Source organism: Chelonia mydas, chromosome 12 (genome assembly GCF_015237465.2).
Source record: "Chelonia mydas isolate rCheMyd1 chromosome 12, rCheMyd1.pri.v2, whole genome shotgun sequence".
NCBI lineage: Eukaryota > Metazoa > Chordata > Testudines > Cheloniidae > Chelonia > Chelonia mydas.
Genome location: NC_051252.2, coordinates 20191920 through 20336098, shown reverse-complemented (window position 1 = coordinate 20336098; position 144179 = coordinate 20191920). Strand labels below are relative to the sequence as shown.

The 144179-nt window shown below is 42.2% G+C and overlaps 2 protein-coding genes across 5 annotated transcripts; one reads left to right on the top strand and one right to left on the bottom strand.

Annotated features, from left to right (window-relative positions):
* Window positions 1-46232: 46232 nt before the first annotated feature.
* Window positions 46233-61547, bottom strand: CCNE1 (cyclin E1). Of its 2 annotated transcripts, XM_037877399.2 has the most exons (12): window positions 61283-61546; window positions 60914-60963; window positions 60690-60780; window positions 60312-60380; window positions 53498-53640; window positions 53277-53412; window positions 51674-51820; window positions 50012-50107; window positions 49505-49639; window positions 49290-49401; window positions 49051-49208; window positions 46233-46906 (listed from the first exon to the last, which is right to left on the bottom strand). In XM_037877399.2, exons 2-12 carry the CDS (start codon window positions 60925-60927, stop codon window positions 46784-46786), a joined length of 1224 nt encoding a protein of 407 aa, XP_037733327.1. In that variant the 5' UTR covers window positions 60928-60963; window positions 61283-61546; the 3' UTR covers window positions 46233-46783. The 2 variants fall into 2 exon arrangements, with proteins under 2 accessions (XP_037733327.1, XP_037733328.1); XM_037877400.2 differs by lacking the exon at window positions 60312-60380 and having other exon boundaries at window positions 61283-61547.
* A 91-nt stretch (window positions 61548-61638) lies between these two features.
* On the top strand, window positions 61639-103902 carry LOC102941711 (uncharacterized protein F13E9.13, mitochondrial). 3 transcript variants are annotated; one of them, XM_037877402.2, is made up of 8 exons: window positions 61668-61796; window positions 63860-63942; window positions 72813-72918; window positions 76735-76915; window positions 88784-88934; window positions 90361-90414; window positions 91246-91373; window positions 99136-103902. In XM_037877402.2, exons 4-8 carry the CDS (start codon window positions 76744-76746, stop codon window positions 99324-99326), a joined length of 696 nt encoding a protein of 231 aa, XP_037733330.1. In that variant the 5' UTR covers window positions 61668-61796; window positions 63860-63942; window positions 72813-72918; window positions 76735-76743; the 3' UTR covers window positions 99327-103902. The 3 variants fall into 3 exon arrangements, with proteins under 3 accessions (XP_007058721.1, XP_037733330.1, XP_043382065.1); XM_007058659.4 differs by lacking the exons at window positions 72813-72918; window positions 90361-90414 and adding an exon at window positions 62073-62148 and having other exon boundaries at window positions 61639-61796; XM_043526130.1 differs by lacking the exons at window positions 72813-72918; window positions 90361-90414 and having other exon boundaries at window positions 61672-61796.
* Window positions 103903-144179: the final 40277 nt, after the last annotated feature.

Sequence of the window (144179 nt, the reverse complement as noted above, 5' to 3'; positions counted from 1 at the left end):
CACCTAATTCACATACAGTTTTGTTCTTTTTTAATGAAGAAAGACATCAGATCTTCAAACCTGTAGACTTAAAGTTCTTTGGAAAAATCAAAAAGATAAAAGCCTAATATTAAGGGGAGAAAAACAGAGAAATATAGGCCTGAAACAACTAATAAAGTTTTGTGTCAACCAAGCCATAAGTTGGTAGAGATTTGCTGGGCTTTAGTAATAACTGAAGTAGCAAGAGTTTCCTTATAATATGCTCTTAAGGAAAACTCCAGAGTTCAATGTATCTGAACAGCATGCTTTCGGTTCAGTTTACTGAAATCTTTTTGCCATTTATGGACCATTTCTGCACGTAAAGCAGGAAATTAGTGCACTAAAAATGACTGATGCACCAAATTAGTCTGTTTTCTTACTCACAAAATCCCAGAGCAGCTGTATTTAACTTTGACCCGAGCATTCACCTCAGGGGTGAATCACCTAGAGAAGCTGGAATCAGATGGAAAAGTACTCACAGCTCTAGGAAGTATATTTTGTATATTCACCAATAACGTTTTTTTCTTCCAAAAACATAGGTCCCACAGACCCTGTGTAAGGACCCTATATGGCCATAGCAATCACTGGAGCATTGAATCCCTTCAGTATTGCTCCACCTCAATACCTGGTCATTTTTATTCTTTCCATCACTGAGGTGTATCTCAGAATTCATTTCAGCTAGTTCTTTCAGTTAAAAAATTATACTATATAAAAAATATTTTGCTTTGTCCTCCTATCTGGCTTAGTGCATTTCAATCGGATTAAAGCAGTGACCATAATTTTCCGCAAAACCATCCCTATTAATAACCTCTACATGTCTGTATCTCTGCTTTTACCTTACCTGAAGCATTTGAGTGTTACCACCCAAGATTTAAGGGAAGGCCCTACCCTCATGACTTCAAGGCATAAAGTGGGGGAAACAGAGTGGTAGAGAACACATGGAAGGTCCATGCCTGCATGGGGCATGATAGTTCAGAGGGGTTCTGGAGTCAACACGCTCCACATAGGACATGTGCTCCCCTTGGGGCTTGCTATCAACAGGGTTGAAGGTCTAACCAACCATTCAAGTCAGTGACCAGACCCCTTGGTGTCATGCAGCACCTCTGAGCATGTTAGCCAGTCTCCCAGCCTAGCATAAAGAACAAATGATCTTCCCTTGTAGGATTTCTGAATCTCCAGGTATCATACAGAGTTCAAAGTTGTTCTGGAGGACGAGCTTCCAGGTTAGCCACTGTCAGGATCCTGGGTGAAGGTATGCAGGACTAGTGGCAGGAGCTTGGGAGCCATGAACTGAAGCCAGGGGTCAGAGCCAGTATCATGCCCGAAACATCAGCCAGAAGTTCAAGCTGGAGTCAGAGTCAGGAATCAGGCTGAGGTATCGGGGCCGTGTGGGGTTCCCAGGGTCAATCAGGAGTCAAAATCCAAGTCAGAGGAAAGGTCAATACCAAGAAATCAGAAGCAGGATAATCATAATAGCTAACCACGGACCTGAATTGTTTCCTGAACAGTTACTGGGATGCCCCAGGGGCTTATATAAGATCAAGAAGCCAATAAGCAATCACTAAGACCATTCTCTGTTAGATCACTTGAGGCAGAACTTCCTGTGGCAAGCAATCCCTGTGGCTTGCGGGTCACAGGGAGCAGTCAGGTTACAGCTGCTGCTGGGTGATAGTGTGGGGGTGTTGGTTACCTTGCAGGCTGGGTTCAAATGCTGCAGAACCTTAAAACCAATAAAATAGGGTTGAAGTCCCTACTCAAGACTAGGGGTAGTTGACTCATGTCCATTAATTGTACAGTTAGGCCTTGTCTACACTACAGGGTTTTGTCGACACAAGTTACACTGACACACAGCCATCGCTGTAATTAAACCGCAGTTGTATGCCCACACTATGCTCCTTGTGTCAGTGGAGTGCACCCACAATAGCAGCTCTTGCATCAACACAGCTTGTGCAACTGGCCGCAAGGTGCTTTGGGAAGGGTTTGCAATGCCTTATGGGGGCAGGTACAGCGTCACATGATGAAGGTTTTTCATGGGCATCCTACTAGATTGCCAGCTGCTTTTCAACTGCCCTGGTAACCTGCAACCCAGTGATCTCTGGAAGCATGGATCCTGCACTGCTGCATTGTGCTGTGTGTTATGAACACAAGGCTGTAAGAGGAGCCCAACAGAGGGCTATTCAGCTGTGGGATGCCTTGAAGCAGCATATTAACACTGAGCCACAGTAATGTGTGTTGCTGGAGTGTGCTGAAACTGATATTATTTTCTTGCACCATGCTATGAACCTTTTAATGATTGCAGTGTGTCCCCCAAAAATAACATATTTTAAATCACTTTTTAAAGAAGCATTTGGTACAGACATTGCTGAACACTAACAAAAGAAGCCCATAGAATTTTGTGTGTGTGTGTGTGTGTGTGTGTGACAGGGAGGGCATGTGCATTTGTGTGTGAGAGAGAGACAGATAGGGTTGCCAACCCTCCAGGATTGACCTGGAGTCTCCCAGAATCAGCATTCATGTCCTGGTAACTGTTGAAAGCAATCAGGGAGATTTTAATAGGATATTTTAAGAAAATGACATTATGTCATGTTGGGGGGAAAAAATCTCCTGGAATAGCTTCAGTCAGAGTTGGCAACTCTAGAGACAGACTGTATTGGGGGCGAGTGAGTGTGTCGGCATGCTGTCCCTTTAAGTTCAGACAGCAGCTGGAAGCAACCAATCCTGTGGCCGAAGCTGGTTCATGGACAGCTGGTGTCCCCCGTCCCTCCACCCAGCTCAGCAGAGACTGGTACACCAGCACAGGGAGGGGGACACCCTGACATCAGCCCCTGCCTCCCTCCCCAGCTCTGCACAGCGCAGCAGTCTCCTGCACCCCCACCTCAACACCCCCTTATCCCCCCTGCCAGCAGCAGCCTGCCCTGCCTGCCTGCTTGCTGCTGTGGTCCTAGTGCCGGGGAAAGCAGGATTCCGTGTTAATGTTTTGATTCCGTAATTCCCTCCGAGTTCTCCCAAAGCCTCCTCTCCCCACAGACCAAGGAGATCCACCCCCTCCCTTGTAGTCCAGGCAGCAGTGCATTTGCTGCTGGGAGCCAGCATGCTCAGCCGGGCAGTAGCTACATGAGCTCTCCACGCTGAGCAGTTTCAAAACTTCCTGTGGCTTTGAAAGGGGAAGGGCCTGTAGCTGGATGCAGGGAAGCAGAGTTCAAAGCAGTGAACAGAGCAGTCACGATGGGCATTGTGGGATACTTGGAGGCCAACTACAGCGATGTAAGGAACGCAGTGTCTACGCTGACGCTTTGTCGATCTAACTTTGCTGCAAAAAGCTCTACACCTCTTGTCAAGATGGTTTTATTCTGTTGGCAAAGCAGGAAGGAGCATTGTAGTGTGTACACCTCCACTGTTTTGTCAACAAAAGCTGCCTTTTGCCAACAAAACTGGGTAGCGTAGACAAGTCCTAAACGTGGGAAAGAAATAGAATCCTCCTTGTTTGGGCTGGAGACATTGCTCAGCCTCATTATGGAATCACTTCTTAACTCTCCTAATTACTACACAGCTCTCCTCAACTTTTTTTGTTTATAAACGTTGGACTCACATGGCCTGATTCCCCTTTTCACTAATGCCCTTTGACACTGCTCTAGCAGTGTAATTAATTATATTTACATCTACTTTAAGGCTCATTTACACCTCCAATGCATCGAAAGAGGGCCTCTGTGTATATGAGAATCAAACTTTTTTTGTGGAATAAAATATATACCCTGTAATCGTGGAGGAGAAAATACTGGATACTGCCACTCTTACTCTGTTTGTGTCAGATTCAGGTAAATGGAATTCTTGTAAAAAAAACAATTATGTCTTCCCATGTTTGCTTTACTTTCCCCCAAATGAATCTTTTTTTTTTTTATGTTTAAGATTATTTAGCTCTCTTACATTCCATGTCACCAATTTTAATAGTTTAGTCCTAACTGGTGGTAAATTGCACATAGACTGAAGGACATCCCTCTACAGGCTTAAGAAGGACAGACTAAGCATACAAAGATAATGAGCTGGGTGCCATATACATCACTGCCTAGTCAAAATCCACATCAAGCTCCCAATCCAATTCTCAGCACAGATGCCCACAGAGGTGAGGATATAGGGTCAACGCATCCACTGCACATGGCTATACGGTTCAGTACGTGGGTCCTTAGTACCACCTAAAACAGGAACAAATGATGAAAGGGGAAGAACAGGGGGAAGTATTCTGCATGCTGCTGTTCCACATTCATAGGCCTGCAGAGGTGACTGAGGTGGGTAAACTGAAGAGAAGAGAGAAATCACGGAGAAGAACACAAGTACAAGTTGAGCAGGGTTCCCTTAAAGTTATCAGGAAGTTAGCTGAGAAGTGTGACTGGCAGAACCCAGTCTGCCTGCATCAGTCACACTGCTATCCTCAACAAAGAAAGACAAGCCCCTAGGGAAGGGGGACAAATAACTGTTCTTTATACAGAAGACATTCATGAGTCATTTACATTTCTCTAAGTTAAGAGTATCCCCTTGTAATCGAAACTTTCAATATGATATAATGAGGTGCTGCATCTAGCCATAGATGAGGTCCACAAACACAGACTAGTTCCCTTAAGGCTGTTCTACACTTAAAACTCTGCATCATAGCACTTAAGTGAATACACTCCTATGCTGACTGTCCCATTGGCATAGTTAATGCACCTCTCAGAGAGGCAGTAGCTATGTTGACGGGAGAAGCTCTCCTGTCGACATAGCGCTGTCTACACGGGGGATTATCATCGAATCATAGAAGATTAGGGTTGGAAGAGACCTCAAGAGGTCATCTAGTCCAACCCCCTGCTCAATGCAGGACTAATCCCAACTAAATCATCCCAGCCAAGGCTTTGTCAAACCGGGCCTTAAAAACCTCTGAGGATAGAGATTCCACCACCTCCCTAGGTAACCCATTCCAGTGCTTCACCACCCTCCTAGTGAAATAGTTTTTCCTAATATCCAGTCTAGACCTTCCTCACTGCAACCTGAGACCATGGTTTCTTGTTCTGTCATCTGTCACCACTGAAAACAGCCTAGCTCCATCCTCTTTGGAACCCCCCTTCAGGTAGTTGAAGGCTGCTGTCAAATCCCCCCTCACTCTTCTCTTCTGCAGACTAAATAAGCCCAGTTCCGTCAGTCTCTCCTCATAAGTCATGTGCCCCAACCCCTAATAATTTTTGTTGCCTCTGCTAGACTCTCTCCAATTTATCCATATCCTTTCTGTAGTGGGGGGACCAAAACTGGACACAACACTCCAGATGTGGCCTCACCAGTGCTGAATAGAAGGGAATAATCACTTCCCTCAATCTGCTGACAATGCTCCTACTAATACAGCCCAATATGCCATTAGCCTTCTTGGCAACAACTGCACACTGTTGACTCATATCCAGCTTCTCATCCACTGTAATCCCCAGGTCCTTTTCTGCAGAACTGCTGCTTAGCCAGTCGGTCCCCAGCCTGTAGCAGTGCATGGGATTCTTCTGTCCTAAGTGCAGGACTCTGCACTTGTCCTTGTTGAACCTCGTCAGAGTTTTTTAGACTAATCCTCCAATTTCTCTAGGTCACTCTGGACCCTATCCCTACCCTCCAGCGTATCTACCTCTCCCCACAGCTTAGTGTCATCCACAAACTTGTTGAGGGTGCAATCCATCCCATCATCCAGATCATTAATGAAGATGTTGAACAAAACCGGCCCCAGGACTGACCCCTGGGGCACTCCGCTTGATACCGGATGCCAACTAGACATCCAGCCGCTGATCACTACCCGTTGAGCCCGACGATCTAGCCAGCTTTCTATCCACCTTATAGTCCATTCATCCAATCCATACTTTTTTATCTTGCTGGCAAGAATACTGTGGGAGACCGTATCAAAAGCTTTGCTAAAGGCAAGATATATCACATCCACTGCTTTCCCCATATCCACAGAGCCAGTTATGTCATCATAGAAGGCAATCAGGTTGGTCAGGCATGACTTGCCCTTGGTGAATCCATGTTGACTGTTCCTGATCACCTTCCTCTCCTCCAAGTGCTTCAAAATGGATTCCTTGAGGACCTGCTCCATTATTTTTCCAGGGACTGAGGTAAGGCTGACTGGTCTGTAGTTCCCCAGATTCTCCTTCCCTTTTTTTAGATTGGTTCTGTTAGGGTTAGGTTGGTATAACTACGTTGCTCAGGGGTGTGGATTTTTTACACCCCTGAGGGACGTAGTTATGCCAATATAGGTCTGTTATGTAGACCTTGCCTGAGTCAGATCCTTATACCATCATGCTGACAAGACAATTTAAGGAATGGAAAAAGAAGAAGAAAAAAACCCACAATTTGGAGAATAAACCTAATTTTGTTAATCCAAGAATTTTCCAAACCCTTTAAAATTAGATCTACTATAGCACAGTAAAACCTCTAGACAAAATGGGGAGAAGGTGTTCTATAAATGGGGCTCACAGGCAGAGTCCACGCGTCACTGTGAGGCTGCCATATCATCATAATTCTTTACTGTTTGAATGAACTGAAATATGTAGAGAGAGCTGGACAAGAAACACCAGGAATAGAGCACCGGAGTCCCAATTCCTAACTACTAACCTTTAATGCAAAGTGACCATAAAAGGCAAACAGATTAGGCAAATTCTGCTCTCTGTTATACCAAATGGGGCTTCCATGGGTGAATACTGGACCTTCATTTTTAAAAGCTCAGTTTTTCTTTTACTTATTCACATCGGGGAACAATGAAAGACAGGGGATATCACTGAGCAGTCTGATTTTTAAAAGATTATACTAAAAGGTGAATTTATGTACAATAACATTTGCTTACATTTTAGCAGGTTTTGCAAGTCAGTGAGCAGATACCCACAAGCCTGAGTGTCAGAGATGGGCCAAAACAGAATCTTCAACTTGAGCCCCTTTGAATTTCTGGGTCATTTGGAAATGGATCCCTAGATTCTAGATACAATGCAACACTGAACAGGCCTATCTGTCCAGTTTCACTTTAGAAATGGTCAAAATCTCAAGGGAACAGCTTGCAAAAATTTCAGCACCATCAAATCCAAACCTCAAGTTCTATCCCCGGTTCTTCTTCAATACCAAACCATGAATCTAAACTGGAGCCAAATGTCATTTCCTCAGCCCAGCTGTATTTAGCATGAATGAAAATTACAAAGTGTGCAGAGAATATTAACATGTCTCTTATATCTCTGAGAAAACATTCAGTTACTGATCTCTGAAAAGAGCAGAGCTCTCAAAAACCTCCCATTCCTGCCACGCAGAGGATCATGTGCCCTCAGCATTAAAGGGGGTAAACACTCCTTAATATGCAGTGAAATCCATCCTCCCCCATTGTCATCAACCAAGTAATAAAATTCACACAGCTAAGTGAGAGATTGTTAATTATTTTATATGGTCATTCTCTCTTGTGCAACACTGAGGTCGGTTACATGCCAAAGCTTGCTCAATACTTCACCCACAAAATCATGCACGTGCAGAGCAGAGAAGGACAGACCGACCGGTGGATTTCTTCAGGCCATGCCAAGCAGGGCACGTATGCCAATCGATTTATAACCCTAGCAGAGATCAGACAGCGGCGATTGGGGAGAAGCGAGATATTGTAACATGCAGCAAGTACTGAGGCTAATTCCAGACCAAAGGGGAAGTAGGATAAGAGGAAATTTATGAGTAAGCTCTTGAAGTAATGAAACGAAAGTAATGTTGATTGGCCTCATTTACAGCAGTTCAAAAGCAGATTGTCACCACTGCAGCAGTGAAGGATCGAGGGACAATCATTTCTACGAGAGAGAGAGAGAGACAGGAGTTACCTTGAACGGGTTGAGAGAGAAGCTCCTTAGGCCCTCTGGCGACAACATGGCCTAGCAGTGTAAGCACATGACTAGAAGGCATTTAGACCTGGCTCTGTGACTGGCCCTGGGCACATCATTTAGCAGAGCTTAGCACACAGAGGCCAAATTTATGGGTCCCTTACAATGCTTAATAATAACAGTGACAATAATGGGCTCACTGCCTCACGTTCTCCCTCTGTAACATGAGGAGAGTAACAGCCACAGGAGTGGTGAGAGGAATAGCTGGTTGGTATTTGGAAAGTTCACCTGAAGATAAAAAACACAATATAAGCACTAAGTGTTGGTATTATCACGGTTGTTAAACTAAGTCAAATGTTTGTGGAGGCAACTATTGTTTCTCCCTTACGAAAGGTAAACAGAGAGATCTGTGTCACATCACACAAAGTGAATTATTTAAATTAGTGCCTCTCAACTGCATGTGGCCAGCTAGGGCCCAACGCTGCTCCCACTCCCACGGCTGGGCACCCACCACACAGAATCATGTACACCAAAACTAGTGCCCTTCCCCACTAACCCATCCACCCACCACTTAATGGAGATCATGCCTATTCCACCTCTTCTGGGGCTCTCAAAACCCTCTAAATGCACCCCTTTTCTGGACTGTCAGGAGTCCTCAGGCTTCTGGATCTTTCATGTGCCCTCATGACTCCCACCTGAGTATCTCAGCCCCTGGGTCCCCAACAGCCACGCTCTGGGTCCCTCAGCCTCCCCCTCTCCATTCCTTGCCCCAGATCTCTCAGAATCCCTCTTGGCCCCTTGTGGCCCAATCCCCTCTTTCTGGATCTCTCAGGGGGACCCTCAGTTATCCCTTATGGTTCCCCCCGTGTCCCCATCTCTTTCAAGCCTCCCCTCCACTCACTGTCTCTCTTCTTGAGGTGGCTGCAGGGGGAGAAGTAGAGTTGGGGACCTGGCCTGGAGGGCCTCTATGGTCTGCCTCCCCTGTTCACAGAGCCCCGCAACAGGGCAGGCAGAGATGGCAGCAATTCCTCCTCTAGTCCCCTTCAGCCTGTGCTAGCACCATGGGGGTGGGATGTGGGAGAAACTTTGGTGGCTGATGCAGGGGATGGGGCCAGAGAGTGAGGGGGGTCCAGGAGAGTTAGCGGAAGGAACAGCATGAGCCACAAGAGTGCAGCTGCTCCCCAACGAAAGGGCTGGAGTGCTGCAGGAGGAGAGGAATGGAGAAGGACATGTGATGTCTCATGAAATTCTCAGACTTGGCGGCGAGGATGGCCCTAGGCATTTTGCCAGCCAAGGTGGAAAACATTTGTGATGTGTACCCCCACCCACCCCCAACACACCCAAAAGAGGCCACAAAAACCAAAAACAAAGCAGGTAGGCCCAGTGGGCACTCACCTATGAAGCCACCCTTAATATCCACCCCAGCTTCCCTGAGGTCTTGTTAGGCACAAGGATGCACTATAGTCATAGCTTAGATACTGAGAAATGAACATGGCCAATTGACTTTAATAGGAGCAAGACTGGGCCCATAACTTTCAAATAGTCTCAAAGTCGTGAGCTTCACTGAGTCTTTACTCCCACTTCAAGAAACAGACATATCCTGCAGCTCGTTCATCTTCTCCCAAGCACAGCATACCTGAAGTCTTCAGAGAGCTGCTAACACAAACCTTTTAATACTGCCCTCTAATGCAAGGCAGGTGTTACACTTTAGTAGAATGACATGTCCAAGACCATATGATCACCATTCTCTTACCCCAGTCTGAGTAAGAAAGACCATTCTAAAGTACAGCAGCTAATAGAATCAACAAATCAAAATAAAACCTAGTGCATCACCTTTATTCTATCAGTAGTTCTCAAAGTTTTGTATTGGTGACCCCTTTCCCACAGCAAGCCTCTGAGTGTGACTCCCCCTTATAAATTAAAACATTTGTTATATTTAATACTATTATAAATGCTAGCGGTGAAGCAGGGTTTGGCGGTAGAGGCTGACAGCTCGTGACCCCACATGTAATAACATCCCAACCCCCTGAGGGGTCATGACCCCCCCATTTGAGAACCCCTGTTCTAGATCCTATTTTTAGAATGTAGGACAGTTGCCTCCCAGATACTGTGTAATACACTAATCCAGAAGCAAGACAGAGGGAAATAATTCCACTAGGTTGAATTGATCACTATTGTAATTCCAATGAAGCCACTAAATTTGCCCTATTATGTTTATACATGAATTATACTGGAATACATTATTTGAATGTCATTATGTTGAACTATTTGGAAAACATTTGATACTTTTGAATTTGAACATAGCCATCAAACCAGTTTGTCCAGAAACATTCATAGCCAAATACCAGATAGTACTCAGTTCTGTGAAATCTTTTGTCTCTTCCAGGCTGATGTATCATGTTGTGACTAATTTTGCAGGTCACACTGTATTATGTCCTGAGCTGTAATCAAAGTAGCATGCCTGATAAAATCACATATGATACCATTCAGCACAATACATAAGATTTGAAATTATGGATGGGGAAATGGCAATTTCTACATAAATACTGACTTAATTAAGAATGCAGCAAAAATTCACTCTGTGTAAACACTTGTTGTTCAAGAATGCAGTATTGTAGCTGAATTCCTACACCTGAAAAAGTAGGTTTATTTCTTTAAGGTTTAAATTTTAATATTAAAAACAGATTTTTTAAATTAATCCTAATCTACAAATTATGACACAATCGGTTTATAATAATAATATAGCCAGGCTTATGTAAATTAGTGATTTCCTGTGTAGATCCCCATCAGTAAGCAAAATGAAGCCTAGAGCTGTGCAACACTTGGTGATTTTACTTTGCTGACCATTGTTTTGTTCAGTTCATGTGGGTTCGTTCCTATGGTGTTTCACTTTGAGTTTCAGGTTCTAGCAAACCACAAAACTCAAAATGAAATCCAGCTGAAATGACCAAGATTTGCCTGTGCTCATGTCAAAACCATCCCAAGCCAAAAGGAGTCAATCGCCTCACAGGTGGCTCTCAAAGTTTTGCAGGATTGGACCCTTATATTGTAAATTCTTTAAGGTAGAAACTGGTCATTTTTATTTGCCTGCAAAGCACCATATACATATATAGTGTCATATATATAATACCTAATAAGAATATTCAGAACACGGATGATGTTCTTTTCCAATATGTTATATTTGCATAAGTATATACTTATCCACAAGATGGCAGTAGAATCTTTGAAATATCCTAGTTAGGTGATCAATACCTACATGCATTTTTAAATAAATGAAAGTACAACTGTTTGGTCTCAAATTATAACATTTAATATTGTAAGGTGAAAGTGGATTTATTCTGAAACAAGCACAGTAAAGCTAAACATGTTTGGAACATTCTTTCACCCACTTCTTATAATGAACAAAAGAACAAATCTAAATAATTTCATGGGCTGGTTATAAATCTCAATCAATTAATCAGAGCTTTTCATTCCCAAATTCCCAAACACTCCTCTCTTGATAATTGTCATCCCACCCAGCACATCCACACATGCTCCCTCTTTCCCTAATGTAGGTTTAGAAACCAGGCACATGGGACTGATACAACATGCAGATAGTTTTTTTAAAAATGAAATAAAAATAATTTAAGAGCAACAGTAAAGCAGTGGTCTTCGAATTCCACTGCTCCTGTAGAAGTGTTTGCTACTTCATTGCATATAAAATAATAACTAAGTTACCCAGAGATAACCTTCTCTTCTCCTTCACTGTATTGATGCTAGAGACTGGGCCAAACCAAAGCCCAACACCTCCTAACTATAGGAGAGTTTCAAAATTGATCAAGATCTAGGTCTCAGCTTTGTGACTCAGATCCATCTCTGAGGGATGCTAGGCCCTTAGGATAGTCCTGTTCACTCAACAATACCCTTACCTTATTTATTCACACTGAAGGTAAAAGTCCAGAGGTTGCCTGTGTAATGAATCTCCCTCAGTGGGATTTTATATAAGGTAGGATACCCCTTTTTATCTCTCTGGAGGGGATTATAGAACGCAATGAAAGTATCTCTAGAAGGTAGCTTAGTTCAGCCTGACTCCCTTGGTTTAGACCTGATGGGCAAGAGAAAGCAGAATTATTATAACCGCTATCTTTATAACAACATCCCTTTCTTCATCTTATCAGGCTCTAACAGTCTCGCCATATTAAGTGCAGTTTGTTGTGACTCCAGCTTAGAAAGGCTGGAGTCTTGAATACTTGAAATGTTGTTACCATCATAAAAGGAGAAACCTTTTTCTTAAATATTTTTACAGAACAGGCCTCATCCAATCACAGAGGAAATGCAATAAATCACTTGTAAGCAAGTAATATTCCTGGAACACCAGGGCACAAAAGGGACCCTTTCCCCATCAAACATGCTAGACATTAGGTTTGGGGAGAAGTTTCTTCCCTCCCCAGGCTTTGGAAAATCAAATCACTTATTAAGGTGCCTAAATATGGACTCAAGGGCCTAACTTTAGAAACCCACTTTTGAAACATTGAATGAGACTTGGGCCCTCCATGATTTCATAATCAAAAGCAGAATCAGGCTGGATAGGCCTTGACTTGCGATGAATGGGCCATGGCTGCTGCTGCTGCCAGCACAATGGACCGGCCAGCCATGACATGAGGCACTAGACAAGCCAGCCAGTGGTTAGATGTAATCACAAGGCATAATCACTGACCCACTTTCAATATGATACCATAAAAATTCAACCTAAGGTAAATACATCTTGGAGGGTTAAGGGGTTTTTCCATCCCAAGGTTGAAAATATTAACACAAAAGCTCTGTTCACACTGTGATTTTTTTCCAGACAGCTCATCCACTAATAGAGGCTGCTATACATCTCCTCAATTAAGCAGTCAAGACATTCTGAATAATAAATGAGTACAGGAAGAACTCAGTGATGCAACTAGAACCCAGATCCCCTGGTTACCCTTGCAAGTGCTCTTCCAGTTGAGTTAGTGGAACAGTTCTTCAAGCTCAAGACAGGAGAAAATACGCCAGCTTTACAGTACCTTTCTGTACTCACCCCATCTGGGCAAGCGAAACATTTTAGCGCTTTCTAGACAGCACCATGTGGCCTTTCACTTGCTCTACCCTCCCAGCCACTGCACAGCCCAGAGGGGCTGATAATTAAAGGATCCAGTTCAGTAAGAACTGAGACATGTTCATATAAACATCGAAACCCCCACTCTTAGATGCCTCTCTTCCTTCTGCTCACAACAGCCGTCAGTTCCTTGCCATCTCTGCAGCTGAGGGAACAGTCTTTAAGATGGCTGGTAGAAAAGCACTGAAAACAGATCGCTGAAAAGTCAGAAAGGACAGTCAGCAAGAATAAGGTGAACATGGCTAGTATAATAACCTCCGCCTGTGCTTGGTGACTTTGTAATGTAACAATCCTCTTCCTTTTAATGGGGGAAGAAATAAAAAAGGAAAGAGAATCAACTTAGTTAACGCATCTGTAAAGGACTGTGCCATCTTATGTGCCTGCATGCTGCATGTCATCACATGCATCATGTGAACATGACTGGGGCCTTTGGACACTGCTGTACTAATTAACTTCCAGTTAGATCTGTGCAAAACAAGCTGTGCTTTTTGCTAGAGAGATTGTCAGAGAACAGCTATCAGAAAGGAAGTCTGTTTAACTTTCATTTTTTATTGAGTAGCAAAAAACAGATAAACTACTGCCTATTGTACATGCACCTAAGGGCAAAGGGCGAGATAACTATGCAGTTTACATATTAACCTTATTAATGAAGCTATAACCTGATACAGCCTATTAGTGTGCATTTGATACATAAATAAGGCTAACGTAAATGTCACGAAGGACAACCCATGTACATCAAACAAGATCAATTTTTTGTTTACAAGAAATTATGGGTCTCCCCCATTTGAGATGTTTTCTCAACATTTACACCTGGGCAAAGTGGATGTAATGGTAGAATTTTACACCCACTTTGGGTAACGTTTTACATGTGCTTAAAAGACTACACAATGTGCCACACAGTGGAGACCCAGGCCCAATGACTACATCTATTTAGAACAGTGTTATCAAACAGTTCATTGTTTGGGTGGGTGGAGGGACAATAAGCAAATTCAAAACATTGGCTCCCAGAAGCCTGTAGAAGTAGCTAAACCCAGCAACTAGTCAACTAACTGTTTGATGATAAATGCAAATGTACTTAAAGTAAAACATCATTGTACCTCAGACGGGGGGAGGGGAGTTTATGACAATGGAACTCACATTTTGCTATGTGAAAGCAACATCAACTTTTGCATTGCAATCCACAGTTTATACTGAGTGTCCTTAGGAGATATAAATGGTGAAATTTTCTGCCTGTTTAAAACTCCATTGAAGCCAATGGAACTGCATCACTACAATATCATTTGACTGCAGTGAATGAGACAATTATGAAATTAATACAAAGAATCCTGTTTTTTTTATCCCCTTCTCATAGCATGATGGAAGATCTCTGATCACACGTGTTACACGTCTTGAATGGCTTATCCTACTTACAATGCTGGAAGCTGCATTTTGCACTAGCTGAAGGTCCCAGGTGGGAATGCTACAGCATGACTCTCTTACAGCCTGGGGAGTGCAGAGAAACAGGACACAGCAGCTACATGCGCAGAACAGAGGCTGGAACTAAGTAGTAAAAATGTTAAAATTAGCCGTTCAACCCCGTGATGTGTCTACCTGATGGGAGCCCACTTTTCAAAATTGGGGTCTCAAGTTTGGTACCTACATTTATAGTTTCATAATTAAGTGCTACTCATTACAGGTATCTACTAATGGTGCCTAAATTAAGAATTTTGGTGACTCTGGTGTAGGTGCCTAACATTTAGCAGACAAATGTGAAAGTTTAATCTGGGTAATTTAGAAACAGGAATGTTTAGAATGTTTGCAAATAATTCGTCTATCCAGTGTGAACTCTGCATGCCACAGGTAGCACAAGGACCATGTGATGTGGTAGCTTCTCATTTTTTGCTTCAGTAGACTCATTTTTTATTGAATAGCAGAGTAAATATTTAAGTAAAACTAGTGTAAACTGTTGGCAGGTGTGCCATGCTAAGGAGCAGTCATTTACTTTTAAATAATTAAAAGTCAATATACAAGCACAGCATTCTTGTTTCGGTGCGGAATGTAGCACTGCAGCTCTGTCTACTCTATCGGCTCTTTCAGAGCCTGATTTACTAGCAAAACATTTAGCCCAGCTAACTTTACAAAACCGAAGTTTTTAAAATTAGCCTACTGTATGGAATGATTTTAGGTATTTTGGCTGAACAGACCCATTATTTCTATGCAATGCTAAATTTATGCTACTTGATAAAAAGGGCCCTGATTTCTTTTGCATTATGCATAGCGGAAGTGTCAGGATGACTTTGATGGTATTTAATTAAATATTTGGCAGTGTTTAATTAATTAAATATTTAAACATTAAATACTAAATATGATGTGATATCTGCTTGGTGGACATTATGTCTCAATAGCCATTAGTCATTTAATAGAACTCAAATTGGCCCTACAAGGCTTCCCCCAGCTAAGTGAGGCCTTAAGTATAGGCACTTTTGGATCCTCGTTAATAAGTAACTGAGGCTGGATTCACACTAAGTAGCCACACAGATATCCCTATTAACTGAAATGTTAACGACTCTAGCTGAGAGGAGGCTCTCTAGTCAAGACAGCAGAGGATGTACTGAGAATAAACTAATAAGATGCATTGCTTTTTAGACCACAGCAAACTTTCCCCTCCCACCCCTGCTGCATTGTTAAAAATAGTAACACAAATGCTAGTCTACGTAACACATTTGTGGCACTCCTTGCTAACCCAGCATCAGCAGGGACCGGCTGGACACCAGATGCCCAATGGAAACCATCTGCATGATTCACAAGGAAAAAGGTCCTTGTTACAAGCTCTTTAGTGCCACCTGCTGGCCTCTAGCTGAAAGAGCCACCGTTGGATGACTCCTGCCCTTCACATGAAAGAGTGGGAGCTCATGAGCAGAGAACAAAGGTGTAAAGTTGTATAGATGCATGTGGTTTCCCAGCACATACAAATAAAATACCCTGCCTATTTTTAGGTTAGCTTCAGGGAATTTTACACCAGTTACATGGTTTAGAATTCACATACCATGCCGGAGCCATGTAAAATGGCTGTTGTGTAAATGGGAATCTGGCTCTCTATTCCCACCACCTGCCATATTCTCCATAACCATTCATTATGGCTTTAATTTATCAAAGCACTGATGCATGGGCCTAGCTGTAAGCATAGGAGTAGTCCCATAGAAGTCAACAGGACTGCTCAAGTACTTAAAGTTAAGCAGATGGTCAAACACCTTGCTGAATCAAGGTATATCAAAAGAGACAGACTCAGGCTTTCAAACTGTTATGATATTCCCCTGCTAGAAATAATATTTTAAAGGCTTCTGTGGTCTTGCATTTCCTATTTCATTATTGTCTATTCCCAAGACAACCACCTGGGGTGAGGATTTAATATTTTTTCATCCCAGTGATATTTGTGGTAACATTTATTATTTTTTGCCACTAAATCTGCATATAGGGCAACAGTACCAAATTATATATTTTCTGTTTCCTTCCTCATTGCAATTTCATCAACACTGCTTGCGTGGCAATAATTTCATGAACGACTCATCTGGCATGGGGGAATCCTGTCTCTATACCACCCCCACCTTCTGACCCCAGCATAAAGAATGAGTTGGGCCAAGTGTGTAGCCCCTGCACACTGTGCTCCAGCAATCCCAAGCCAGCATAATGGCCTCTGGGGGATCCACTATAAATGAGTGTAATTTAGAAAAGCCCGGAGACGGTTCTGAGTACACTGTCCCCCAAACCTATTCCCAGCAACACCAGGAATTGGGGGAGGTGAGAGCACAGAGGTGGCTTAAAGTCACCTTTGCCCATCCCCTTCAGCAGCTTTTTAAGGTGTATTCCTTTTGGGTGAAGTTTGGTCCTGTGCCTAGGCCTTATGAAGGTCCTTTGCACAGGAACAAATTAAACTCTTAGGGAGGAAGCCATATACCAAGAAATTAGGCTCCTGGAGGCACTCACCTGTGTTTTAAACTTGGGACCAAATCCATATTGTTGTCCTCCAGTACGGAATCCTGTCTGGTCTCTGTGTAGCAATTGTTTGATTATAGTCTCCTCTTTGCTGCCAGCATTTAGCACAAAAGTGTTAACTTCTACATTTTAAAAGGAACTTGATTTGTAGGATCCACAATTATCTCTGAGTTCATCCTCCTTGGAATCAGTGCAATTAACAGTAGCTTGTTGCATGCTTTCCAAGAAACTACTTTTTTCTAAAATTTCAGCAAAGACTCAACTTAATAAGGGAATAAGTTCTTGCCTAAAAGTTGTTAAGAACTTGGCTCCCTAGACTTTCAGCCCTGGGTTTCTCCCAGACTTTGCTGTTTATAGTCTTTTCACTCTTCACCAACATATGTGCTCCTCTAATCTAATTGCATCTTTCTCTCCTAGAACTGGCAGTTTTCATTTGTTTTAAATACTGTTGTGTCTGCTCCTGGGATTTGCACATTGTGATGTACATAAATTTGTATAGAAATCAGATCCAGGTCTTCCATTGCAAAGATCTCCTTGATGGAGTTATTTATGAAAGAAAGGGCATCTCCTCCTCCCTCTCCTGCTGTAAGACAAACCTCAGATTCAATTTTCTTCCTTCAGACCCTGCCAATTTCTCCTGGATCCTGGAAATCTCTGTTTGATTTTTACTGATCAAAGCTTCGGCTGCAGATCCTCTGCTGTCAATACTCCCAGTCTAGTGCTCTGCTTCTGAGATTCTGTCTTGGAATCCTCCTCCATACCAGTAATATTATTTACTGTTTTCGGCACAGAAATCATTTGGCCAGTAAGGAGAATATAATTCTATAATATTTTTATTTGTGGCTTCAGGGTTTCCAACACCTGCCCTATGTCTTGGTCTAGAGGGTCTGATTCTAGATCAGAGCCAGCTGGTGAATCAGTCATTTTACCTTTGTATTTCATCCCTGCCAGCTTCCTGGGGTTCTTAGAAGTTGCCATCTCAGTACTTTGGCGGGGGGTAAATCAATCCTGGTGGTGGATTTCTGCTGAGGTAGAGCAACCCTCTGCCATCTTGGTCCATGTGACCCCTAGTTGCATCCATTTACATTTCAAGAAATTGAAACAGTGCCTGGAGCCATTGGGGTAGGCCCTTTAAAGTAATCTAAAGAATATAAACCATCAAACGTTAAGCAGCACATTCACTTTCCAAATTACTAGCTAGCTGCGCAGTGTGGATTTACTTTTCAATTTTAGTGGATCTTGTTTTGCAATGTCAAGTTGTCAGAAGATACAGTCTAAAGAATACAAAACAAATAGAAGTGCCACACTTAGTAATCATTCAAGCAACTAGCTCCTTCGTCCCATATTATCTGCACAGCCCACAGTGGAGTGAGTGGGTTTGAATTGCTCACAATCTGGTCCGCTCCCCTGAATTACTGCTATCCCAGTTCTTTCTTGTAGTAGTTTTGTATGCTTGTTGCTTGCTGTTAAAAGGCTTTTCATTTTTTGACAATTTATAAATATGTATTGGAACTGAAGGATGCGGGTGAAATAACTGCTGTTTCTTTTTTAAAAGAAAATTAAACATGCCAAACTTAGTTATTCATGCAAACCATCAGTCTGTTATCTCTGATTATGCAGGTGAATATGAGTGAATGAGTGCATTCATCAAAGTAAACTGTCAGAGGCAGGAACACAGTTTTAACCTACCCTTACCTATTTTCTTTTGTACTTCTATTTCTTTATCTTCAACAGGCAGTTCAGTTGCCTAATACTGAGAGTACCTATTTCTCTACAAGTGTATTTTAAAGGGATTAATCAACCTCGAGAAATTGGTGGAGAAAATCTGCACCTACACTATCTATTGCTTTAAAACATCATTTCATCAAGCTATTTTAAGCGCAAAGCCCGGAACATATGGTATTTCAAGAACAGAAGCTGAAAGCACAGTACATATGTATTCCTTCACACATGTATTCGTTCACGCAGAGAGCATTCAGAGAGTTTAAGTATTTCGGTAAGCCTCTATATGTGTGCATATATATGTATGTGTGGAAGAAATAAGCAGAAATAAACTTCACACAGAGAAATAAATGACACAGATTTATTTTCATCTCTGCTCCAACCTGCCCCATAGCAACAGTGAAAGATTGGGATATGTAAACTTGAGAAAACAAGAAATATTTTATCAAATCATCTGAATTTATGGAAAGTGCCAAAGTTTACTCTCATTTTTTAAATCAAGAAAATCCATTCCAGCTGGTAGTAAGGCATGGCTTCAGCTCAGGGTGATGACCTGTTCTAGCTCTTGGCATTAATGCAACTCTCATTTCAACAGGAGGCAGCTACAGGCCATGAGACATGGCGGAGGGCATTTTGGCAGTGGCTTGTCACCGGGGCCGTTCTTATCCATACGCAAAGTACACAGCTGCGTAGGGCACCACATTTCCTGCTCCAGCCGCTGCTCCAGCTCTTCCCACCCCGCCCTGCCCCTTCCCCAGCCCACTCCACTGAGGAGTGCAGCAGGGCCAGGCCTGCACTCACTGGCGATGGGAAGTGCAGCAACCTGGCCCACAGCCACGCTGCCGGTGAGTGTTGGGGGGCGGTTCCCCCCTGCTCCCCAAGCCAGCCCCACCCCCCCGTGGAGGCCTGGGGCCAGCCCCCTGTTCCCCCCCTGCTATGGTAAACTACACCAGTGGTTCTCAACCAGGGGTACATGTATCCCTGGGGGTATGCAGAGGTCTTCGAGGGTACATCAACTCATCTAGATATTTGCCTACTTTTACAACAGGCTACATAAAAAGCACTAGCGAAGTCAGTACAAATTCAAATTTCATAGGCAATTATTTGTTTACACTGCTCTATATATTATACACTGAAATTTAAGTACAATATTTATATTCCAATTGATTTATTTTATAATATTATGGTAAAAATGAGAAAATCAGCTATTTTTCAGTAATAGTGTCTGGGAACACTTTTGTATTTTTATGTCTGATTTTGTAAGTTTTTAAGTGAGGTGAAACTTGGGAGTACACAAGACAAACCAGACTCTTGAAAGGGGTACAGTAGTCTGGAAAGATTGAGAGCCTCTGAACTACACAACATATGTGACTACAAGGGAGAGAATGTGAACCAGGAAAGGGTCCATGTCTGTTCTTGTTTATGGGCCCAATGCAGGTAAGCAGGAAGAGCACCTTTGATCGCTGAAGCTGGGTCCAGTAGCCAAAGGGAAGAAAAGGATTACTTGTATGCTCACATCCTTGCTTTACAGGGGGCATGCACGGGGAAATGTGGTGATGTGGAATAGTGTAATTCAGCCATACTACATGTATCAATGTGTCTCGTGTTGTTATGAGACTGTATTAAAAGCTTTGGTTTAAACTTCCTGCCTCTTTATTGTTTCCCAAGCACTTATGCGCCAATGGATTGTGTACCCAAACACTTACATAAGAACAAAACAGACGGCCTTGCTGCCATTGCACAGAGAGTGCAGATGTTAAGAGGAGTGGAAAGTACAAAGTAAACCAACAAACAATAAAGCAACATCACTGGTAATGGAGCTGCACATCACCACTGCACTTGTTCTCCTTCCCCCACTGTTGCATGGGAGTCGAGTGAACAGGAAACATCTGCCCATGCACATTTACATACTTCTATTCCAGGAGGGCATGGACTGGCTCATTGACCACCCCCACTTATCCAGTGGCTGCAGGATGTAGTAATGTGGAGCAGTGTCCATTGGAGATTGCTGCACCAGACCAGCCAGTCTGCAGAGGCAGGTACTGGAGTCTGCTGCCTTCTGGCCATCAGGCTAAGCAGCCTCTCGAACAGTTTCCTCTGCTGTTGTTGGTCCTGCTCCTTCACCATCCTGTCATTTTCAGTGTTCTTCACCTCATTCTCTCCTCCCTCTCCAGCATGTCTCTCTGCACTTCTGTGTGATACTCTGATCTGTGGCCAAAGTCCTTCTGCGTGTCCTGCAGCCAGTCATCCCTGAGCCTTTTCCAAGAGATATTTCACTGCCTGATGACTCATCAGCAAATTACTGGAGAGAAGAACTGGCCAAAACTTGTGACTTTTGGTTCATGAGAAATTTTGTTTTTTGGAATTTGGGTTCATTCCACATCAAAACTAAAGCAATTTGCCCAAACGTCTCTGAGAATCAAAAATTTTGTTTAGGAAACACTGAAACATTGCCTTTCCAAAATGAAATGTGGAATGGACATTCCTGCGTCTCTGGCTCAGGGACAGCTAGTTACCAAAGCTGCCTGACTCTAGTAAAAGCCTGCCTGTGGTTTGATAAAAATCCTGTCAAATCTGTAATAGATTTGGTGAAACATTTTGCTTCAGTGAATCGCCATTTTCTGATGAAATTCAGAACTTCAACCAGCTCTAGCAGAGATGTCTAGTAAGCTAGATAGGGGGTAATAGAAAGTTTGCCCTGCCCAGTAATCTCAGACCATCTTGAATTTCTCTTCTGTGAAAAGCTCTCAAGCATCATCAACCAGGAATGGACTAAAATTTGGAGGAACAATAAACAGGATGCTGAACTAAGATGCAAACGCTTCATTACAACAGATGTGGCTTTTCAAATCACCCTGCATGGACAGAAGACTGGCAGTTACAAGGAGACTTTAAACTGCTCTGCACTTAAGACAGCTGCAGGTCATACAGTGGGACATACAATCTAGGCTATCTTAGACAATACTTTAATGCTAGTGTCACTGTGAGAATAAACAGACTGCAGCATGTATACAAATATGCAAGTATGCTTATGCTGCATGTGTCCTTACATCTGCCGGCATAGCTCAGTTTAAAATCCCAGCTTTGCACACATGCAACAACGTGTAATAGAATAAATCAGTAGTTGCATGTTTACATTTCTTTTCTCTGCTTGGATTCCATCTTGGATCATGTGTCCAGGAGGAGAGGAGAGGAAAGGGGGCCAGGAAATGGCCTCATTTCCACCTCAACTGAAGCAAAGGCCATCCCACAGTGTAAAATCCTCCATGGCAATAATTACATTGGTCATAAACCAGCAAACCCCTCCCACTTATGTTGTAATTTCTCCCCACACAATAACAAAGATGGCAGCGGTGACTTAACCAGCTGCAGCTGTGATGGGGATTCCTCCCTGCTCCGTTCCCAACCCCCTCCCCAACAGATCCATGGACTCTAGGCCATCATTGTCCTCCAGTCCCCCTGCACATGGGGTCTCCAGACTCTCTGCCACTAGGGTCTCTTCTGGCCCCTCTGGTCCTGCTGACCCTTTTCCAAAAATTAGCTCATTCAATGTCCAAAGCTCATCCAGCATGACTGTGGGCGCCGTACGCAGTGCAGAGCTGCGGTCCTGGTCAAACTCCTTGTAGTCAGGTTAGGTTGAGGGGGATTTTCCTGACTTGCCGTTGGTGTTTTCTTCTATGCAGTCTTCAGGTTTTTTAATCTCTCCCTGCATTGAATTGCCATCCACTTAATCCCTTCCTCTGCAGGCCTGATGCTACTATCGCCCAGGTGATGATTTCAGGATACATCTCCCCAAACTGTGGACCTTACTGACCTCACACTAGATGTCCCTCAGAACCTTGGTGGGAGCTCTGGCCAATGAGAAGCATGCTGGGAGGAGGATCTCCCATATCACATTTCTGTTCAGGCACTGTCTGAGTGCTGTGCAGAAAAGGAGCAGGTACATGGAATGTGGGGTTTAAACACCAGCTAGCTACATATCAACTGGTAGGCGTCTTCTGGTGCAGATGAAGGGAGTAGGTAGAAAGGCAGGAAAATACAGTCCTTGGGAACTGTGGAAAGGCATTGAAGGACTATCAGCACCCGAGTTTTGTAACCTGGGTTAGAGCCTTCATCCACACTGCAAAGTAGGTGGGTTAGAGCCCAAATTAAATAGCAAAACTCAGGCCCTAACCTATAAGAACGTCGATACTGGGTCAGACCAAAGATCCATCTAGCCTAGTATCCTGTCTTCCAACAGCGGCACTTGCCAGGTGCCCCATAAGTAATGAACAGAACAGTTAATCATTAAGTGATCCATCCCCTGTTACCTATTCCCAGTTTCTGACAGACAGAGGCTAGGAACACCATCCCTGTCCCTCCTGGCTAATAGCCATTGATGGACCTATCCTCCATTAACCTCTCTAGTTCTTTTTTGAATGGTTATAGTCTTGGCCTTCACAAGACTTCGCTTACCCCCACCTGGCTAAGCTAGTCTGGGTTCAAAGCACATCTAAATCCAGGTAAAAGGTTTGTTGTGTGCGTTGACAGTATGGGGGAGGAGGGGAGGGTGATTAAAGCTAAAACACAGGTAAGAGCTGAGTTAATTCTGAAGAGAAGACACACCCTGTATGGGGGAGGTGCTCTTATCTCAATCTTTGTCCTAGGGCAAATCTGGAAAGAGTGATCCCCCTCCCCCCTCCTTCAGATGTTTTGAAAATACATGCTAGTTACCAGGGCTGGTCCTAGTAGGGGTCTAATTGGCACTGCTCTGCATCTGGAGAGGCCCCAAGCACTGAGAGCCCTCCTATGAGCTCCTGCCCTTAACTTGATGATCTCCTCCCACATAGAAATCCAGGGATCCTCAGACTGTTAAAATGAGAATGGCCCAGTCCATTCTGAGTAACAGTATTTGAAAAGAGGAGTCTTAGTCTGAGCCCAACAGGAGGGAAAACCAGGAGGCAGAACATAGCTAAGTAGCACCTGTCACAGTGTCAGGGTAACCTCACCTGCCCCCCACCCCACCTCTTGGTCCATTCCAGGAGTGCCTAGTTAGGTATCCTAGCATCACCTGTCTCTGGGCAGGGACCTGTGTCTCACTCCCTTTTGACCGGGGTTTTAAGGCTGAACAGCTCCCTGCCTTACACTGTGATATCCTCAGTGTCTGTGTTGCTTTGTCTCCGAGGGCAACGAACAATGTTTTGCCCACAGTTACAAGTTACCAGACAGCTCTTTCTAAGCAAGCACATTTATTTTAAAGTATACAGAGAAATTATTTTTTTAAAATGTTCCTACACTCATGCAAAAAGCTTACCAGCCGTCACCCATCAGTCTCACGGGACCATAGTAGGTCAAAGTCTTTCCAATCCTCCTGCAAAGGTTGGGACCCCCTTGGATAGAAGGTCCTGTCCATTTGCTGGATCAAAAAGGCAGCCCTGGAGGAGCACAAATGCAGCCTTTTTATACCCAAACCTTTTATACCCAAACTCCTTTCTTTGTTTCCTACTCTCTGGAAACCCAGCTTGTAACAGTATATGCAAACCACTCCAGGAGCTGGTACTTCTCTAGAGTTGTTTAGCCTCAGTGACTCGCCTTAATCATCCTCCACTGTTTTTAGTTCTGGTAGGATCTGTGGTAACCCTTCTCCATGAAGTAGAACACAGTCCTTCACAAACCATTCATAAATTTAATACAAAGCCCCGTAAGATATTGCATGGGGTTGCCATGTCTGTCACGGTACCCTCCACATTACTTTTTACAGGGTCTTTTGACAGCTGAGAGTGACTCTGTGGCAGGGAAAGGGGGATTGATGGCCTAGGTTATGCAGGAGAAAATAGGCCCTATTGGCTACCCTCTTACCCTTACCCTCGACCCAAGTCAGAGTGGAATCAGATTGACAGTGCAGCATGTGAGTAGTGTGTAGTGCTTCTGTCTGTGCCCTACTTTTTCTGTGGAGTGCTCTGAAGAGAATTACAGTCTCCAAGGTCCTGCCACAGAACTACAGAAAGACAGACAGATTTTCTATTCTTATGCATTAACCTTGTGTCATGTACATTTTATTTTTCAGCTCCTTTATAAAAAAAGTCAATCAATCTGCCCCGAAAGACCTTTGACCTCTCCCTAAACACCCCAAAGTTACACATGTGAGTCAATGAAAACAGATGGCCTGGCCTCCATTTCATTTATTATTTGTGTCCTATTCATTTTTAACTGAATCCGAGGCGAGCACGGTCACCGCTTTTTATTGTGCATCGCACCCTCTGGCTGGTTTCATCAATGTCCACGTTAAAGGAGACTCAGCACAGGATAGAATTATTTCAGGCCCACTTGTTTTAAATAACCGACAAGGCAAAAATAACATTTAGGCAAAAAGTCAATGTACCATGATGCCTAACTGGCAAGAACGTAACTGATTTGCCCAGCAGTTTCTGCCTGAACTGTAACAGCTTGCAACAGAAACCTAGCTAGAGTACATGATCATAATAAGAGGCCTCTACCACCCTGGCTGTGAGCGTGTAACTCCCATTAATGTTTTTTAATACCTTTGTCTTTATCTCAGGGTGCACACACACACTGGGAAGGGCTGATTACTGTTTAATGTGACACACTTGGATCATCTGTGCAAAATTTGCAAGTTAATTAATTGGTTACAAATCTTTTTTTTTTTTTAAAGAACATTAATGTTGTATTCAAAAGTACTTCCTGCTTGGGTAATGTCAGGAGGCTGTCTACGCCTTCCTGCCTCCCACTGTCTCATGCCTTGCAGGCATCGCTTTCACCATTGATTCAGCTCATTTTGGTGGAAGCGGAAGAGTAGAATTTTAAATCTTCGGTGGCATTCACAGTAAGCCACTGTCCCTACTGTGCTTCTGAAAGCATGCGACGCATGAGGAGTGTAATTGGCTAGGCACTTTCAGGGTAGAGTGGAGGGGAAGGAGGACTGTTTGTAATAGAAAAACCTCACTGCAATACAATATGACTTTTTGGCATTGGAAAAAATCCACACCATTATACCATCCATGATTTACACACTGGCTGAGGCAGTTTGACAATGAGATTATTTAATGTTACCCTCCTCCCCCATTGTTGCAATGATGTGAACACTGCGTATGTAGTCACAGTTTCCTTTCCATTCAAATCCTCTTTCTGACCTTCTTCTCTGACTCATTTCCAAGGTGCCCACTGACCTTCATGCTAATTTATGATTACTCATAGATAAGGATAATGTGACTTCTGAACTGTACTTTTGTGTGCACTGTACTACTTGATTGGCATATTCTGCATTTCTTGACTGGACTGAGATAATTTGAAATTGAAACAGATCCTGGTAGACAACTTTCAAAGCTTTCAAAGTGCCAATGAGTGTTTAGAATTGCACTTTAAGCATGGCAAGCCACTGCAACATTCTATACACCTGTGACCAAAGCAGACTGAAAAGCACACATCACTCTTTTTTACCACAGACATATGCTACACGTCTCTTATTAGCTATTATAATTAGCCTTAATAGTATCACAGTATACTTAAGCATATTGTTGATACAGTAATTCTTTACATATTGTACTTGATCCAAGGACCTCACAGCACTTTACAGACATCCGCTAATTAACTCACACAACCCCTGTAGCATATGTTTGTGGTGAAAAGGAGTTCTATTTTGAGCTAGGCCTCTGACTCTCCGGATAGCTTTTGAAAAGTCACTTTAAATCATTGTGACTCAGTTTACCTATGGTGGGTAACGTTAATCTGGTAATCTGAGTCACTAAGAATTAAAATGAGTTTTAAAAAGCTAGCCAGAGTCAGGGGCACAATTCAGAATAGAACTCAGGAGTCCAAGTCCTCATTCACCTACTCTATCAGAAAATACTACCTCTCTATGATTCAGTAATAATGAACAGCATATTTCGTACAAAAAATGGATTATTATTGGAATCTCATACATAAAGCCATTCATCTTGTAAGGACCTTGGGAACTGGAGCAGTTGACACATATCAAGACAGAGAGAGAGACAATAGCAAACATGCAAAGACATGGTGAGCAGAGAGATATATGGAAATGTCAAGAGGGAGAGAGGCTAAATGGAGAAGTAACTCCTTACCTGATACACAGTTCTTTATCATTCAGACGATGTGTGTACCACTACACGTTCTAAGCCAGTTTTTCAAATACCTTTAGAACACAGGGTGAGATTTTCAAAAGTATGTTAGCGAGTTAAATAGCTAACTCCCACTGACTTTCAATTGCTTTTGAAAATCCCAACAATACAAGTGTCCACTTTGGTTATTTGCATGCATAATTATCTGATTTGCATGCACAATGGCAGCAATTTTGTTTGTAAATTAGGCACACAATTGCACAAAGATTTTGGACACACAGTTGCATGCCTAAATTATTTGAACATCTGGCCCTACAGTCTTTTGCAATGATTGAAGGGAAGAGCAATATTCTTTAGGCCTCATATCTAATAAGTACTCTGGTGCCATTATTATGGGTACCACATAAGGATCTGATTAGGATATAATAGAAAATCAATAATGAAATAAATGAAGTTGGGTCCCACATCTTACTATAAGCATACTCCTTTTACAAGTGTTCTGCAGTGGGTTGCTGTATGAAGATTGTGTGAGGCTCACAGCTGGACAGAATACAAAGCACTATGTGAACTTTTCTCGGGTTATACAGAAATTGGCAACAGGCAGTAGTAACTGGTTATTCCTTTCATTCTGAACGGATCATTCACTCCACCATCTTATTTAGTCACTGGTTCTTTTCCTAGAGTGACAGATAATATAATTGGCAATCGTTGTACAGACCTTGACACAATTACAGTTTCCATGTCATTAGATTAGAAAATACCAGTAAAAGTGACCAGAGGTTTTTCAAAGGGTAGTTGGAAATGTTGACTGCATGTATATGGAGAGATTAGGTGTTTCCACACACACAAAAGAGGGGGGCGGGGGCAGTCGGAACGCACAGCCAGCACACACTCAAAAAAACTTTCAGAGTATGAATATGCATTTTATCCATAGCAAAATAAGACAATCTTCAGCAGTGTTACCAAACATTCAGATTAATGACAATGCTTCTGTGAAAATGGCCTTGCTGAGTCAGAACACGTTGTTACGAGATGCCAGATTTTGTAAGTAAGCAAAAATGTTGAGCTGTCTGTTTGCTTTAAACAATTATGTCAGCTCTGCAAGCAAAATACATTCCCAATTGACCTCTCCACAACTGCTAGGTGGAGCAACCTCTCTGTGTCTCTTGGGCTATGTCTACACTAGAGCTTATGTCAGCAGAACTTACGTTGCTCAGGGGTGTGAATAAACTACTGAGCAACATAAGTTACACTAACTTAAGCGCCAGTGTAGATAGCGCTATGTCAGTGGGAAAGCAATACTTCTGCTGCTCGCAGAGGTGGTTTTATTATGCTGATGGGAGAGCTCTCTCTCATCGGCATAGAGCATCTTCACCAGACATGCTGCAGCAGCACTGTATGTGTAGACATGCCCTTAGTTGAACACAGATACCCTGGGCCAGCTGGAGATTTCCAGCAGGGAAGGAAGGAAGAGTGCAGCAAGACAGGGGTGTAGGATATGGATCCACCTGGGATGCTACTGGATTATTACAGTAAAGAGGAAAGGCTACAAGGCATGTTATTAATTTGTATTACACTGGCATCCAAGGCCTAAAGAAAGATTGGGGCCCGATTGTGTTAGGTATTGTACATGACACACGGTAAGAGACAGCCTCTGCCCAGAACAGCTTGCAACTGAAAGGCCAGATTTTCAGAGGTATTCAGCATTTAGCAGCTCCCATTGTTCCCAATAGATTCTTCAGCACTTTTGAAAATTGAGCATCTTTATAAAGACCCTGATTTCAATAGGAAAATTCACACTGGTGTAATTACCTCAGTATAGTTACACAGCTGGAAGTTTCTCTAATGTAGACAGAGTCTTCGGTGCCTAAAAGAGAGCTGAGCTATTTTGAAACCGTGGCCACTTACATAGATGCCTAAATGGGAGCTGTGGTCTTTTGAAAATCTAGTCCTAAATAGACAATACAAAGGTTGGGAGAAAGAAGGTCATTATTAGTCACACTTTACAAATAGGGTTCTGCTGCAGAAAGAGATTAAATTACCTATCCACAGTCTAAAAGGAAATTTGTAGCAGAGCTAAAAATTGAACCAACATCCAGAGGGTTGCAGCCCAGTACATTAAGCACAAAACCAACCTTCCACTCAATGGAAGAAAATTAAAAGGTAGGAGAAATAGTCTGAGACACTAAAACAGACTGTCAACATTTGTTAGAACAAAATGGTCAGCTTTCATCACCATGCTGCTGTCTAAAGAAATATCTGCTGTCAATTACAGCAGCAAGTTTATATCGTAGGTATCCAAGACAAACACCCAACCACTTTCTAAGGACTCTCTTCTGGATTTATCCATAACAGCCCAGGGCCAATCTTAACATAAGGATGTTTATATTAAGCCTAAACTATTTTTACAATGGCATGACAGATATGGAGGAATAAATGTTTACATGGGGGAGTTATACCAGCATACTATAGTGGCATAATTATGCTGGTAAAATTTGGCTGGTAAATTTCCTTATGCAGAGGAGCTTCTAAAGCAGGGGTCAACAACCTGTGGCCTGCAGTTTCCTGCAGCTCCCATTGGCTGAGAACGGCAAATCGCGGCCACTGGGAGCTGCGGGGAGCCGTGCCTGCGGATGGTCAACATAAACAAAATGTCTCGAGGCCCGCCAGCGGATTACCCTGATGGGCCACGTGCCGAAGGTTGCCAACCCCTGTAAAGTATCTTTTACCTTGAGTTAACTGAATCAATCATTTGTAGTTTACCTTTTAGGCTGATCCTTGATCCCTAGGCTAAACCATAACATTTCTAACCTGGGACAAATGTCTGGGGCATGTTCAAACAAGCCTTTAGAAACATGATAACTACCTTGAGTGAACTGGTAAACTAGAGCGAAACTTTAGCGTAAACATACCTTAAATATTCCATTGTCATTATCTTCACAGCCATTTAAACAATATGGTGGTATGTGGCAGATCATGCAGGGTGCAAAATGACTAGAATGCCAGAAGCCTCTTGCCAAAAGGATTGATTATGGCATAAAACCTTTTTGAAACCGAGCAAGGAGTGGAGAAAGTTTCTTCATTTCCACCACACCACAGCATCTGCAAAGTTCTGATCAGGAGGAAAAATGTATGACCAACCTAGGGAGTCAAGGCTGTTTGTATCTGCTGACAGAAATAAGTATTTCTCATTGTGAGTTTTCAAGTTTCTTTGCAGATTTCAGCCTCAGGCTAAGCTGTCTATACCACGGTAGTACAGCCATGTCAGGTTATGTGGAGAAACTAAATATCATTTATTTGACAGGGAAAGTTTCGAGTTTTAACTTTTTATGACAACACCTTGCAGCATGCTAGTAAAGGTCTTTCTAACGAGGTGCTCTACTTCACCACTGGGATTGCACCTCCTCTTGGTTGCTCTAGGGAATAGCTCCTGAGGTTGACGCCCCTTCCCACAGTTACATGCCATCCTCTGCCTCTCTCTCTCTCTCTGAGTCGCACTCCCTCTCTTGCTCCAGGCACTGCTATGGTCTCTTCGGGACTCAGCCTTCCTTCTTTCAAACATACTCAAACACTGAAGAATTCCATTTTTTAATTACTGAAATTTGCAATAATAATATTCTTCATATTAGCTCTCCTTCTTTCAAACAACCTGGCCAGGCTACTCTATGGGTTTCCCCCTTCTGGGATACCAAAGTCTCCTTCAACGCTCCCGGGCAGTCTTCCTGTTCACTGCCTCATAGTGCCACTCCCGCACTGACTGGCAGGGGAACTCAGGCCCGCCCTGTACTTTGGGTTCCGGCTGAGGGCCCCTCTAGTAGTCAGGGTCTGTTCCCTTCTAGATCTTACTGCCTTTCCCTGAGCCCTGTCCTACCTTTCTGCCTTCCTTTCCTCCTTTCCGGGTTTGCCAGCACAAACACACCTCCCTTCTCTCAGGGAGTGACTGCAGACTTTCCCAGCCACCCCTTCGGTTTCCATTTTCCTGTCTTTTACAGAATCCCTGCCTGTCTCTCACAAGTGAGCTTCTCTCTAACGAGCTTCCTCCAGCCTAAAGCTCCCCTGTTTGCAGTCTGACTAGCTGATTGGACTCACCTGGTCCAACTCAGCTCTTGCAGGGCCATAGTGTATTTTGCAAACGTACTGAGGTCTTAGTAACACAAGACTTCACTGCACCATTCTGCTAACCGTAAGAGAATGAGCTTCTCATACTGAAACTGTACATAAAGCCAATAGTCATTTAAGTTCAACCCAGAAAAAGAAAATGTGGATACATGGATATTCAGGGATTACTTAGAACATTTCCAGTGCTATGTTCAGGTGAAGAGAGAACACCGAGAAAATTACATAACACCTACATTTTGATAATCCTTTAACTTCTGGTATTTCAACCTCCCAACTATCATCAGGTGAGAGGGAAATATAGTTTGCCATTGCCAGTCTTGAGCAAGTAGTATAGTTTAGCAGCATCCAAAAATTGTTCATAATCATCATAGTCCAGGAAATAGATCTAATTTGCTCAAAAATATTTTGGCAATTCACTGGGTAGAAAATTGCTATTTCTGCTCCAACATTGAAGAATTCCATTTTTTAATTACTGAAATTTGAAATAATAATATTCTTCATATTAGCTCTCCTTCTTTCAAACATACTGTTAGCTTTTTCATCTGGTGTAATGCATTGAGCAGACATAGGTCACTCTTGTTGCTCAGGGTCAGTCATTCTTACCTTCGGAACCAATTTCAGTGTACGACAGAGGATGAAGGTTTATGTATATTCGAGGACAAGTTGTTACCGAAATCAATAGCTTTTGGTAGCAAGAAATACTCACTCTAAATCTGTGCTCATCAACCTGGTTATACTGTAATAATTAAAACAGGGGTTCTCAAACTGGGGGTTGGGACCCCTCAGGGGGTCACCAGGTTATTACACGGGGGGTCGCAAGCTGCCACCTCCACCCCAAACACTGCTTTGCATCCAGTGTTTCTAATGATGTTACATATATAAATGTTTTTATATTATAAGGGGGGGGGGTCACAGTTAGAGGCTTGCTATGTGAAAGGGGTCACCAGTACTAAAGTTTGAGAACTACTGAATTAAAAGATAATTCTCTTCTCCATACCTAGTACATATGGATCAAGAACATGTTTAATATGGTTAAATGTACATTTATATATCTAGGAACAAAGAATGTAGACCATACTTACAGGATGGGGGACTCTATCCTGGGAAGCAATGACTCTGAAAAAGATTTGGGAGTCATGGTGGATAATGAGCTGAACATGAGCTCCCGGTATGACACAGTGGCCAAAAGAGCTAATGCGATCCTGGGAATCTAAAGTAGGAGTAGAGGGATTATTTTGCCTCTTATATTTGGCAGTGGTGCTACCTCTGCTGGAATTATTTGTCTAGTTCTGGTGCCCACAATTCAAGGATGTTGATATATTGGATGAGGGTTAAGAGAAGAACCATGGGAATGACTACAGCATTAGAAAACATGCCTGATAATGGTAAGTGAAACAAACTGAACTCTTTTAGAGTCTAACAAAGAGAAGGTTAAGGAGTGACTTGTTTACAGTCTATAAGTGTCTGCATGGGGATTAAATATTTAATAATGGGCTCTTTAATCTAGCAGGGAAAGGTATAACATTATCCAATGGATGGAAGCTGAAGCTAGACAAATTCAGACTGGTAATAAGGAGTAAATTTTTAACAGTGAGGGTAATTAACCATTGGAACAATGTACCAAGGTTCATGGTGGATTCACCATCCCTGACCATTTTTAAATCAAGGTTGGATGTTTTTCTCAAAGATCTGCTCTAGGAATTATTTTCAGAAAGTCCTACAGCCACTGTAACACTGGAACTCAGTTAGATGATCAGTTAGTTGGTCCCTTCTGGCCCTGGACTCGGAAGGTAGAATTTATTGTGAAAACAAAGCAAATTGAGCATCCAGTTCCACAAACAGACATACGTGGCATTCCACTAAAGAGAATGGTATGACACACAGGTACCAAGGGGTCCATGCTAGTGAATACATTTGCAAATTCAGAAACCTAGACAATAATGGAAGAGTGTCTTGACTCATAGATTAGTAAAAGCAAAGGCATCCTTACGCAGTGATTAGTCATCCCATAGAATTCATCATCTCAGAGCATTGACTCATTTCATAAAGGATAACAAACTACTCTCCAAGGGCAACAATTTGCGATGTCTGGATCAAATCAATCCCGGTTAGAAACAGCTGAGAAGTAAAGGACTCCAAATACACACATACTGGTTGAGAGCTACATACCCAGGATTATCAATGCATTTTTAAAAGATATACAAAGATGATAAATTAGCTGCTTTAGAGTAATCTGTTGATGTTTTATACAGATTGTCTCCAGAAGTTTAGTGTCTCCTTTTTCAGTTCCTACTGGAATGCAATACCTTCACTGATCCGAATCAATAGCCTTAATAGGTAGTTTATGCAAGGTGCATCAACATGCAAGGTGCATCAGTACTGATGAAAACTGGGTGCATAATTATCGACAGGCGCAGCTCCATCAAAGCAAACCAGAGTGGGAGGTATAACACAGACAAGGCCCACCCCACCACCTGTGGGCAGAAGGAGGCACTTGGGCTGTCCCATTGTGGACAGGAGGGGGAGGATACACTGATTGGTCCTCTGTGCATGTCTGGAAGAGAAAGGACACATTGGGTTGGCGCACAGCTAATGTGTGTGGGCAGAGAGGGCATGTGGGCTAACCACCTGGGTGAGTGTGCGGGGAGCCATGTGCATGTGGGTGAGGGGGTCTATAAGAATCAGCTGTGTGTGTGTATGGTGGGGGGCGTGGAATATGAGGATATGGAAAAGTGATGGACTCCTATCTCCCATATATAAATCTCATAGCCTGCTTCATGGTTTTAAATGCATAGAATAGATTTCCCACTCCTGCAAGAAAAGGCCTTATTCATTACATTGGCCCAATACAAAATAAAGCTAATACCTCAATGAACTATCTTGCAGACACATGGAGACATTCTGAAAACAAGGACAAGTGGCAACCCTTCAATGATCTAACTAGCTGAAAACACTTCATTACTTTATATCGTAACATTATAATTCATGAGAGCAAGCCTCAAGCTAAGGCCCAGCACCCTTCTTCTTTTGAGCAGAGCTTTCTTGGCTTTTATTTTCTAATACAGACCTTTTCAAACCAATCCCTTCAAGTCCAGACCTTCCTCTCCTTCATTTATGATCCCTGTCTGTCTGTGTTCAAAACTAGCGCTGCTCTCCCCAGCCAGGATCTTTGCTGCCGTGACAGCCATTCCATTCCACTAAAGATCTGCTCTGGCATCTGCTCTGACAATGTTCCACTGCTACTGAATAAAAGATTACATTTAAATCAAACAAAACAATATCCCCCAATTAAGCTCTTTCAATATAAATCACAATTTAAAGCAGCCCCCACATGTGAGCACACTGGAAACCCTTGCTAGCCAGCATTTGAAGCCTCCAGCCTGTCCACATTTCCCTTTGAAGCATGCCTGCTGGCTGCTCACTTGCAATTACAACTCTTTTCAATTTGTCTCTTTTTTTTTTTTCATTTAAAAAGATTGAGAGGAATTTTAAAAAACCCTCATCCATCAGATTTATCAAATACAATTTCAGAGGTAAAGTCAGCTGCAGCTACACACTATGAGACTACACAGACAGCTGCAGCTATGAAAGAGTGTTATAGTAATTCACAGCTGAGGTGCTCTGTCCTAAGTTTAAAGGCTCAATCCTACAATGAAATCAATGGGGCTGCTTATATGCTTAAACTTAAGCAACAAGCTTAAGTGCTTCGCTGGATCAGAGCCCCAGTACTCGGCACTTCACAGGATCCAACCCTGATTGCACAGGTCTTGACCAGTGGATTTGGGGGTGAGTAGGTGCTGGATTTGTTATTTGTGTGTGCACATGTTTCTCACACTTCTTTAAATGAACCTGACATTATCATTATTATTTATTATTTGTATTGTTGTAACAGGCCTGTTAACTTTGTGTGAGGCTAGAATCTGGCAGATTTTCTGCCCTTCTCCTTGGATAAATAGCTAATAACAGAATAATAGAAAACAAAAGATTGAAATTATTTTTCCAAGGGGGGCGGATCCAGACAGAAAATAATAAATAAATAATAAATAGTAATAATAATAATAATAATAATGACATTTGTGTGAAAAACCAATGTGTATATGAGCAGCATGGCTACTTCATTCTCCTGAGATAACAGTCACATGTCATTCAAGTTGGACAAAAGCTAGGATGAGAGAAAAGGACATAGGGCGAAATTCTGGACCCCACTGAAGTCAATGGCAAAACTTCCATTCACTTCAATAGGATCTAGATTTTACCCACTATGTCAATTTTTCCCCACAGAGAAAATTTCAATTACACAGCAGTTCTCAAACTGTGGGTCGGGACCCCATTTTAATGGGGTCACCAGGGCTGGCTTAGATTTGCTGGGGCATGGGGCTGAAGCCTGAGCCCCACCACTCAGGGCCAAAGCCAAAGCTCGAGGGCTTCAGCCCGGGGGGCAGAGCTGAGGTTACAGGTCCCCTGCCTGGGGCTGAAGCCTTTGGGCTTCAGCTTTGACACCCCACCCCATCCGGAGCGGTGGGGCTTGGAATTTGGTCCCCCATCCAGGGCAGTGGGGTTCAGGTTTGCTCAGGCTTCGATCCCCCATCCTGGGGTTGTATAGTAATTTTTGTTGTCAGAAGGGGGTCACAGTGCAGTGAAGTTGGAGAACCCTTGAACTACACTATTGCAGAAACTGTGCAATACCATCTGAATGCATAAGCTGTTACACTATTAAATTGCTTATTTCTAAAGATAGAATTCTATAAATGCTGTGAGGGTTCAGTCCATTAACAGCACCCAACATGATCAGTTCTTTTTTTATATGAACGCTGGCACATTCCTACTTTGGGTTTCTTATGGTCCAGCACATATGAAAATCCTAATAAAAGACAAATGGGTATCTGTGGCAGCTATTGTTATAGTGTTATTTAATTCATAGAATGGCAGTGTTAAAAAGTGACGTGTTTAAGCTAGGTTGCATTAAGAGCTGCTAAGCAAAATATTTGCCGTGTACAACAAGAAGTCTTATTGGTCCTGCTTAACCCAGGTTCTACACTGCATATTCGAAAGCACTATCTATTGGCACCTTATCTATTTACATATATGCAATGTCGTTGAAGCTGTCTCAGTCCCAGGATATTAGAGAGACAAGGCGGAGGAGGTAAAAACTGGTTACCTACCTTTTGTAACTGTTGTTCTTTGAGATGTGTTCCTCATGTCCATTCCAAACAGGGGTGTGTGCGCCACGTGCACGATCGTCAGAAGGTTTTTCCCCTAGTGGTACCCGTCGGGTCGGCTGTGGAGCCCCCTGGAGTGGTGCCTTCATGGCTGTGTATATAAGTCCCCGCCAATCCGCCACCTCTTCGGTTCCTTCTTGCCGGATATTCCAACCGGGGAGGCAGGTGGGTCTTGGAATGAGCAACACGTCTTGAAGAACAACAGGTATGAAAGGTAGGTAACTGTTTTTTCGCCTTTGAGTGATTGCCCATGTCAATTCCAAGTAGGCAACTCCCAAGCAGTTCCTCAGAGGAGGGGTCGGAGTTCACCGAGTTGTAGACTGAAACACGGCTCTACCAAATGCAGCATCATCCCTAGCCTGCCGTGTGATGGTGTAGTGCGACGTACAGATATGGAGAGATGACCACGTCACCGCCCTGAAGATGTCCTGAATGGGGACCTGCACCAAGAATGCTGCAGATGAAGCCTACACTCTCGTGGAGTGCGCCGTCAACTCTGGGGCTGGAATCTTTGCCAAGTCATAGCACGTCCTGATGCTGGCCATGATCCAATATATATTTTTTGAGATGGGGTGACCACATCTGCACGCAATATTTAAGATGTTGGTATACCATGGATTTATATAGAGGCAATATATTTTCTGTCTTATTACCTATCCCTTTATGTTTCCCAATATTCTGTTTGCTTTTTTGACTGCCGCTGCACATTGAGTAGATGTCTTCAGAGAACTATCCACAAGGACTCCAAGATCTCTTTCTTGACTGAGAATTTAGACCCCATCATTTTATATGTATAGTTGGGATTATGTTTTCCCATGTGCATTACTTGGCATTTATCAACACTGAATTTCATCTTCCATTTTGTTACCCAGTCATCCAGTTTTGTGAGATCCTTCTGTAGCTCTTCACAGTCCGCTGTAGACTTAACTATCTTGAATAATTTTGTATCATCTGCAAATGTTGCCACTTCACTGTTTACCCCTTTTTCCAGATCATTTATGAATATGTTGAATAGGACTGGGCCCAGTACAGACCCCTGGGGGACATCACTATGTACCTCTCTCTATTCTGAAAAGTGACCATTTATTCCTATACTTTGTTTCCTATCTTTTAGCCTGATACTGATCTATGAGAGGAACTTCCTTTTATCCCATGACAACTTACTTTGCTTAAGAGCCTTTGGTGAGGGACCTTGTCAAAGGCTTTCAGCCCTGTAAAGTTCTTCATGTTGCTCCAAGGCACATGTACCGTGATCCCTAGAGATCACCTTTACGGGAGCAGAGCACCTGCCTATTCACTCCTTCCTGCTCAGACCTCCAAAAAGACTGCCAATTGCCAATTCTCCACAAGAAACAGAACTGTGTTGACCAACTCGTTTTGTACAGGCTACCAAAGCTCTGTCATATGGTAAAGATTACCTGTCATTTCTCACCAGAGCTAAATCTGAAATAGCAAGCTAGAGCCAGAAAATATTTTAGGCTATTTGACAGACCCTGAGACATCCAACACTCTTGATCTGCTGCTTCTGGTATGAACAACCTCTGCAAAGACAAAGTGTAAAGACAAACAATACTCCATTATCTTTTGCCTCTCTCTGCAAATTTGTGCAATTCTGAAGAAAATTCGGTTGTATTTAAATTCAGATTTATAATTATTTTTCATGCTTTAGGTACCACAGGGAGATCTTATAGGATTTATAGAGGAAATAACATATTTAAATCGTCAATTTGCTGAAAATTTAACCATAACAGTGGATTAATGTTCAATCGATTCATATTCAAATATATTACCTTACTTAAAATCTGTTTTAGACCCTTCATGGTATATTCTCTTCATAATGCATGAAAAGCATATACTCTTTACTGTTGATATTTCCTACGTTATTTTATTTGCTTTTCCTTTCATTATAAGCAAAAATTATGTTTGGCCACGCAGCCTTTTCCAGGACAAATGTCATAATTCATGCTTGCAGAGGCAATGAAAAATTAAAAGAAATGATGTTAGATGCCAACATTAAATGTCAAAAAATGATTTTAAGTGATTACTAATATGCTGGTGTGAATGCATTTTATTCAGAAAATCCCTTTTAAGCATATTAATCTGGGAATATTCAAATTTATTATGTAGAACAATATGGCATTAACATGCTAGCTCCTATTTAATGCTTTGGTTCATAGTGACAAAGATACCAATGGGAAATCATTAAACCAATATGTGATTTTTGCAGTATAATAGGTCTATGTTTGGAACTATTGGAGAAACTCACTGAGCTCAAACTGACAGAAAAATTGCAATGATCAGGCAAAGTACAGCAACATTATAAGTGTTAATAGATTTCAGAAAGTGATTTTATGTTAATTCAAATGTTAATGTTGTCCACAGCAGTTGAAAGGAATGCAAGTCTGTGAGACGAGATAGATAGTGTAGTCAATAAGAAAGCAAAGGGCACACAAAAGGCTAGCTTTTTGGTGCGGGATGGTGAGTTTTATTAATTATATTTCCTTTATAAATGTAACAATAACATGTCAGTAATCTACACAGAATGTATTTAATTGATGTTAATGATTTCACTGTTCCATTGTTTTTGCTGGTGGAATCTCTCCATGTCCACTCCGGCCAAAATTCGGCTAGACGGGTCCTGAGAATCCTTGCCTGTTAACACTCTTCTCTCTTAGGGCCTTACCACCCTCTCAGTTAAGTCACTGAGTTTTGCCATCGAGCCTATAATACTCATACCATCTCCATACACCCCTCTTTCATCCAAGTCCTCCCACGGCTACCTCCTCCAACCTGCTTTCTGAATCTGTTAAAATCACTCACTAACCATTCAGCAGAGGCCACAAAGGATCGATGCGTTTGCCTTTTCTCCCTCTTCTCCAACCCAAAGGGCTAAGCACACAGCACCTGTAGACTTGGGAAGGGAAATAAAGGCAGTAATCAAATCTGTCTTCTAGTTTAGAGTGCAAAATGCTACTAAGGCCTTAGGGCAAGCCTGGACTCTATTGTCTGTATTACATATAACAAACTGATGGGTACAAATGCACACACATACACCCTAACACCAAAATGTTTGTTCTCCAACATCCAAGATTTTTTATGTATAAATCCAGAGTAGGATGATCTCAGTAAGTATAAAAGGCCAGCTCACCCTGTGACAAAAACAAAATCAAATGTGCAAATCTGCAGGCTAGATAGAGGCTGGAACTACGTGTGGGGGGCACCTCCTGACTTAAAGTGGTTTTCATTATATACAGGGTTTAGAGTTTGGTTCAATGGCTCTCAGCATCCCCACTATACAAATTATTCCAGCACCCCTGGATTGAGGTCCCTTAGAAAATATGACCCTTAGAGTTCTTGTCCCTTTAAACCTTGCCAGTCTCTCAACTCCATTCACAGAACACCAGGCAGTAATACATGTTACTCTGAGTGGTAATACATACTGTATGCACCCTCGTTTTACGTTATCCAGGGTGGAGCCACTCCAACACCTCAGACCCAAGTAACCTAGCTTTATGAAAATGATCTGCAGGAATGTTATGAAACAAAATCCACTTTGCAATATGAGGCCTGGACACAGACCTGTAGCACAACTATATACAGGCTACAGTAGCAGCCACTATAGCACTTGCCTGACCTCTCAGGACACTGCACGGCCCTAAACAGCCCTGTGGATGTATGCTCCTATGTAGTTTGACTATTTAGTATGGTCCTAGTGTGCATACAGCTTGTGGTGCTCACAAGGATAATGGGTTTTAGCTGCATAAACTGGGTGGCTTCTTTCTGTCATTTAACAAATAGATCTTTCACACTTTCCTAGTGTAATCTGAAACATAGGATAGCAAATGATGTGTAGAAAATTAACCTCTTCTTTGGTACCTATCTTGTCTTCTTGTCATACAGAACTCTGGGACAATCCCATGGGATCCTTTGATGGCCTGAACATTGTTCCATTGCCCTGGAGAACAGAGGTGGCCCAAACATTTAATAAATTGTTCTGTCACTGGTGAGGGAAAAATGTTTAAATATAATAAAATGAATTCTGAGAAATCTCAGGTGTATTTTGTTAATAACTGTTTCCAACTGTTCCCTTTATGTTAAAGGCTTGACTTGTTTTCAGTTTGGGTGAGAAGACCATTTGCTTTTACCTCGCAGTCCTTTTGCACTCACCCAAACTACTCATGTGAAAACACTTACATATGAAAAAACCATTGTCTGGAGCAGTTATTAATCTACCGTTTGAAGCACAGAATACTAATAAAACAACTGAGGATAAACCAACCATTTCTCATTCTGCAAGATTTGGGTCCAAATTAATACCTTTCTCTCTGGCTGATTTGCCAGTCTTTGGAGACAACCACACTTCACGAATTGTGATTTAAAACAGAAGTTTTTATTTTTTGCTCCACTTTGCTAAAAACTATGCTCCAGTATGTGTGTAACTGGGCTTGTGGGAGACATCCCTAGAAACGTTAAACATTGAAAAAATAGAAAATGCACGATCAACAGAGCTGGTTGAGAGGACAAATGGATTTGCCGACTTTGAGGGGCCTCAAAAGGATGTCTCACAACTGGACCTTACCAGGAGCTCAAAAATATTACTTAGACAACTGATAAGTACTTGGAAGGTTAATATTATATGAAAGAACGATTACCTATTGAACTCATCGCTCCCAATAATTATTAGCATATACAAACATTGGCTGGAGGAACACCTGTTTGCAGCAACTATAGCCTCTAAATCTTTGTAAAGTAGCCAATTAAAAAAGCAACAGCTCAGTAAAATACTGTACTGCAGTGGTACTCAACCTTTCCAGACTACTGTACCCCTTTCAGGAGGCTAATTTTTCTTGTGTACCCCAAGTTTCACCTCACTAAAAAACTACTTGCTTACAAAATCAGACAATACAAAAGTGTCACAGTACACTATTACTGAAAAATCACTTACTTTTGCATTTTTATCATATAATTATAAAATAAATCAATTGGAATATAAATAGTGTATTATATTTCATTGTATAGTATATAGAGTGCTATAAACAAGTCATTGTCTGTATGAAATTTTAATTTGTACTGACTTTGTTAGTGCTTTTATTGTAGCCTGTTGTAAAACGAGGAAAATATCTAGATGAGTTGATGTACCCCCGGAAGACCTCTCCATACCCCTCGTTGAGAACCACTGCTGTACTGTATTACTCATTTTGCCTTTCTTTTTGATGATGTAACTCTAGGACTCAGGTGAGAAATACTTTTTTCATACTATTCATTCTAGTTACCTGATCAGTATGTGTGAAGTGCACACAAGTGGAATCAGACCACAATAACTGTAGACATGGCAAGGCACAGCTGTTGCTGCTTCTCAATTTTACAAATGTATGGAAAAAAAGAAAAGTACTTCCTGCAGTTTTACTGGTCGTATACGGTCATTGCAGTGGGTGCTTAACTTCCAGCCAACTTCCTGTATTTTTGGTTCATTAGGCTCCTCACATGCACATTAGAAAGAGTTACGGGCCCAGATTCAGAGTTCAACTGATTTGCTCTAGAAGGGGTTGCAAAAACTTAAACTTGTGCAAGTAACTAATTTATTCCAGCTAATATGTTGCAGTTGCAGATTCGCAGTTTCAATTTTTCAGCTCTCTTTTATAGCTTCCATTTCCTTGCACTATCAAGGGGAGTCAGTTGGCTAATGAACGTTCTTAATTGTGCAAGAAACTAATTTTGGTGGGGGTGGGGAGGAGAGAAGGGAGACAAGTCTTGGAATATCTAAGGTTTTTCTTCTAGTTACACAGAAACTAGAAGAATCTATTTCTAATATAGAGAAATGCATATGATGTTGAACAATGTGTACATGGTCTTGGCTTTTCGTACTAGAAGCCTAATTTCTGTGATAATGCCACTTTCCTGAAATACTTTCCTTTTTTGGGATGAATACAACATTTCATATTGTTAATTAAGGGTTTCTTTCTATGTTGGTAAAACAGACTCAAGGCTACAAGCATAATTTACTTCTTAACCAAGGTGTGGCATAGTTTCAGTGTCAAGGTTGGCTTTTTAATCTCAATTTGTACAAATACCCCAGGCCATTTTACTATACTTGTGAAATTCAAGAGACAACTCATTTTTGGCCCAGTATTCAAGTGTGTTTTTTTTTTAAAAAAGGCTTTTTATAAAAGTTAAGACCCCTTGAAATATTCCCATGAGGATTTATTTTTTTAAATTGAAGTGGAAGTTATTTTTAAACAATTTAACATTCCCCTACTGTATGTGAAATAACAGGCATCAGGACAAAAAACAAAGTATTGCGGAATGTAATTACAAAACTTATTCTTTTGTGAGCCCCATAGCCAAACTTGAACAAACTTATCCAAGCAATCTTGAAATATATGGGAAGGGAAAGTCCTGAGCAAAAGTCATTGTGGATCGTTCTCTGAAAACATCCACTCAACATGCAGTGGCAGTCAAAAAAGCAAACAGAATTCTGGGAATAATTAAGAAAGCGATAGATAATAGGACAGAAAATATCATGTTGCCTCTATATAAATCCATGGTATGCCCCTATCTTGTGATCGCCCAATCTCAAAAAAGATGGGGTAGAATTGGAAAAGGTTCACAAAAAGGCAACAAAAATTATTAGGGGTATGGAACAGCTTCTGTATGAGGAGAGATTAATAAGACTGGGACTTTTCAGCTTGGAAAAGAGACAGCTAAGGGGAGATATGATTAAGATCTATAAAATCATGACTGGTGTAGAGAAAATAGATAAAGAAGTGTTGTTTACTACTTCTCATAACACAAGAACTAGGGGTCACCAAATGAAATTAATAGGCAGCAGGTTTAAAACAAACAAAAGGAAGTATTTCTTCACACAAAACGCACAGTTAACCTGTAGAACTCCTTAACAGAGGATGTTGTGAAGGCCAAGACCATAACATAAAAGAACTAGATAAATTCATGGAGGATAGGCCCATCAATGGCTATTAGCCAGGATGGGCAGGAAATGCGTCCCTAGCCTCTGTCTGCCAGAAGCTGGGAATGAGCAACAGGGGATGGATCACTTGATGATTACCTGTTCTTTTCATTCCCTCTGAGACAGCTGGCACTGGCCACTGTTGGAAGACAGGATCCTGGGCTAGATGGACCTTTGGTCTGACCCAGTAGGGCCTTTCTTATGTAATGTTTACTGTTTTGTGCTTGACAAAGTTCTTTGAGAATGAAATGGATATTTCAAGAGATTGAAAAGTGACATTTTAAAATGGGCTAGGGTGCTGTCAGAGGCAGATGTTTAATTTAAAACTTGAAGGGAACAATTATATGCAAAGTGAAGCAAATATTTAATTCAGACTGTTTGCTGATGTATTCCAGATAGTATGCAGAATGATCTAGTTACCAAAGCTATACTAATGCAAGAACCTAAAAGAGTTAATGTTAAAAGTGTGTTTTTATAGGCACTTTACATAGTACAAAAATTCAAGAACTATTAGAAAATTCAAGTGAAAGGATCCATCAATCACACTTACTCCATCCAGCCTACTCCTCCCTCCTAGATAATGTTGCACTTTGAAATCTGAAGCGGGGGGGGGGGGGAGGGGGGAGCGCGGCGGCAGAGAATGAAAGATATACTTTCATTTCCTATTCAAGCAATCAATTTCTAGAAGTCTGTTATTTTAACTTGTTATTCAGAAAGCTTTCCATTCCGAGACAATGCAACATAGCTCATTACCACTCAGTACATTGACTCCCATCTTCTACCCCTCTCTACATATAATCCATGCCCAAGTCAAATGAATTCAAAACACATTCCAAAAAAAATTTAAAAACTCTGCTTCATCTAACTCATGAAAACAGCTGTGTATTAGCATGGCCTAAGCTGTAGTGGCAGATAGAGGGGCTTGAGGAGGGCTATGATTAAGTGCACTCTGAACACAAGTCTCCTTTCCTCAGATAAGGCATTTTAAACTTTTTTCGAAGTTACCACCACTTATAGTTAGAACCTAAAGTAGGATCAGTATATAAAGTCAGGCTTCATTTTGGCTAGACACAACTGCTCATAGAAATTGAGTTCTGTGAGGTACAACTTACTTCTATCCACGTATCTTTCCATAGGGGTATAGAACATTTGCATTTATTCTCAAACATTAGGATGTCAAACCAGAAAGATTTTTTTCCTAATTGAAACTGAAAATTAGTGCTTGTCACATTTGCTGTGTTTGCTATGGTCTTCAATTTTTCACAATTAGAGAGGGCAGACTATTAAAGTCCTAAATTAAAAGTGTAAACATCCTATTATAAGCAGTCTGTCAGGGTTCCCTCCCCCCTCTGAGGTACAGATGGGGGACTCACATGAAAAAACCCCTAAGCTTATATTCCACCAGCTTAGGTTAAAAACTTCCCTAAGGCACAAATTCCTTTCCTTGTCCTTGGACAGCATTGCTGCCATCACCAAGTGATTTAAATGAACATTCAGGGAGGGGCCACTTGGAGCTCTATCCCCCCCCAAGCCCCTTCACCCCCTTTCCTGGTGAGGCTTGAGAATAATATACCAACCAACAGGTTAATAAAGTGAGCACAGACCAAATCCTTGTTTTTTAGGACACTGAAAATCAAATCAGGTTCTTAAAAGAAGAATTTTATTAAAAAAAAAAAAAAAAAAAGGTAAAAGACTCACACCTGCAAAATGAGGATGGAAGATAACTTTAGAGGGTAAATAAAAATATTTAAAACTCAGAGGATCCCCTCTGACTTTGCTTCCCAGTTACAAAACAGGAATAAAATTACCTCTTAGCATAGGGAAAATTCACAAGATAAAATGAAAGATAATCTAATGCATTTCCTTGCTATTACTTACAATTTCTGTAATTTTAGATGTATCTTTTTAGGAGAAATTTTTTTCCTGCTTGGTCTCTCTCTTTGTCCTGAGAGAGAGCACACCACAAAGAGAACACAAACAAAAACTCCCCGCCCCAGAGTTGAAAGTATCTTCTTTCCCCATTAGACTTTCTGGTCAGGTGCCAATCAGATTAAACTAACTGATTAACCCCTTACAAGTAAGGGATTCTGTACCTCTGGCCAGGAGGGATTTCTGTTACTGCATACATAAAGGTTGTTACCCTTCCTTTATATTTATGACACAGTCAAATGGGGGTTTTGTATATGATGCTCAGTACTTAATACTGAAGCTTTTATAGAAAGCATTAGAAATAATGACAGGAAGGTTTGCATTAAAAACTGATTTCTCATCAATTACAAGGTAAGAATTCTGAAATACTTTTGTTCAGGTTTTAAATGAGTGTGAGGATATTTAAGAGTAGTACTAAGCTACATGCATTTTCACCACTCATGAGCACTTCTAACATTCCTTCCAATAAGGTCCAGGCCTCACTGTCAGTCATATCTCTGCCAGAAGTAAGAACTTCAAGTTGGTAGCTGCCAAATTGTTCAGCTGACATTTACACTTGTTCCTTTAACATCCAATTTACAACCTTTCAGAGAAGGATCTTTCAAGAGACCGAACAGCATCATGAAGATAAAAATGAATTGTTTAACCATAAGCAGCATTATTTAACACTTGATCAAGTCTATGCTTTTTTCAATGTATTAGGGCTTTAGATTTTGTTAGATTTCCCCCCCACCCAACACGCTAAATTACTTCCAAACACCAGAGTTACCAGCAAGCTTTAGTTTGAACACCAGGAAGTTAATGAAAACCCAAAACAACTTGTATTCCGTTCCTCAGTTTCATGCTGCTTCTGCTTAGTTTATGGGAAACTAGCATGAGTAATGCTGAAAGCCTCCCAGAATTTTCAGCATTACATTTGCAGTAGAAACTGCTCACTGACATTTTGAAAAACAAGTGCCAGGATGAACTGAAAAGCTGGTTTACATCTCCTCCTCCCTGCAATATGTGGAGGCGGAATATCAGTTTCCAGAAGTAGTCATTCAAAATATTTGAGAAAAAAAATACACAATATGAATAGTCCCTGTTTTCAGTTGCATTCACAGCTTCATTCTCTGGATGTTCACATTTCTGTATCCAAGAAGAGACTTAGTTCGCAGGGAAGCAGTTGGTGGTAACAGAAGATATCCTTACTTTCTTAACTCCCCCATGTTTTCTGCTTCAAAACAGCTACCTTTACCACACTGATACAACAAATACACATAAAACCAGCTGTCTTGGACAGCATTTTTATTTAAAAATTGATATACAGAGACATAGCAGCATTTACGTAAAGAGTTTTTAAAAAGTCATCCAGTTGTAAGCCAATAGCTTGTAAAGAGGCTCTAAAATGTAGTCTTCCACAGCATTCTCAAGCCCATTTGCCCCCACAAGGTGAAATGACCCCGGGATATCCAAAGACAGACACACAGACACACACACAGTTGCAGGTTTTAAGTTCAAGCCTTTTTTTTTTTTTTTTTGAACAGTTGGTCACATCAAGTATTACCTTCCTTAGCAGCATTTGGAGCACTCTTCGGCGTTCTTTTAAGTGGCTGGTGTACTTGATCCATTTATTTAAAATATCAATAGTTAATAAAACTTTTTCATATAGAAGATTCTTCTGTCACAAAAAAATGCAAGTTTCTTTTTTAGAATCCATAAAAGCTTATAAACTTCACTGGCAGCATTTCCATAATGGAGCAGGATTCAGAACCAGCAAAAACAGGCACTTCAGCTAAATTGTCTCTGATGTAGACAGTTTGCAGTCATATCAGCTTCAGCCCAGTGGACTGTTTCTTACTACTCTGTGGCGGTGTGAGGACACCACTGGGTAAAGGAGAAGTCCTATTTTGCTCAGCCAACATGGCCTGATTTGCTTGAGCTTTGTCCTGAACAAGTAAAAAAGGTAATATTTAAGTTAGCGTGTTACAAAATCAACTTTGATATTCCAGCCATGCATATTAATAAAAGATGCAAAAGACTTGAGGTATTACTTAAATGCCCATTATTTTTCCAAAGCTATCATTCACACATTTAAACCTCTCTAGTTTGTTTTCACCAACCTATTATCAATTTAAAAATTCTTACACCATAGCACTGAAGTTGCTTCAAAGCTAAGACTGCCTCTGAACAACCAGCTGATAGCAGAATAAGTCTGAGAGTAACGCAGTGGCGCTAATTCTTCAATTTAGGTAATTTGCCAGTGTGCAGCTTTGCCTTAAAAGTATTACCAATGTGAGTCAAGAGTGCAATTTGGCAGGTTCCTATAGAGACCTACCAAACAACTTTACTGTAATCAGATGTATGTATTATATTGCTAGTCAGACACTGTAAATCATGATAGATCTAAGTTAGCAGCATTTTGAATTCCCTTAACCACTATTAGATATAGACCTTACCAGTGTGTAAGAAAGCAGAATTTCAGTTGCTACTAAGCTTTAAAGGTGTTTTTATAATCTACTACATTTTAATCAAAACCTTTTTAATATAAAAGAATTAGTGAATAAAAAGTTAACTCCAGTTTATGATACATGGAGCTGTAATTGCATCAAGCAAATATATTCTGACATTTATTATATATTATAATTGCTTAAAACATTATTGCTTGACTTATTCAACTAGTCAACTGCCAGCAAACCTTGGGACCATAAGATATTGATCTTACTGGCCTATAGTGAGAATTTAGTCACTGACGGAGAGAGAAAAAGAAAGAGAAAAAGAAAGAAAGCATTGAAAAATAAATCAAAAGCAGTCATCCAAATTGGGGACGTGTTTTCTTTCCTAAAATTAGACTATTCTATCTTTCCAAACATAATGGGGAAGCTCTATGTTCTATAATCCTTATGGAAAAAATAAGCCCAGTATGCAACATCTGAAGCATCCCAAAGCTGATACCAAGTTAGGGGAAAACCAAATTAGAGGGGGTTTTGTTTCTTTCTTTGACAAGAATTTGCAAGACGGTAGTATGTTTCCGACATAATATATACAAATTACTTTCAAGTGCTCTGTGTATTACGCCATCACCAAGAGCCCACAATCTGAAGAGTGGCCCTTTTGTGCGAGGCACAGCACAAAATATGACAGTCTCTGCCCAAAGGAACTTGCAATTTAAGCTCAAGTTTGTCATCAGCTGCACTCTTTAAGTATAAGTCCTTCAGTATATACTGGGTATCACTTTTTAAAAGGCATTTAGTTTCTGAATTTGCTCTATCACAGAGGTGGGCAAATTATGGCCTGCGGGCCACTCCTGTCCGGCCCCTGAGCCCCTGGCTCGGGAGGCTAGCCCCTGGCTCCTCCCCTGCTGTTTCCCCTCCTCCCGCAGCCTCAGCTCACTGTGCCACCGGTGCAATGCTCTGGGCGACGAGCTCCTGGGGCAGTGCAGCTGCAGAGCCTGGCCTGACCCAGTGCTCTGTGCTGCGCGGTGGTGTGGCTGGCTCCAGCCGGGCGGTGCGGCTGTAGTGCTGCCAGCCACCGGTGCTCCAGGCAGCGCGGTAAGGGGGCAGGGGGACTGGATAGAGGGCAGGCGACTTTGGGGTGGTGGTCAAGGGGCGCGGGTGTGGATAGAGGTCAGGGTGGTCAGAGGGCAGGGAAAAAGGGGGTTGAATGGGGGCAGAGGTTCTGGGGGGGGCGGGCAGTCAGGGGCAGGGGTTCCAGGGGCAGTTGGATGGGGCAGGGGTCCCGGGGGACAGTCAGGAATGAGAGGAGGCGTTGGATGGGGTGGCAGGAAGGGGTAAGGATACTGGGGACGGTCAGGGGACAGGGAGCATAGGAGGTGGATGGGGCAGAAGTCCCAGGGGGTGGGGGGCACACCTGGCTGTTTGGGGAGGCACAGCCTCCCCTAACCATCCCTCCATACAATTTCCAAAACCTGATGCAGCCCTCAGGCCAAAAAGTTTGCCCACCTCTGCTCTATCAAGTCACAAATTTTAAAAAAGCTTTAAAATTCCTATACTCTGCAAGAGAATATATAGTTTTTGCCTCTAGAGATTACACAAAGTGAAGATTAAAAAAAAAAAAAAAAAAAAAAGCATACCAGCAAATCCAAGCTGTTTATATGTGTTTGTATATTGTGCAAATCTTCAGAAGCTATGCCTCTGAAGTGCTTGAGTTTGGAGCTTCCTGCTTCCCTGATAGCTATAGCAAATGGAACCATCCATTTTACACACTCTTCTATATCATACCAGTCATAACCTGGAAGGTAAAGATACTTATGTGAGCTTTAGGTTAACTTACTTGTCAGACAAATATTTGCAACTAGGAAGCGTTAATTACCCGAAACCTTCTGCATCAGTTCAGATGAGGAGAAGTGGTACAAAGCAGAAGCAGCAAGTACTCCATATGTATATTCCAAGCAGCCAATATCGAGCACACAGAGATCCAAAAGCTATACAGGGAGAACACAGACTCCTAACATGTGACAATCTCATATTACAAATGACAAGTCTTAACATGAGATGCATGGTGTTTGGGGATGAAGTCACCCTTACCTCTGCTATCTGTACAAAGATTTGCTGGGGATATTGTGGCAGCAACACCTCATAAAGCTCATTTAGATATGCAACTTGCATGTAAATATTTAGCCACGATACAACTGTCAGTGGATTTAAGTTCCAATTAAGAGCCTAAAAAAGACAGATATAAAGTTGACAAAAATGTTGACGAAAATGTTATTAGAATATGCATCTTACTCTTTACATCATTACCTAGTGTTGGTGGGAGACTGCATTCCCATTTATGGTAGCAGTGCAAAGAAAACAATGTTCTTTTTCTCAGTGAACCTGAACTTTCCCATGCAAAAAAAAACCTAACCAAACCATTTTATCTGTAACATTTGAGAAGTATGCAATTTCTACATCTTATAAGGCACTAGTTTTAACTACAGGAAAATATTACTCTACCAGAATATTACAACACTAATTGCAGATCTCTGCTGAAGTCAATCACACCATGTTTTGGTCCTTACAGAAATGTAAACGATACAATTTTATAACTACCTTCATAATGATCAATTCCATGCTGAGGATTTCATCTTCTGCACAAGCTCCATCTGTAACATAAGCAAACTGGTGCAACTTTGGTGGATAGATTTCCTGAAAGATAAAAGATCAAAAATATAAGTCAAGTAGAATGTAGATATTCCACATGTTAAAAAAACTGAACATTTCAAGTTGTGTAAAACTAAAATCTCATGTTTCAGAGTAGCAGCCGTATTAGTCTGTATTCGCAAAAAGAAAAGGAGTACTAGTGGCACCTTAGAGACTAACCAATTTATTTGAGCATAAGCTTTCGTGAGCTACAGCTCCACTCCATACGGCTAAATGCAGTGCGGAGCTGTAGCTCACGAAAGCTTATGCTCAAATAAATTGGTTAGTCTCTAAGGTGCCACTAGTACTCCTTTTCTTTTTAAAATCTCATTGGAGCCCAAGTGTTTGTTGACTCTCATGAATCATGGTAGTGATAAAAAATGGCTTCCCAAATAGCAAATTTCTTGTTCATAGTCTTCGTTTTCCATTTTTGATTTATCAGTCCAAGTCCAAAATAGAGTTTGACTGCAAGGGATACAATGCATATTCTCAGAGCTCATATCAAGATCTTCATGTCAGTTATTCCACCACCTCACAAACTCGCCTCTGTATTCCTACTGCATACATGGAGAGATAACACCTGCATATTCCTAAAAATGTTTATTCAGCCTTTAAAAAAAAACCAAAAAAAAAAAAGTGTGCCACCACATTTTCTAGGGGCCAGGTTCCAATCTTAGCGGGGGGTGAGGGGTGTCTATTTTTGTGTCACATTACACGAGGATTAGCCCTCTAGAAGAAATATTAGGAACAACACGGCCAATGACCTATTCTAATTTCCCAAATGTAGGATTATAAACCTGGTGCCCAATGCAGATGTGGTATGAGGATGTATCTCTAGAGGTTATGGGATATATTTGGTCTAAATTTGGCTTGTTAAAAGAGGCAGTGGGGAGAGGAAGAAACGGACATTAACCCCAATTTAGCTTAACAATTTAAATGCTCTTTTAACATATCTGTTTTTTCAGACAAGTTGGCTTCCCCAACCTTCCACTCAATTGACAGGTATAAACTTTACCTTACTCACACTTAAAAATAAATAAATAAATAAATATCTGATGAGGCCTTATGATTTAGAAGCAGAGCAAGGATGTGTGCCAAAGAATATCTTAAAGAATCAAATGCATTCCAGAGATTTCTATTCATCTTCACCTTTAAGAGTTAAAACCAAGAGAAAGTCACTTATTTTAATAGTTGAGTTATTCAAACAATTGAGGGATAACTCCTGAGTTAGGTCATCTTGTTCCAATGTCAGTTATGTTCTTTATTGGTAGAGTACTTAGAAGTGGTCTCTGTACCCAGCGACCAACCTTAAAACCCAAGGTAACTAACTTGACCTCAGTTTTTGAATTTCCTAGGAGTACAAAGGAATGGCATATTCTGATGTAACCTTATATAGGGTAAAATGGGCCAGAGGGGAATTGTAGCAAGAGTGGAGTCTTCTTTCTTCCTACAAACTCCTCCAAAAATTCTTTTCCCCTCAATGACTTCCATAAAGCAAAGATGTGCCCAGCACAGAAAAGAAGCAAGCATTTCCAAGCCACTTATGTTTAGGTAGAAGCTAAAGACTTTTACCTCAAGCTTTGCAGCTATGAATAAAGATGAAATGCCAATAAGCTGCAACAGTGTTTTTACAACATTTTGTTGTGTTGCCATAAACCGATCAAAGAAATCCTGTGCCAAGTAAAAAGTCTCTCTGTGAAGTTTGTAGACCTCACAAACCTGCAAGAGATAAACAGTAATGCATATTCATAAGGAAAGCACAGAGTACATACAAGTCCTTTTAGGTATCAAACCAACTCATGTACCTACAATGGGGGTTTTGTCTCAAGCAGCGTATAACATTTAATAAGACAAATCTAGGGATATATTTCATACAGTAGTTTTAATATAAAAAGAACTGAAATCAAATATGGGGTAAGAAGGGTGGTGTCATGTCCACACTACAGCCGTAAGTTGACCTATGGTAGGTCAACTTACAGCCACCGCAGTGATGTCTTTCCATGGGACATCTGTGACCCTTCAATCCTAATAATTACTGCGGTGGCTGATGCCAGCTGAAGAGGGGCAGCATGAGGGGATGAGAGCCAGGGCTCTCAGCTTCATGCAGCTCTCTGCTCGGAGCCCAGCTGCCCCCCAGGCTCTTGCCTCCCTGCTCCCAGTCAGGAGTGGAAGAGCAGCTATCCAGGCTTCTCGGCTCCTTAAGCAGGGAGCCTTTGGGCAGTAGCCCAACTGGGAGTGGGGAGCCAGAGGCAGCTGGGCTCTAACTGCCTGGCTTTCTTGTCAATTTTCACACAATGTCTGCACAGACACTGCATTGCCCTAACTACACTGCCATGAGAGCGCTTATATTGGGCTTATGTAAGTGGAGTTATGTCAGTGTAGTATGACACTTACGTCGGTGGGACAAGGCTGTAGTGTGTAAAACAAAACAACCAACAAAAAAACCACACACACACACGGGAAAGCATGCATGTTACAAGACCAGAGCATCAGGTCTTCATTTTCAAAAATATGTAGCCTCCCCACAGTTCGTAACGGAAAAAAAAATTCTCACAAGTTGGTTGTGACTGAGAAGAACTCTTCAGTCTTCTAAGCCAGTAGGTGGCCAACAGGAAGATACTGTGCAACAAGAATATTTAAAAATAGCATCTTTTCAATTCTAAGATTATCATGTTAGAAATAGTTGCATATCACGTAGTATACGCTGAAACTATTAGAATTATGACACATTAAGCATTACATCAGGGTTCCCAACTTCTCTACACACACCGTCACTTCCCCTCCACCATAATTTCATCTTCATTTGTTTTGCTTTAGTCTAGAACACAAAATGCTGAAATAAAACGTTTCATGTAAGTTCCAGGCAGAAGTAGGCATTCACATTCACTGAGTATAAGTTTGATAAACTATCCTTATATTAGATATGAAATTATCAAACTGCACACTTGAAACTTGGAACCATTAAGTTCTACATATTTGGTGCCAACACTCTGGTAAAATTTCTTAGATGTGCACTGAGTAAACAAGTTCCACTAATATTCTGGTGCTTTATGCATTATGTAAAGTGCATGAAAATCAGATCATACTAGGTTTTTAGAAAAATTCATGTTATTCAGGGCATCTCTATACCTACCTACAGCACACGTAAAGTGTTACCAAGAACAGCAAAGCTCACCTCCATTAGCCAGTCTAGAAGAATTGTTCGCATTTTAGGTTGCAAGAGAGGGTGCTTTTGCATATAATGTTTCTCTCTCACATACGTCTGTTCTTTGTTTAGCATGTTTTTCCATACATCATCTCTATTTGCCCAACTAAGGAAAAAATATAAACATGTTAAGTATCAACTGTTAAGTGGTGAATGGGACAGACAAAGAAGGGGGAATGAAATACAATTACCCCAGAATTGGTAGCGGTGAAGTTCTAGATGGACTAAGTCTGAGGTGTACAAAATGAGAAAAGCCAATATTAACTGGCTCATCTTTATCTGGTGTGGGAATCAGCATATGGGGACTTTTCTGGACATCCTTATTCCAAGATGGCTATTAAAGGAAAGAAAAAAATGTTGCACTATAACTGGTTTTATAGTTTTTAGGGCTATTAATGCACACAGACTCCACACAAGACACATTAGGTCAGAGAGGTGATCACTCCTGTAGGCAGCTAAAATTCAGAACAAGTTTAAAGGTGTATTTTCACACGAAGAAAGACTTTCAATTGCTGAGCTTAAAACAAGTCATTTACCTTTCATATTTTGGGATTGAAGGTCACAGATGTCCCACAGAAAGACAAGTGTTCTCTATAAAGAGTTCTGTCGTGATGCTTTGGATGGAAGGAGATTTTGTGTGAAAATAGGATTTTTGTCTGGGAGTCGCATCACTTATTCCCCACCTGAAGTTCTAATCCTTTGGTTTATGGCATCACAATCCCAGCCAGATTCCCTGGCCTGGGCCAGGCACTAATGATCCAATGCCAGCAGACCAAATTCGGTGATGAATGCTGGTCACGTGCCACATGAGGCATGTTGCACATATGCTAAGATGACAATCAAGGATTAGGACTCAGGTGAGGAATAAGCAAATGAGATTCCCAGACAAAGAGGCTGCTTTTGTGCAAAATGTCCTTGGTAATGAACACAGCAGAGGAGGAATGCTGATTTTGTTTTGTCTTTCAAGATTCAGAGGTTATTGACTGCTCATCTTGTGAAGTTGGTTAAGCAGAAAGCTAACATTTTGCTATCACTTCAGATATATGAAAATGACTTTGTATACATTTTATTTGCCCTAGGATGTTCCCTCTTAGAAAAGAACGAACAAACTCATAATAGCTAGTCCATTCATATACAGAATAGATTACTAACAAATCTGCAAATGGTAGACACCTGACATTCCAGCTATTATAACTTGTTATTTATGTATTTGGAACAGGACACAGACCTAATGCTACTTTTCTTTAAAGAAGGCTTATCTTGGCAAACTAGATTTTAAAAAAGCAAGACATTGGTATAAAGTTATCACCCCAGTTCCTAAAGAAAGACAGAACCCATTTTGCTTAGCCCAATGTTCTGAAAGTTCACAAAGAAAGAAAATCCTATTACCATGAATAAACACATTTATTTGTATTTTAACTAAAACTTGGCATTTGACCTAGTACTGGAGGCAGCCATCTTACTGAAAAAGGAATGCAATTTGTATCAGTGGCAGGGTCAAAAAGCTTCAGCAAGTCCTCAACCTGCTTTAAATAGAAAACACTTGTTTTACAAGTTAAAAATAAAAAGACTTATGAATCAGTTCCAAACCTGGGTTTTTAGTCTGCCTTTGTCACAACTAACAACGCTTTCCAGCACTAGATTCAGAATGCTCATAACCACGTTTTGGTTTATTCATAGTGAAAATTGCTTTGTACTATTTGAGCCACTGACTGAAAAAGCTAGGCAGTTTTCCTCTTCAAAAAGGAGGTCTCAAAATTGTGCATGCAAATCTATCACAGGCATGTGCACAGCTATGTCCAAGACCTCAGTGCGGTTTGTGTTACTATTTAACTGAGGGGAAAGATGTATCATTCAGAGTAAGATGACAGTAGATTCCCTATGAACTGAAAGTTTAAAGTGTCACATCAGCACTTAATTTTTTGTCCTTCCTCTAAGTTACATTTTAGGTACACCTTGTTCTCCAATTACAAGGCAGGCATGGACGACAGTCCTTTGAGTGCAGTTAATCAAACAGACTGTGGTTTGGATAAGAGTTAAGGAAGGAGAATTATATACTTTCTGTATAACGTAGCACATGCTTGGCACCTCAGAAAGACAAGGTCCCTGCCCTTGCCCCAAAGAGCTCACAATCTAAGCATGTAGACAAAATGAGGGCAAAGGGGAACAACAAAAGGCAATGCAATTCATCAGTGCACTGAAGTACAGCAGGTGTTTTTAAATAAAAAAATAAGTAAACCTCAACAGGATTGGAATGAGAGGACCTCTAAGATTTAAGAGCAAAATGATGTTTAAGAGTGAAATGATAGGTGAGGGGCTAGGTGTGGTCAGAGCAGCAAGCAAGGTACATTATCATAAGAGGCAGCATTTTAAATAGGCTAAAGAGAAGCAAGATGACCATCTAGCAAGCTAGTGAGGAAGAAGAGGTTATAATCATTGAAGTGAGGGATTATTATTGCTTAGATAAGGGTTTTTGCAGGGGAGATGGAGACAGCTACAGATTTTGTGACAGCACCAATTTCAGATGAGGAAATGTATCAAAAAAGTTGTATTACATCAACTGAGTGGATTGTCAAGTTGCCATGGGGGGGGGGGGATGGGTAAAGGCTTAGGTAGAAAAACTAGTTCAATTTTTGCCAAACTTAGTTTAGGTTTGCATAAAGTAACTAGTCCCCAAATCCTGGAGCTGCAATCGGCTCCTCTGCAGGGACCCCACCCTTGTATCCAGGATGGCAGGTGCAGCTGAAAATCTTGGCAGCGTAGCAAAGGAAATCCTATGGTTCGTGGGCTCCTCCAAAGGCACTCTGCAATGCTGGAGCAGGAGCTGAAGTGGGATGTAAGCCAAGACCAGGATTCAGCAAGAAAGGGAAGCCAAAGAATCTAGTGTGGAAGAGGAGTGGTTTTATATGTGAGGTCCAAGAAGTTCTTTGGCAAGGCTCAGATACTTCTATGATGGCTGCGGTAAAAAACCTGTATCTATATCAACAGGAAGGAGGAGTTGGAGAACTCAAGAAAGTTAATGGCTTGGCGGTAATAGGACACACAAAAAACAAAACAAAAACAAAAAAAAACAGCAAAGGCAGATGAAGAATGAAGAAATCTAGCCATGAGTGAACAAGCAGCAATGTACACCACCAAATAAAGTCTAGACCACGGCTGTATGTAGGAGGTTGACTCAGAACTACCGAGGGAAAGAGGAAATAAGAAGCAAAAGGTTGGATGGATCATCAGCATTGAAGCTGAAGTTACCAAACACGAAGGTGGGATTGGAAGAGAAAGAGGGATATAAACTTAGCCCTCCCCAACTCCGCAAAACCCAGCATGTGCTAGCAACTAGTGCCTGAAGCCACATGTTAGGAATAATGCTGTTCTCCTGCAATTTGCCTATAGAAAGTGACACATAATGTAATTCTAGTTAGTTTCATTCACTGAAGGCACTAGGCCGTGGTTCTCAACCTGCGGGCCCATGGGCCGCTTGCGACCCAATCAACATACAGCTGCGGCCCATATGACATCCTCAGAGCCATACAGGCAGTATTGGATGTGGCCCACAATGATAAGTGGGTTGAGAACCACTGCACTAGAGTCAAGTATTATGGCACAGGAAAGATAGACAAGACAGTTCTACCAGCCAGCTTCAAAAAATGAAGAGAAATGTTAAAGAAGTCAGACAAGGGAAGGGATCATTGTGATTAATGCTTCAATTCCCAACCCTAAATTTGATAGTCAACATAATTTATAACCAAGATAACGTTGGCGACTAAGCTCATCATCCGGGTCTCCCTTTGGTATGTTGTGTGAAAAAATAATTTCAGTTTAAAGGACTTTTGTTTCACAAAACATCCTGCTAATGTATCAGCACTCATGTTAGTTACAACCAAAATCAGGCTGAGAATTGAGAACAGTGCCTGTTATCTTACTTCAAAACCAAATACAGAATTCCTGCAGTACTCGGCTTCCATCAGCCTGATATAACCACCCTTTCATTACATAAAGGGTAACATCATCCTAATTAAAAGCTCGGGCCTTATGTTCAACAGAAACAAACTAATGAATTGGGTATTAACATGCCATAAGTGGGATGTGAGAGTGATACTTTATACATGGAGCAAAATGGAGCTTCAACTAGTATACAATAGTTTATTTAATGCAATGTATTTATGTAATGCAGTGTATGTTGCACAGGATTTAAGGCTACCTGCACACTGAAGTTTGCTATGCTATTACTGTGCACCATCTTGCTTTCTCACTAGCAATCATACAAGCTTGCTTTACTCCTGGTGGAACTGCACACAGTCTCATTAGTGGCCCATGGCAATTTATATCAGAGAATAGCTTGTGTCACACCACATACCGAAGAGCTGCTGCTGTGCAACCAAATGTTAGCTTCATGGATTTGTCAAAGGATAACTGTTATAACAAAGTATCCACAGAATCCTCTCAATGTACAGACTGATACTCAGGTACCTCTTATTTATGAACTACAGAGTTGCAGGGCCTTATCAACGCCAAGTGGGTTTACAGAAAGCTAAGTCTTTAATTTACACTTCAGGAATTGGTGCTTTAACTGTATATCAATACGTCAATCATTCATGAAGGAATTGTCCCAGCATCTATTTTAAAAAAAAATCTAATTTTCATGTTAAGACAGGACTGTAATTCCATTTCTAGTTCTGGAATAAGAAGAGTTACAGTAAGAGCATTTTATGCTAAACATTTCAACTTTCTTTCTACTGCCATTTTGGGGAGAGAGGATAAATATCTGGGTACATGTTATTAGAGCTTATTAGTAAGTAGCTACTGTGTAATATATATTTTAAAAAAACACCTCAAATTGAGGGATGTGTTTTAGGGAGGGTGGAGAAAAGGAATTGTAATGAAGGATAGACAGCTCCCCCTTGTCAAAAGTGAGAAATTAGTTTAATATACTGCATAAAAGGAAGACAGACGGGAAGGAGAGATCCCTTCATTAAATGCTCACCATTTGAGCCCTGCTTAATATGTTGAGTGATAACTAGTATATGTGGTTGCAACAAGCAGAGACCATTCCAAACAATGATGTCCATCTGTTATGTAGCACTTCAGTCTTCAAATTTGCAGTTGCCACTTCTGGTTAGATGCACCGCATGATGCGTAAGTAGGGCCCTACCAAATTCATGGTCCATTTTGGTCAATTTCACGGTCATAGGATTTGAAAAAGAATAAATTTAATCATTTCAGCTATTTAAAACTGAAATTCACTGTGTTGTAATTGTAGGGATCCTGACCCAATAAGGAGTTGGGGGGGGGGGGGTCGCAAGGTTATTATAGGGGGGATTGCACTACTTCTACCTTTACTTCTGCATTGCTGCTGGCAGCACTGCTCCCTTCAGAGCTTGGCAGCTGGAGAGAGGCGGTTGGTGGGCTGGAGCCTAGCTCTGAGGCAGAGCCACTGCCACTGCCAGAATGGCATGGTATGGTATTGCCACCCTTACTTCTGCACTGCTGCCTGCAAAGCTAGGCCCTCATTCAGCAGCCACTGCTGTCTGGCCACCCAGCTCTGAAGGCAGTAGCGAAGCAGTAAATGATGGCATGGTATGGGATTGCCACCCTCACTTCTGCATTGCTGCTGGCAGGGTGCTGCCCTCAGAGCTGGGTGCCCGGACAACAGCCACCACTCTCTGGCCGCCCTGCTCTGAAGGCAGCACAGAAGTAAGGGTAGCAATACCACAACCCCCCTAAAATAGCCTTGTGCCCCTCCCCCACAACTCCTTTTTGCCTCAGGACCCCCAATATGAGAAACGCTGGTCTCCACAGTGAAATCTGTATAGTATAGGATAAAAGCACACAAAAGACCAGATTTCACAGTCCGTGACGTGTTTTTCATGGCTGTGAATTTGGTAGGGCCCTATGCATAAGTAACCTTATTACTGAATGAACAGGGTACTGTATTCCCCACTCATGACTTTTGTAGTTTAAATATCCTCCTACATGTGCATTAATTAGCTCAAATCCTAACAAGGAAGAGCATGTATGTATATTCTATTTCTTCATGCCTCAGCCAAATTTAATCTGCACATACCTTAAAGGTGTACAGTGAGTGAAACCTCACAAACTCAGTACACATCTCATATTGTGTATGAAAGTGTGGGGCAGTAACTGATAGCATACCCAAGTTTGTGGAACAAAGGAAGAATGGAAGTGGAATGGAACAAACAAATGAAGTTTAGAATACTAAGGGTTAAAAATCAAAATTAAGTTATCTTAATATTATCACAGGGAGATTTAGAAAGCTAGCACTGCCTGCTAAGGACATTGTTTCTCCTCCTAATCTCTACCCCTCCTAGGCCAGTTACTGCTGTCTATCTGAACAACCCCTAGTGCCTTTATAGGGATTACTATGCCTTACCTAGAAGCTTCAGTCCCAGCAATGCCACGGAAGTGTACATCCCCTAGTATATAACATAAAATTTCCAAATCCTAACTGTGCACCTTTTGATTTTTTGGCACTCAGAAAACATTCAGTGTCACAGCAACAACAAACCATTAATGGGCTGGAGAAGGAATACAGATGTCCTCTTTTCCACATTCATATTTAAAGTAGGGAGACAGCTGCAAGAGGGTCCAAACTGCCAGTTATATGGAAGTGGATAGGACATGTGTCCTAACTCTCTAATGAAGTAAATGGGGTTCTGTGCAGCTATCTACCCATGCAAAATTAAGGCCTTAATACATGAAGCCCATGCAAACCAGGACATTTAGTCATGCTATAGTAATACCACAAGAATTCGGACAGACCTCGTCTGTTTTATGAGAATGTTAAAGATCCCATGTCACCTTGTGTAAATTGGGAGGGGGTTTCTTAGTGTCCCTGGGCAAAAGTCTCCCCTCCCCCATTACCATGCAGCATGCTAGTGGTGATGTAGGTACAGAGTTGATGAAATGCTCTACATTCCAAGAAAACTATATAAATTAAAAAAATTACAGTAGTATCAGTAACTATGTATCCACAGCCAAATCAATTACCTGGCTTTCATATTGCTTTCTCTTGTTCATTTCCATTTTAGCAATTTCTTCATCAGGATCCTGTAAGAACTACAGTTGGGGGGGGGAAGAAAAGAGAGCCATGTGCTAACAAGAATACAGACTCCAGGCCAAACGCTGCCACTCTGAATCATACTGGTGTAAATCCAGTTGTTGCTCTGGGCACATTACGCCCGTGTGACAGAGCACAGCACTTGACCCAGTTAGTGTACACTCCAAATGCCACATGGACATTCACAATCCAGCAAGGGCACCAGAGGCCATGGTCCAAACAGTTCAGCAAAGAGAATCCACATTTACACTGGAATGACAGAGCAGGACTTAGCCCTAGAGGATCAAAGTGAGCCATTTTGTACTTACAGTGGCCACATCAGCTTTTCTCTTTCGGGCTCGCATGGCAAGATCAGCAGCACCCTCACCCTTGGGGGGAACCTTCTCATCCACGTAGTCACTGCCAAGAAAGAGAGATACAGGGCCATAAACCCCTCGAGGGAGTCTCCTCTGGGATCTGCCTAATGGAGATCGTGGCCTACCCCACTTCCACCCCCCACACGCCCTGCAGGGGGCTGGGGAGAGAGACTCACCTCTCCCTGCGCATGGTGCCTGGATGGGACGGGGCGAGGCTGGCTCCGACCTTAGGAGGAGGGAAAGACAGAGGGTTAGGGGGGGCAGGTCACTGCCTCACAAAGGCGAAGGCGGCAGCAGCTGCAGCTCCCCAGCCCCACAAAGGGCTCCGGACGCGCGGGCGGCGGTGGCCCTCATCGCCGGGCGGGGAGACCCGAGCGGAGTCCGCCGGGGTCGGATGGGGGGGTGCATGGGGGGGGGGGATCGGATAGGGCCGGGACCTCCCCACCTCCCCCTCGCCTGCCCCCTCACTGGGGCACCTCCAGGAAATGGCCGAGGGGGAGCCCCGGGCACTGGCACCCGCCCCTCGCCGCCCGCCCCCGCCTTACCCCGGGGAGAGGGTGCCCTGTGCGAGGCGCTGCCCGGCGGCTGCGGACGGGGCGCGGGGCAGGGCGGGCGGGGAGCGAGGCGCGGGCGGGCTCCGCTGGGCGCCTCCTGCCTCACAGCGCGGTCGCTCCCGTCCCTGCGCAGAGAGCGGCCCCGGCCGAGCGGGACATTTAAATGAGAGGGCGCGGGGCCTCCTCCCTGCCCGGGAGCCGCACACGTGGCCCCGCGCCGGGCCCCGCCGGGAGCCGGCCGGGGCGGGGTCTGCGCGGGGAGGTGGCGGGGCGCAGGGGGCTGGGCCCGGGGGCAGGAGGGGAGGCGCGGGGGCCCAGGCTGCGCGGCCACCCGGCTCGGCGGGCAGCCGGTCGGGCGGGGCCTGCGGACGCAGGGGCGGAGCCGGCGGCCCAGACGCGGAAGCGGGAGGAAGCAGCGTGGCTTCCCCTGGATGTAAACACGGCGGCGGGGCCGGGCCAGGCCGAGGGGTCGCGCCGCGGGGCTTCTCCGGGAGGCCCTGCCCAGGTAACGGGGAGCGGCCGGGGCAGGGCTGAGGACCGGACGCTCCCTGCGTTGGGAGGGGAAGAGCCTGGGGGGAGCTGCCTGCGGCGCCCGCCTGTGTGGGCTTTGCCTGCCCTGGGTCAGGACAACCCGACTTTCCACTTTAAATCGCATCTCTTCCCTTCCCCTGCATTGCTGCCGTCACTCGGGGCTGTACCTCTCAGTAGTGAAGCACAGGAGCGTTCAGAGCTTGCCCCCCTGGGACTGACTGACTGACACCCCCTGTCTGTTTTCCCGTAGGTCATGAAGTTCCTGAAGCTCTTTGGGCGATTAAAGTCAGTTGTCATTGGGATGGTGCATGTGGGGGCATTACCAGGTAAAAAAGAGGTTTTATACTGATTGCAGCTCAGATAAGCCTGTGTCCAGTGAGTCTGATTTAATACCCCACTGACCCATGTTTGCTATTTCTTAACATCCAACAAGGCACAGAAGAGAAGTGGGGTGGAGCTAGCATATTGACATTCTTCCACATTGTCCAGCTTGCTGCCTCTTGCCTGCCTCCATATGTCTGTAATCTAGCAAGGTAGAAATGCACTATGCACCATATGATCACAACATAGCAGGTGCTGTTACGTGTAACCAGATCCAGCCTTTGCGTAGGAGTGCGCTCCCTGGACTTTACTTAAGTTGCACAAGTTTGTTGGCTGGATTTGCTCTGCTGTCCAGAACGTTAGAGTAGGTGACATTTTATGAGATCCCCATGCAGCCCTGGGTGAGCGGGACATTTAAGATCCCGCAACCTGAGCTCTTGGGAAGGGAGCCAGAAGAACTGCAGTCCCTGTTGTTGTGTGGGTTTTTTGTTTGTTTTCTTGTTGTTGTTTTTAGGGAATATTGGAAGTTAACCTTGTCGCTGAGCTCACCATTCCCATGGAGGGAAGGTGCTGGAGAGTGACTGGGGGGAATTGAGAATTTATGGGAGGGAGTGGGAGACAAAAGATCAGGGTTTCTTGTCAGGATACAGTGACAGTGACCTAGCTGGAAACCTGGTAGCTGAGATGAGCATGCAGGTTTTTCACTGGGACATTTGCCCTTGACTTCACAATGGAGCATCAGTAATATTAGCTAGTCAGTGTCAGGCAAATTCTTCAGGCCCTGCCCAGAGTGATCTTATGGCTGTGGCAGACAAATTGAAGGTGGAGCACTCACTAGGCTCAGTATTTTTAGAGTGGCTTCTGAGTTTGGTTGCCCAATTTGTGACATCTACAGCCTGATTTTCAGAGGTGCTGAATGCCTCTTCTGTTGGAATTGTGAGTGTTCAGCACCTCTGAAAATAAAGCCTAAAGTTAGGCACAAAAATATCAGAGGACTTCATCTTACCTTTAAGGAGAACAGACAGAAAAACAGCAGACTTCACTGCTTTTTGTCTGTTACTCATCAATGAGTTATTTTGCAACAGTTTGCAATTGTAGTTGTATCTCTGTGTCTTGGATACAGTCCTGTGTAGTGAGAACCTTCCTTTTAGCACCAGTGCAGTTTTTAAATTGTCTCCTGTGCATCATTCCTGTTTGTGTACCTCTGGGAAAACTGTCATGCAAGATTTAACCTCCACTTCTCATGAATCGTTGGAGAATCCCTACCAAGCATCCCTTCCTGTCAATTTCTTTGGTCTTCTTCCTATTAATTTCCCATCACTGGTGCAGAGTAGTTGCCTGTGACATTGCCACAGATTGAAATACATGCTTTGTCACTGGTAAAGAATGAGGTGTGATCACAATTACAGGCAAGAATGACAAGCTAGGTGCTGGTCTGGTTCAGTGTAAGGTTACGTTTGATATTCCTGAAGTATGAGGGCTTTTAAACCAGTTTTAGGAACTCAGTAGTCAAACCACGTCAATCAAGTTCTACTAGGGACAAGATACCATTAAGGTATGAGACATTATGCAACAGCCTACTACTCACATTATTTACTCTGCCAGTTTGTGCCTACTTTGGCAGTTCTGTCAATGCTTGCAATAATCTTAATCTAACTCTGACTTTGTTTTGATTTCTGCTTGTATCATGGCATATAACATTATTGTTCTTTGCAGGGACACCACAGAGCAGTTTGCCATTGACCCAGATCACTGATCAAGCCTGTCATGAGGCTGAGATTTACAAGGATGCTGGAGTTGTAAGTTTCATTTTTCATCCTTCTATTTTGATTTTTGCATAAAGATATTGCTATGTCAGAGTACGACAAATGTTGGTTCTGTGGAGCTAATATTTTCAAGATCACATTTATATTAGAGTTCTTGCCAAAACCTGGATCCAGACTGACATACAGATTGTTAGAAGGGGTTTGAAATTCAGTCCTAGATCCACATTTTGCAGATGGCCTCAATTTCTATAATAGTCTAGATCTCAGTATTCCTGAGCTTTGGAAGAATCTGGATTGGCACTTTGCAGCTCAGGGCCAATCACTTAAGCATGTCTGCAATCAAATCCTAGAGGAATCAGACCAGTTAAGGAAGTTAGATTGTCTTCTCTTGTTTTATGTTTGTACAGTGCCTACCACATGGGTTCCTGGTCCATAAATAGGTCTCTTAGGCACTATGATAACACAAATAATAATTAATATGATTAAGATAAGTTGGTTATTGCCAAACATCTTGTCAGCTTTGTTCTTTGATAAAATTGCTCAACCAGTCTGACAAAGTGGTATATTTGTTTGCCCTACATATTGTATTTTAATATAATTAAAGTGCTCTGTTTTGTGGACTTACTGGAGAATGGAGTATGCCCAGGCAGCAGATCAAGCACCTCCACTTCCCCTCTAAGCAGATTCAACCTGTTCTGGTTGTGCTGGCCCCTTTGTGTATATTATGCAGGGTACAAAAAGCACATGTGTCCATTTCTGCTAAGTGTAACCGTCCCATGATATACCCCTGGCAGTTAGTGCTCTTCTACTTTACATATCTAGAAGAGAAGATCTGAAAGGCCAGTCTCAGCCAAAGGCAACAAAATGCAGGTACTAGTGACTGAATTTCTATGGACCTCAGGTGTTGTAATAATTTCCATAGTTCAGCAGATTTTTAACAGGGTGCATGTCCTTTTAAAAGGTCAGGGTATGTTTTAAACATTTCATTGCACTCTGTATCTATGTGCTGCTGCACTTTTTGCTTTGACTTGACTGGAGTGCAAGTTTCTGGCATGGCAATGATGCAGGGTCTCAGTGATTGGGCTTTAAACAGGGCTTAAATGAATAAATAGTCACTCCTGTGAAATACTTTTATTTTCTGCGTAACATTTTGAGTATGTTTATTTTTATATAGTATCATAAATTCACATGGTACTTTACAGGCAGAGTAAAATTGAATCTAAGAGTGTAATCTTAAATTACAGAAAGCTAGAAATGAGATGCAGAACAACATTTAATGTAAAGAAGAGTTTGCAGAGTATTGGATGGATAAACCTAGAAGGAGTCATGGTAAAAGTGGGGAAGGAGAGCCGGGAGCATGAAAGTGAAAGAATGAGATGAAAGAGAGTATTAAGAAGAAATCTGTGAGGAGTAGGAGACATGTCAGTTGTAAGAGGGCATGAGGTTATGTATGGCCTTGGAGGCAGAGACCAAAGTAGAATCTGAGATGTTAAAAACTTACGCCCAAACCAGGCGAACTGCTCCATGGACGCAGACCTCTGTGCCTACAAAGAAGGCCATTGGCTTCACAGAGTTTACTCATGCAGAGTTTTCTGGACTGATGCCTCAGACTATAAGATAGTTGGGTCAGGATCTATGATTTGTTGTTGTTTTCGTCTTCTACAGCAAGGGTTCTGAACCTTTTTCTTTCTGAGGCCTCCCAACATGCTATAAAAACTCCACAGCCCACCTGTGCCACAACTGTTTTTCTGCATATCTAGTAGATTAAAAAATGTATTAAATTGATAGTTATACAGTTAAACACACACATATAATATAATATAAAAAAAAATAACATAGGCACAAAAATAAAAAACTGAATATTATTTCCTTTGTGTAAATCTGACAGGGTGCAGGTTTTGGCTTGAGGCTCACGCGGCAGGACATAGGCTTTGGCTCCTTAGTCTCTCTGCCCTGCACCCCAGTGAGTCTAGCGCCGGCCCTGAAACCTGCTCGTAGATCCCCAGTTGAGATCTGCATTCTACAGCACAAACCGCTCTGAGCACTTACTGAAAATACAACAGGAAATAAGTGACAGAATTAAGGCGACTAGAGTGTGATGTGGTCAGAGTGGCAGGAGAGGATAAGGACTAGCAGTAGGGCTTTGTGTAGAATGGCTGGGATAGGGAAGCTAGAGATTAACATTTTGGTAGAGGGATCGGGTACAAAAGTAATCTGTAGTTCTCTTAAAGCCACTGTCAAACATTCCGTTATTTGACTATACTGGAGCTTAAATGAATATTTAGCAGGGGGAATTTTGTTTCCCTTGTGTAAGGAGTTATACATTGAAGCCTTTAGGGACAAAACTGAAACAGCGTCACAAATACATTTTAAAAAATCTGATGAAGAAAATGTAAACACTTTAATATAACTCCCTTCATTGGCCTCTGTTTTAGAACATCTTCAGCAATTTTAGACAAGTCACAAATATTAATATATGAGTTTGTGAAAAAAAATTTTTTTGTTTTTGCCTTTCTTTGCTGGATCCTCAGTTCCCTTTCTTCAATTAATATAACAAATCCTGTACTGACTGGGCTGCCATAATTTGCAGTATCAAAATTGCTAAACTCTTCACTTGCAAGCTTAAAACTCGCTCTGTAGATAGATGAAAGGTTAATGCAGTAATTTCTCTGCATATTAAATCTTATATTCACTCAGAGTAGAAGTAATAGCACAAACATTCCACATAGCATTCACAAGTGCAGTAATAGTTACATCAAACCTATCTTTAGTTCCAAAGTTGAACACTAGAAATAGGCTTTACAGTTGAAACACCTTATTGCATTGTGATTGCAACACCAAACACGTGAGAACTCTGAAAAACAATGAAAACCACACACCTGTTCTTTTGGTAATGAGGGACAGAAATAGCTGTGAATATCAATAAGGAGGTTGTTATAAAATTTGTGCTGAGAACCCCGATAATGCTTTCCTTCTGCTACCCTGTATCACTTGCACCATTTTCTCTAGCACTTCGAATGGTATACTGGTTCTCATTACACTTCAAAGGATTACTGGTTTCTGGATATTGAGAGAGCACTCCTCCTCCAAATTCAGCTTCTTCTGGGGAGGCAAGGAATCTATTGTCTCTCTCCCCATGGGGACTTGAGGTGAATGGTTAGACTGCCTCTTCACTTCTCTTGAAGGGTCCTGATGGTTCTCCTCTCCCACTAGAAGACGGATGTTCTTTAGTGCCTCAGACACTTGAAATGTTGCTCAAATCTACCCAACTGCTGTCTGGCAACTACTTGTTGATAATTACATGTTTACATAGGCAAGAGTGCTCTGTGTACCCAAGCCAATCAAGAATTTAGTATCTATGAGATAGAATCAAAGTCCAGAACCATAGCTAGGGGTCTTCAGAAAAGGCCTTCCCCCCCTTTGATCCCCTACATCATTTGCATATAACTATTTCCTCCATGCTAAGAACCTTCACAATATTGTAATGTTTCTCTGGCTAAGTGCATTGTACATAACTGCTTTTGAGCTAGCTTATCTTGAAGCAGCACCATCTATCGTAGGCATTCCTAATGTGCCCATTACCATGGTAGGAAATTGACAAGATCAGCTGGCAGGCTTTACCACTGAAGTGACTCTTCCTCTTTTGGAAGAGGCACTTACACAGCAACAGTGCCAGGCCCCATCAACCCTACTGCAGAAGTTGGATTTTAAGATTCATACTTTGGTCACCCACTAGGAAACACAGGGTGTTACCACTATTACTTATGAACTCTATCTACAATAGACCTTTATCAAGCATTTCTCACTAGGGCTATCACTGCTCCCACTGAAGATAAGGTTTTCGTGACTTCAAGGCTGGGAATTGTTAAAATTGCTTAGTGTAGACAAAGCTACAGACAGTTTAAATTTTCAGAGCACTCTACATACACAGCATTGATTAAAGGAAGTCCTGCATCTTTAGAAGGTAACTTGTCCAGTCCATTAGCAGTTTTTTAACATAATAAATATGAAGGATTTATAAAGTTGGAGCACAATAATGAAGACAAGTGAGTGCTCAAATAGGAGGCCATCTGTGCTGAAAAATATCAAATACCATGTACTTGTATTGCCAAATAACCAGGTTGCCTACACAAGATTTTATAAGTGACAGATTCTGAGACTTTAAGTTCTCTGCAATTTTTCCAGTGTTCTGCTTTCATTTTAAGACAGTGTTTATAGCAAAAATACAGGGTTCACAATGTAAATCATTGGACTTATGTTAACTCAGCCTTACAGAAAGCTTCTACATTGAAACAACAAGGGTTCAACTTTTCCTCCTTCACATCATTTACTTTAATTAACATTTACTTTCATCACCTAGTTGAGACTATTTAAATACTACAATGAAGTACAGGCAATTTAAAAATACAGCAAAATACTCCGCTAGTATGAGGACATTGCTAAAGAAACATTGATTATGTTGTTGTCGTCATGCTTTTTACCCATATAGTTTCCCAAACAAGTCTGTCTTGTTGCACTGGCTCCTTGTAAAGAATTTGGGGTTCTCCCTACCTCCTTTGTACTTGGAAAGTTTTACAGCTATGTGCCTAATTTGCATTAGTTTTTTGGCAGTGAAAAATGAGCACCTAGACATATTTTTAACTGCTGGTAAAAGCTGCTGCATGGATATGGCAATGAATGATGGTTGGAGTCTAAGTGTAACCTGCACTTTACTCCTGGGGGAATTTTGCACCCCTGCACATACGCAGAATTCATGTCCCTTGCAGATTCCCCTTCCCACCTGGTAGAAAATAGATTCTGCCAGGGAAGTGCTGCAGTTACTCCTTTTGCCCACCAGAGACTGCTGTAGCACCAAAAGAAAGGGCAGATGACTCCAGGCCAAGCAGCCAGCCATGGAGAGGGAGGGGGCAAAGGCTACCTTCCTCACAGCGCCCTGCCCACAGGGCTGGGTGAGGAGGCACAGGACACTGTGGGGAAGAGGGGCAAACAGACTGAGGCACATGGTGCTGCTAGTGGGTCATCTAGACTGGGGTACAGAAGGGCTAGTGGGGGGTCACAGGAGCTATTTGGGTGACCACCATTGGGATGGGGGATAAGGGGTGGGTGAGTGGGGGTGCAGGGACACATGGGGATAGGGAGAGGGGGGAGCAGGGACACACAGGGATAGGGGCAGATGTGCCTGACTGAATGGGAGAGGCTAAGGGTCAGCCAGGGTCTGCATGGGGGAGGGTCCTCAACTCCCTAATAACCCCCACCGCAAAAAAAACCCCACCGTGTTCCATACTTCTCCCACCCACACCTAACAACCCTCCAGGTTCGTTCCCAGGCTCCTTCCCAGCAATTACTTCCCTCTCCCTCAGCTCCTCTGTTACTGCTGACACCCCCAAGCCTTTTCACTGCTTCTGAGAGGTGTGGGGAATACATTTCTGTACTGTAATTTAAATGAATTATTACTCAGAAGTCTATATTAATATGTCTAGTAAGGAATCAATTTGTCAAAAAACATTTTCTGAATCTTTTTGGTTGTCTGTATTGTTACAGATATACTTGCTGGCGGGTATTTTGAAATAAATTATCAAAATAATTGAAACTGGCATGATTATATTGTGTTATTTTGACAAATAAAATATGCAGAATTTTGCAGAATTTTAAAATATTGTGCACAAAATTTTTAGGCACAGAATTTTTATTTTCCCCAGGCATAATCCTTGTTTCTTAACAGTTTCTTAAGTCCCATCCACACTATAGTGTGGTGGAATCTTGCATAATTATTATCTGATATACCTTGATTTAGTAACAGAGTAGTACACAAAAAACCCCTTACATATCTAAGATAAAGAAGAAATCTTTTTGTTCAAGTAGAGCTTTTGAAGGAAAGCTGGTCTTGTGTTTAGGGTAGATGATTCCTACAAACAGAAAGTAGATCTTGTAGGACAGTGGTCTCCAACCTTTTTATGCACAAGATCACTTTTTGAATTTAAGTGAAACCCAGGATCTGCCCCACCCCTTATCCAAGGCCCCGCTCTGCTCACTCCATCCTCCCTCCCTCCGTTGCTCACTCTCCCCCACTCTCACTCACTTTCACCCAGCTGGGGCGGGGGGTTGGGTTGCGGGCTCTGGGCTGAGTCTGAGGGGTTTGGAGTGTGGGAGGGGGCTCTGGGCTGATTCTGGGGCAGAGGGTTGGGGTGCAGAAGGGGTGCAAGTTCTGGGAGGAAGTTTGGGTGCAGGAGGGGGCTCTGGGCTGGGTCAGAGTGTTGGGGTTCAGGAGGGGGTATGGGGTGTCAGCTCTGGAGGGGGGATCAGCATTGGAGTAGGGGGTTGGGGTGCAGGAGGGCGTATGGGATGCTGGCTCCACGAGGGGGTTCACGGCTGGGGGTGCAGGAGAGGTGCGGGCTTCCATCAGGTGGCATTTACTTGGCCGGCGGCACAGCAGGGCTAAGGCTGGCTCCCTGCCTTCCCCGACCCTGCACCACACCCAGAAGCAGCCAGCATGCCTTTGCAGCCCTGGGGGGGGGCACGTGGCCCTATCCTCCATGACTCCTCTCTGCAGGCACTGCCCCCACAGCTCCCATTGGCCGCAGTTCCCCATTCCTGGCCAATGGGAGCTGTGGGAGTGGTGCTTGCAGGCAGGAGCAGTGTGCAGAGACTCCTGTCCCCCTGGCGTGCTGGCTGCTTCCGGCAGCGGCGTGGGGCCTGCCTTAGCCCTGCTGCGCCACCAGACTTTTAGCGGCTGGAGATAGTGATCGACTGGCAGAGGCTCCAGGATCGACCAGTCGAACGCAATCTACCGGTTGGTGACCCCTGTTGTAGGACAATGTGCCAAATGATTTCCTTTTATAGGGGAGCGGCTGAGGCAGAGCTAGAGGCATGGATTTGTCCAGAACACACCTGGGTGCTGGAAAGGAGATATAAAATGATGATTCCTAAGTGAAAGTTAGATTTCTTCTAGACTGTTGTTTGTGTAACTATATCAGCATTAAGGGAAATGGTAGACTCCCCTCTGTAGTTAGAAGGGTGTTTTTTTTTTTTAAGAACAAATATCCAATATCTAATTGTAACAAAAGGAGAGCTTTTTGTTATTATAATATTTTGCACACAACACATTTTAGACACGTGTACACATCACTCAGAATTAAAGGGGTTACAGGAAATATTTTATATGAGAAGGAAGGCGATTGTCTGAATAAAGAAGATGTAAATAATCTTAATATTCAGCTAAAAAGAAATGCTAGAGAAATAATTACAAGAGTTTTATCTGTTCCTATCCAAATAAATTCTGTTTTGGAATATGTAATACTGTAACTGTTGCCATAGATTTCTGCTCTATAAGCTTAAGTTCCAAGAACTTTAATTCAGCATAACTGTTTTCTCTCCACCATTTTAATTAGCTGTCTGATAATGAAATCTGTTTTATACCCATATGAATTCAGTAAAAACACAAAAATCTGTGGTAAGTGTTATAGTTTTGACACAAAAATAAGAAAGCAAGCTTTGAGTTAATGTATCTGTAATTCAGCTCAATGTATTGCAGAACATATGTTCTCTTTTTTCTAATTAAACAAAACCTAATGTGCAAAAGAACACAGTCCTATCTGATGGTACCCAAAGAATAACATGTTATTAAAGTAATACCCAGAGCCTGTTGCATTGCCCAGGGCTGAGGGGCACTCTGGTTGAGGAACAGATCTACTGAAGTGTCTGGGTATAAGTGTATTAAGGGGAAAGGGTTCGATGTTTGTGCTTTTGATTGGAGCTAATGTGTTTTAGTATCTTGTGCTGGGAGCTGTTATAATAATGGGAGAGGCTTTCATTTTTAGATTTTAATGAATAAATGACATACTATTTTTTTAATGCTCATAGAAAAATTTCAAAAGTTTTCATAAATAATTTTAATGATAATTTTCCGTCCAGACTGTTATCAATATAAAATATTTGTATTCTCTAGGTCACCTAATCTGCTGTATGTCTACAAACCACACAATCAAAAATTATCACTTGTGTTATTCAGTATATATTTTTTTCTATCATGAAGCACAGTGTGGACAGCATTAATTTGAGGCCTAGACATAGCCCTCTATGACTTCCCTCTCAAACTGTGGGTCAGCACATAGTCTGCTTCCTCTCTTCTCAGAAGCTACTGTGAAATGCCAGCAACACAGTCCAGTCCCTCAAGTCTGCTATCTTCATAGGGGCAGCCATAGGCACTGTTCTTCCTGATTGTTTTATGGTTCATGAGAACGATCTTGTGGGGTGGACTGAGGCTGGCCAGTGCATATACAAAGCAGTGCATCTTCCCAGGCTGTTTGTTGGTGGCGAGTATATTGTGAGACTGGCTAACGGATCTTGGGTGGAACTGAGAGGGGGATAGGAGACACTGATGTTGGGCTCATTGAACTAATGCTTCTTTTCTTATTCCATAGCAGTGGTCAGGACTTGGGAACCCATTCCTACCACAATAGCAATATAGGAGCGGGGGCTTCTTACCCTGGGAGGATAGGAGTTCTAGCACTTCTCCTGTAACTCTGAAGTGAAGAGGAGACTTTCCTGTAACTCTGGGATGAAGAAGAGAATTCCCATCTCATGAGTTCTAAGTATCTATAATATTTTTTAATTATAAACAAAAACCCCACAAACAACCACTGGCTTGGGTCCTTTTCGCCTCTCGAATGATGCATACACACACAATAAATTATTACTATTACAGCTCTATTAGCTTCTACTTCCTGTACGACGGTATAAACTCTTAACATAAATGGGGGTTGGTTTTTGCCTTTGGGTTGTAGGGTCTTTTATATTAGTTATTCTTAAAACTATGTGGACTTTTGCCCTCCTACTGCTCAGGCAAATAAAAATCTCATAGGATAATTTCTCCCTCCGTGGTGATAATTTTTGTTGTGCCCAAGGTTCTGGCAGGTGACTTGAATCGCGCCGTGGGCAGCCACCTCATTGCCTGTGATCCAGGAAAAGGCCTTCTGTGAGATTGGAGGGTTTGGAAACTGCTTGCCCAAGGTGACTGCCTCACCATTTTTGCAGGGAGATATGATGCTGCCAGTGGGAGCAAGGAATCCTACATTCTATCTGTTGTTCACCTTCTGGTTCCTCTTGGTGGCTGTTATCTGCTTCGTGATGGATCAGAGTTTAGTGCAAGGCTGCATTTCATGTGTGCAGATGATGCAGCCCTTGTGACTCACAGTGTTGATGCCCTACATCTTATTACTGAGTTTTCTGTTTCATGCAAAATCTTTGGGCTAACAATGAGCTTGAAGAAGACCTATCATGCACCAAGGCTCTTCAGAACCCATTCCAGATATCACCTTAAATGGTATTCATCTGGATGTTGTTGACCAACTTTGCTACATTGGCTCTACTGTTACCAGCAGTGTAGATCTTGATGCTGAGCTGACCAGTAAAATCGGCAAAGCAGCCCAGGAACTTTGGTCTTTTGCAAGACAGAGCCTGGAACAATAACAAATTGTCAAACTATAGTGAAAATCTGTATTTCTGAGATGTGCTTTATCCACTCTTCTATATGGATTAGAAACATGGACAACTTACATCAAATATATCAAAAGACTAAACAGTTTTCATATCAGATGCCTGTATAAAATTCTTCAAATAAAATCACAAGACAGGCTGATAAATATGGAAGTGTTAAATTGTGCTGGTATGTCATTCATGGCAATGTTGATCAGTAAAAAAGATGAAGGTGGCTTGGACATGTCAACCGAACACCGGATAACTGGATCCCAAAGCGTGTGCTGTACTCTGAAGATTGCAAAGGGTCTAAAAAGAGAGGCAGACCGCTGCATAGATTTCAGGGTGCTTGCAAGGATGATTTAGTATCCTTTGAAATCTCTGTGGATGATTGAGAAATGCCGTTCTGGTTGGCTTGTAGACGGAGTGAGGCATTGTGAGGCGGACTGGATCGAGCTTTGTGATGACCAGCGTTAGGGGAGGAAAGAATCTGCTGCTCTGATTCAGAGAATTGCTAGTGTGTAGGTATGCCCTACCTGAGGATGGGACTGTCACTTGCGCATTGGACTGAGCAGCCATCAAAGAACTCAGCAGCGTATACACCATGCTAAGCAAAGAGCGACAGTGCCAGTAGCATTTCAGTACAAGAAGTTTTTGTTTCATGCACAAGACCCTTTCTGCCATGGCCAGACTATTTAAAAAAAAAAAAAAGTAAACTGACCCATAGAGCTGGTCAGAAGTTCTTTGATGGAACATTTTTTGGTCAGAGAATGCCAATTGTGAAAATTGAAAAACTTTTTGCAGAGACTTTGACAAATTTGCAATGGAGAAATTTCTGGTTTCCTACCAGCTCATCCACCTGCTTTTTCAGCAGCCCAGGCTTCCAGGCTCCTCTTTTTTTCCAAGAACCTGTAAGCATTGAGAGCCCCAGCTCCTAAACTCCCAGGCTCCTTGGTCCTTCCATAGCTTGCATGGCAGAGTACCATGGAATGAGTCGTCTTCGGGTTTTCAAATCCCAACTTACGAGGTTCCTAGCTCAGCAAGGTAGACTCAGCCAGGGTACCAGAGCTTTCAGAGTCTGCAGCTCTGGGACAGCCCACTGAGAAGACTGCCCCAGAGTTGGGACTCCAGTCTGTTTTTGAAGAGAGTTTTGAAATTTGAATAAATCCAGATCAGAACAAATCCAAATTTTGAAATATCTTAAATCCTTTGCAAATTGGAGTTGCACAGCTCTACAAATCAGCAACTTTGGGACTTTGACGTGTGTGTGTGTGTGTGTGAGAGAGAGAGAGAGTTACCTTTCCTTTGACATCAGCTGGGTTCAGCAGGCTTTCTTGAATGAGTAGACTAGAAAACATTTGATCAAGTTGGGATTTCTGGAGCAATTATTTGCTGCATCCCAGAGAGTTTTATGGAATGTTTTAATTGTATAATTCTGAGAGTCCCAAATGGTGACTGATGGTTAGTCAGTCACCTTTATCCCACAGTGTGAGCACAGGATGAGAAGTGAAGGTGTTAAGCTGTTTAGTTGTGCAGTTGAATTGGACATGATTAAGAACAGATTTGAGGTTTCTTTATCAATACCCGTACTGTTTCTCATGGGAGATTTGGTGGCTGGGGGATCCTTGACTTGCAAAGCTGAGTCCTCCCAGTGAGGAAACATCAGATAGTGAATGCCTCCATTAATTTGTTTGAGCTTTCAGACTAGGTCCATTGCTGAGTAACCATTTGTTAGCCAACTAATAAAAGTGTGACCTGTGCCTCTAAGGAGATGTGTCACCTATTTATCTAGGTATTTAACTGTCAGTCAGCTGGGGACATCAGCAGTATCCTATTATGTTATTCTCCATCATATTTATTCTAGTATGGTGCAGGTATATGTCTTATCACACTGTTTCAAGAGACTGTTTAAATGCTCAAATTTGTTTTCCCATTCCTTCATTTTAGGTGTCTGTTTGTGATGTCGGATGTTTAGTCTTTAACTCGGCCATCACATGCTGGCTGCACATTTATGATATCGTATCTTTTGTTTTCAGAAATAGCTTCTGCATTAAAAAATACTGTTAAAATGAAAAAAATATACAAATGTAATATTTCCTTAAAAATATTTGTCTTTCTTCCTGGTTCTACATTCTTAAGTTACCATTAGCCGCACCATCATTGATTATTATTTCACTTGTTATCGTCCCTATGGTAAAATTTTCTTTGTTGAAATGCTGTCTCTGGTGCCTTCCAAACACGTTTAGTTCGGTTAAGACACCCTGATAGGCTAAGATCTCTTGGGAATAATCTCACTTTCCCCTAATTATGGAGTTGTAAAGAAAATAGGAGTTATGTATTTTTTTTTTCAAATGATTCCCTTCTGTACTTTTAGAATTAAGTGAAGGTAGGTTAAGAAGGTCCAAATTCTTTTAAGAATCCTTATGTGAATGCAAAACATTAGATTTGAATGGCTCTTTCAAGGATATATTTTTAAACTTATTAGTCCTGGACATAATTATATATGATTTTCAGCTATTGAAAATTTTCTAATGTATACCATACTGATGATTAAAAAAACAACCACTGTCCCATATAATGTGCAAAGATGTTTGATGAATCACACAGGTTGAATCAGCAAAATAGTTTATAGCCACTCCATTGTTTACCAAATATATGTTTCTACCAAATGAGACATATAGTAGACAATAAAAAGCCAACATCTTCTGTTAAGCAACCTTGAATCCAAAATATGAGCAGTGTTGAAGCTTAATAACAAAGTTATAGGCACCTTAAAAATACTGTACATAGATATTTAACTCCTCCTCTTCTCCCTCAAATTTTAGTCATTTGAAAACATTTTCACTGATACAGTAAAAAAACAAACCCCAAAAAACCCCAAAAGAAACCTTTGTTTATCCAAAATAACTTTAGTCTCTTGATATTAATTGATTTGAAAATTTTCTTGATTATCTAAAAATGCAATTGTCCAAACTTATTCAATATACTCTATTCCATCTGAATAATTGAGGTTTGACTCTACAGTATATATTTTAAATTGGATTTATGATTTAACGTGTTCCTCTATAGTTCGCATTGTAGCACAGATTCAAAGGAAATCTAATTGACAAAGTGTGTAATTGAAATCACATTTATTTCATTTTGTGATTACAGATATGATATTGACTAAAGCATTTTTGCAAGTGGGTATTTGCATCAACAATTTACTGCAGATAATCCCTTCTTTGAAAAAACCCTTTAAATATAGTGTTTCTTTTTAATATAAGCCTTTGTCTAATATCAAAATAGCTATGATTTATTTGAAATGGCTCTTTTCAATTTAATCAGATTTCTCTATAATAATCTCCACAGGATGGCTTGATGGTGGAAAATATGCATGACCTTCCTTACACCGTTTATGTTGGGCCAGAAATAACTGCAGCAATGGCAGTCATTAGTGCTGCAGTGAAACACACCTGCCCACGTCTCCCATTGGGTATCCAGATTCTGTGTTCTGCAAATCAACAGGCTGTAGCTGTTGCTCTTGCTTCAGGTAATGGAAATGACTCATAATTTGGTACTGGTAATTGATGTGATATTTCCTCTCTGAAACTTGTGTGCTAACATAGACACCCTCAGGAAGGAGACAGGAAGGGCACAGAACCTTCAGTACTCTCTCTCTCTCTCTCTCTTTCTCTCTCTCTCTCCTGAAAAGGCAGGAAGAGGGTTGTACAAAAGATGCCAACTTCTTATTGAGATGGTCCCTATTCATTGCTCAAGTGAGAGGCAAATAAAGATTAATTTCATCCACAATGGTTAAACATCTGATTTCAGTTATATCTTGGGTTACTCTTGTTAGCTACTGTAACTGAATTTTTGTAAATGAATGTTTTGATGGGGTAATTAATACGAAGATTTTATTCTTTGAGTGATTGCTCATGTCCATTCAACTTAGGTGTGTGTGCCAGAAGTTTTTCCCTCAGCAGCATCTGTAGGGGACTGGCTCTGGCGCCCCCTGGAGTGGTGTGCATATGTCGTGGCATATAGGGCTTTGCCAGTCCCCTCCACCCTCAGTTCCTTCTTTCCGCCCGTGACTGTGCATAGAACTGGTGCTGCTTCAGCTAGAGCTGTTGCTTTTCGTTTGTTCAGACTCTTTTGCCTCTTGCAAATATTACTGTATATAGTTTCCCTCTAATTTAGTTCAACCTTTTAGTTAAGTTAGAGACTTAGTAGGTCCATAAAGGGACTTCGCCTCAGGATGGGGCATGCCCCAGTCCCCAGGCTTTAAACCTGCGATCATTGTAAAAGGCCCATGTGAGCCAGCACTGGCCTCCTTCTGTGGCTCCAGCCAAGAAGCCCAGGAAGATGGGGCAAGGAAGGTCTCCATCTTCCCACAAGGGAAAGGACAAGTCTGGGGTGGACAAAGGCCCTGTTTCAGGCACCTCCTCACCCCCTTCGGGATTCTGGGCCCCAGCTCAGGTTGAGTGGTGTAGCCCAGCCTGCAAAGGCAGAGGTCCTCGTCAGCTCCAGGTGCCGTCCACATTGGAGGCCCTCCAAGCAGTGCAAGACATTATGTCCCTCCCGATGCCACACACTTCAGCCCCTACGGGGTCCCGGTCCCAGGGTAAACCACCACAGTCTCCACCTTTCCGGCAGCGCTCCCCGTCGTGGGAGACATCCTCCCAAAGGTCGCCCTCTCGCAGCCGACACGCTTCTGACTGTGGTAGGCAGAAGCTTCATAGCCCCATCCGGTCTCCGGACCTAGGACGAGGGCAGAGAGGCTTGAGGCACAGCTCGCCAGTAACCGGGAGCAGACCTCTGGAGGCACGCACCTCCCGGCAGGAGTTTCGCAGTCGGCGCCCGGAATCTCCGTGGCACTGGTACTGTTCCAGGGACAGGTCAAGGGACCAACGGTACCGTTCCCCAGACTGTCGCCAATCCCTCAGGGTGGCATCACCGCGTGTGGCTGCATCTAGTTCCCAATCCCTCTCCACACTCGTGAGGCATAGATCGCCAGCCCGGAGTCATTGCGGATCCACTGCGTGCCGCTGGTCGCCAGGGCCCCAATCCAGACTCTCATAGAGGTCAGCTACATCCAACTTTGGGATGGGTGACCAGTACCAGTCGTGACAGAGACACCAATCAGCCCTGTCTTGGTCGCAGGGGAGCGACCACTTGGGCTCTGGCTCAAGGTTCCCTAGTGGTGGGAGCAAGGTTCCCTAGCTAGGGAAGTAGCCGGCATGATCTTCCAGAGGTGGGGAACTCCCCAAGTGGATTTGTTCACCACCAGGCAGAACAGGAGGTGCCACAGGTTTTGCTCCAGATGGGGTCTGGGCAAGGGCTCCCTCTCTGATGCCTTCCTCCTTCTGTGGGCAAGAAGCCTGATGTATGCGTTTCTTCCGATTCTGCTCATCAGCAAGGTCCTAGTGAAAATCAAGAGGGACAAGGCGCAGCTTGTCATGATTGCCCCGCTGTGGCCTCACCAGCACTGGTTCGGGATGCTATCAAGCTGGTCAGCAATCCCTCCCTGGCTTATGCCGAACTGACCGGACCTGCTGTCACAGGATCACGGCCACCTCTTGCACCCCAACCTCACGTCCCTCCACCTCACAGCGTGGATGTTGCGTGGCTGAACCCGGATGAACAGGCCTGTTCGGACGGGGTCCAGAAGGTCCTCCTTGAGAATAGAAAGCCCTGGACTAGGCAGACCTACCTCGCATAGTGAGCGAGGTTCTCCCGCTGGGCGGCCAAGCGGGGCATTTCCCTTTCTCATTCTTCGGTGCAGTCGATCTTGGACTACCTGCTTCATTTAAGGAACCAGGGCCTGGTGCACTCCTCTATCAGGGTGCACCTGGCGGCCATTTCGGCATTTCATCCACCAATTCAGGAGCAGACTGTGTTCTCCCATGACGTGACAGTCAGGTTCCTTAGAGGCCTCGAGAGGCTCTTTCCTCAAGTCCGGTCCCCAGCCCCTCAGTGGGATCTCAACTTAGTGCTGTCCAAGCTCACGGGCCCGCTCTTTGAGTCTTTGGCCTCATGCTCCCTTTCCACCTATTGTGGAAGGTAGTTTTCCTGGTGGCAGTGATGTCAGCAAGGTGAGACTCCGAGCTATGAGCCCTGACTTCAGAATCGCCATACGCGGCCTTCTATAAGGACCAGGTCCAGTTCCGGCCCCACCCGGCTTTCCTTCCCAAGGTAGTGTGTATTCTCCACATGAACAAGGACATCTTTCTTCCGGTCTTCTGCCTTAAGCTCTATGAGACTAGTGAAAAGAGGCACCTTCACGCTTTGGACTCTGAGGAGGGCTCTGGCTTTCTACCTGGATTGGACAAAGCCTTTCCGTAAGTCGACTCAGCTTTTCATCTCTACAGCTGATAGAATGAAGGGCCTCCCAGTGTTCACGCAAAGGATTTCTAACTGGATCACCTCTTGCATTCGAACCTGCTACGAGTTAGCGGGAGTCCTCCACCGCCAATTGTCAGAGCCCACTCGACTAGAGCGCAGGCAGCTTCAGTGGCCTTCCTGGCATGCTTCCCGATCCAGGACATCTGTCGAGCCACAACATGGCCCTCAGTACAGATGTTCATGGCCACTATGCCATCACGCAGCAGATTGGGGATGATGCTGGATTCAGCAGAGCTGTATTGCAATCTGCATGTCTGTGAACTCCTTTTACTTGCCTCCATGGGTACTGCTGGGAATCAGCTAAGTTGAATGGACATGAGCAATCACTCGAAGAAGAAAAGACAGTTACTTTTTTCCATAACTGGTGTTCTTCGAGATGTGTTACTCATGTCCGTTCCACAATCTGCCCTCCTTCCCCACAGTCAGAGTTTCTGGCAAGAACCAACTGAGGATTGAGGGGGCCAGCAGCGCCCTATATACTACAGTATACACGCGCCGCTCCTGAGCCAGTCCCCTACGGATACTACTGAGGGAAAAACTTCCAGCACCGGTGCATGAAGCGAGCACACACACCTACGCTGAATGGACGTGAGCAACACCTCTCTTAACCAAAATATTAAGCAATTTAAATTGTGCTTAGAAAAGTTAAATATAAATTCAACTTACCTTGCTACATGAATCCCGTAAGAAACAGCAAGGCTAGCAACAGTTGTACAGTCTCCTCCTCCCTGCTGAAAGTTTGGTTCAAACAATTTGTGTTCCACTCATTTGTTTCTTGGTTTAAAGCTGATGGCTGAATTAACACTGAAATCTTGCATTTCGTATCATTACCTTTAAGTAGTGACAAATAAATCTCAGGTTATATCGGCATGCTCTTTTCTAGCTTACAAGTATATTTTCCGTGATCTATTTTATCTTCTTGCATTGCTGTATTGCCTTTTTCTTCCATGCTTCACAACCCACACTGTTGCAGGTAAGTTCTCAGGCTCCTTTGAACCACTGGAGTCTTTTAGTTACAGAGTCATGGTGAGTGGAGAGCAGATGCATCTTCTTATAATATCATACCATTTAAATGGTTGTTTTTACCAGTTTTTGTTTCTAATGCTTTTGTAATATTTTAGAAACTATCCCCTAATGATTTTATCCTTTTTGTTGAGAAAACACTGTTCTTCTCTCCCAGTATTTTGAATGGAGTTCATCTGAATATCATTGTTTTAATTTTAATACAAATGACAGTAACTTTGACAAAGATTCTTGTCATATCAGAATATTTTTATTGGTGATTGAGCTTCTCTGATTTTTTTTTTTTTTTAAAAGCTCAGCTCTGTAAATAATATCTACTGCTGCAGAGCAAGGCAGGCAGCACGTACCATTCCATGTCCATGAATTGTGTGCATGCAAAAATATGCACACACGCTTTCTTTGATGCACTTCAGATCACAGGACTCCCATGTAAAGGACCATTTAAACTGCTCTGACTGGTAGTTTGCACATGCATTTACCGAGATTGCCCAGGCAAGAGCAGTGTATTCACATGTTTGTGCATGTATAGTTTTAAAAACCTGGCACTTTCTTTTGTAAGACCCACAAAATTAAAAGATGTTTAACTTTGTGTTTTAAAAATATTAAAAATACCATTCAGAAAATGTGGACTTGTCTATTAGAATGACAGCTATGATTTGGTTGAATTTCTCTCTGAAAATCTTGAGAGTCTCTTTCTTAAGAGAGTTTTTATTAATAGAAGTGTTTTGAACTGTGATTTCTTTTCAACATTTTAAAAAGTGAAACTGCATTTTTGCTGTTGATCTGGTTGGTAAACTAGCAAGCTTAATCTATTTTCATTGCTTCCCTAAAGCTTATAGGAAAAGCTATGGCTGCAATAAAAAGTAACTAACAAAATCCAGTTATCTTTTAATTTTTAGGTACAGTTTCCATATAGGGATACTTGGAAGTGCTTAAGTGCTTGCAAAAATGTCAATTTATTGTATTTCAAAAAATCTGAACTGGATGCTTTAAATTAACTGGGGTTCATTTAGGGACATGTTGCAGTACCAAAAGGAGAAGATATTGAAGTATTTCTGACTTCTTAGCCATTGTTAATGAGGGAGAGAATTCCTGAAGGTACTGTTAGAGTTCTGTACTACTTGCTGTGTAACTGGGGGACTGGAGCTCTGAAGGACCTGTGTTTAATGCATTTCATTCAACTACTGCAAAAATGATTGTATCAAGCTCAATGAACAGGAAAGCAAGAAGAAAGAGGGAATCCTTGTAATCTGAAGAGCCCCTTTCAGCAACTCTTCATTAAAGTGAATGCTGCTTGTAGATCCCTCATCTTTGGTCAGTATTTCTGTAATGATGCAGTAGTGACTGGATTGTGTAATGCTGCAGTTTTAATGGTCAATAGAGGTGACTATTAATAATCAGAGCATTGCACATTTTAGTCTTTGTTACAAAAACACTTAAAGATGTGGTACTTGAAAAAGCAGATGCAGCAGCAGCAACATCTCCTGCTATTATGCAGCCATTTCATTCCCTTTGGGGAATGTGTCTGTCTACTCTCTGTCGGTAATAATACCTTTGAACAGAATTGTGTTGGAAAACAGCAGTTGGCTTCTGGCTTTTGAGAAAATGTAAGGAAATCAGAAGAAGCACAAGCACTTTGTCACTCATACAAACATTTTGTCTGTAGGTGAGGAATGAAGCAGAGATGAACTTCTCAATTTCCCTCCCAGTATTTTAACTCAAAGGAATTATCAGATAAATCTGACATTGGCAGTCATATGGTGCTACATTTAAGAAAGTAAAAGGAAAGCTCCTCCTCCCCTTTTTTTATTGTGTAAGAGTAATGGTCACAGAAAGGAACATGGACTAAAGGAAAAAAGCCTGTCATAAAATACACCCACTTGGTGGAACTTGGTTTCCTTACAGACCTATATATTTATTAATTCTACAACTCTTTAAAAGAGAGATCAAGGTGCCTGACAACATGCATCATTTTCAAGCAGCCTCAAGAAAATGCAATGGAGTCCGCTGATTATGCAGAAAACAATAACAGTTAGGTAAACAAGTGTAGACATCAGACGTGCCAAACCTGTGGAAAAAATGCAGAAATTGGGCTTGTTTTTGGCTTAATTGGCTTGTGAGTTGCTTGTTGGCTAGTTTTTGGCTTGTAGCTTGTTGCTTTTTTTTTTTTTTTTTTTTTTTTTAAATCGGCTTCTGGCAAGCAGGGGCCAGTGTGGGGGAGGAAGAGAGTCAGGGGTGCATATTGGGCCTGCACAGTCCCAGTCTGTACACCAGGGGGATCTTGTCACATGGGGTATGTCTACACTACGAAATTAGGTCGAATTTATAGAACTCGGTTTTGTAGAAAGCGGTTTTATACAGTTGATTGTGTGTGTCCCCACACAAGTGCTCTAAGTGCATGTAGTCGGCGGAGTGTGTCCACAGTACCGAGGCAACCGTCGACTTCCGGAGCGTTGCACCGTAGGTAGCTATCCCACAGTTCCCACAGTCTCCGCCGCCCATCTGAATTCTGGGTAGAAATCCCAGTGCCTGATGGGGCTAAAACATTGTCGCGGGTGGTTCTGGGTACATATTGTCAGGCCCCCGTTCCCTCCCTCCCTCCCTCCGTGAAAGCAGGGGCAGACAATCGTTTTGCACCTTTTTTCTTGAGTTACCTGTGCAGACGCCGTACCACGGCAAGCATGGAGCCCGCTCAGCAAACTGATACCGTATGTCTCCTGGGTGCTGGCAGACCTGGTACTGCATTGCTACACAGCAGTTAATTGCCTTTTGGCAGCAGACAGTGCAGTATGACTGGTAGCCGTCATCGACGTAGTCCTGGGTGCTCTTTTAATCGGGTGCCTGGGCAAACATGGGAGTGACTCAGCCAGATCATTTCCCTTTTAAGTTTCATCTCGTGGCGATTCAGTCCTACCGGCAGTGCACTGTCTTTTAACCTCCAGCCAGCAGAAGATGATGGCTAGTCGTCATACTGCACCGTCTTCTGCTAAGCACCCAGGAGATGATGACGGCTAGCGGTCGTACTGCACAGTCTGCTGCCAGCAAGATGTATAAAGATAGATGAAGCGGCTCAAAACAAGAAATAGACCAGATTTGTTTTGTATTCATTTTCTCCTCCTTCCCTCTGTGAAATCAACGGCCTGCCAAACCCGGTTTTGAGTTCTATCCTTGAGGGGGCCATTCAGTTTCTCGCAAAGCCACCCCCTTTGTTGATTTTAATTCCCTGTAAGCCAACCCTGTAAGCCATGTCGTCAGTTGCCTCTCCCTCCATCAGGGCAACGGCAGACAATCGTTCCGCGCCTTTTTTCTGTGCAGACGCCATACCACGGCAAGCATGGAGCCCGCTCAGATCACTTTGGCAATTAGGAGCACATTAAACACCACGCGCATTATCCAGCAGTATATGCAGCACCAGAACCTGGCAAAGCAAAACCGGGCGGGTAGGCGACGTCAGCGTGGTGACGAGAGTGATGAGGACATGGACACAGACTTCTCTCAAAGCAGGGACCCTGGCAATGTGGGCATCATGGTGCTAATGGGCTAGGTTCATGCGGTGGAACGTCGATTCTGGGCTCGGGAAACAAGCACAGACTGGTGGGACCTCATAGTGTTGCAGGTCTGGGACGATTCCCAGTGATTGCAAAACTTTCGCATGCGTAAGGGCACTTTTATGGAACTTTGTGACTTGCTTTCCCCTGCCCTGAGGCGCAAGAATACCAAGATGAGAGCAGCTCTCACAGCTGAGAAGCGAGTGGCGATAGCCCTGTGGAAGCTTGCAACGCCAGACAGCTACCGGTCAGTCGGGAATCAATTTGGAGTGGGCAAATCTACTGGGGGGCTGCTGTGATGCAAGTAGCCAACGCAATCAAAGATCTGCTGATATCAAGGGTAGTAACCCTGGGAAATGTGCAGGTCATGGTGGATGGCTTTGCTACAATGGGATTCCCTAACTGTGGTGGGGCCATAGACGGAACCCATATCCCTATCTTGGCACCGGAGCACCAAGCCGGCGAGTACATAAACCAGAAGGGGTACTTTTCAATAGTGCTGCAAGCACTGGTGGATCACAAGGGATGTTTCACCAACATCAACGTGGGATGGCCGGGAAAGGTACATGACGCTTGCATCTTCAGGAACTCTGGTCTGTTTCAAAAGCTGCAGGAAGGGACTTTATTCCCAGACCAGAAAATAACAGTTGGGGACATTGAAATGCCTTGGGGACCCAGCCTACCCCTTAATGCCATGGCTCATGAAGCCGTACACAGGCAGCCTGGACAGTAGTCAGGAGCTGTTCAACTACAGGCTGAGCAAGTGCAGAATGGTGGTAGAATGTGCATTTGGACGTTTAAAAGCGTGCTGGCGCAGTTTACTGACTCAGTTAGACCGCAGCGAAACCAATATTCCCACTGTTATTACTGCTTGCTGTGCACTCCATAATATCTATGAGAGTAAGGGGGAGACGTTTATGGCAGGGTGGGAGGTTGAGGCAAATCGCCTGGCTGCTGGTTTCGCACAGCCAGACACCAGGGTGGTTAGAAGAGCACAGGAGGGCGTGGTGCGCATCAGAGAAGCTTTGAAAACCAGTTTCATGACTGGACAGGCTACGGTGTGAAAGTTCTGTTTGTTTCTCCATGATGAAACCCACCGCCTGTTGGTTCACTCTACTTCCCTGTAAGCTAACCACCCTCCCCTCCTCCCTTCGATCACCACTGTCAGAGGCAATAAAGTCATTGTTGCTTCACATTCATGCATTCTTTATTCATTCATCACACAAATAGGGGGATAACTACCAAGGTAGCCCGGGAGGGGTGGTGGAGGAGAGAAGCACCAGGAGGGGTGGTGGAGGAGGGAAGGACAAGGCCACACAGCACTTTAAAAGTTTAAAACTTTAAAACTTATTGAATGCCAGCCTTCTGTTGCTTGGGCAATCCTCTGGGGTGGAGTGGCCGGGTGGCCAGAGGCTCCCCCACTGCGTACTTGGGCGTCTGGGTGAGGAGGCCATGGAACTTGGGGAGGAGGGCAGTTAGTTACACAGGGGCTGTAGCGGCGGTCTGTGCTCCTGCTGCCTTTCCTGCAGCTCAACCATACGCTGGAGCATATTGGTTTGATCCTCCAGCAGCCTCAGCATTGAATCCTGCCTCCTCTCATCACACTGCCACCACATTTGAGCTTCAGCCCTCTCTTCAGCCTGCTACCTCTCCTCCCGGTCATATTGTGCTTTCCTGCACTCTGACATTGTCTGCCTCCACGCAGTCGTCTGTGCTATGTCAGTGTGGGAGGACACCATGAGCTCAGAGAACATTTCATCATGAGTGTTTTTTTTTTCGCCTTCTAATCTTCACTAGCCTCTGGGAAGGAGAAGATCCTGTGATCATCGAAACACATGCAGCCGGTGGAGAAAAAAAAGAGGCAGTGGTGTTTAAAAAGACACATTTTCTAGAACAATGGCTATACTCTTTCACGGTAAACCTTGCTGTTAACATTACATACACAGCACATGTGCTTTCGTTCCAAGGTCACATTTTGCCTCCCCTCACCACGTGGCTAGTCTCTCACCCACCCCCCCACCCACCCCCACCCCCTGGCTAACAGCGGGGAACATTTCTGTTCAGCCACAGGCAAACAGCCCAGCAGGAACGGGCACCTCTGCATGTCCCCTTAAGAAAAGCACCCTATTTCAACCAGGTGACCATGAATGATATCACTCTCCTGAGGATAACACAGAGAGATAAAGAACGGATGTTGTTTGAATGCCAGCAAACATACACTGCAATGCTTTGTTCTACAATGATTCCCGAGTACGTGCTACTGGCCTGGTGTGGTAAAGTGTCCTACCATGGTCGTGGAATAAGGCTGCCCTCCCCAGAAACCTTTTGCAAAGGCTTTGGGAGTACATCCAGGAGAGCTGCAAATGCCAGGGCAAATTAATCATTAAACATGCTTGTTTTTAAACTATGTATAGTATTTTAAAAGGTACACTCACCAGAGGTCTCCTCTTCTCCACCTGGCGGGTCCGGGAGGCAGCCTTGGGTGGGTCCGGGGGGGACTGCCTCCAGGTCCAGGGTGAGAAACAGTTCCTGGCTGTCGGGAAAACCAGCTTCTCTGCTTGCTTGCTGTAAGCTATCTACAACTTCATCATCATCATCTTCCTCATTCCCAAAATTTGCTTCTGTGTTGCCTCCATCTCCATTGAAGGAGTCAAACAACACGGCTGGGGTCGTGGTGGCTGAACCCCCTAAAATGGCATGCAGCTCATCATAGAAGCGGCATGTTTGGGGCTCTGACCTGGAGCGGCCGTTTGCCTCTCTATTTTTCTGGTAGACTTGGCTCAGCTCCTTAAGTTTCACGCGGCATTGCTTCGGGTCCTTGTTATGGCCTCTGTCCTTCATGCTCTGGGAGATTTTGACAAATGTTTTGGCATTTCGAAAACTGGAACGGAGTTCTGATAGCACGGATTCCTCTCACCATACAGCGATCAGATCCCGTACCTCCCGTTCGGTACATGCTGGAGCTCTTTTGCGATTCTGGGACTCCATCATGGTCACCTCTGCTGATGAGCTCTGGCCAGCGTGGCAAGCTGCAGGTGACCATGCAAACAGGAAATTGAAATTCAAAAGTTCGCGGGCCTTTTCCTGTCTTCCTGGCCAGTGCATCTAAGTTGAGAGTGCTGTCCAGAGCGGTCACAATAGAGCACTCTGGGATAGCTCCCGGAGGCCAATACCATCTAATTGCATCCACAGTACCCCAAAGTCGACCCGGCAAGGGCAATTTAAGCGCTAATCCACTTGTCAGAGGTGGATTAAGGAAATCGATTTTAAGAGCCCTTTAAGTCGAAAAAAAGGGCTTCATCGTGTAGACGGGTGCAGGTTTACATCGATTTAACGCTGCTAAATTCGACCTAAACTCCTAGTGTAGACCAGGGCATAGAGTGTTGGGGTTCTTAGGGATTGGCTTGTTTTGGGCTTGTTTTGAAATGGGATTAGCTTGATTTTTGGGCTTATTATGAAAGTCAGGGTGCTTATTTACTGTGTGAAAGTTGGCAACTGTGGTGAACATCTGTTCTAAGAGGTTTCTGGAAAAATAACTATAGTAGTAAGAGAAAGTGTGGGGTGCATACCCCATCACAGGAGATAATAGCACTTTCCTACCTCACAGTGTAAATACACTAAAGATAGGGAGATTCTCAGATACCACAGTACTGGGAGCCATATAATTACCTTAGATTCATCTTGTTCCTTTACTACCTATTGTTGCTTCTTCTTAGAATCAAACACTATAGTTGACGCAAGGCAAATGTGAGTTTGGTACACTGGGAGGGGAGAGAATGTGGGGGAAAGGGAGAAATGAAAGTCATTGTCTTAAATAGTGCCCCACAGTATGCAAAAGTTTGAGAACTGCCATTTTACTGGATTACCCAATAATGTTCTAAATTCACAACTGAAAATCATTTTTAATTGGGGCCTGATTTTGCACTCAAGCAAAACTCCCTTTCTATTTTAATAGGCATTCAATCTCTATAAGAATTGCATGGCCAGATCTCTAAATCTGACCAATTAAATAAAAACTGCAGAAAGTTTTAGAAATTTATTTTAAAATTTGAAATTTGTACATCGAAATCCAAAGATTGTATCTTAGTTGCAATTAAGAGGTAGCTCACCATCCAGCTTACGGTTTTTTCCTTGTAGTGGGCCTAGGAGGTACGGGGGGGGGGGGCGGGGGGCTGTTTGTGGAAATTCAGTTTGTGTTGCTCTTGATGTATGCCTTGCACCTAGAGGCCACGGTGATGGGTTGCACTAAAAATCTTTAACACATGTTTTGACTAGGCTTGACAAACTGCTTATCAGCAGAGACTTGCTTTTTGCGCTAGTGTCTGAGAACCTCTCAATACTGTGTCAGAATAGACTTAAAATGTAATTACAGGATGAAATTTAGGAGAAATGTAATTTCTCTTTGCAGTTCAATTTCATCTTCAGATTTCAAATTTCTTTTCTAGGTCTGGATTTTATCCGAGTTGAAGGGTTTGTTTTTTCTCATGTTGCTGATGAAGGGATTATAAATGCCTGTGCAGGTGATCTGCTAAGATACCGAAAACAAATCGGAGCACAGCATGTTCAAATTTTTGCCGATATTAAAAAGAAACACAGGTAAATATGCGCACTGTTTACATATGTGTTAATGTAAAAATAATCTGATGTTCATTTTACATTCATCTTATTAATTACTCAGAAAGTGAATATTGGGAGAACTTTACTGCTCACGCAGGGTCTTGCAAAACTATTAAACTTGCACCTATAAACTGCAGCTTTCTGTATCTGTGTAATTTGCAGTTGTTTAACTTTCAGAATTTGTAAATGTCTTGTGTCTGACATAAGGTGATGCTTTATATCAGTTAGATGTATCTCCTTATTATGTTTACAAATAAATCATGTTTCATGAGGTTAAGCATCTAAAATAGCTATTTTAATAGCTAAGTTAATATTAATATTTTAATAGCTAAGTTATATGGGTCGCTACCAAATGTGACACAAACAAATCATGAGATTTTTGCCACGTTAAAAGCTCTTATCCCTTTCCCTCTAATATTGGTTTCTTCAATTTTAAATCAGTGCTGTATGTGGATATGGAGTATGTTTTATGATTATCAGGCAGCAGCATCTTATGACAGCTATGTGAATTCAAGCTGACATTTCATCACAATTGTCACACAGTCCTTTCTGTTATTAGATGTTTCTTTGAAATTTAATTCAGAAAAAGAGAGAACCAAAAAGCTGTGTATTGCGCATATCAAGTAGCTTGAATTCAAGAAAGATTTGTGTGTGGAGTGTGGGAAAAGTCATGGAAATAGCTAGGTTTGGGTCATATTTAATATCTGGTTTAAAAAAAGAAACATTTCATTATAATAAATGAAATGCAGCATTTTCAACATAAGTTTAAAGGTTCCTTCAAAGCATTTACTTTCTAACTTCACTTCTCCATATTCTGAACATCCGTGCAATGATATTTCTTCTTCTCCTGAGAAGTCCCAGAATGTGGTACTTCATGCACATATTCTCATCTTTGTCATATGAGACACTGATATTTAGAATGTACACTGAGTTGTTCATAGGCTGATGCAATGTGGTGTTTGTTATTTTCTTAGTTAATAGTGGAAAGGAGAATGTCATCTAACCAGTTTATGGGAAACAAATATTCATGGGATTATTGAACTAAAGGGCAGGGGTTAAAAGGCTGTGGTGTTTTCTCTAACAACAACAACAAAATGCCTGGCACCAAGAATTAGCAGTGTCCAATTCTCTAACTTGACAAACTGTTTCCCAGGTTATCCTCCGTTACTAGCGTTAGGGATTTCCGTTTCCTTTCACTCTGTTTTTTCCCTCCATATTTTTACATATGCACAACTTCATCAAGGCCCTGACATCACAATGACTTTCTTTTGGCTGCAAAAAGTTGTTTGGTATTCTTTTTTTAGCACAGTCACACTGCTGGAGAGGGTCATGGCAGAGTGAATATGCCAGAAGAGGCACTGCCTCTCAATATGACTGAAGCAAGTTCCTTCTATTCCATTCCCAGATCTGGTTGGCCCAGAAGGAAGGACACTAGTCCCAGGACTACTGGTCTTTTGTGGTTAGTGCTCTGTACTACCATAACAGGGTATCAGGTTACTGTATAATATTGTCTGTCTTAAATATCGTATTTTCTGATTCTATTGTAGAAAAGATAGGGGGAAATTATAAATGTAAAAGTTGGTGTTTCAAAGGCTAAAACTTTCTCAAATTTTTGAAGCTGTCTAAAGCTGAGGTTGCTGTAGATGTAGGTTTCAGAAAAAGAGGCTAGCTTACACATCTTACTGACAGTTACTGCTTAAAATTTGAATGGTACATCTTTGGATGCATGAAGCAACTACTGTTTGAAGATGATAGCTGCTCTCATTTTTTCCTCCAAAGACAGATATCCAGGATATAGTGCTTGGCCTTTATGGCCTTTTTGTTGGCCTTTATGAAAAGAGATGATGCTCCTAGTCCAGTTCCTAGAGGACAAGGACCTGATTTACAGAAAAGCCGAGCACCTACAAATCCACTTGAAATCAGGGGAGTTCAGCATCTATGAAAATTAGGCACTCACTACAAAAGCTGCCAGCTCAGTTGGTACTCCAGGGTGACAGTCTAGCACATTTAGCAGTCACTGTGTAGACAGGGTGAGACCCAGACAAAGAGACAAGTGGGTTATGGGTCTAGGATGACCAAACTTTTTTTTTTTTTCCCTCACATTGTGTTTTTAATGTCAACTGTAAAAAAAAAGGGCACTTAACACTCAAAAGTCAATCTTCAGTTGTTCTGACAGCAGGGAATTGAAATACAATCATGAGTTGTAAGAAAAGCAGCCTAACATTAAACAAGGTGGATAGCAAGTATGTATGCTGAAAGTAACAACAGGTTATGTTTCTGCTGTTTACAGCGCTCACGCTCTGACAGCAGATGTCAGTATATCAGAGACTGCTAAGGCTGCTGAGCTCTTCCTTGCTGATGGGATTGTATTGACTGGAACAGCTACTGGAATGCAGGCAGATCCTAAAGAATTGAAAGGTGAGAGCTGTCACATGAAGGTCGGGCAACAACCAGTGAATCATTTTCTGGATTAAATATAGAGAGAAATCTATACATTCTCTGTTCTAAAAACAGAGAAACTTTCTTTCACCGTAGAGTTTGATTTGGTCTCGCACAAACCAGAGTGATTTGGGTTTTGGTTGGATGTACAGTAGCATGTTTATAAAAACAATTTTTATGGCATAAAAGTTAAAATTATTGTAAGTATTGGGAAAGTATGCTTGGTAACATTTAAGTGTTACTCATATTGGCATCTTGTAAGAAAAGGAAGGCTCAATTTCTACATGATTTTAATTTAAGAATGAGATTCTCCATAGCCTTTTTTTTTTAAAAAAAAAGGCTAATAACTAGACTAGTTAAAAATACTTAACTATTAACATGGAAAGACTATTTATAATTGGATTTCTCATTGTGAAACACATATTCCAGCAGCAAGAGAGGAACCTGCCGAGATTTGGACATTTCGGTGCAGTAATACTAGGGGAGGTGTAGCCTTTAAGAGTTGAAAAAGAATTCTCTTTCTCTGATAAGTGGAAAAGTATGTGACATTTAAATTATTTTTAAAGGCGTATTTGTTTCTAAGAGAGATAACTTGACCCATGAATTCTGACCTGTGTAGATATCATGTACGGTGCCTGATGTTACTATATTGGCACAGGTTGGAATTGTCTTCAACAAATTGGATTGCTCCTTTGTTACAGTTCATTGTGCTAAGGACTGATATTCATGTAGATGAATGGCTTGAATCTGAGAAATGCTGAGCACCTGCAACTTTCATTTGAAGTCAGCTCCCATCGATATGACTGGTGTTCATCACCTCCCAGGATCAAGCTCTAAAAGTAATCATCATATGCTCAACCAAGACTGGGAACATTTTTAGCAAAAATCATGTTCGAAGAAACAAGAAGGCTGCTTTTGTGGGTTCCATTCTTGCTGCTTTAAACATGGCTCTTTCTGGTCTAAAGACAGCCAGTCATTCATCCTTCCTTATTACAATTCTAAAGAAGAAAAGGCAGGTGATATACTACATGTTTTACGCAGGTCTCTCTGGTAAATATGTATCAGACCACATTCAGAATGTTACATAGTTAGTGGAAATTTCCAATATTTATCCATATAATACAGGTTCAACACTATGTTGTTACAGGGCATATTAAACTTGACAAATTAGGTTTTCATGTGCATATACAGAATTAAAACAAAGCCCTTGCCAAAGAATAGATGATAAATGACTACATTTTAGCCCACCCTTAGGTAAACTGCAGTGGAAAGTTGGCTATGTATGAAGATAGGCCTCTTAAAGTAATAGATTTTCTCAGTATTAAAACAAAAATTGTTTCATGAAACAGAACCTTCTGAAAACAATGTGACTCTAAAGTTTGACAGACTTAACCTTTGTATCATCCACACCCTTAAATTAGTTTTTTGTTTCCCCCTTCTTCAATGGAAAAAACAAATAAGTTTCAAAAAGTCGTAAAAAGCAGAAGGCAAAATTCTGTTCTAGGATGTGTGTAGCTTCCCTTGACTTTGGTGGGTGCCAGCTCACGCATCAGAGAGCAGATTTTGTCCTATAGTTTTTTACAGTGGGATACCAACCAAGCCAAACCATGGATTCTAGAATTTATGTATACGTGCCAGTTTTATTCTCTTTCTGGCTCCAAAGAACAGAGATCAGAGAAATGACACAAAGTATACCCATTTGTGTGGCTCTCACTTTTGTGTCATGAATACAATAAACCTAGTATTCTGGGTTTGTTTTGGTTGGGTCACACAGCTAAGTGCTGAGATTTTATGACAGTGTGGCAATCCCTCATTTAAGAGGGTTGGTAGTTTTGAGTTGTTAATTGGGGAGGGACCTCTTGAAAAATCAGTATTCTCGGGTCGGAAATGACAGTTTAAGCACATCAGTGTTGGTAATCTCTCTAACAGAATCAGACCTACGGTCACAAAGTTGAGTGTTGGTGTGAGTGAATTTTTGCATTTCACAAGTTTCTGTGTTGTTAGAAGTACTGTGTTACAATGAAGACGTTAAGTGTAGACAAAATTGGACACCTTTCATCATGTTACAAAATATATAATTTAAAACATTTTATGCCAATTTAAGCTTTGATCTGATCAGCTGTCTCTTGAAAGCAGAACTGAAAAGGCAGTTGAGATTTTGCTATATCCTTCTTCAGATTTGTTATGCAGCAATACAGAAATGCTAGTGCCTTTGTCTCTGATGTATTGAATTGACTGTGATTTGAGGTAGGAAAGAAGTGTTTCTGTCAAACAAGGAAACTGTGTGAAGGGGCTAGAATTTTGTTTAGATTATGTTGATACCTTAATTCAAGCCTCCTAATTGTGGTGATGCTTTGCCATGACCAGCCCTGACCAAAGGTCTTTTCACATGATATTGTGAGGATCTCTCAAGTATTATTCTCTGTAAAACTTCTATAGATGACTATAGATACGTCGCTTTTTCTCTGTTTATGAGTGCAGGCAAGCAGGCTCCTCTGAGGCAACTACCAGTCCATTCCACACAGCAGCTGGCAGGCATTGCTTATACAGTCAGTGACTATTGGCCTCTCTGTAGTACCCAGCTACTTCAGTTCTACAAAGTACCTAAGCAGCACTGGTCTAGGAAGTGAGGGACCCAAAGTCCCTTGTGCTCTTGCACTCTGCCACTGTTGGGCCATTAAGAAGCAGGCATTAGAATGCTGGGCTTATGTTGCACTTAATTTCTTAGCAGACTATATTTCCATTTGAGAATGTGTTTATCTTTCAGATAGGCAAAATTATATTATAAAAACTTCTATGATGGGAGACTTGTCCAAGTCTAAATAGCTCAAGGCTTGCTTTTGGAGGATAGGTGCTTTCTTCTTTAGATCTCCAGTCCATATCCAGCCTAGATTGGAAGTAACTAAAAAGTTTTTACTATCTGATGACTGTTTGATGAACTGTGGGAAAATGAGTTAGTGGTCGCAGTCCAGTAACTGCTGGACATGTACCCATGTCACAAAAACCACCAGAGTAGATAGTAATAATTTGGACCTTTGTTGGCATTGTTCACAGTGGGGACATGGAGACCAATTTACCTTTCTGCACATAGGTGGTTCGCTTATGTTGGGTACAAGCACATTGCTGCTGCCCATGCTGTACCTGTTCTATAGATAAAGAGAGGACATCTGTCTCTAATCTGCACCTTTTACAAGCACTAAGCATAATGATGAAAAAAAGCCCTTTGAATTAAAATAACTAAAATGTGTTACAGTACTGCATATACCATAAACACAGTGGTGTGTATGGTACAATGATTATTGCATATGAATAAAATGTTAAAGAAAAGTATTTGAGCAAGTTATTGGGGCATTGTTTAGTTTTACACTGTTTACCTTTTTTTAAAAAAAGCTATGCATTGTTGACCTTTATTTCATGCAACTTGTGCATATCCTAGTTCAAAAGGTTTCATTATGCTTTGCTATTTCATCTGATTTTTATTAGACATGTATGCAGATATACTGTCACAAGGAAGAACACAGTGTCCTCTAGTTATAGTTTATTGAAGCAGAGGAATGTCTAAGTATAATTGTATAAACTTTGAGATCTTGTCACATAGAATACATAGTCACAAAATTATCTGAAAAAGTTCAGTAGCTTGTGAAGAGTTGGCTTAGGAGTTATAAACAAGGTTTTGAGTTTAGAGACAATTAACAAATGTAGTGATTACTGTTAAATTCTGCTATGCAGAAACATCATACTGCACTGATTCCCATAATGCTGTTGCCTATTTAAAAAATAAAAAGTTAGAATTTGGGCAGTGATATAGTGCAAGTCTTATTAAACAACACCAAAATGTAAACCATTTGACCTGGATCAACATTATGTCTTACTGTGTGAAAGTATCTGTTTAAAATAATTTGAGTGACTTTACACTCAATTTGGTAACCAAATATAATGCCAAAGTGGGCAGTAAGGATGATGTATGTTCCCTATCCTGGTACTTTCTGGCTGGCCCCACCTTCTGCACAGGAAAGGACAGATCTGTGTGTGGAGGGTCCACTTCACACACAGATTACTGCAGGATGCTTGGATCCTTTGTTATTTAAGGAAGCCTTTGAAATAGCACATTTCAGTTTTCATTGTCTTAGTCTTTGCTTCTTAGGGCTTCTCTCGGGCCCATATGTCAGCTTAGATATTCTACTCTTCCTGCATGATCAGTTTACTTATTGACGTAGTATAATTATGTAGTACCAGCAATGTGTCCTGTGCACTTTTCGTAAAAACAAATACAGACTTTTGGCCAAATTCTCCTGGGAGAGCAGTTGAGCACTGCAATGCATATTTGTGAAAAGAATGTCATGTTAAATCTGTATTTGAACCTAAGTAAAGCGGATATGGTACTCTTAATAGATAGGGCATTGTATAAATAAAATTCTGATTTTGTTTTTGTTCAGTAATATAGTGGAAAGCTAATGAATCTATTATTGTGAGCAGGACTCCTGTCAGGATATAAAATAGGCATGAAAAGGGCTATAGCCCGACTCATCTGATGTGTCTAATTCAGGGCAAGGCTTTCCTTAAAATTGTCTTCCACTGTAGGATGGTCTTATTCTTCTGTGTTTACAGTATGTAGGGTGACCAGATAGCAAGTGTAAAAAATCGGGATGGGATGTGGGGGTAATAGATGCCGATATAAGAAAAAAACCCCAAAATTGGGACTGTTCCTATAAAATCAGGACATCTGGTCACCCTAACATTATGTGACAAATGGTGTTTGTTTTAGATGGAAGAATGCTAGCACATCTGACCTAGAGGAAGCTTCAGTAGCATTTGTATAGGTAGTTCTTCTCTTGGTGAAGCAGAATGGAAGTAAATAATTAGTCTTTCCTGTAGCATCATTAACAAGTTACAATTCTTATGAAACTTTAAAGTAAACAGCATTTTCTTGCAGAGTTATATTTTACATGTGTATCCTTCCCCTGACGCTGTAACCACCTACGCCAGCTTGTTATCACCAAGTAAAGCAATTTTTATATGTCTGTAAAGGTCAGAAATAATGTTCTACACCATTTTCTTTGAGGAAGCAAATAGAGCATCCTGCAAGGCACCGAGTCATTTTTGTGAGAACCAATTTGTAGTTAATGGTGATGAGGAAGTTCAGCACCTATTAGAATTGAGTCTTTATTTTTTCATAGCTAGATATTGACTTGTGCCTTTCAGAGACTTCTGTTAATCATCTGTCCTTTCTCCATAAAAGAAACTGAGCATAATAATAAATTTGTGATCTGAACAAACAAACTACTTTCTCTGGACCTTGTATCAATTTCTGTCATATTAAAAAAAAAACCAAAAAACCTCAGAATGCTTACATCTCACAGTGAACACAGTCACTTGAATAAATCTGAGGGAAATTCACCCTTGTGCACAGGGACTGCACAAAGCCTGAAGAGGGACTTCAGTGTTGCATAAGTCTTGTCTTGTGCCCTGGGGTGAATTTCACCGTATGCAACCTGGTGAAGGTTCGACTTGTTAAGTGATGTGTTGTTTCTAGATAAAATAATGTGCTGCTTTTATGTCCCACTTCCCTTTTAAAACAAAAATAATATTTACTAGCACTGCCTTTGGCCTGCAAATAAAGTAGATGGAGTTGTCCAAATAGTCCTTATGACCACTGTTTGCTTCTCTACTTCCCTTCCCCTAAATTACAAGATCAATTAGAGAGCCTGTTTTTCCTTTTCCTTTCATGGGGAATAACACTGTTTTGCTGCCTCTTCCCTGAAGATCTTGTTCTAGTCATCAGTATAGCATAAATTCAGCAAAGAGACCTGGTAGAAATATACACTGCTCCAACTACCATTATTGTGATTTAAACTGATAACTACAGAATTGTAATGAACACAGCACTATTGAATAGTTCTGCCATTTTAATAATCTCACCGCCTCCACCCAAAAAAACCCATCTGTGCTGACATAAATGGAAACAAGAATAACGTCTTATTCTTGTTGCTGTTACACTTTAATTACCATCTAGAAAGATTTGTTTTTATTGTTTTCCTTTTGGGATGAGAGAGAAATTGATAACACAGTTAAGAATCCTTATTTTTATATTTAAGTAACTCCCACAGGAATAAATTCTGTCCCCAAGACACTGGGTTCTGACTTGAGTGATCTGGGTTCTATTCTAGATGCTACTGCAATATAAATGACTGCCTCTTTCTATGTGTTTGTACAGCACCTCGTAAAATGAGGCTCTGATCTCATTTGGATGCTAGGTACTGCTGTAATATTAGTAACAAGGGAATCCAAGATGCAGAAGAACCACTGTACTTCTGCTGCGCAAGGGAGCTCCCTCAAAAGCTTAGTTCAGCAGAGGCTTCTTGGTAGGGTTGCCAACTGCCTAATCACACAAACCCAAACACCCTTCCCCGCCTCCTGTCCTGCCCCTTCCCCAAGCCCATATCCCTGTCCTGCCACTTCTCCGAGGCCCCGCCTCCACTCACTCCACCCCCCCCTCCTCTCTCTCCCCCACCCTCACTCACTTTCACCAGGCTGGGGAAGGAGTTTGGGATGCGGGGTGTGGGCTGGGACAGGGAGTTGGGGTGTGGGAGGGGGTTGGGGTGTAGGGTGCAGGCTCTGGGAGGGAGTTTGGGTGCAGGAGGGGGTGCAGGCTCTGGGAGGGAGTTTGGGTGTGGGCTGGGGCCGGGGGTTGGGGAACGGGGTGAGGTGAGGGGGATGGCGCTTATCTCGGGCGGCTCCCAAGAGCGACCAGCACATCCCTCTGGCAGAGGCTCCTAGGCGGGGGGGCCAAGGGGTCTCCACACGCCGCTGCCCCTGTCTACAGGCACTGCTCCCGCAGCTCCCATTGGCTGCAGTTCCTGGCCAATGGGACCTGTAGAGTCGGCACTCGGGGTGGGGGCAGCGCGCGGAGACACACACACACCCAGGAGCCAGAAGGACGTGCCAGCCGCTTCCGAGAGCAGTGCGGAACCAAGGCAGGTAGGGAGCCTGCCTTAGCCCCGCTGCGCCACCAGACTGTCAGTGCTTAAAATCTCCCAGTTTGGGTGCCGTAGCTCTGGGAGACAGATCGTGATTCCGGTAGACTCTCGACGAAACCAGGAGGATTGGCCACCCTACTTCTTGGGCATCTTTGTGCAGCGTGGTTTGTGGGGGCAGGAGAAGAAAGGGCTAGTGCAAGTGAGGCCAAAGGATTCACTGCCAAATAGTCATTGCCCCATGTGGAGTGGGGGTCACAAGAGTGGCCATTAATTGTTTCAGTCCGAGGCTTTGCCTCTTCCTCAGCACTGAAACTGCCCTGTGATGGATGGCCAATGGTGGTTTCGTGTGACCCCAACTCTTTCTTTTGCTTGAATAGTGGTTTGCAAAACAAATGCAGCATTGTTGTAGCCATGTTGGTCCCAGAATATTAGAGAGACAAGGTGGGTGAGGTAATAGCTTTTATTTATTCTCAGTTGGTGAGAGAGACAAGCTCAAAAGCTTACACAGAGCTCTTCTTCTTTTGTTAGCAGTCATTACAAGTGGTTTCTACAGACAAGCCACGTAATTCTTTACCAGAGAAACCAAGACCAGGTGTTGCTGACAGTCAGTATCATTTTTTAGCAAAGTATCAGTTGGAAATTGGATAAGTCAAGGCTGATTAATTTTGTGTCCCTATAATTTTAAGGGTGGGAGAAGGGAGAACGATTCTAGAGTGGGCTTAATCCTATTGTTGGATTTACATACGTGGCTTTCTTCATCTTAGAAGTTGAACATGCTGTGAAGATTCCAGTGCTGATTGGGTCTGGAGTGACGCTGGAGAATGCAAGGAACTACTTGGATGCAAATGCTTTAATAATTGGTTCATATTTCAAGAAAGAAGGTTATTGGGCAAATAGTGTTGATCCTGACAGAGTAAAGAAATTTATGGATCATATAGGTAAACTGAGAGAATGAATTTATCATCATATAGTATTGTGTTTGTGTAGAATGAGATTTGGCCACAGCACAACTTCTGTGGGGTTACCATACAAATCCAATATGATATACAGTACCATGCACAAGCAACCTCTATTAGCATTCATGGGAGTTGCATGGGAATTGGAATTGGTTAATACAATATTAAATGAGGAGAAAAAATCTTCTCTGTGGCTAGCCAGTAAATCAGATGGCATTTTAAAGAAAATGGGTGTTCTCAGTTTCATTTGTAGAAGGCACATTTCTGCAGCTCTCTACTCCATGTTCCAGTACTAAATTATCTCTTAGACGTTTTCAGGAATATATTCTTTCTGACAGGTAAAGAATTTGTGCAGCTTAAGAATTAGCTGAGTTTTGTTTTACATGTGGAATACAATAGGACACCCTAAGATTTCAGCCACCAGTACTGTAAATTGGGCAGGTCAGTTAGCCGCTGTGTGCCTCAGTTTCTCCATCTGTAAAATGGGGATAATAATACCTATTTTAAAAAATGTTGTAGGACATAATGAGATTTTGTAAAGCAATTTCATCTAATAAAAGTTACTATAAAAGTGCAAGATTTTTTTTTCATTCAAACTCTATTTGTCAAAAAAATACAATAAAAATGCTGTAAGTTAGTAAAGTCCATTTATTCATGTCTGAATACTGGTGACATCGTAGCAGAATTTTTGGAAGTCTTGATCCATCACTAACTTCAGACACTCAGCAGCTGCCCTTCCCAGTTTTAAGTGGCACCCCATCTATTTATCTCCTTATTGGTCCTTTACTATGATGACCCATCATGAACTCCTTCCGTGATAACTTTCTCAAGATTATTTCCATCTCTATGGCTGATGTGAGCAAACTACATAAGTTTGTGCCTGTTGATTTCTGAGAGCAGAGAGTCCTCTTTTCTCCAATAATATTTCAAACATAAGAGTATATGCCAGCACCCCATTTCAAAGGCTTCAGTTTTCTTCTAGTCATCCACATTAGTTCCCTAAGATTCACTTCCATAAGTCGCTATGGAAAAAAATTATACTTTTCACCAGCTGAACCTTTGTATGTTTCGAGAGGCCACGGTTTTTCCACACTTTTATAAGGGAGGCCATGACTGAACAAGCCATCCCTAGTCTTCTTCCGATTTCTTTAGAATAGCCTCCTTGGTTGGACTATGAATGATCCCAGGTAATTAAATCAATCTACTTCCTCTACAGCTTGACCATTAATCTTGTTGTCCACTTGCATCCTGACGTTAGTGATAGTGTCAAGATACATGCATTTTCATTTTTGCCCCTTTCAGTAGTACATATTTCTCATTAACTGTTTTTAACAGACTCCAACATTTGTTGAATTTCATTGATGGTTGCAACAAAAAGCATATCCGAGGTCAGTAAGAAGTGTTCACCAGTGGAAATCCTAGTTCCTTCCACTTTATCAAAACCTTCAGGGCTTGTCTCACAAGAAATTCTGCATACATGTTAAAAAGACTTGGGAGGCAAAGGAGCATTCTGTCTCCATGTGCCAATGGAAAACCTACTGCTGTTTGCACCATGATCTGTTGATGGTGGAGACTTGTCATGAATTCAATTAGATGCTTTGGAATCCCCATGTCAGCCAGTATCCTCCAGAGACTGTCATGATGGATGATATCAAATTCTTTGGAGTAGTCAGAGAAACGCCTAATCAATGGATTGCTGAATATTTGCAATTTGATTGTATGTGCCTCGTCCCTCTCTAAAATCAGCTTGTGGTGATGGTAGTTCTGCTTCTGTCATTTGCTTCGTGCTGTCCTGAATTATACAGAGGAACACTTTACTTGCATGCTATATCAAGGAGATGGTACAATAGTCACTGTACTGTTATAGTTCCTTTCTTTGGTAAGAGCAGAAAAATTCCCTTTGTCCAATCATCCAGTCAATTTCTAGTCACTCATGCATTGTTGCAAATTTTCCACATGAGATCAATACCACCATCACCGATCACTTTTAACAATTCTGCTGGCACATTATCTACCCCTGGTGCTTTCCCAAGCTTCATTTTCATAAAAGCACGCACCACTTCCTCGCTCAGGATTGATGGCTCAAGCTCTGTACTCTCTTTTCTGTCATCCTGTATTGTAAGTGGCTCTGATGAGGCATAGAGGTTGGCACAGTAATCTCTCTGTGTTTGAAATCACCACCTTCAGTAAAAACACTACTGTCATGATCTTTTATTATGCTTGGTCGCAGGGAAAACTTCTTACTAAAATGTCTGACCACTGTGAACATACCTTTTGTTTTATTATTTTAATTCTCGAGTTCCTCACATTTTGCTCTAATGTATTTGCTCTTATCTCCTCTAGTCTGCCTTTCAATCTGTCTGCTCAGTTCCTTACAGCGTATTTTCTCTCCTGCATTCTTCAGTCTCCAACCTTAACCTTCTCTGTTATTTATGGTGCGGTCTGACACTCGCTTTTTGGAATGTGTGCTTTAGCGGCTTCAAGCATGATAGTTTTCATTTTATTCCAAAAGTCATTCAGGTTTTCTCTTCTCTTTCACATATGATAGTGACTCAAACCTGTTCTTTACAGAAGTCATGTAGTTTTCGTTGATTTGGGACAAGTGCAGATGCAGCGGACCTGCCAAACGTCCTATCTTTTTACATTTTAATTTTATGTTTGAGGGTAACAGTTGATGGTCTGACCCACAGTCTGCGCTCAGGGAAGTCTCTTTGTCCATTGGACGCTTTATCTCCAGCGTCCCTGTATCATTACATAGTTGATCTGGTTCTTTGTCACATCGTCAGGTGACCTCCATATATGTAAACATATAGGATGTTGGGTGAAGATAGTGTTTTTAATGATCAGATGATTACAGTACAGACTTCGACTAAACATCTTCCTCTCATATTGTAAACCCAGACCACTGTTTCCCTTTATTTCTTTGAGAGCTTACAGCTCCAACTTTTGTGTTCAGATCTCCAATTACAAGGGTGGTGTCTTCAGTTGGTGTTTTAATAAGTGTCTCTTCAAATCATTCATAGAATGCCATAAATTGTTCGCTCGTCAGCTGCATAGAGGCTTAAACCTCTATGATCAACCTTTTAACTGACTTTGCTTGAAGGCAAATTGTAATGGTTGTATTGCTGATTGTATTATATCCAAGCACACACTTTGGTGTCTCCTTGAATAAAATAAATGCAACCCCTTTTCTCTCACTTTCTCAGAACCTGAGTATATACCACATACCCATCCATCATCATGAAGTGACCTCTACCATTCCATCACAGCTTAGATTCCATGTATATCTATCTTACGTCTTTGTAAATGGCAAAGTTCCCTTCATACATATGCCTCACAATCCATGTTCCTGTTCTGATCATTCTTTTATGAAGGTTCAAGTTATTCTTTTCCTTGGTGCAAACATCAGGTACTGTACTTCCCAAAGGATTTGGTACAGCACCATTGTAACTGCAACTGGTACTCTTGATGGCCAGAACCTCCTCCCCAGGATAATTTGATGAGCCTTTTGACGTGGGAGGTATCTCACCATCCAGTGCCACACATGGATCATGTTGCCTTTGTTCTGCCATGATTGGTCTCATGGGAGAAAATACACGGGGTGGTTTCCTATTGCCTTCTCTCTGGTTTGTGGTTGCTGTTGCTTAAATCATGATTTAATAACTCTTCTCCCTGTTGACGGCATTTCCTCCATTGGAGGTCCCAATATCCTCCCCAGGACCTCATCTGTCTGAAGCCATTAGTACTTCCTGAGGTTTCAGCCAGTTGTAGGTGGTACAGTCTACTGCCATTACAGCATCAGGCTGACTTGGAAATGCTGTACCACAACCAAAATTTAAAAAAAAAAATTGGGAAATGGATTCACTTTCGGTACTTAACGAAGAGTAAGTGTAAATATTTAAATTATTTTAAATAGAGCTGCTTGACATTTTTGGGGAATTTTGACAAAATATTTTAGTAAAAAACATTTGAAATGAAGATTTAATGCTGTTTTCAGACCAGCTAATTCAGCTCTGCACCTCTCAGGATTAGTATTAGTGATGTTGCAGACTGCCAAGATCCTTCCTAATACACACAGGGATAATTATGATGGAAGCCTTTCTTGTTGTACTGAGAAATTTTCATTTTCACAAAGAATTCTTCAACACAGAAAACAATAGTGGATAGATTCAGCCATCTCTTAAAACTAATAAATTATCACGAATAAAAAATGATTTTCCTTAGCCAAAAAAAGGTCTAGAAGTCATTGTTTGCTTATGTAAAATCAGAGAATGATAGAAGTACTAAAAGATTTTAAAAAAATCTTTTTTGTTATTTTGGGTTCATAATGTGAAAATCTTGTGTGATGTTTTAGTGAGAATGATGTGGACACAGACATGTTCTACATGGATATATTTCAGAGAGGTGTTTCTATCTGAGCACCCAAGTGAAAGAGAAGAAATTTTGCATGATAGTATTTATTTATTATATATTTATAATGTATTTTGCAGATTCGTTGGGTTGGAAATGTATTTACTTCATGAACTATCATGTGAAAAACAGTCAAATGTAAATAAAAATGACAATTTCTGATTATATTTTGAGATTTTACTCTTTCATTTTTGATAGAATGTATGTGTGTTTTCATTCTTTGAGACTGTGAGTGAAATCTGTCCTTTGGAATCTCTCTCTTGACATCTGTGCGTAGCTTCCATTGATGCTAATGTAGATTATGTTGTGTATATCAAAGGATAAATGTAAACCCTTTGTAAGCTGGTGGAGACCCACCCATCTCCAAATAAAACGGCACACTCATTGTAGAGCAAAAACATCATCTCCCAGAGGTTTTTTTTTGTAAAGATAAAAGTAATTCCAAAAAACACAGCGTGAAACTCAACGTAAGCCTTCTCCCATGGTTCCTTCTCCCTGGACTTACCTGTCTGTCCCATGGTTCCACCAAAGGCTGTTGAGTCCTGTGACTTGCTGTGGCCTGTAGAAAGCTTCAGAAGCATGTGTGCCATACACACACACAGTTTCAAATCTTCGGAAGTGATGTGTTACAAATGTCTGTGTCTGCAGTAACTTGCACTCCTTCCCCTGCAATTTGGTGGGACTGGTTGGTGTGTTCACTCCAGAACTACAGAACATCAGCAGGTAAGAGTAGATAATGTCCTAAAGACGATACTCTTCCCTTTTCATACATCCCCAGCCCCCAAGCAGAGTCTGCATACACGGGCTGTGTGCAGAAGTATTGGGAAGCATGGGGTCCTTCATATGTTAAATTATTTTTCATCCATTTACACTCTACATATTCGCAAAAAGAAAAGGAGTACTTGTGGCACCTCAGAGACTAACCAGTTTATTTGAGCATAAGCTTTCGTGAGCTACAGCTCATTTCATCGGATGCATCAAGGTGCCACAAGTACTCCTTTTCTTTTTGCGAATACAGACTAACACGGCTGCTACTCTGAAACTCTACATATTGTAACATATTAATCTATATGCTAGCCAGGATGTTCACTTTGTGTATTCTTTAAGTCCTTAATACTAAATTATGAGACCCATATTATATAGTACTTGTCCTGTTTACAAAGCCATATGCTGTATAAAATTAAAAAGCAATGTGTTTAGAATTCAGTAAAAACAACTGATTTCCATGTTTTAAAATTAATGTTTTTTTTTCCCACCTGTGTGTTTCTGGGGAGGTTTCAAGCAATTCTGAACTTGCATATATTTCCATACCTGATTGCATAGTAGATGAAGTTCTTCTTGTAGTGTCAAATGTTTTCTAGTGGAATTATCACCAACTTTGAAATTCATTGTTAAGAAAATGATGAAACTAGAAAGACTAGCATGTGAATAAAGAGCACCAGCTAATAATCAATCTAGTGTTGGAAACATTTTAAAGCAGTCAATTGGAAAGTGCAACAAATACATTGATAATGACTGTGCAGCAATGATAGTTTTTAAAGACACAGATTACAGTTGCTAAAAGTCACATTAATTACTGTGAAGGTGAAAATCTAATGTGTTACTGTAGTGTTACTAGAAACAAAGAAAAATAAAATTACTTGGCCTGATTTTCTACTCACTTATACCATGTTAGTTAAGAGTAACTCTAATGACATCAGTGGAGTAACAAGATTCTAAAAAGGGGGGTTAAGTGAGAGGAGGATCAGGCTCAATGTGTTTAATACCATTGCTGTGAACTAAGTGAGGAACACAACATGCCCTGTTTCAATAATCGCTATTCTTAGGAACCAAGGAATCTGCACGTTTTGGCAATGTCTATAAGGTCTAAAATGAAATAACATCAGATACACCGTAACCTTATAAGAGAGAAACCTTCTAGTGATTTTGTGTAATACTCCGAATATGCACTGAGTGTGTCAGACAGAGCACCTCCACTCAATGATTGCTACCCCAGTGTAAAAGAGGACCAAGGCCATAATTTGGCCCTAAATTATTATATGAAAATGTATCTGCAGGATGTAGGGACCCATGTCAAAGAAAAGCTGATTTTAAAGCCCAAGAGGGTGATTGATCGCCAACTCTTTATCATTCTTTCTGCTGAAAGTATTTGTCTAGCATCATTAAGCATCTGCTTGTCTGTTGCACACAGATGCTGTAAATAGAATTTGACCTTTTTATGTAGAAAATGCTTGAATATTTAATGTAAAAATATTAAGTTATCAGGAAGGCTGTGTCTTTTGGGAAGAATGTTCAATTTTACACAAGTTCTCAGAGTACTGCAGAGCATGAATAACTTTGCAGCAGAATAAAGCAGCCAGTGTTATGTGTAGAAACTCTAGACATGAATAACAGCTGTTCAAGAAGACTTATATTAAATATGTATTAATTAATTTGAAGTGCATCACTTAAATATGTGAAGAGATTATCTTGTGTTAATTTACAGTAAAACATTACAGTACTTGTTAGCTTCATTATAGTATCCTAAAGTATTCCTCTGCCTACACGGGAGCATTTTGTTGAGTGTTGATTGTTTTCGATTTGCCCTTTAAAAATGTCAGTGGCCTCTTTCTTGTTGGATTTGTTCTTGCATAGATACTGCACTTTCTTCTGAGCATAGAATGGACACAAATAATTTGAAGCCAAACTGTTTGAAGAAACTTCACACAAAGAGAGCTTGTAAAAATATGGCTTCAACTATACACAGCCCTGTAATCACCTGGATTTCACACACAAATCTCACAGTTGCTTGTGAGCAGATAATAGGTGCACAGTTACCTGTTTGTACAGGTAAGGGCCCGTGCATAGGAGTTCAATATCACCTATCATTTAGGTGGCTATCTGGGAAAATTGGGCCCACATAATATACATGAGGTTCAAGGAGTTGATGGGATACTATAAGCATTGTAATTGTGAAACTTACAAAATTGGTTAATAATACATACTTTCTGTAGTTAAATCAATGTACAAACTTTAACTAATACTCATTACATCTGTAGAGGTAAGAACATAAAAATGGCCATACTGGGTCAGACCAAAGGTCCATCTAGCCCAGTATCCTGTCTTCTGACAGTGGCCAATGCCTGGTGCCCCAGAGGGAATGAACGGGTAATCATCAAGTGATCCATTCCCTATCGCTCGTTCCCTGTCGCAGGGAAGCAGAGGTTAGAGACACCATCCCTGCCCATTCTGGCTAATAGCCATTGATGGACCTATCCCTCCATGAATTTATCTAGTTCTTTTTTGAACCCTGTTATAGTCTTGATCTTCATAACATCCTCTAGCAAAGCTTTCCACAGGTTGACGCTACATTGCATGAAGAAATACTTCCTTTTGTTTGTTTTAAACCTGCTGTATATTAATTTCATTTAGTGACACCTAGTTCTTGTGTTATGAGAAGGCGTAAATAACACATCCTTATTTACTTTCTCCACACCAGTTATGATTTTATAGACCTCAATCATATCCCCCCTTAGTTGTTTCTTTTCCAAGCTGAAAAGTCCCAGTCTTATTAATCTGTTCTCATATGGCAGCTGTTCCATACCCCTAATAATTTTGTTTCCCTTTTCTGACCTTTTCCAATTCCAATATATCTTTTTTTGAGATGGGGCAACCACATCTGCACGCAGTATTCAAGATGTGGGCCTATGATGGATTTATATAGAGGCAGTATGATATTTTCTGTCTTATTATCTATCCCTTTCTTAATGTTTCCCAACATTCCGTTAGCCTTTTTGACTCCCGCTGCATACTGAGTGGATGTTTTGAGAGAACTATCCACAATAACTCCAAGATCTCTTTCTTGAGTGGTAACAACTAATTTAGATACCATTGTATCCTTTTGTAGCTCTTCGCAGTCTGCCTGGGACTTAACTATCTTGAGTAGTTTTGTATGATCTGCAAATTTTCCACCTCACTGTTTTACCCCTTTTTCCAGGTCATTTATGAATATGTTAAATAGGACTGGTATCAGTACAGACCCCTGGGGGACATCACTATTTACCTCTCTCCATTCTGAAAACTGACCATTTATACCTAACCTTTGTTTCCTATCTTCTAACCAGTTACCAATCCATGAAAGGACCTTCCCTCTTATCCCATGACAGCTTACTTTGCTTAAGAGCCTTTGGTGAGGGACCCTGTCAAAGGCTTTCTGAAAATCTAAGTACACTGTATCTGTTGGATCCCCCTTGTTGACCCCCCTTAAAGAATTGTAGCAGATTGGTGAGGCATGTTTTCCCTTTGCAAAAAACATGTTGACTCTTTCCCAACAAATTATGTTAATCTATGTATCTGACAATTTTGTTCTTTAGTTCTATGGTTTCAACCAGTTTGTCCAGTACTGAAGTCAAGCTTACCGGCCTGTAATTGCCAGGATTATCTCTGGAGCCCTTTTTAAAAATTGGCATTACATTAGCTATCCTCTAGTCATTTGGTACAGAAACTGATTTAAATGATAGGTTACAGACTACAGTTAGTAGTTCTGTAATTTCACATTTGAGTTCCTTCAGAACTCTTTGGTTAATACTATCTGGTCCTGGTGACCCTTCTACTGTTTAGTTTATCAATTTGTTCCAGAATCTCCTCTAATGACACCTCAAATCTGGGACAGTTCCTCAGATTTGTCACCTAAAAACAATGGCTCAGGTTAGGGAATCTCTTTCACATCCTCAGCCGTGAAGACTGATGCAAAGGAACTCATTTCATTTCTCTGCAATGGCCTTATCGTCCTTGAGTGCTCCTTTAGCATCTCAATCATCCAGTGGCCTCACTGGTTGTTTAGCAGGCTTCCTGCTTCTGAGGTACTTAAAAAATTTTTGCTATTACTTTTTGAGTCTTTGGCTAGCTGTTCTTAAAATTCTTTTTTGGCCTTCCTAATTATATTTTTACACTTCATTTGCCAGAGTTTATGCTCCTTTCTATTTTTCTCACTAGGATTTAATGTCTACTTTTTGAAAGGATTGCTTTTTGCTTCTGACTGCTTCTTTTACTTTGTTGGTATTAGCCACGGTGGCACTTTTTTAGTTCTCTTACTGTTTTTTAATTTGGGGTATACATGTAAAGTGGGGTATACATTTAAGTGTCTTTAAAAAGTTTCCATGCAGCTTGCAGGGATTTCACTTTTGGCACTGTACCTTTTAATTTCCGTTTCACTAACCTTCTCATTTTTGTGTAGTTTTCCTTTGTGAAATTAAATACTACATGTTGGGCTGTTATGGTGTTTTCCCTGCCACAGGGATGTTAAATTTAATTATATTATAGTCACTATTACCAAGGCGTCCAGCTATATTCACCTCTTGGACCAGATCCTCTGCTCTACTTAGGACTAAATCAAGAATTGCCTCTCCTCTGGTGGGTTCCAGGACCAGCTGCTCCAAAAAGCAGTCATTTAAGGTGTCAAGTAACTTTATCTTTGCATCCCGTCCTGAGGTGACATGTACCCAATCAATATGGGGATAGTTGAAATCCCCCATTATTATTGAGTTTTTTATTTTAATAGCCTCCGATGAAGTGAGCTGTAGCTCAGAAAAGCTTATGCTCAAATAAATGTTAGTCTCTAAGGTGCCACAAGTCCTCCTGTTCTTTTTTCTAATCTCCCTGAGCATTTCACAGTCACTATCACCATCCTGGTCAGCTGGTTGGTAATATATCCCAACTGCTATATTCTTATTATTAAAGCATGGAAGTACTATCTATAGCAGGGGTGGGCAAGCTTTTTTGGCCTGAGGGCCACACTGGGGTTGCAAAACAGTATGGAGGGCTAGGTAGGGAAGGCTGTGCCTTCCCAAACAGCCTGGCCCCTGCCCCCTCCCACTTCTCACCCCCTGACTGCTCCCCTCAGAACCCCCAACGCATCCAACCCCCCTGCTCCTTGTCCCCTGACCACCCCCTCCCAGGACCCCCCACCCCTAACCACCCCCTTTGACCTCACCGCCATTGAAGCCCCCCTACTCCTTATCCCCTGACCGCCCTGACCCCTATCCACACCCCTGCCCCCGACAGCCCCCCAGGACCCTTGCCCCATCCACCCCTCCCCACTTCTTGTCCCCTGACCGCCCCCTCCTGAGACCCCCGTCCCTAACTGCCCCCCCCCAGGACCCCACCCCCTATCCAACCCTCCCTGCTCCCTGTCTCCTGACTGCCCCCCTCCCCGAACCTCCACCCCATCTGACCACCCCCTGTTCCCTGACTGCCCCCCGGGATCTCCTGCCCCCCGCCCCCTTACCATGCAGCTCAGAGCGGCAGGACAGGCTTGTTGGAAAGCCTGGGAGGTGGGAGGGCGCAAGCCGCACTGCTCACTCGGCAGCGTGGCTGCGTGGGAGGGGGGACAGCGGGGGCCCGGCTGGGGGTGAGCCTTTCTGGCCGGGAGCTCAAGGGCCGGCAGGACGGTCCCCTGTGGGCCATAGTTTGCCCACCTCTGATCTGTAGCAATTCTGTGGTACAGTTTGGTTCATTTAAGATTTTTACTTCATTTCATTCTACACTTTCTTTCACATATAGTGCCACTCCCTCACCAGCACGACCTGTTCTTTCCTTCCAATGAATTTTGTACCCTGGTATTGCTGTGTCCCATTGATTATCCTCATTCCACCAACTTTCTGTTATGGCTATTATATCAATATCCTCATTTAATACAAGGCACTCTAGTTCACCCATCTTATTATTTAGACTTCTAGCACTGGTATATAAGCCTGTTAAAAACTTGTCACTTTTTAGCTGTCTGTCATTACATGATGTAATTGAATGGGACTTTTTTTCATTTGACTCTCTCTCTCATCAGATCCTACCTGTATTTTATCATCTTCCATCCTCTCCTCCTTACTAGGACATAGAGAATCTCCATTAGTAGATCCTCCCTAAGGGATGTGTCTGTCCGAACCACGTGCTCCTCTGTAGCCAGCCCTTAGTTTAAAAACTGCTCTATGACCTTTTTAATTTTAAGTTCCAGAAATCTGGTTCCATTTTGGTTTAGGTGGAGCCCATCCTTCCTGTATAGACTCCTCTTTTCCCAAAAATTTCCCCAGTTCCTAATCTAAACCCCTCCTCCCTACACCTTTGTCTCATCCACGCATTGAGAGACTGCAGTTCTGCCTGTCTACCTGGCCCTGCACATGGAACTGGAAGTATTTCAGATAATACTACCCTAGAGATCCTAGACTTCAAATTCTTACCTAGCAGCCTAAATTTGGATTCCAGGACCTCTCTCCTATTCTTCCCCATGTCATTGGTACCTACATGTACCACAACCACAGCTCCTCCCCAGCACTACACATAAGTATATCTAGATGTCTCGAGAGATCCGCAATCTTCTCACCAGGCAGGCAAGTCACCATGCGGGTCTCCCGGTCATCGCAAATCTATGTTTCTAATGATTGAATCGCCCATTACTAATGCCTGTCTTTTCCTAATAACTGGAGTTCCCTCTCCCGGAGAGGTATCCTCAGTGTGAGAGGATACCACAACATCATCTGGAAGGAGGGTCCTAACTATGGGATCGTTTCCCTCTGCTCCAGTTGGATGTTCTCCTTCCCTGAGACTTTCATCCTCCTCAACAGCACAGAGGCTGTGGGACCGTTCTACTGTGTCCTGGAAAGCCTCATCTATGTATCTCTCTGTCTCCCTTAGCTCCTCCAGTTCAGCCACTCTGATCTCCAAAGCCTATACACGGTCTCTGAGGGCCAGGAGCTCCTTGCACTGAATGCACACATACGCCACCTGCCCATAGGGGGGCTGGTAATAATACATGCTGCATTGGGTGCAATAAACTGGATAGCCCCCACTTGTGCTGGACTTCTATCTGCATTCTCTTTTTACTCCTGAAGTTAGTTCCTTTGTTGAGGTTTTGTTTTTTATCAGGGGGTATTTTTGGCTTTAAGTTTAAAGTATGTATCTAGCCCTCCCTCACACACCCCGTCTAAATTCCCTTGCAAAACTCCTGTAAGCAGAGTCAGGATGAGCTCCACCCTGACATCTGGTGGTGAGGTGTGGCAAGTTGTGGAAAAGAACTTCAGGGGCTGATCTCATTTGCATAGGCACACCCACCCTGCCTAGAATGAGGCCATAACTGCCCAAATCGTCACTTTGTCTGTTGTGGGATCCCCAGTGTCTTTGCTATTGGGGTGGGAAGAATAAATTGTTATTACCCTGATTATGGGAACTGTGCTTGGAACTGTACTTGGCCTTTTGTTATGATGGAGGGACTCACCATCAACTAAGTAGCACTCGCTAGGCAAGGGACATGGTTCCAAAACTCTGTGAATTGAGAGAGGCTTGAGACAGGTATTAGTACTTGGTGGTGTGGGCCCCTTTGTGAGGGCCTGGAACACCAATTGCACTTCTGTCTCTCTCCACTGTGGAATGTCAGAGCTAATTTTGGGTCTGTTAAGAGTCTTGCTACAGGTACTGTGCTGAATTCACTTTGGCCTTATGGTGCACCAGCACTAAGGCTCCCACTACTATGAGCTGAAATCACTGAGCACTGTGTCAAGTAGTGGGGAGCTGGAAGATCTAGAGTGCAGTGGTGCTGTTCGTGGATAGGCTGGCAGAGCGTTCGTGAGACGGTGAGGTGAGCTGTGCAGACCGGAGCCGTTCGTGAGAGAGCGGAGCGTTCGTGAGACGGCGAGGCGAGCTGTGCAGAGCGGAGCTGTTCGTGAGACGGCGGAGCAGAGTGGAGCCCTGTGGGGCAGTCAGCTTCAGGACACGTAAGGTGCCCCTTACCTCTTTCCCCCACACACAGGCACATTTTAGCCAGACTGGGGAGTAACACTATGCAGATGAACTTTTGAACTCTGGGGCTGGACTTTTTGGACTTTGGGTGATTTGTGGATTGCTGGACTCAAGAGACGTTTGGGTTCTGGGACTCAAGGACCTGAGGGAAAGGATGTGGCCCAATTTGCTGGGGTGGGTCTTTGCTCATGGTTTGGTTAATGAACACTAGCTGTGGTGTTTCCCCAATTTAATGCTGATGTCGTTTACCTCATGTTGTTAAAGATTCTCTGCTACACCAAGACTCTGTGCTTGCGAGAGGGGAAGTATTGCCTCTTTGAGGCGCCCAGGGGATGTGTAAAATTTTCCCAGGTCACTGGGTGGGGGCTCGAGCCAGTTTTGCATTTGCTTTGATGAGAGGGAACCCCTGTGTACTGAACCCGGCCCTTGCTGCTATCAACTTGGCCTGGCAGAAGGGTTACACTCCCATTAGCTGCTCCTCGCTAGCTTCTCTGGTCGCTTCAGTAGGTGTTTTTACCCTCAGTTAGAAATAGGGAAACTGGGGTAGAGAAGCTAAGTAAGTTTGCTGAAGCCCCACAAGGAAGTCAGTGTATGAGTCTCAGTTGGGAGCCCTGAGTTCCTGGCTTTCAGTCCTATGCGCTAACCAATGGATCATATAAAGTGTTGTGTAGAACAGGACCCCATGTAGTCCTCAGCACAATAGGCCAAGTTCCACAGCAGCAACCCCTAAATTCTGTGGCAACATTAATTTATTTTGTCACCATTGAATACCCTTCTTTCCCATCCTCCAGCCCTGACATTAATGCACACAGCAATGGCATATAGTTTGGAAATACTAATGGATGTAAATCATTGATCATTTTCAAGGATGGGTTTTTTGTTACGCTTTCCAGGGGGCCTGGAGCCACTTTCTAGACCTCAACTCCTGCACTGTTCTCTGGGCTGCCTAGCTCACCAACTTGCACTTCTATCTCCCTCACTACAAGCTGGAGACCAACTCTGGCTTCCCAGCCTTGCTCTGCCAAGCTCCATGAAACAGTCTGGGGAGCGTGCATAGTAATCCAGTCAGCTCCCCCTTGTGAAAAAGCTGGAGAGCCAGAGGCATAGGGAGGGGAGTAGAAAACACAATGCTGAGCATTTGGCTGCAGCAAAATGCTAAATTCCGTGGCACTCCTGGCTGAGGTGAAGGGGGATGTTCACACCACTCAGAGCTATCGTTTCAGGCTGTTTGCAGAGGTAGGCAGGTGAGACAGCATCTGTTTACACTTGGTTCACATTTTCAAGATTATTTCTACAACCATAAACACTAGAAAGATGTTTTTTTAATGAAATCTGAGATTCTGAAGGATTTTCTGTGACAACAAGGGGTTAATTCTATGGTACATTTCCTTATCATAGAATACATGGAGACCTGTTTTAGGAACAGATTTATCTGAAACATAGGAATCTTTAAAAAGAAACCATTAAAGCATTTGTTATACTTAAATTAAAATGCATTTTTAATAAATTCACAATCTCTTTCCCCATTCCTTCCACTAAGCCTCTGCAAGTATAGCCACGCATTGCTCTGTATTCACTGTGCCAGAGCCATCTGTGCTCTCTAGACTGGAGGCTCTTCAGAGAGAGAATGGCTTTTATCCTGTGTTTAATCTGTTTTAAAGAATGGTGTCCTGTGATGGTGCTATATAAATGATAAAGAATAAGAAAAATAACTCCTTGGAAGCTTGGAAATTATAATAATTAAAAAGGCAGCACATCCCTAAGAAAACTAACTGACAGGAAAAAAAAAATCACAAAACAGCCCAATGCACCTAACAAACATAACCCTAAACTTAGGCTACATAAAAAAGACATGAGTACAAAAATGCAGGCAGAAGACCAGCAGCAGAGTGGGGCTACCCAGTTTATTGCATTGAATGCAACATGTATGATTTCCTGCCTCATAGGCAGGTCGTGTGTGTGTGTGCATGCAGTGCAGTGCAAGCAACTCATGGCCTTCAGAGACAGTTCAGGCTAATGAGGCCAGAGTGGCTGAACTGGAGAAACCAAGGGAGACAGGTACATAGAGGAAACTTTTAGGGACATAGTAGAGCAGTCCTACCACCTGTCCAACAACCTCTGTGCTGTTAAGGAGAATGGAAGTTTCATGGCAGAAGAACATCAAGCTGCAGCAGAGGGAAACAGTCCTATAGTTGGGACCCACCTTCCAGATGCTGTCATGATATCTTCTCTCACTGTGGATATCCCTCCAAGGCCAGGACTCCAGTTATTAGGAGTAATGAATAACTCCAGTTATTAGGAAGAGACAGGCAATAATAGTGGGGGATTCGATTATTAGAATCCCCATTATTAGTTGGGTTTGTGGTGACTGGGAGAACTGCATGGTCAATTGCCTGTGGGGTGCAAAGGTTGCGGATCTCATGAAACATCTAGGTAGCCTTATAAGTAGTGCTGGGGAGGAGCTGGTGATCTTGGTACATGTAAGTACAAATGACCTAGGGAAAGGTAGGAGAGGGGTCATGGGGTGAGATTTAGGCTGCTAGGTAAGAAGTCCAGGACCTCCGTGGTAGCATTCTCTGAAATGCTTCTGGTTCACGTGCAGGGACAGGAAGACAGATCTAAATAAGTGGATGAGATGATGGTTAGGGAGAAGGGATTTAGGTTTATTAGGAACTGAGGAATCTTTTGGGAATGAAGGAGCCTATACAGGAGGGATGGGCTCCACCTTAACCAAAATGGACCCAAACTACTGGCATGTAACACTAAAAAGGGTGTAGAGATTTTTTTTTAAATAAGGTCTGGGGGAAGGCTGAATGCGGAGGAGCACATGGTTTGGTCAGAGGTATCTGATAGGGATGAATTTAGTAAAGGGGAAACTCTATATCCTAGTATAGAGGGTAGGAAAGAAGTTGGTAAAGTAGAGGTGGGAGCTAGTGAAGAACAGTCAAACGTAAAAGAATCCCACTTAAACATAATACATGAAGGCAAGTAACTAAATATTGAGAAAATGTATAAGTGCTTACATTCAAATGCTAGAAGTCTATATACTAACTAAAATGCCTGGCATTAAATGAGGATATTGACATAATAAGGCATCCCAAAAACTTAGTGGAATGATGATAATCAATGGGGCACAGTAATACTAGGGTACAAAATATATAGGAATGACAAAGTAGGCCATGCTAGTGCAGAAGTAGCACTATATGTTTAAAAAAAAAGCATGGAATCAAATGAGGTGAAAATCTTAAATGAATCAAACTATACCATAGACTCTCTATGGATTGAAATTCTACGCTTATGTAAAAAGATCAGAGCAATAGAAATATATTACCAATCACTTTACCAGGATGGTGACAATGATTGTGAAATGCTAAGGGAGGTTAGAGAGGCTACAAAACCACAGAACACAACAATCATGGATGATTTCAACTATACTTATATTGACTGTGTAATTGTCACTTCAGGACATGATGCAGAGATAAAATTTGTAGACACCGTACATGACTGCTTCTTGGAGCAGCTTCTTTTGGAACCCACAAAGGCAAGGCTATTCTAGATTTAATCATAAGTGTAGTACATGATCTGGTCTAAGAGGAAACTATAGCTGAACCACTCGGTAATAGTGACCATAATGTAGGGGGAGAAATACCAAAAAATACCCCACCATAGTAACATTTAATTTTAAAAAAGGGAACCACACAAGAATGAGGACACTAGTTAGATAGAAATTAAAAAGAGTATTCATAAGGGTGAAATGCCTGCAAACTGCCTGGAGACTTCTTTAAACACCATAATTGAGGCTCAGACTAAACGTATACTCCAAATAATAAAAAGAAAAGACAGTAAGAGTACAAAAAGAATGTCACTATGGCTAAACAGCAGAGTAATGGAGGCCATTAGAGGCACAAAGGCATCGTTTAAAATTTGGAAGTCAAAACCTAATGAGGAAAATAGGGAGATTTACAAACTCTGATAAGTAAAATGTAAATGTATAATAAGGGAGGCCAAGAAAGAATTTGAGAAGCAACTTGCTAAAAACACAAACACTAAATTTTTTTTTAGGTACCTCAGAAGCAGTAAGCCTGACAAACAGGCAGTGAAGCTGTCAAGGTTCCTTCCCCAGTCTGAACTCTAGGCTACAGATGTGGGGACCTGCATGAAAAACCCCCAAGCTTATTTTTACCAGCTTAGGTTAAAACTTCCCCAAGGTACAAACTATTTTATCTTTTGCCCCTGAACTTTATTGCTGCCACCACCAAGCATCTAACAAATATATAACAGGGGAAGTGCCCACCTGGAAACGTCTTCCCCCCCCCAGAATCCTCCCAAACCCAAACCCCCTTTCCTCGGGAAGGCTTGATAAAAATCCTCACCAATTTGCATAGATGAACACAGACCCAAACCCTTGGATCTTAAGAACAATGAAAAAGCAATCAGGTTCTTAAAAGAAGAATTTTAATTGAAGAAAAAAAGTAAAAGAATCACCTCTGTAAAATCAGGATGGTAAAGACCTTACAGGGTAATCAGATTCAAAACATAGAGAATCCCTCTATGCAAAACCTTGTTACAAAAAGACACAAAAACAGGAATATACATTCCATTCAGCACAACTTATTTTATCAGCCATTTAAACAAAACAGAATCTCTATCTAACTAGATTGCTTATTAGCTCTTTACAGGAGTTCTGACCTGCATTCCTGCTCTGGTCCCAGCAAAAGCAACACCCAGACAGAGAGAACCTTTGTTTCTCCCCCCCTCCAGCTTTGAAAGTATCTTATCTCCTCATTGGTCATTTTGGTCAGGTGCCAGTGCAGTTATGCTAGCTTCTTAACCCTTTACAGGTGAAAGGGTTTTTCCTCTGACCAGGAGGGATTTAAAGGTGTTTACTCTTCCCTTTATATTTATGACAGAGGCCACTAGACAATAAAGGTTATGTGTCAATAATAGAGATTTTAGAACAAATTGATAAACTAAACAGTACTAAATCACCATGACCACATGGTAGTCACCTAAGAGTTCTGAAGGAACTCAGATATGAAATAGCCAAACTACTAATTATAATATGTAACATATCACTGAAATCAGCCGCTTGTACCAGGTAACTGGACAGTAGATAAAGTAACATTGATTTGTAAAAAAGGGTCTAGAGGAAATCCTGGCAATTGCAGGCCAATGAGCCTAAATTTGATACCAGGCAAATTGTTGAAACTGTAGTAAAAAATACAGTTATCAGACACATAGATAAACATGATTTGTTGGGGAAGAGTCTTTTATAAAGAGAAATCACACACTTTGAGGGTGTTATGACATTACATTTCATATTCCTTATGAAAATACTCTTATATGCCCATATTCCTTGTGAAAATATGCTTATGATATGAATATGACATAACCGAGATATACTTTATGCAAGATGGCTCATAGAGATATCATTGGAAAGGTTATGATTTACTGAATGTGATTATCAAATTTGTATACCTGTATCATTTCTGTATCTGAAGTTAGGAATATTAACTATGTGTCTTTATTTCAAATGTGTTACTGTGGGTGTCACCCCCAACCAGTGCTTCAGGTAGAACAGTGGAAAAGCCGGACAGGGCTAATGGGCCATTAGCAGAGACAGTGGATTGTGAACGAGCGTAGTCTTCCTGTGGACACTGGAGACAGCCTATGAGCAATGGCTGCCACAGCCCTTCTGAGACATGGGTCTTTTCACCTGATACTAAACGTTACCTTGGACTTCTTGTAACTTTCCATTGGGGGTCAAAAAAAGGATTCCCGCCTTATGTAAATTCTATTTAGGGGTGAGGAGGAAGGCAAATGGGACTCCTCCTCTCCATGGCTGTCTGCCCGAGAAGAAAGACTGCAAAAGCCACCTGAAGGGAAGGCCAGGGGTAGTCCAGACTGAGACAGGGGTCCAGTCTGAAAAGGAATATAACTGGAACTCTGAACCACAGAAACTTTGCAACCTGCCTAAAATAACATTCAGGGTGAGAATTTACATTTTGTAACCTGTTTCTTAAGTATATTGAGCTCAGTTTGCGTATTTTGTTTTATTTGGTCAGTAATCTTCTTTGTTCTGTCTGTTATCTTAAAACTTAAAATTCACCTTTTGTAGTTAATAAACTTATTGCTTGTTTGTAATATAACCCAGTTTATGTAATTTCTAACTGAGGGTGCAAGAAGTGTGCATACATCTCTTCACATTGAGGAAGAGGGCGGATTTTTATGAGCTTGCACTGTGCAGATTTTTCTATACAGTGCAAGACAGTATTATTTGGGGTTTATCTCCCAAAAAAGGGTTTGCACTTGAGTGCTGGGGGAGTCACATGACTAAATTAATAGGCAGTACCTTTTCACTCAGCACACAGCTAACCTGTGGAGCTCATTGCCATGTGATCTTGTGTTGGCCAAAAGTATAACAGGGTTAGAAAGAGTACTGGATAAGTTCCTGGAGGATAGGTCCATCCTTGGCTATTAGCCAAGATGGTCAGGGCTGCAGTTCTATGCTTGGGGTGACTCTAAACCTGTGACTACCAGAAGCTAGAAGTGGAAGACAGGTGTATCACTACATAATTTCCCTGTTCTGTGCACTCCTCCTGTTGGAGACGAGATTCCGGTCAAGATAGACCATGGTCTGACCCAGCATAACAGCTCTTATGTTCCTGCAGCTGAGCTGTCTCCTATCTGAATTGTTTCCTTGCACTCATGATGCTTGTGCACACAGGTTTCTTAGACTAGTATTGCTGAGGATTTGAAAAGGGCAAATCATTCAACTGGGATGTCTTCTTGCAGTTAGGTCTCTCATGTCTCTGTAACACTGATTCTTCTCCACTGGGGTTGGGGGATGGAGCAGAAGACTATCCATGCTGCATTGCATTGTCCCTGCAGAGCCCAGTGCAAAAATCTGGTTTGGAGTGTTATGTTTCTCTGGGTCCCCTCCACATGTGTTATTGAAGCACTGCAGGGAAACGTACCCAATACGCCTTGCATCTACAGGAGACATTGTGCCTGGGGGAAGGAGACCCATGGGAGCTATGTTTAAGAACAGCTGTTACTGCAGACAGCCCCGTCTCAGCAAATGTGTATGGGGGATCTCCTCCTCTCATGGCTACCCTGGATCTACCCAATGCCTGACAGGAAATTCTGCACATTGAACCTTATGGAATTTTCCTGTCTGTCCTTCCCAATCTCAGCCCCCTTTCCCTCTCCCAATGAGAGGAATGATTTGACCCTTTGAAACGTTTACTTTGGGGGGAAAACTCATTTACCAAAAAAGCTAATTGAAAAAAGGGACACATATTGGGTCTAACCACCTCAGTCATGTCCCTCCAACATGATGAATAGTTCAGAATCTTCTATTGATAAATCTATGCTCACTCAATAAAATCTTGAAACCAGTATGTCACTTCGCCCCATTCATATTCCTGACTTCTTCTCTCAACAAGAAACTTTCAGACACTCACTTGTTCTAGCCCAGACAGAGCTATTAAATACTTATCTCAGATTATTCTTCAGCTGACAGTGTTACCACTCCTCTGCTCTGTATGCTAGTTTAGATTGATGCCTTTGGGTCACTGAAATATCCCAGCCCTCATTATAGATGACTCCCTTCCTCCCCTATGCTTTATTCACATTCAGTGAACAGTTGTCACTGCCTTTCATCCTATCTACAATCTGCTCCACATACAGAAAACAGACAGAGCAGCTGAGGCACAGGCCAGAACAGAGGGGTCTCCAGCAAAATGTTAGAGAGTAAAGGAGGAAATCTTTCCCGCCTGTAGCCAGGCAGCTAACTGAAAACACATGTTCCTCAGTACAAAATTTGATAACCTTTCACCTTGGACGACCCAACCTCCGTTTATTTGCTTACAGTTTGAAGTTGCAGAAGTCCTGGTAAAGCTGTGGGGAGTGTGAGTCTCTCTTTGTGGAACCTCTCTAGGTGGGCAGAGATGTGTGAGGGGAATCGTTTTGGTGTGATGAAAAACAGATTTGTTTTATTCAGACTTGGTTTTGTGTTCAAGCCATCCAAAAAGTGACTTTGCTGCTTTCGGCTGAGATGACTCCCCAGCCTTCTCCACTTAACCTTCCCCCTCCGCTCCCCACAAAATCTGGGGGGGGGGATGCACAGTTCCACAAAGTGGAGCCTATGGGCAGCGAGCCACTGCATTTCACAGGATTTCTTTTTTCCCCAAGGACAAAACTCCCATTGAAATGAATGGGACAGAGATTCCATTCACTTGATTGGGATGCTAGATTATCATGTGTTCCTGCTCCAAACGATGTGCTCTGTTGAAAGGATTTCATTGTTTTTGAAACCAGCATCCAACTTTGCAAAAACAAAATCAGGGGCAGATGCAAAATGTAAGAGAGAGGAAATTTCAGAAGGGTGCAGAATCCCCTTCGTTAGCATACTCAGTGGGTCAAATTCAGCCCTTGTGTAAGTGGCCCACTGTTTACAATCTCTCAATCCTTATCCAACAGTTTAAAAATTGTAAATGCAACTCCCCTCCCTAACCCCCCCCCCCTTTTGTGTGTGCTAATCAGATTGCTGTGCATAGTGAGATAACAACAGGTTTGTGTGGAACTGTGGGGTATAATATTTAGCACCATTCTAGTGCATCACAGACAACATCTAATTCATCCCTCAACCACACCCCTCTGAGGTCTGAGATAGGCATGGTAAGTATTACCATTCCCATTTTATTGATGGGGAAACTGAGGCAAAGAGGCTAAGTGATTGGCCATGTGTCCAGATGGAGTCTGTGTTAATGTTAGGCACAGGGAAAGATTTCCCCACCCCCAAAACTGCCCTTTTATACTTTAGCTTTATCCCAGCTTCCTGTTCTTTCACTTGTACATATACATAGACTAAAGCATATTATGCAGGGGAACTAGGAATACTACAAGGGCAGAAACTGACTTAGTAAAGACATTCTTGTGATAAACAAAAGACTCTTTGCACCAGATGCATATAAATAAATAGAAAAGCAGATGGGCTTAGAAATGGAGTGAAGAATAGAGATGGGCCCTGTAGCAGGGCACAGGCCCCTTCTGCGTTCTTGCACTACAGAAACCTGCTCAGACCCTCCTGGTTGGCAATGCAGGTTGTGCTTTTTATTTATGCTCCCTCCTACGGTTTTGCTCAGCAATACTAAGTACAACATCCCTTCTATCCTCAGCCCTTTTCCCAGGGCCCAAGAGGAGAAGATTTCTCCCTTCCTGGAGACCTCTCTGACTCCATACTCAACTATCCCTCCTCCTCTGCCTTACAAGTCTTTCCTATGCCTTTTTTATCAGTCCTCAGATGGTGGGCTAATCAATCCTTTAACTCCCCCAGCATGCCATTCTGATTAGCGAATTAATTATTTTTCATTCCCAATCAGACTTCTCTGGGGGAGCCAATTAGTGCCAGAGTGATCAGAGTGCTGGCTCACTTGCCAGCTCCCAGCTCTCTCTCACAGGCCTTAGCTGGGATCCAAACTGCCTGAAAGTTCAGTGGGTGAGAGGATCTTGATTTTGTTTCTGGTTAATCTCTAACAAAGAGAAAAAATAAGGGAAGCATCTGTTGGGAAATAACATTCAACTTGTGGTTTCTAGATGTTGTTCTGGGAGGTATTGGCTTCATGACTGAGGTTCCAAAAGAGGAGGATGTGTGCTGACCCTTCTCTCTTACTGTGCTCTAGTGTGTCCGTATGACAAGGCAGCAGGACATTACACTGCTGCCAAAATGCAAGGATAAAAGGAACAGATCTCCAACTCTTTGTTAAGAGTGACCATGTTTAAATACATCCCTTGTGTCAAAGCTATATGAACTTTTATCAGACCTAGAACCCAGTCCGAGAGTTCTGTTTTCTCCTTTGAACCCTTTCTGATAACCTCTGGCCGCACCCCAAATAGGGTAGGGATATAACCATCCTTTCAGCTTGTATGGGAGATTTTCAAAGACACAAAGGTACCTGCTTGTCTTCCCTTCAATCTTATTGAGAAAATCCCAGGTAGATAAGGAGGCAGAGACTATCAGCATAGAGGACTATTTGACAGAGATCTAAGGATTAAATTCCCGTTTTGTTTCAGTGTATGACATGCAGGTGGATGGGACAGAGCAGAACTGAGATGTAGTGGTCAAGTGGAGGTTCCTTGGGCCATTTGGCCTGTAAAGGGCAGTAAATTAAGAACCCACAAAGGGAAACTCTTGTTCATACCATAGTCAGCCTGTGCAATTCACAGAGGCAGATGCTGCAGCTGAATTTCAAAACAGGACTGGAGAATTCTTTGACCGTTAGTAACATTTCTACACTAGCAAAATGAGAGTTAGGACAATGATGTGAGTAATTCAAGGTCACCTGCAGGGTTCAGGAAAGAATTCTGTTCACATTGATCTATTAGCTGGGTGCAATATGGGATTCTCCCTTCCTCTGAAGAGTCAAACACTAGCCAGGTCTGGGACAGGATAGCTGATTAAATAGCTCAACAGTCTAGTCCACGATGACAATTCCTGTGTAACTAAAACCAGGAAATATAGAAGAGAGAGATTGCAGGGTTAGTAGTGGCTTGTATTTTCAATAATTTATCAAGATTCGAGAGTACAGATTTCCTTTGGGGAATATTAGTTCTTAGGTTTACAAAGTGCCTCAGTTGTAAATACCCATAAAAATGACAATTTGGTAAGCTGTATTTATTCTTAAGCGGGTCAAAGGACATTAGCGTATTCCTACTATATAAATCTGTCAAGTACAGAATTTCTTCATGCTCCCAAATCACAAAGGCACCTCTTATGATTCTGGAGAAAATGTACCATTGTTGCCAATCAAGGATAACAAGCAAGCATATCAATCCCTGCCCAATAACTTTTGCCCTTCTCACCAAGTTTTTATCACTGAAACTGGATGCATCAAGGAACTGGCTTTAATATACAGGTACAATGCAGATGTATTATAGGAGAAGAAATACAATCCAGCCTTACTACCCAGATTACTGTTTTAGCACTCATTTTATACCAAGGCTCAGAGTTATATTGGGACCTATTATGATTCTTTCTGCAAACAAGGTTTGACCCCAAATTTTTCAGACTTCATTGTGTACAGGCCAAAGTCTTAGCTGTGCCCAGCAGATACCAGGCACAGCTGAAGTGTGTGTCTGTGGGCGGGGGGGTTACAAAGGAATTAGATGTGGCTCCTTGATTCTGAGACCAGTTCTGTGCCAGAGTCAAGACTGGCACAGAAGGCTGCTCTTAAGCAAGCTAGTTAGAATAATGCCCTAGGGGCTGCACACCAATGGGGGATTGTGGAAGCACAGGAGAGCTCTGGCATGTCCCTGCTCAGCCCTAATATGTCTTGTATGTCCTCTTTCTAGCTAGTGTGACCCAGCTACTTTTGAGACCCTTTTTGCCAGGAAACAGTGCAAAGGGGCCAGATCACAGTGGACAATCTGGCCTACTACCTCAGCATAGCTCCCTTGCACTGTCGGAGCACCACAGTATTAAAGCTTCAGGATATACATGGCATTTCAAACTCCATGGCATGAACTGTGAAATAACACTTTGGAAGGCAAGGGCATCCTCTGTGCTATAGTGATATAGAAGTATCTACCAAACACACTCCTCCACTGTAACAGACCCTCCTGGATTTTTAGACATGAGTCTTGTTCAAACCATCACTGAAACACCTCATGCTCTTTAGGGCATAAACAAAGAACTGCACCAGGGAAAAAACAGACAGGGCCAAGGCTATCCTGGGTGTGACTCCACGGAAGTGAACCAGGTTTTTTTGCTCTAAGTGTGCAAGGTGTATATCCTAGGGCGTGGCCAGCTCTGCCTTATTATAAGTTTTAAAGTGTGGTTGGGCTTTTACACATCTGTGCAAAATAAATTGGACCTGGTTGCTTCTTTCACCTCTTTGCAGTAGATAAGTACATAAGCGGTCCCTGTGCACTGTAGGTTGCAGGGGCTACTTCCTACTGCCCTCTGGTGAGGCAAGACATTTCAAAGAGTGCTGGAAGGGTAGTGGGTCCCTGGCCTGAGGCCCTTCTCCATTCTCTGATGGTCAAGTGAGATGGGGATGTATGCTGAAGTGGTGTAACAGCAGGCGTGCTCTTCTGTGCACTGGGGAGCTCCCGGGGGGATTCTGCCACAGAGAGCAACTGGTTCTTGGTTCTGCCACCTCCTGGCCTCCTCACAGAATCACAGAAAAATCAATTTGCCAGTGAGCCCCCGCACAGGAGTTTCTCTTTGTTTCAGGAACAGGGTGGAACAGTCTTGCAGAGCTGCACCTCCCAGTTGGCTATCAGTCTTCCCCATCTCATCTGAGCCTTTCTGGGGGAAAGTCAACAGGTGCAGAGGAGCACACGGGTCAGACAGAGCTATCCCTTAAGGGAGGATTTGCTAAAGGGAATACTCTATATCCTAGGAAAGAGGATAGAATAGAAGCTGATAACTTACAGATAGAAACTGAGGAGAAACAATCAAACAAAAGAGAGTTCCATTCAATTATATCACATGAAGGCAGATAACTAAATATTTTGTAAGTGCTCATATACAAATGCCAGAAGTCTAAATACTAAGATGGGTGAACTTGAGTTCCTGGTATTAAATGAGAATATTAATATAATAGGCATCACAGAAACTTGGCAGAACAATGATAATGAATGGGATATTGTAATATCAGGTTACAAAATATATAGGAATGATGGAGGAGATCATGCTGTTGAGGGAATGGCACTGTATGTTAAAAAAAAAAAGCATAGAGTCAAATATAATAAACATCTTAATTGAATCAAACTGTATCATAGAATCTCTGTGGATAGAAATCCCATGCCTGAACAATAAGAGTATAGCAGTCAGGATATACTGACCACCTGACCAGGATGATGACAGTGATTGTGAAATGCTCAGACACATTAGAGAAGCTACAAAAACAGAAAATCCAATAATAACGGTGAATTTCAATTATCCCCCCTATTGACTGGGTATACGTCACCTCAAGACAGGATACAAAGATAAAATTTCTAGACACCATTAAAGACTACTTCTTGGAGCAGCTTGTCCTGGAACCCACAAGGGGAGAGACAATTCTTGATTTAGTCCTAAGTGGAGCACAGGATCTGATCCAAGAGGTGAATATAGCTGTGTCACTAGATAGTAGAAACCAAAATGCAATTCAATTTAACATCCCTGTAGTAGGGGAAATACTGAAGAAACCCACCACAGGAGCATTTAACTTTAAAAAGAGGAAACACACAAAAATGAGGAAGCTAGCTAATCAGAAATTAAAAGGAACAGTCACAAGGGTGAAATGCCTGCAAGCTGAATAGAAACTATTTAAAAACATCATAACAGAGGCACAAACTAAATGTATACGAAGTAAAAAAAAACAAACAGTAATAGGACCAAAATATGCCACCATGGCTAAACAGAAGAATAAAAGAAGTGGTTAGAGGCACAAAGGCAGCCTTTCAAAATTGGAAGTCAGATCCTACTGAGGAAAATAGAAAGGAGCATAAACACTGGCAAGTCAAGTGTAAAAGTATAATTTGGCAGGTCGAAAAAGAATTTGAAGAGTAACTAGCAAAAGACACAAAAGCTAACAGCAATTTTTTTCAAGTATATCAAAAGTAGGAAGCATGCCAAACAATCATTGGGCCCCTGGATGATCAAGTTTCTAATGGAGCATGCAAGGAAGACAAGGCCATTGCAGAGAAAGTATTATTTACCCCTTCCCAACACAAGAAACAGGGGTCACTCAATGAAATTAATAGACAGCAAGTTTAAAATAAACACAAGTATTTCTTCATACAATGCACAGTCAACCTGTGGAACTCATTGCCAAAGGATGTTGTGAAGGCCAAAAATATAACTGGGTTTAAAAAAGAATTAGATAAGTTCATGGAGGATAGGCCCATCAATGGGTATTAGCCAAAATGGTCAGAGATGCAACACCATGCTCAAGGCAACCCTAAACCTCCAACTGCCAGAAGCTGGTACTGGACGACAAGGGCTGGATCACACAATAATTGTTCTGTTTTGTTCATTTTATCTGAAGCATTTGACATTGGCCACTGTCGAAAGCCAGGATACTGGGCTAGATGGACCATTGATCTGACTCAGTATGGCCATTCTTATGTTCGTATTTATAAAATCCTTAAAGACCTTTATTTCTGTACATTTAAGAAAAATAAAGGCAAGTTCACCCCCTCAGACCAGTGATAGATTTGGCCCTTTGTCTTATTTAAAAATATATATATATTACTAAGGGAAGCACAGATATCCATTTTGGGGGAGACGGCTCCTTTGCCCTGAATGGGAATATCTTTCTTAAACCCATATGAGTTTAAGCCAGAAAGTAATAGGAAGGAAAATAATTGTGAATCAACTTGAAGTCAAAGGGAGGCGGTAAAATGTTTCCCCCTTGAGGGTCTAAGCTTTGGAAATGCTGAACACCTCAACCCTCATTGAAATCTCTCAGGATCAGGGCATCAATGACAAATGGGGCCCTGTGTAGTATTTCCTTCCATGAAATTCTCACCTTTCCAGGTAAATACACAACTCTCATATTTGCTAGATTAGTGATGAATCATGACTTTATCCTGTCCATGTGAGAGCCTTTTTTTTTCACCTTCAAACATTTAACTTACTTGCAGAGTTGACAGAAAAGCAGATTCCCCCCCCCCCCCAAATATCCATTTGCTTTGCCATTTATCTACTTTGATCTAAAATACAGAACCTGATGGATGCCCTAGGTAAATCAAACATTTTCTGTCTGCCAAAACAGTTTTGCAAATGCTTATTTCATGCCATTACCATTTTTCTGTTTCTTGCAGTAAATCAAAAAGCATCACCCATTCATCCACTTTAAAAAAGTAATGCCTTTCCTTTGCATAATTACACATACCCAGTGGAGATATGTATGCACAGTAAATCTATTCCTTTAAAAGGTTTTGTCTTAAGTACAGCCGTGACATAAATTGGTGTAGAGCAAATTTATTTATTTAATAGGTTGATTCTTTTAACTGGTCTGCTAACTGTTATACTTCCATTGTTTGATTTTGGGAGGGGGGTTCTTATTAATACATCTGATTTATTTACGCAGTAGATGTTTATGTAAAAAGGTCAAACTCCATGCAAGACTTGTGGAAATTGGTATGTGTGTGTCATTTATTCTCATTACACCTTTATTCTTAACTGGTGTTCAGGAGGTCTTCACCGTATCTACAATCGATCCTTGAGAATTAAGTAGCTTAATAAATGTGATGAGCAAAACCTGAAGGGAATATGAGCGCAAAAGAGGGTGCGTTTGGACATACTTTCTAGATGGAAGACTAATGTAACCCATCCACAGTGTTAAAGGGATATAGGAACAAAAATAAACTTCTTCCAGTAATAAGTGCCCTGCACAGTATTTTGGCAAAATGAATATACAAAGGAATCTGTTCATCTTCCTCATGTAAACTTGTTCATTTTTATAAATTGTGTCAAATCTAAAGCAGATGGGCCCAGCTGGTGGAAGCTGAGGAGTGAAATGCTGAATTGTTTAGCAGATCCAGGTTTATTTTTAGGCTTTATAGAATTATCTTTAGTTTCCCAGTAAGTGAAATTGAAAGGAAGCATCTTAAAAATTAAATTGTAAAAATTAACAAAACTAGAGCAACAAAAACCAGCAAGACACCAGAGCCTACCTGCAGCCTAACTCACAAACAAGTCCTTTCCCTAGTGTATGTGCAGTTGTGACTATGGCTCTGACCCTACAAACACTTATACACATGCTGAACTTATACATGTGAAAACTCCCATTGACTTCAGTGGAACTCTGCACACATGTGTAAAGCACAAGGATTTGCAAAATCAAGAACCTAGTGTTATTAGCAGTGTCATGGAGAACTGGACCAAATACCAGTGTAAATAAATTCTCTGGGGATAGAGCCTTATACTTTCCATGCTACCAGATGTGGAGGTGAAATTCCAGGTACCTCTTTTTCTTCAGTTATGCCATGAAAAGATGCTGCTGGAACATTGTTTTTTCACAGTGAACTGCAGGTTTTAAACCTAAAAGAAGGTAATTTTATGAAGATTATCAAAACTCTGGAATTTTACAGTGTCCATTTCAAAATGTTACCTTCTCCTACCGGCTTTAGTAGAACTGCTGGTGCTGTCTTTCATGCAGTTGAAAAGGACATGTTGGTTTATGATCCAAGGCAAACCTGAGAAAATGTCCTGGGCAAGGGACGGGAAGATGCATATAATAATTAGAGATCTGGCAAGGGCTACATAGATCAGTGAGAGAAAAAATATCACGTTTCACATCCCTTGTCCATTAAGGTCACTCTTTTCAGATTTCAGTTAAAGTGGATCTGATTTGTTGTTGTCTTTGCTGTTCTCTTTTTCCAGTATATGTATATCTGAGGTTGCCAACTGTCCCTTTTTGTTCCACCACTGACTAGCAGTAGTTGTCACCATATGGGTTAACGACAGCATAGGAGTAGAATAATTAATGCTTAGGGTGGAGAGCAGGGGGAAAACCCATGAGGAAAACATCCAGCTAAAACTTTAAGGGAGAGATCCTCAGGTGGTGTAAAAGAGTGTACCTGTATTGAAGTCAACAGAGCTATGCTAGTTTATGTCATCTGAGGATCTGTCCCTAATTCTTCTGTTTCAGCTGAATTCCAGCCATTGCATCACACACTTACACTGCACTGTCACAGCAAACATCATTTTTACAGTATTCAGGTGTATATGTCAATGTCACCAGTCAAACCATTCCCACTAACTTGGGCAACGTACACTTCCAGGGAGATCTTATTTTTTGACATTTGGGGTGAATCTAACACTCATGAGAGCTGCTGGATTGAGAGTCCTGGAGACTAAAGGCTCTTTGGGACAGAACCAGCTCAGAGAGTGACAGCATAAGCCTCCCCCCCCACAGCTCCACCAACATGTTTCAGTTGTGATGCCGGGGGGCCACCTCAAAAGGGGAGAAACTAGTTTAGAATCAAAGCATGTTCATGTTCAATCTCTTTTGAGATTATTGGCAAGAGTGCTAATTAGGGGGATGGGTTCTGTGATGTGCACATTGGGGCAGGGACCATCTTTTTGCTCTGTGTTTGTACAGCACCTGGCACAGTGGGGTCCTGGTCCATGACTGGGGCTTTAGGTGTCACAGTAATAGAAATAATAATCATGCACTGGGAAATGGACTGGGGCCACCAAACCCGTTTCACATAGGCCGCTGAACCACCAGGCCATCAGGCGGCAATGCTCTTCTGTTGCTATCAGCACGCTGTAGCCTGGATTTGAATTGGTATCTGAGGCCCCAGTTCAGCAAAGCACTTAAGCTCATGCCTGTCTTTAAGGATGTGCTTAACTTTAAATCCAGATACGTGCTTGAAGTTAAACATATGCTTAAGTACTGCTGAATCAAGATGCAAGTGCTAGTGGGTTCCCTATCCCATTACCGACTTTCAGCCACGTAGTCCCCCAGGATGGACCTGATTCTATGCCCACTTCAATCATTAAGAGTTTTGCCATTGACATCAATGGATTTAAGAGCAGTTCTATTATTCATATCTACTTATTAATTACATGTTATTTATAATTACTATTTAGAGCTTGAATGTGCAGCCCTTACTCATGAGGAAGCACTTACTCAGGTGAATAATCCCATTTGATGCCAATCTCCACTGAGTCCACACCAAACTAAATTTTCTACAATAGGTCCCTTACTGGTTATGCTTCTTATTTATACATGTTCCATTCCAATCTTTCAATCACTATTTAGATCCCTTCTTTTAGGTTTTATTGATTTGTAGGCATTTTAGATTTATTGATTATCTGTCTAGCTCTCACTAACTCTTTGTAGCCATGCACTATTGTATGGTTCTCCAAGCGTATGTAGCAAAAAGTTTTAAATTGTTAAACAAGTTTTATTATATTACCTCTCTCAAGTGCTTCAGATGTTGTTTTAAACGTGTATTTGGATCAGTGTGCATTGCTTTCGTGTTTAGAATTAATTTAAAATATTTAGTATAACAGCTAGATTGCCTTGTTAACAAGTGCTTTACTGAATGTCATGATCTATAGCACACCCTAGTGATATCTGGGAATCATGAAGTAGACCCAATCATTTCAGCTTACTCAGTGGTGAAACAAAGCATACAACCCCACTGAGGGACTTATGTCACTTAAAAGGATTCCTTCAGCTCTGACTTGGGAAAGATGTTTGGATTCTTTTGTTTCTAGGAAGACAGAAAAAAAAAGATTAGATTTAGGAAACTATAAGACTACAGTGTATTCTTCTGTAAACACAGCATCTATTAAATGACTTCATCTCCTTTTCTGAAAATCTGAAGTGCTGGGCATATTCTGATAACAGAGCACAGGGAAAAGCAGCAATAGCTCTGTGGAAAAAGAAAAATGATCATTGTTTAAGTCTCAGGACAGTGTACAGAGAGGAGCAGGATAAAATGAAATCATTATCAATATTTTGAAGGAGACCAATGCTTAAGATTCTGCATGGGGTAGAAACCAGAATGATTAATATATTTCTGTTGTCTTATAGTGCATTACAGCTAAAATATTCAAACTAAAATTAGGCAGTGTAATACCAATTTTTGTACCTGAACAGGTAGTCTGGTTTTCAGAGGTGCTTTGGAACCTAAATATGGGTTTAGATAGCTAACTGATCCTGCAAAGGGATATGAATATGTTTAACTTTTAAGCAATATTGAACTCATCTTTGGAAGGATCAGAATAATTTGGTTTCTTTTTAATGGTGTGAATTTACGGCTTATGAAGAGTACTGAATTGTTATTGCTCAGCATTGTTATCTAAGAAAGGCAAGAAGGTGTGAAAGGACAGAACAGAGGTAAGAGTGATGGGAACTGGGAGAGAAATAGATGGACAAGGCCTGTGAGATTATTTGAAACAAATTCATGGAGGATTTTACATAAATGGGGAGCTGGTGGAACTGTCTGAGGATGGAAGAGATGAGCTTGAGAAGGTCACAGAAGGAAGTTAAAATAGTCAAGATGAGAGAAGATGAAAAGCCTGTCAGCAGAGGTGGATTTGAATCAGTAATACACCTGGGCAATCTTGCAGGAAGGGCACTGAGCTATTTGCACACATACATTAAGGAATGAGAGAAGGTTTAGGATCCAAAGATCACCTATTATTTATGGTTAGTGAGGATGAAAAGTCAAACATATACAGACGCCCACAAAGGGAGATTCCTGAAGGTAACTATAAAAGGCATAAAGAAAAGGAGTACTTGTGGCACCTTAGAGACTAACAAATTTATCTGAGCATAAGCTTTCGTGAGCTACAGCTCACTTCATCGGATGCATTCGTCCGATGAAGTGAGCTGTAGCTCACGAAAGTTTATGCTCAAATAAATTTGTTAGTCTCTAAGGTGTCACAGGTACTCCTTTTCTTTTTGCGGATACAGACTAACACGGCAGCTACTCTTAAACCTATAAAAGGCATGTGTCCCTTTTCATATGGACTCAGGGAAGGAGGACGTGTAACAACAGTTCAGACCCTAGTTCAGAGCTCCCAAACTTAAAGTCCCCAAACAAAGTCTCTGGGCCTATTCAGGCTAGACTCCTGAACCTGAGAGACTACACTGTGGCCTGCATGGCTTCTAATTCCCTCTCTATTCCTACCCGACTTCATGTTTAAATAGCCCAGGCAAAGCCTCAGAATGGGGAAGGGGGACCTTCTTGATTACATCTAGGCAGTCTTAGTTGTAGGCTCCAGCCTGTCCTTTAAAAGGGTAGTTTACTTCTTCACAGTAACATTGAATTAAAGTCCCAGTGCACTTCCCTGCTCTAACAAAAACTGGACAGAATAGTAATTGTAGAGACTGACCCTGATCCGGGCCATCTGTGTCACTTCCGTGATGCAAAGGGCACATAAAGCTGGTCTAAATATTAGCTGTCTCAGCAGATTCCCTACGACACTGCCTTTTGCCCCCCAATTCTGGTTCAGGGGGCATGCAGCTGAGGAAAGAAAGTGCACAGCCAAAACCCACTGCACTCTAGCCAGCATAACCATCCGTGAGGCTGCTCTAATTTACGCAATGGTCCAACCAACACCAGATGCCTCAGAGATTGCAGAAGCACAAAGTAGAACATGGCTAGAATCAATGATCTGGTCTCATGTCTTTGTTATGCCCGAGAAAGATATTAGCCTACTGTACAGCAGGGCTTATGGTGGATTACTGTCTATCTATCTATGCCCCATACTCATCACGGTGTCTGTCGTAATTTGGGGAGGGAGAAAACTTTACCTTCAAAAAACTCTGCAGATGCCAGGTTATCTAAACAATAATGGAAATGAGCGTTTTGTTTTATGTAAATAAAATTGAAAGTTTGCAACAATTTATATTCCTTATTTAAATGAAATGCAAATTATTTTGTGAAACAGGGAAAAAGCAGCACAACAGAAAACAACACAATTGTTTCCAAGAGCGCTACACATTTATTTCAAATCCACATACAATATTTCATTCATGCTTAATTATTTCCCCAATGCTAGTATAAGCATTACTAGTTCCCTTTGTCTTCCTGATTTTGCATGCAATGTGATTAGCAAAAACGCTTGTGCGCTACCAACTCCTGTACATATGGGGTTTAGCCTCATTGTTTAAGGGGTGGAGCAACAAGCGCTATAAACATTAGTGCTGCCAAATTTGTCACACGTGAGCCCTCAGAGATGTACAAATAGCACTCATTTCATTTAAATCCTCTTCCATAGTTTGCCTTGCTACCATAACTGCAACTCTATTGTCTGGATGTATTCTTTGAAGCAGCTTTTCTCCCATTGTTTGTGTACTGTAATCCTTTAGCTTTCTGTAGTCATCGTGAGAAGCTTACTTGAAAGAAATCACTTAGCTCTCACAGATCACTCTCTCCAAACCTGCTGGCAAAGGAACAGGCCATGACGAAAGCATGAGACCTATGATCTTTCTGAAGAAAATCTCTTCTGTAGAGTTTATAATTTGTTGCTTTCATGGGGCTCTATTCTCAGGGTTTGTGCTCAGCATTATCTTTCCTCCCCTGTGGATTTTTCACCAAGGCATGATGGGAATGTTAGCTGGAAAAAAGAGAAGTAATGCTCACTGTGAACATGTGCCTAATGCACATTTTACACACAGATCAAATACAGGCAAAGGGAGACATCTACTGTTCGACAGAAATTAATAAACCTTGTTTATTCTAATCGCAGCAGAATCTCAGCCCTTTATCCTTCCGTGGTGTAAAAACTGGCACATCAGGCTGTGAGTCCTTCAACAGGATTTGGAAAACTGAGTTCCTGTCTGCTCAGTACAGACATAAAACTTCCCATATAGCTTTTCATAAGAGAAAAGACCGGCCCCAATTTGGCCAAAATTTTCTCTTTCCAACTTAAGGTTGTCTGCTTGGGTGATGCACTCCATCCCAGAGATAGCTGCATTTCGTTGGTGACGTGATTTCCTGTATGTGGATTGTTTGTATATAAAATGCTTTGGAATCTTTTAGGTTAAAAGATTCTATATAAATGTAAGATTTTTATTTTATTTACTTAACTAATGTGCTTCAGTTTTCCTCTAATTAGTTCCTAATTCCTATTTAGTATGTCCCCCAAACTGAGGACCGTGGAGAGCCAGTGATCTATAAAGCACTTGCTGGTAGTCTGTAGAGAGCTGGCTGGTCAGGTGGTGTTGACTCTCTTTGATTCCAGCTGCTAAATCACATTCCAAGATGGCTAAAAAGTACGTAAACACTTTCCTGCTGTTGCCTTCCCAGGTAAGCGATTGCTGTGGTAGCCACAAAGTTGATCCTAAATGGGAAGGAAGGTTGTCCATGGGATTGCAAATGGGATGGGAGGTGGCCCATGAGGCAATCTCTCTTTAAGAAAAGATTGACACTGCAGGAGGAAGCTCTGAGAAAGCTTGAGAAACTCCTCTTTTAAGGCTTCGCCACAGCTCTGTGCTCAGTTCATCAGTGGGAGTATTTCCATGGGCTTCAAGAAGCTTTGAACCAGGCCCTCAATGTACCAAAATAATTTTATTCGACCTTGTTCATCATCTGGCAATGAGGTGCATGTGTGTGGAAGGAATGAGCAGAACACAGGCTTACCCCCATGTCACACAAGAGAGCTAGCACCCACTGAAGTCAATGGAAAGATTCCTCTTGGCTTTGGATCAGGCTGTTAGTGCATATTTCTAGCAATAAATAAATAAATAAAAGTTGTGTTTACTTGGAGCTAGGGTTGTACGTACCTATCACTGAAGAGGAAAAGCCTTCACAGAACATGAATTACTCTCAAAAACCACAAACACTAGAAAGCCTGGAAATTCAAAGTCAAGGACACACTTAAAAACCCCTTAAACACTGGAAATGTGTTGTTAAAGTAATGGCAAATATCTTAACTCAGCCCATGTTGCACTAGACCAAGACATTCTGGTGAAGGAATGTGTGATAAGAACTTTAAGATGAAAACTTAAATCCACAGCATCTACTTTATTTGCACAGTTTGCCCGTAAGGTTGAACTCTGGGGTACACTTTTCTCAGGTATGTTCTGGAGAGGAGTGGGAGGCAGTGGATCAGGGAATAGTCTTTTTTCCTTACCTCTGAAAGACATGGAGATATATGTATTTATGTGTGTTTATTAATGATACTCTATTTAAATGCAGCCAAAGGCACACTTTCAGCTATAGTGTGTGCACAAGTACCTGGGTACATGCTGCTTCTGCTGGTTCAGAACACTGGCTTCACTCGGGTTCATATAGCTTTTTTTGAGAGAGAAGCCCAGTAGTCATTCTGCACTGGTAACATGACTCAGCAATCATCTAGCAGAGCAAATACAGAACAGCATAAGTGAGTGACACTATAAAGAAGAATTTTAGAAAGTAGAACGGAGTTATCTGCTCTGGAATTTAGAATGTGAAAAAAGTTCCATGGAGCCTTCAATAACCAGAAATGGTCAGGATCATAGTTCTATGTCCATACCATCCCTGGTATTAAAATGGGGATAGACTCAATACTGACTGAGAGGTCGGAGTGCCAGCCTGAGGCAGTGAGTCACCAACACCATTTCTGTAAGAACCTGGGTCTTCCTAAATAATTACCCTTTCAGATACTAATTAGGCCTGTCCCTGTTTAGCTTATGAGATCTGACAAGATCACAGATCTAAAACATCAGGATCAGGAAAACAAATTAAGGCTGCAATCCCACTAAAGGAACCACTCACGTAGACTTTTAGACTCTTGTGGAATCACACTAAAACCTGTGGGTTCCATGCAGTCCTGAGTGTCTGTACAGTGGATCCCTTTGTAGGATCTGGTCCTAAAGTTCCCTACTAATCTCACTGACTTTGGTAGCCTTAAACAGCAATCTTTGCATAGGGTTGAATTATTCTTCAACTATTTCTCCAGGACATTAGGCATAAACTTGCTTTTCCTTAAAAGAAAAGAAGACCTGCTTCTTTCTCACTCTTTCGCTGTCTCATTTTAAAACAAACTCTTTTTGCACTTAATTCAAAAGATAATTCCATGCCCCATTAAAATTTGAGTTGCTTTATGTGTATTGCACAGTGTCCCCTGGGTAGTAATACTGTGTTGCTCACTATTATTCCAAAACTCTTGTATATATTTTTGGATTATCCTTCAAGATTCAAGTGACATAAAGGAATTCATAGTGTTTTGTGACCTTCTGCACCAGTTGTTTATCTTTTTGGCATTGAAACTGATTTTGCCCATCTCGGCATTCCATCACCTGAGTGTGAAGCAGATCAAGAGAGAACCTTTTATAGCATCAGCAGCAAAAGTGGGATGATTTAGCTCTCTCATACTGTTCTTCAGAATCACCCAACAAGCTGATGAGGCAAACCACTTCTTTGCTTAATACCACAAAAGGTGCATAGAAAGCACTTCATATGCAAAACCTACTGTATCATTGAGTTATGTTTAGTGAGAAAACACAGTCTAATTCAGTGGTTCTCAACCTTTCCAGACGACAGTACCCCTTGTAGGAGTCTGATTTGTCTTGAGAACCTCAAAGTTTCACCTCACTTAAAAACTACTTGCTTACAAAATCAGACATAAAAATACAAAAGTGTCACAGCACACTATTACTGAAAAATTGCTTACTTTCTCATTTTTACCATATAATTATAAAATAAATGAATTGGAATATTAATACTAATAATTTCAGAATATTAATATTTCAGTTGTATAGTATATAGAGCAGTATAAACAAGTCATTATCTGTATTAAATTTTAGTTTGTACTGATTTAGCTAGTGCTTTTTATGTAGCCTATTGTAAAACTAGGCAACTATCTAGATGAGTCATTGTACCTCCTGGAAGACTTCTGCGTACCCCTGATTGAGAACCACTGGTCTAATGAATATCTACCGCTGGTCTAATGAATATCTACTGCCAAATGAGAGGAAAAGAATTGCCTCTGACGCTTCCCTGTGATTACAATGAGCCTCAGTAGTCCCTTTGCTGTGTCCTGACTAATGGTAGAGTCACTTGCACTATATTATTTAGCCACTCAATGAGCATCAATGGGAACTTCTAGAACTTTTGGAAAATCTGGCCACATCTGAGGATGCTTGAGTATGGAATAAGGAACCTAACTATAGATTCATGTTTTCAAAACTTTGATCTCTGTGTTGTATAGCGTTCTAGACAAGGTGTAGCTCTTGGTAAACAAGGGAGACAAAGCTGGAATTGAAGCCATGTGGAAGCTCAGTTGTAACTGTTTTCTATAGTAAATGTCTTCTGTTTAAGAAGGACTGTGATTCCATATGTCATGACACTACTTTTCATTCACCTTTTCTTTCCTGGTGAGGCTTTCCCTGTATTGATATTCCAGAGTGCACTGTGCTTATGAAAATCCAGAGCCAAATTTCAGGAACTCTGCAATCCATAAATGTATTGTGTAACCCACATACCTCCTGGGTGTGGTGTTCTGTCCCATCTAGTGGCACCGAGACCACTTAGAGAGAGAGTTAAAATGAGTCTGCTCTACATCCTTAGCTAGGAGCCAGCTGGCTTTTAGCTCATGCGGTAGAGGCTCATGCACTACGCTCCAGAGGTCCCCAGTTCAATCCCACCTGACAACGACCAAGGTCTGTTGCTGTTACAATTGCATTGAGGAAGTGGGAAGACTCAGCTTGCAGATGAGGTTGAGCGAAGCCATGTAACGGAGCGTACTGGAACCTTTCAGAGTTGGTGCCGCTAGCCCACCTCTTAGTGGGGCTTGGTCCTTTAAGGCCATGCATTTAGGGTAGTTATATCATCCGACCAAGAAAGACCCATGTTACTGTAGGCAAGTTTATTTAAAGGGCAGCCTTCCTTTTCTCAGTACAGAGCAGTGTCTCCCAAACTTCTGAAAGCTGAGCCACTCTTCAGAAATTTAAGAAAACTGCACCCCTGCACTCCTGTTATGTGTTATTAAAGACCTGCTCCTCCTAATTAATATATCTGTCATGGCATCTCCTTCTGTTACCAGGGGTTCTTTCAACCCAAAGCTCTTGGTAACTTTTACTCTGTGCGAGGTGGTGTCAGGAAATAAATCAAGGGAGAAATGGCTGTCCGACCGCTAGATGGCTGGCACAAACAGGACTACACAAGAGTGCTTTCACTTAAAGCTAAACTTTACTTAGTCTCAAGCACTTACACACGTCTGCAACAGGTTAGTAAAACACCCCCAACCCTCGATAATTACCGAAGCTGAGCGTGGTTTTCAAATGGCACCGTGACAGGCTTCAGCTGGCCAGGCTTCCATCTGCCAGTGGGGACCTGAAGATGCGTCCAGAAGGAGCGTCCCTGAAGAGCCCCTCCTGAGAAGTCCAATTACCTCAAACTTTTTCCCTTTATTTATACATTAGTAATACAATGACATATCCCTTAAAGAAAACTTACTAAGCAAGCAGGTTTAAAAAGGTCAAACAAGACATTTCCTTATGGTCATCAATTTACCACATGTGTTGTTTGGTGTTTTTTTCAGAGTGTCCATGCCTTGGGGCCCTGACAAACATTCCCGGGGCACATATATACAGACTTCTTGTTTTTCTAAAATACATGCATCAGCAATTTCAACGTTCTCATCAGGAAGGGCGTGGGGTCAAGCTGCCCTGTCTGTGGCACCCAAAACCACCTCCCCTCCTGCCTTGGCTGCATGACCAATTTACGACCTGCTGACTTGGCTTCTTTTAGCAATAAGCAAGAATGGCTCAGTACAGCCTGTTGGGGACACTGGGGCATGGCCACTAGGTAACTCGAGGGGATGGAAGACCACGAGTGTCGATGAAGCCCCCTCGCACTAGGCCCAGGTGTCCTTGGCCCCCCCCTCCCGCCTGGAGGCACTCGCAGCAGTTATGCTGAGGATCTGCAACAATATGTTGCAGAGTCAGACTGCCTGAAATGAAACAAGGCCAAACAGGGCAGATATGGAAGAACAATGCTGAATAAAGCAGCTTTATGTATAGTTTAACAAATGATACAAAAAACAAGGGAACTAGCTGGTAACTGGATTGGCTGGCTATATGGATACTTAGGGCAGCTTGCTATTGGATAAGTGTGCTGAAGAAAGGATGTATAAAAGCCTGTGTAACTTCCTGCTCTGTGTGCAGGATTTGAGATTCTATTCTCCCTGTACCTTTTTGCAGCTGCAAATAAACTTTTCTGCTTCTCCACCCCGTTGTGATTATTGGGTGACGCACACCGGGCAATGAACCTTGCTGTTGTTTTGCCTCTCGGCACTGGGTGCCGGCAACAAGCCTGCTAACTTGACTACTGTTAGCAACACACTATAGTGGTTCAGGCACTTTACTGGTTTGCCAAAATGTTCCCGAACACTTCCTCCTGACTACTCCTCCATGCTTCCCACTCCCACACACATTTTGGAAAACACTGGCAAAGATCTTCATAATATGACACTTCTCTCCTTTTTGACATGCTTTGACAAGCAGTGAAATAGTTAACAATATTGACATTTAAAATATCACCATTAGCATCTGAGTTAGAGCCCACTGAAATGATCAGGGAAGTTCACCTCTCAGAGCTATTGTTTCGGGCTGTCTGAAAATTCAGGTAGACATCTCTATATCAGCTACACTCCTGACAGCTTTTGAAATGTTTTCTTTACAACCATGACAGCTAGAGATTTATTCTTTCTTTTTAAAAGAAAGCCTGAGACTATGGAGAACGATCGAAGGTCTTTCACACATACCCAGGAAAACACTAGGGTAAGGGGAAATCTGGGGGAGAGTTTCTCCAGCCAGTGCTGCCCATGCTCACATAGCTCCCTCTTGGTCACATGATCCCCCTGGAAACACAACCATCCTAAATGCCTGGTCTGAAAGGGCTGAGACCCAGTAGCAAGTGAGCTAGGAATCTCTGCTTTTTTGAGAGCCAGCACACTCTACTACAAGCAGTAGGGGATTATTGGATCCTGACATTGTCACTGAGTAAAGGATAGGGTCTCAGCAGTAGTGCTATTTCTTTTCCATTATCCCCTGCAGAAGGGCAGAGATCCTTGACAATGGCAGTAGGCACTTCTTCCCCTTATGATATTTACATTAAGTGTTGACAGCCAAAATATGTGGCAAACTCAACTTGGTTGCTAGTGCATGGTCCTGTCTCTTGATTGTTCTTTTCTTTCTGTTACATATTAAGCTGTATAATTCCTAGTAACCCTGGAGGGAGTAGGGAAAGATACCACAAGTATAACTGGGAAAATAAATAGTGTAATGCATTGACATTGGAAAAGGGAACAAAGGAAGACAATGCAGCAGGAACAGAAATGAAATACATTTTTAAGAGCCAGGAGCACTGCACTGAACATTTGGAGATTATGGAAAGGTTTTATCTCACAATGGGGCTGCCTTGAACTGCTGTTGTTACTGCCACTGAATTCCAAGTAAACAAATGTAAATTCCTGCTGCTTCTATGATATGTACTGATGAAGGCACCCAATCTATCTAGACATGCATTAGACAGACAAGACTAAACTTTGATTTCAAGTTAAACAATGAAAAAACAAGAAAAAAGATTGAAAAATGGGTTTTCCCTCATTTCCCCATATGCACTATGATTACTCTTTTAAATTTCAGGACTGTTTAGAATAGTCGCGTAGTTCTCTAAATACACAATGCTAAATTCAGTGGACCTTTGCAAGTTACTATAAAAGACCATGATTGAAGTCCACTATCAGCATACAGCAAATTGTATCATTACCGTGCTTTTCTAATTCTCTCCTGCTTGTCCTTTGCCAGTAAGCCTTATGGGACAATTTTTTAGAGGTGCCATTTTCTTTGCAATGTTCATTTGCATGCACAAACTGGGTCTTGCATAATTGCCAACTTGCATGTGCAATTAACTGGTGTACAAATACAAATGTTCTTTTGCACGGAAGTTCCAGGGTTTTAGGGGTATTTTGAGTGTGGATACATTTCTGTAGGTGTTCCCGATGTGCTTTGTTTTGAATATGTGACAGTCTAAGTCCTTCGTTGTGTACTTATTAAGATCAGAATGATTACATTATGTAACTGTGAGCATGGCTTTACAAGTTAAAGGTACTATTCTCCTCACTGTAACTCTGTCAGTCAACTCATTTCTGTGGTCCCTTAAATAGCTGATTAGATCAGGGCTCTTCCTGAAGGTGCATAGAAGGGGAACATTTGATATAATATTTTCTACACAAATTGATGCCTGGCACCATACAAAATTGTAGGTGCCTGGCACATAAAACCTCCTCTGTGAGTTTGAGGCCATAGAAACTTTTATCACACAGTGCATAAAGTTATATTTCTTCTTTAAAAACGAGGAAATTCCTTCACAAAAAACATTATCTGAAAATTTACGTTTGCTGAAAACAATATGGACATGTAATACTAGTTACATACTTTAGGTAGTCCACAATTTTTATACTTTGGACTACATGCAATATATTAGTGATGTATGTGTCAAAAAGAGTTCATACATTTTATTACTGAGTCAGAGCTAAGGTTGTTAAATGGAATGTTGAAGGTGAATGTTCACATCGATGCTGTCGTCTGATTGTATACATTATAATGGCAACGTGTAAGTAAATTAAATTAATTGGTACTGTAGCGAAGCAATGTGGTCCCCTGCCACCCCGGAAAGGGACGAGCCCCTCCCAACACCAGAGTGGGTGGAGCCAGTGAGTCCTGCACCCACCCCCAGAGGTCAAGGCTCAGGACAGGAAGTATAAAAGCCCGACCCCAGCACTCACTGGAGGAGCAGCCACCAGAGAGGCCAGATGCCTCCAGCCTATCTCCCAGCCAGGAGACCGTAGCGACCTATGGCGGACCCAAGGACTGGCCTGGCCTGGCCTGCCAACGCCTAATGCTGCCCAGAGCTCGGAGGAGCTGCCCAGCCTGCCCCTCTCCAGTTACCCAGAGGACCTCATGGTGCTCAACCCCCCCGGAGGACGCCGTCCAGACCCAGGTACCGCCGGGGGTGGGGGGGCTGGAAGTAGCCCAGGGGCAGCCGACCGTAGTCTGGCTGCAGCACTACCAGAGCTGTCATAAATATAAAGGGAAGGGTAAACCCCTTTAAAACCCTCCTGGCCAGAGGAAAAATCCTCTCACCTGTAAAGGGTTAAGAAGCTAAAGGTAACCTCGCTGGCACCTGACCAAAATGACCAATGAGGAGACAAGATACTTTCAAAAGCTGGGAGGAGGGAGAAAAGCAAAGGGTCTGTGTCTGTCTGTGTGATGCTTTTGCTGGAGACAGAACAGGAATGGAGTCTTAGAACTTAGTAAGTAATCTAGCTAGGTATGTGTTAGATTATGATTTCTTTAAATGGCTGAGAAAATAGCTGTGCTGAATAGAATGAATATTCCTGTCTGTGTGTCTTTTTTGTAACTTAAGGTTTTACATAGAGGGATTCTCTATGTTTTGAATCTAATTACCCTGTAAGGTATTCACCATCCTGATTTTACAGAGGTGATTCTTTTTTCTTTTTTACTTCTATTAAAAGTCTTCTTATAAGGAAACTGAATGCTTTTTCATTGTTCTAAGATCCAAGGGTTTGGGTCTGTGGTCACCTATGCAAATTGGTGAGGATTTTTACCAAACCTTCCCCAGGAAGTGGGGTGCAAGGGGTGGGAGGATTTTGGGGGGAAAGATGTGTCCAAACTCCGTTTTTTCAGGAACCCAGATAAAGTTTGGTGGTGGCAGTGGAAATCCAAGGGCAAAGGGTAAAATAATTTGTACCTTGGGGAAGTTTTAACCTAAGCTGGTAAAAGTAAGCTTAGGAGGTTTTCATGCAGGTCCCCACATCTGTACCCTAGAGTTCAGAGTGGGGAAGGAACCTTGACAAGAGTCTATGTCAGTGTGTTGCGGCCAGGATCCCCACTGACTCAGCAGCCGGCCTTTGGCTGTTGCTAGGGCCCCAAGCTAGGACGCAGTGGAGTGGGTGGGCCTGCGTCCCCCCTGCCACCCAACTCGTGGGTGGCAATCTCCCCCTCTCCCAGGCCCCTCTGAGCCGAGAGCCTGGGCTGGTTGTTTACTTGCCTTTGCTCAGCCCCTACCTGAGGGACTGAGCCACTGACGCTTGGCTGCCCCGGCCTGACCCAGGGGCTGGGCCTGCTAATTATATAGCTGTTTGCTCAGCTTCTGCCTGAGGGCCTGAGTCACTGACTCTCTGCTGCCATGCCCTGATCCCGGGCCTGGGCCTGCTAGTTAAATACTGTTGCTCAGCTCCTGCCTGAGGACCTGAGCCCTTGATCACTATTGACTGCCGACCATGGCCAGGCGCGAATAACTGTCTGTGTTTGCCTCTACTGCTGCCGCGGCGAGAGACTCCCACAGCCAGGCTAATTCACCATCAACAACTGGAAGGAAGTAGCAAGGTGGTGTGGTTCCCTGCCACCCCGGAGAGGGACAAGCCCCAGCCAAACCCCTCTACAGGTACTTTGCAAGTTAAATCTTTACAAAACCTTACAAATGCTTAGATTTTCTTAAAACTATTGCTGTAGTTAAGTATTTTTTATATATGTTACTTCAGCAAATTTAACACTGAGTTAACAATGATTTTTGTCTGAAGTAGCTGCTAGATACAAAATTGTCCTTCCATTAATATTATACTTCCCAAAGGAAGCACTACACACTTTTGACCCACAATTCTGATATGTCATATTCGCAAAATGCTCTGCAGAATAACCCAACAGGAAACAACTTCAGATTATACTTTCATGTGCTACAGATCACGTCACCTCCAGTTAGGAAGACAATATACTAAACTTCCAAGGAAGGAAATTACTAGGGAGCCAGAGATGAGAACAATGTGCCTTGAATTAACAAAGCAGACTAAACTCTGCCTCAGGTATGGCGCTAGTTATTGGTTAAAACTGGACCACGTGATTCTGAAGTATAGTTAGACAAATCTATGTTTAAAGCACATAATTTGGTAGAAACTACATAGAATGAAAATATTTGTCAGTTTGTTCAATTTAAAAGCTTTTTTCCAAATGGCAATGTAAAACAACGTAACAGGGTTAGAAGGTGTTAATGTAGCCAGCAGAGGGAGCCATCTGTGTAATAAAAGCAGTTTGAAAGGAAATCGTAGTTCGTTTATTGTATTGTATACTTTTCTGTTTCTACAAGAACAACTCTTTGACTTTTGTGCTATATATTCCTCAATATCTAGTCAGCCTATTCAAAAA

Coding starts and splice junctions, on each gene's coding strand:
- CCNE1 (XM_037877399.2), bottom strand. Junction 53,413..53,497: donor TCACCGCTACCAATTCTGGG/GTAATTGTATTT, acceptor TTTTTTCCTTAG/TTGGGCAAATAGAGATGATG. Junction 49,640..50,011: donor TGGAATTGATCATTATGAAG/GTAGTTATAAAA, acceptor TGTCTTTTTTAG/GCTCTTAATTGGAACTTAAA.
- LOC102941711 (XM_007058659.4), top strand. CDS start 62,076: ATGAAGTTCCTGAAGCTCTTTGGGCGATTAAAGTCAGTTGTCATTGGG. Junction 62,149..63,859: donor GCATGTGGGGGCATTACCAG/GTAAAAAAGAGG, acceptor TGTTCTTTGCAG/GGACACCACAGAGCAGTTTG. Junction 88,935..91,245: donor GATATTAAAAAGAAACACAG/GTAAATATGCGC, acceptor TGCTGTTTACAG/CGCTCACGCTCTGACAGCAG.